At 42.0% G+C, this 144,179-nt stretch overlaps 3 protein-coding genes across 3 annotated transcripts; all 3 read left to right on the top strand.

Annotated features, from left to right (window-relative positions):
• Positions 1–14,522: 14,522 nt before the first annotated feature.
• LOC143142430 (interleukin-5 receptor subunit alpha-like) lies at positions 14,523–49,009 on the top strand. The gene is made up of 11 exons (XM_076303297.1): positions 14,523–14,644; positions 17,637–17,713; positions 17,956–18,008; positions 18,097–18,184; positions 26,230–26,338; positions 35,579–35,754; positions 35,880–36,010; positions 36,154–36,289; positions 36,673–36,787; positions 47,985–48,066; positions 48,549–49,009. The coding sequence occupies exons 2-11, from the start codon at positions 17,641–17,643 to the stop codon at positions 48,582–48,584; spliced, it is 999 nt and encodes a 332-aa protein (XP_076159412.1). The 5' UTR covers positions 14,523–14,644; positions 17,637–17,640; the 3' UTR covers positions 48,585–49,009.
• Positions 49,010–68,423: 19,414 nt separating this feature from the next.
• Positions 68,424–84,404, top strand: LOC143142428 (interleukin-5 receptor subunit alpha-like). Its single transcript, XM_076303295.1, has 11 exons — positions 68,424–68,534; positions 69,571–69,647; positions 69,906–69,964; positions 70,047–70,134; positions 70,263–70,371; positions 72,760–72,935; positions 73,169–73,299; positions 73,443–73,578; positions 73,967–74,081; positions 80,673–80,754; positions 83,946–84,404. Exons 2-11 carry the CDS (start codon positions 69,575–69,577, stop codon positions 84,027–84,029), a joined length of 1,053 nt encoding a protein of 350 aa, XP_076159410.1. The 5' UTR covers positions 68,424–68,534; positions 69,571–69,574; the 3' UTR covers positions 84,030–84,404.
• A 4,754-nt stretch (positions 84,405–89,158) lies between these two features.
• LOC143142429 (interleukin-5 receptor subunit alpha-like) lies at positions 89,159–131,901 on the top strand. The gene is made up of 9 exons (XM_076303296.1): positions 89,159–89,561; positions 89,650–89,737; positions 89,876–89,978; positions 108,393–108,562; positions 108,838–108,968; positions 109,133–109,268; positions 109,470–109,578; positions 112,483–112,564; positions 130,488–131,901. The coding sequence occupies exons 1-9, from the start codon at positions 89,469–89,471 to the stop codon at positions 130,599–130,601; spliced, it is 1,026 nt and encodes a 341-aa protein (XP_076159411.1). The 5' UTR covers positions 89,159–89,468; the 3' UTR covers positions 130,602–131,901.
• The last annotated feature ends 12,278 nt before the right edge of the window (positions 131,902–144,179 follow it).

The raw sequence follows: 144,179 nt of genomic DNA, 5'->3' as shown, positions 1-144,179 counted from the left end.
GCCAACTCAATTTAATCCATCATACCAAATTGTCAAATTGATGATGAATAACTACTCATTGTATCTCTTAATATTTTTATTATAATTATTTTCTCCATTGTAATCGTGTCATTTGTAATGTTTTGCATGGATGTGTGCTGGTGCGCATTCCTGTGGATGAGAGAACCAGGGTGTGCACGTTGTGCACTCGCCCATATCACTTGATAATGCACTCCTAAAATAACATTTAAACAACTCACCACGGATTTCTGACCAGGTTTCTCTTGGCCAGTAGCGTAATGGTTTTTAGAGGGTGTAAGATAGCGATTTCTGGATCATGCGTCAGACTACACCTTCTGCCACACCCCTGGGTGCAAGATTTAATAAAAGTGGAGCGCAAAATCCGCCACTGACTGCGTGTAAGATAAGAATAAGCTTTGCATCACTCTTTGCGCCACCTTGCACTGGGTGCACTATAGAGCCCAAAAGGTTTTACACTTATTATTTACTTTCACTATTGATTGAGCCTGGGACTCATTGCAGTCTCGCCAATGTTACATTTCATGACATTGTGCCCTTAATGATAGCTGTATTACATGAGCCTTTCACTTTAGACCAGTTTGTCAGTGGCGTTATAAGTGACCTTCTGCTGCTCTTACATAACTTGCACCACTATGCCACTTGCATACTTAGGTCAAACAGAACTACCTCCTCAGCCATTTATTGGCCTGACTTTTGTACTATTATATTGACTGTCTACTGTATGCACAATTGCACAATTTCAACCCAAATTTTGCTGCTCTTATTTCTTCATTGTATGTGCCTTCTTATTTTTACTTTTTATATTGTTTACTTGAATGTTACTTGAATGTTTACTTGAATGTTATGTTTGTCTGTGGACCTAATTGTTAAAATATGTATTGTCCCCACTGTGGGATAGTGGGAAACGTAATTTCGATCTCTTTGTATGTCTTGACATGTGAAGAAATTGACAATAAAGCAGACTTTGACTTTGACCTAAAAATAACGATTTGTGTTGATGCACCTGAAAATAAAAAATATTTCATTGACACATCTAAGGGAGCGCGTTGTTCATTTGACAACTTATGAACTTGAACCCTTGGCAGTAAAATTAAAATGTAAGATAGGAACAAGACTTGCTTCATGCTTGGCACCACTATGTGCCAGGTTAAGATTGGGCCCACAATGTTGATTGATAATTGTATGTGCCTACAATACCGGTCCATAACAGAAAAAAATGACTGATATCTCAATAAACTACCATGACATCAATATTGGTCCAAATAATGTGTTAGCACATGATGATATCAAATATCTCCAGAGCTGTTTGAAGGATCTTCATTCAAACTTGTTGTACTTACTCACTATAAGGGCCTGATTAATTGATTAGTTACTCAAGATTGTGGGGTCAAAGGTCAAGGTTGCATGGGGTCATGCGCAGAAATAAAAATACAGTGTTTGCATATCTCCAAAGCAGTTTGAAGGACTTTCATTCCTTATTTTCATTCCTCATTTTAATTCCTAAAATAGGTCATGGGTCAGAAGGGACTACTGTCATGCACGAGGGACTACAACTTCCACAGGACACAGGCCTCAGATCTACCCAAGACACAGACAACAAAATTTAGTTTAGATTGTTGCATTTTATTTATACAAAGAAACACAGGTCTGCAGACTGAAATAAAAAGGCACCACTAGGGGCAGTCACACACCCTGCTAATTGTCACTAGGCTAGGCAGGTTGAACACCCCCCCACACACAGTGCATTCACCCACAGAAGACACTTCAGAGGATTCACAGCAATCAGTTCAAATCCAGCAATAACTTGTTTCAATAGCAATACACAATAGTGACACAATACACACAAAAGGGGGGGGGGGGGCAACCTAGGCATCAGCTGGTGTTGATAACCCACAAGTCCCACAGTCCCTTTTAGTAAAAATTGTCTGTACTGGTCGGTTGTCCCCCGCCGACCAATAATAAAGAAAACAGTCCAAGTCCGGGGTAGCCCAATATCAAGATTAGACGAACCCACAACTGAGGCCACCAGCACTGGTTCACAGTCCAGCTTCCAGTGAGGGAAAAGGGCCGTGTTGTGCCGTTCAGGCCACGGCGAGCGCCCCCCTGTCGACGCCTGTAGGCATAGTGGTTCAGGCTCTGTCCCCACGGCTAAAGCGGAACAAACAGTGGCTCAGTCAACGCCTCCACCGAGCAGTAGGCAGAGGCTACAATGGAGCTAAATATCAAGCTATTAAGAAGAAGGACTTCCCTTTCTCTCGGAATAGAGAGCGCTGAAAAAGTAGTTTAGATCACACGCTGTTGGCTGCAGGTCCAGGATGTTGATCGGATCACACGTCGCTGTCCACGCACCTCTTCCAGGGGATCCCCCTCCCCCTCCATCATTTCAGACTGCCCTTTTTATAGAGAGGGGGGACCTATCCCTTTCCAGAGCTCATTTCAGACCCATCAAGCAATCATAGCATCATTGGCAATTAGCCAGGGGGGTATTCCAAGTGCATGGTTTAGTAACAAACCTGGGTAAGTTAACTCAGAGTAAGTGGTAAACCTCCTAATAGAAGAGCTGTTTGACTTCATTCGCCTAGCAAAACAATGGCACAGGGTCTTGTTGTAGGAGGTTTACCACTTATTCTGAGTTAACTTACCCAGGTTTATCACTAAACCACGTACTTGGAATACCCCCCAGGTGTCCCACACGATCGCAGTTTAGTTCATCAAAACAAAAGCAAGCCTCTGCATGAAGTTGCTTCTTCCTCACCCTTCTCTTTTCACAAAAGTCACCAGAAGTCATAATTTAAAGGGTCATTTTTAAAAATATCTTCCGTGGGAGAATGCCTCCGGACCTCCCTAACGACTTGTTTGTGCAAATAATATTTGCAATATTTTTGCATGGTAGGAAATGTATTAAAATTATGTTTGGGGGTCCCTCAGACCCCACCACAGATTTGGTCCCCCCCCAATGTTGACATCATGACTACAGCCTTGACTTCACTCTAGGCACAAAGGCCCCAAACACTCACTATCCTATAATTGCCATGAAAAACCCATATAATACCCCAAGGGGAAAGTGGGATTTTTTGTGTAAAAAGATGGGAGGAGAAGCGTAAAATGTGCCTCATTATGTATTCCCCTGAATGTACGGAAACTGCCTGTGAAAGCACATGTCTGCTTTGCGGTAAAATATTTTTGCCTTTTAAAAGCAATGTCGCAAAATTGCAGTTAAATGTCTCAGTAAGAGAAACGTTCAAAGACAACAGAATCTGTAGTCAGAGCACCAGTTTTGTTTCTTTTTACAATGTCAGAAACAACCTTAAAGGTTGTATCAGCGACGGCGGGGTAACGTCACTTTTGTTGACGTTCAAACAAAACAGAGCTAGCTCGCTACTCCCTCCCCCTCTCTCCCGTGCAAATGAAAATCTCCTAAACGTGCATCTCGTCGGTGATTGGTTGGAACTCTATTTATTTTGGTTTTGAGTGGTTGGTAGCACTGTTGGGGTCTATTGTTGTTGTGTCTCGGGGCCCATCTGCCTACAGACAGAGGCGATTCTAGGGTCTGTGGGGGCCCCAAGCAAAAATTCCAAGGGGGCCCTACCGACAAGTGTTATCACCATTATGTTATATTACTATTAGGTTATTATGTTAAATAATAAAAATACAAAAAGCGTATTATAAAAATTCTTATATTTTGACATGTATCTCACAAAATATAATTTTGAGTGCATGGTGTATGCACTCATAATGATTCTCTACAACATCTTTTTACTGCATTGCCATGAACAAAGTAGAGGCAAAAGAGGGGTTTCTTTGTTGAACAAATTGGGATGCAATGTGAGCCTTGAATTGGATGTCATGCAGGAATTTGCTAGGATCTCAAAAACGAATTATGAACATGCTTTGCCATAGAGAAACACACGATAGCGTTGGATTATAAACATGCTTTGCCACAAAAACAGACAAAAAAATCGTAAACGTGGGGTAAGTCCAGCTATATGAAGTTATTTTGTTATTTTCAGTTATTTTGCCGTCACTTCGTCTGTTTTATAACCCAGAAGGATGTACTTGATATCAAATGATCCTCTTTCATCTGATGTACGTGGCATATCTATCCGATCACGGGTCCGCGAGTAATTCAAACAAGAGTAATGGGTGTGCAGCGTTGGTTTGTGTACATGACATTATTTTGCAGTTACTTCGTCTGTTTTTATAAGTCAAAAGGATCGATATTCATGGTACTAGTGGATAGCCCTGTGTCTCCTCTTTAATCTGATATGCTTGCCATATCTATGCGATCACGGGTTTGCGAGTAATTCAAACGATAGTAATGGGTGAGCAGGTGAACGCAGAGAAGTATAGACTGTAAATATGATGCAATTTGATTTAATTTCATGATTTTCTTTTATTTTCATACTTGATCGTACAGACACGTGCGTAGTCTCGTTGGAAAGCCCCACTTCTGCTCTGTCACACAATACAAGTTTTTATCTCGCTGCAATGAACAGTTCCGGAGCAATGTAACAAAGAAGAAAGGGTGTGTTTTTTGACGCACTTTGCGTCAATCGGGCAATCTAACAAATCGCGATCAACATGTTATGGCTGACAGCCCTAATACAAACATAATGTTAACCATCTCACTAGTTGTAACTGCCGCTAGCTAGCTGAAGTTTACTGTCGTATAGATGTAGCAAACCATGTTCAATCTTTCTGCCAATTAACATTAGCCTACTATAGCTTCATTGAGTAGGCTAAATGCCAAAATCCGATGTTGATCCGTCATCACTGCACCCTCAATTGACATTTACCACAGTTGCCTAAATATGTGCAGATTCTTTGAACTTTTTTGAACACAGATCCGCTGTTCATAAGGCCATAGGGCCTACATATGTACAGATGTAGCCTACTGTTTGTACAACAGGGCAGGAGCACGCAAAATACATCATTCAATCTCTATGGACGAAATTCTCGCTTGACCCACCGGCAAACGCGCTGAGACCAGGTCGGGGCCCCCTAGCGGCTCGGGGCTCCAAGCAGTTGCCTGGTTTGCCTGTTGACAAGGTGCGCCTCTGCCTACAGAGACGCGTTTTTTTGACGGCCTGCTTATGGGGTGGGCAGCTAGCGGATCATGAGGAAAGATGAGATGAATGTGATCATTTATGTTTGGGACTGCAATCGCTGATACAGCCTTTAACTATTGCCAGCCTTTCTAATGTTTTACTGATACAGTTAAACTTTCCTACCTGCTTGATTTGGCTAGCCTATGTGCACAAGTAATTTGAGTATTTTCTTAAGTGGAGTAGAATACTGCTCTGCATTATCTCTATGCTTCTTGACAGCTTCTTATCATGTATTGTATTATTTCATGTTGTCATCATCAGTTGACTCCGTTCAACTGCGCTGGTGAAGATAGATAGATAGATAGATAGATAGATAGATAGATAGATACTTTATTGATCCCCAAGGGGAAAGGGGATTGAATGCCGTTCAGTTGTGAGCAGTGCAAATTGCAGTAGGGGCAGAGAAAGGCGCTTATTACCCGATAAGCTACTGGTATAATGAATAGCACGTAAAATGAAGAGGCACAGCGTGCGCTTTCTGCGTTTTGGCCATGGCGCTGATAACGCTGCGTTCACAAATGTACGTAATTCTGCCCCCGAGTGTGGGTAGATGGCTAAGGTCATTCTCACATGTTCAGGGCCTACCATCATGACCTCAGTTTTATCTTTGTGAACAAGCAGGATGTTGTTCGTCATCCATGTTTTGATATATTTCAGACATGCTTCTATCTTAGATAGTTAAACACTTAGATAGTTCATTGGTTCCCAAAGACTGGGTCGCGACCCACAGTTGGGTCGTAGAAGATTTTATTAGGGTCGCTAGCACAATTTATGTTGTGTAATAGGCCTAACTTATACCATTTAACCAGGAAAGCTAACAGTTTTCTATTAGGATCTAGTTTGTTAACTACAGTCACGGCCCTATGTGCAATTTTGCATTTACAATAGCTCTGAAAGTGGGGGGCGAACGCGTCACAGAGGGGACAGCGTGGACATCTCACTCACAAACTGAAACATTTCTGTGGGGCGCCTGCCATGGACCTCGCAGTTGCAAAATGCAAGGGACATGAATCAGCCTTTTTCCACAAACATTAACGGACACCATCTCTTCAGCTTGACCGATTAAAAATCTAGTCAACTAAAGCTATACCGGACATGGCTATTCAATTTGCGTCATAGGCTGTAGATATTTTCAATTGTAGATGCACTCTTTAAAGTTAATAGCAACCTCCTCACATTCCTTAATATTTCGGATTTAAAACACACTACAGCACATTATACTAGGCTACAATTTAAATTGACATTTTAAACGCTATTATTTCCTCTCGTTTTCCACCTTGTGAACTCTACTAGGCTAGCCTACAATAAAGGCACATTATCTTTTGGCTATTGCGCAAAAGCCTCTTGTTCCATTCTTACAACATAGCCTGTCACAACATAACGTGACAGGCGTATCTTTTCGGTAGTCATTTCCAACTTTCCACTCTAATGATGCTCAAAATGCAACACAACTGTGCTCAAAGCAGGATGAGAAAAGCTGAGGTTGTGTGTTTGTACAAAACTTTTTACAGCTTTGAAAGTATTTAACATTGTTTCATGTGTAATTGAGATTGCAGAATTGTGAGAAACTGAAGAGTCAGTGCATCACCAATCCCTGTGGTAGTAGGCCAGACCGAGTAGGCGCTAATACGTCTTGCCTTTTCAAGCAGTTCATCATCACCTGCGAGTTGAAGGGTCATAGGACGTAAAGACTCAAACACATGACAAGTTTCCCGCATACTTGCAAATCTTTGGGGGCGCTGACTGATTATGATGTCCAGAGTTGCATTAAATACCTGCACTTTGAAGTATCTCTCTGCATCGGTTAAGCGCTCATCTTCCGATAGTTCGTCAAAGTGACGCTTCACTCTCCGTGCTCTAACATTTTCAAATGTTCTCTGAACCCCCCATTTATTTGCGAGCGTCTGCGCTGTAGCCTTGGCCTGGTCAAAGGCACGCCGGTATTCAGAAAGGACCTGTATAGAATTTTCCAGCAAATGCATTGCGGGGGTAGCGACGGGCCCTGGGAGGTCACGGGCCCTGGTGCGACTGCACTTGCTGCACCTACTATAGTTACGCCACTGGATAGATACTTTATTGATCCCTAGGGGAAATTCAAGATTGATGATTCAAGTTCTCAAGAAACTGATGATTAAATTTCTCAAGAAACTTGAAGTTGGTGTGAGAGGAAGTGTGCAGTATTGTGTGTGAGGAAACGACACCTTGCACTGGATCATCTTTCTGAAACTCAATATTCTAATCACAAGAAGTCTGGGCAAAATACTCAGCACCAACCAGTACATTCATGGTTTTGCACTTTTATTATGTAATCACCAAAAGTACTGGTTTTACCAAAAATATTTGGCTGTATTTTTAAACTACATACGTATATTAAATACATGTGTCATAAATACTGCCCATCCCTGGTCATTATGAGGCTTTATAAATACTTATAAGCCTTTATATATTATAGGCTCTATCTTGGCGATCTAAAACTCAGCGCAAAGCTATTGTTATCACAATGCAAAGCGCATTGTTATCTTAAAGGAACACGAGTTGAGTCGTACCTCTCCCGCGTCGGTATGTGCACTCAAACGCTCTGGCGCGCGGCGCGAATGTGTTAGCATGTTGCTATGCTAGCGGGCTCTGCCGTGGCCGTAGAGAGAGTATGATGGCATTAATCAAACACATCCACATTTTCCCTACTTAAATACAGTTGCACAAGTAGTTGATTAAAAATGTTAGGGCACACAACATGAAACGTGACGATTTTCCAAGCGAATAAACAGGAGAACTACAATGTCTGGCGCAATAGCACTTGGGAGTACTTGGACCTAGGTAGTAATATTAATTAACACCTAAATGTAGATCCTATCCACCACAGAGTTTAGAATCCATGCTTGATCGACCCCTCAGCCTCCCCCTCCCCTCTGAGCGAGAGAGAGGCACACACACTAGAGATGCGCTGATGGGCTATTATTTCAACCATAACTGCATAGCAAAACTTAATCCATCCATCAGCAAAGTTTTTTGACCAATTTTCAAAACTGCACCCGCCCGCCATCTGCTGTGTTTATAATGTAGGCTATATGGAATGTTTTTAATGTAGCCTATATGGGATGCGGCGCTGCTGACGTGAGGCTAGAAAGCTCTTGCCCGTTCTTTCTAGAAAGACTGATCCAATGCAGCAAATATATTAAAAGGCTAAAGTCCTACATTGGCTTGTTGTAGCCTATATCCCCAGAATATCAGCAGCAAACTCAGTCTCTGTCTTGCAAAACAGTCTCCAAATAAAACGCACATCGGCCTGTTGCCTATTCTGTGTGCCAATATAGCCTATCGTCCAAAATGCTTGATTGTATTGCATTCTCCACATTTTTAGCTAAATTTTCATGTACCACATCAGCGTTTTTGTTCAGTGAATCTTTTGTAAATTGCTTTACAATTACCGTCGGGCCTAGGTCTATTGCCAGGCTTGCCTCAGCTTCGGTCACGTCCTTTTACAATTTTGTCATTGTAATAAAAAACGCAATTTGGCACATACTTTCAACATGCTGCTGGTCACTAATTAATGCCTATTGTACTTTTTTTTGCAAAAAGAAAGAAATCCTTGATAAAATAAGTCATTCACATTACTTTACGCACTGGCATGTCAGGGTGACACTATGACAAGCCTGTTCTGAAGACTCCCATTCATTTTGACTGCATGGGAAGAGAGCGTGTCTTTTTCAGACAGCACAATTCATGATGATCGGACAAACTGCCTCGATATTAAAGAAACGCCGACTCCATTCATTCCGAAAGTCCACCGCACAACAGTGCAACGTGCATGTTCACATTATAACCGCCAAACTTGCTTGCTTGCCTTCTAAGTTTTTTCCGACTTTTTTTCTTACCTTCTTTTTTCCGCTGTGGATGCTATTGAGCTTGTAGAAGTCATACGAGTCATGTCACTCTCTGTCTCTCTTTTAAATGCCTATTCCCTGAAGGCTACAATTACTATGTGTTTGATATCGAAACAAAATAACCCAGGCAGTCTCATCTAGGATATAGCACAGGTTGAAGTCAACATCAAGTTGGTTCTATGGTGAATGTGTGTGTGTGTGTGTGTAAACATCTTGTAGATGACTCAGAAATTACATCGGAAGAAGAAGGAGTGAATAGTGGCAAGAGGCAAGCCGAAGGCTGCTGACAAGTTGTGGTACATGAAAATTTGGTACATGAAAATTTAGCTAAAAATTGGAGAATGCAATGCAATCAAGCATTTTGGACGACGTGGAGAGACAAGCCGGCAGCAGATTAAATGCTCGAGAGAGAAAAAGATGCTGTTTTAAAAGGATGTGCAGACCGAAGCTGCAGCAAACAGGTGATATTTAGACATTTATTTCACAAAATCCAAGACTAAGAACAGACATACTATGTAACTGGACACATTGAGGCCAAAAATATTGAGAATTCTACAGGGAATGTTGAAGACGAAGGAGTGAATAGTGGCAAGAGTCAAGCCGAAGGCTGCTGACAAGGGCCCGACGCTATTGTAAAGCAATTTACAAAAGATTCACTGAACAAAAACGCTGATATGGTACATGAAAATGTAGCTAAAAATGTGGAGAATGCAATGCAATCAAGCATTTTGGACGATAAGCTATATTGGCACACAGAATAGGATAGGCAAAAGGCCGATGTGCGTTTTATTTGGAGACTGTTTTGCAAGACGGAGACTGAGTTTGCTGCTGATATTCTGGGGATATAGGCTACAACATAGCCAATGTAGGACTTTAGCCTTTTAATATATTTGCTGCATTGGATCAGTCTTTCTAGAAAGAACAGGCAAGAGCTTTCTAGCCTCACGTCAGCAGCGCCGAATCCCATATAGGCTACATTAAAAACATCCCATATAGCCTACATTATAAACACAGCAATGTTATAATATAGCCCATCAGCGCATCTCTAGTGTGTGTGCCTCTCTCTCGCTCAGAGGGGATGGGGAGGCTGAGGGGTCGATCAAGCATGGATTCTAAACTCTGTGGTGGATAGGATGTACAATTAGGTGTTAATTAATATTACTACCTAGGTCCAAGTACTCCCAAGTGCTATTGCGCCAGACATTGTAGTTCTCCTGTTTATTCGCTTGGAAAATCGTCACGTTTCATGTTGTGTGCCCTAACATTTTTAATCAACTACTTGTGCAACTGTATTTAAGTAGGGAAAATGTGGATGTGTTTGATTAATGCCATCATACTCTCTCTACGGCCACGGCAGAGCCCGCTAGCATAGCAACATGCTAACACATTCGCGCCGCGCGCCAGAGCGTTTGAGTGCACATACCGACGCGGGAGAGGTACGACTCAACTCGTGAAAGTTAAGGTAAGAACATATATTACTACTGATTTTGGGTGGCGTGTTCCTTTAAGACTCAAATTTTTCGCCATGCTCGTCTCTTTTATTGAACAATAAGGGTGTGGGGGTGTGGCAAATTAACAACCTACGATGTGGTCTGACGCATTATTTAAATATCGTTGTCTTACACTATCTACAAAGCATTACGCCACTGAACAAGAAAAATCTGGTCTAAAGCCATACAGTAGGTGCATATGAAGCACAGCTGAAGACGCACTTTCACGAGATGTAAGCAGCAACTCAGCAAGATATGTTTTTGATGGTAACCCATTGTCAGTCAACAGTGAAAGTAATTAACTGTATATAACTGTTTTGTCGTTGACTATGACACCACGGTGAAGCTAATTTCACTTTGCCAATGAGTTCAAAAAGATAGACAAGTGCAGATGCGTGTAGGCTATACTCTGCAAGGTTTTAGTAAAGCATGGTTTAGTGGAATACCTGTTCCATACGGTCTCGCGTGCAAGCAGATTATTTCAAACGCGCAGCTGACTATCAAAATCCCGATGCGCTGTTTGAAGTAGTGCTGTTTGCTGTTAAAGGAAATGACAGATGTCATTTTCACCAGTTTAAAGGCTCTCACACATATCGACATTTACAGACGCTAGGGGGAGCTTCATAGAGAAAAAACATCAGGCTTGCCTGGTGTCCCTTTAAAGGATGTTACACCTAAAACACACCCATGACTTATTAACAAACATAAGAGCTGCCATTTTGTGCCATGTGCCCAACGTTTGAAACAAAACCACCCCCAATGTGGACTGGACAAACCCCTAAGCTATTCGCCAGTGACCAGGCATTTTAGATCACCAAGATAGGGCCCTATATTATATATAACCCTTTATTAGTGTGTTTATAATGCTTTATGAATACTGATGTGATTGATGTGTTACTATTTTTGTTCTTACAACTTTTGACAAACAAAAGCACTGACAAAAGTATTGACATGAATGGGATCTGCCTAAAAGTAAATCAACAGAAAACACTGGATGCTTTGAGTATGAATTGAGGGTCAATGATGAGGTAGGTAGTAGTAGCAAAGTCCTTTAAGGCAAGTCCCTCCACTCAGCGGCTATACTGCAACGCATTTTGGGCACTTATCGGGCATCTATTTTGGGCATAACTGCACATGTGCGCAGCTTCACGATACCAACATCTTTCCAGCTGCGAGATCACAACACATGATTGGCACGATGCATTCACAACATACCACATGATTGGCCAGATGAACAATGTTGTTCTTCATTTATTACAATGTTATGTTGGATACTCACACAGGTTTGTCAGAAATAGTCAGGAGGAAATGTAGTTGAACCCCTTAAAAAATAGTCCTCAGTCATCTAAAATCAAATGGTAATTATCTAAAATTTTTACTCAAAATGACCTTGCCACTGACCTTGAGAATGTAACTCTGAACTTAAAATGACATTTATTTGACCTCTGACCTTTTCAGTTACCTCATAAATGAACTAACCACCCCAGAAAACCTATAGTTTGATATCAAAACCATCAAAATTGATCTATTAGACCCTGAAATATGATTTTTTTGGTTTTCAGCATCTCCAGCGGCAGCCATTTTTAGTTTTTGCAAGTTTTCCCCCTGACTAAAAGTAAAATAAATATCACATACAAAACAGAGGTGGCATTAGGCCTTCGTGACTACACACGCTAAGGTGAGAGAGCCTGTCTGTTAAGTGACGCGACAGAGCAGCAACAAGTGACAGATCAGATGAGACTGACTCCGGTAACTTGCAAGGATGGAAGGCTCTATGCATACAAAAATAATAATAAATAATAAAATAAAGTTTGGGTACACAGATGATTTATCTGACAACGCAAAAAATAAATGAACAGCGGTGCAGATGACTGTAGCCTCATCTTTTTCCATGTGGGCAAACAAAAAAAAACGCAACCCATGGTTTCTAAGGTATCCAAGACAATCGTGTGATGCACTGGATCAGTTTTTCACGCTGCAGTGCATCTTAAACTAGTGAGGAATCACAACAACAACTTCTGCTAACAACACAAACAATGAACCACAATGAACGCGTTCTGAAAGGTATCATTCTAACCTGGCGGACAGATTCTAGAGCGCTACGCTGTCGTGACGACACCTTCTCATTCCTAATAGGACTGTTTCCATTGCAGGAACGATCCACAGCTTCACTGCTTGGCCCCAATAAGAAAAGGTAGAAACACAATGGGTGCCTAGCTTCTTGGTCCCCAAAAAGCATTAACAGCATTGTTTTTTTAAACTGTGTTAGTGAAAATGTGAAGAGTTTGGTTCCAAAACGCAAAACATTAAATCAGGCTATTTAATTGTGTATTTCAGGTAATATCTATCAAATTGCAGTTGTGTTGTTTTGATTGAGTAAAGATAAATCAAATAACAATAACCAATTACAGTTCAACTGAAATAACAGAAATAAAGACCCGATCTTAAACAACAGCATTGTTTTTTCAACTGTGTTAAAGTGAAAATGTGTTAACACATTATTTGAAAGCCCTACACTGAAGTAAACAATAATACACGCTGCAGATGAAAGACATACATTTTGCTCAACACCTGAAATGAATACATGCTGAGTTTCATTGTGAAAATGAAACACTAGAGTGCAGTAGCATCCCCTCTGCTACACGAGACTCCTCTGCCAAGTTTCTTACTGTAATGCAGTGGCTGAGAAAGTGGCTGACAGGTGGGCCAGGGTAGCTAACCACGGCCTCACCACATGATTATTCTATTCTGTATGGTGTGAAGAGCACTAGAGGAACCTCACATAGCCAAGTTCCAAGATAGCACTCATAACGTTCTGTTATATTAATTTATTTATATAATGTAATTTACAGTCAATACATGCAGCTCTAATAGCATATTGCACAGATTTGACAAATTCAATGAAGAATAGGCTATGTCTTAATACAGAACTCCCTTGCCAAGCCATAGCATCCCAGACTAATGCAAAGAAACCATTAGCCTACCTTATTGGTTCTACAGTATACAAGATGCTTAATGATAATGAGATTGTCATAATCCATAGTTTAGAATCCAAGTTATACAAGCATTCAGTCAACAGATGATCTCTTGATCCGTTTATTGCGGCGAAAAGTTAGTGTAGTGTCTAATGATGGCCCTAACAGACAGTTGATATTCAGAAAATATGAGATAGGCCAGTAATTCAATTAATGAAGTACTGGTAGCTTGTGCATCCTTCACTCAGTGAAACATCCATGCTAGAGCAGTACGGAACTCTCACAGCCAAGAATAGTCATACCCAGAGAGCTGGTCTGCCGAGAGACCTGCCCTAATAGGCGGCATTGGACCATTAAACCACACAATGATCCAATACATACTTTTGTTTACAGTATGTAAAGCACATTGAATGACCTCTGTGTACGAAATGTGCTATAAATAAACTTGACTTGACATACAGCCAAACAAGGCAAGAAATGGGTAACAGAGAACAATATCAACATTTTAGAATGGCCTAGCCAGAGTCCAGACCTCAATCCGTCAAAAAAGTGAACACAAGGCCAGAGTGATGCCAAATAATCGTTCCTGCCGCAAAACCTGGATTTCTGCTAAAAAATTGCGGTCTAGAACCATTGTGGATATATGGAGATGCTTGGTAGGTATTATAAGAACCATTTTGAGAGCGATGGCAAATAAAAATTTTTTAAAACGGGTATGAATAATTTTGGACACCATTTTTCATAAAATTAAAAAAAAAAGATGAAAATGCTTTTTTTGATTCCATGTTTCTACCACATTGTCTTACAACCTTTTGGCATGTGGCATTGGTCATTTTCAATCAGACCAAACATATTAATAAAAAGAAAATCAACATTAAATCGATATTTGTCAGTGGTATGAATTATATATCTCTATATATCTATCATTTCTCTATCAGTCACCTCATTGTGATGTTGATGATGTCATTTCCTTTTCTGCTACTTTCCAGTAAGTTACAATGAAATGGACTTCCCCCTCAGCGACGTACATCTGTGTGCATGTGTGTGTGTGTCTGTGTGTGTGTGTGTGTGTGTGTGGAGGACAAAGCTCTTGAGTAATGTTGAGTGTTAGTTACTGGCATCAAAAAAGTGAGCGCTGTGACTAGGACTGGACACCCAATGTGAAGGTTAGACGCTTTTTCATAATTATTTTTCTCATACTGATATGGCGTCATGATGACTTAGTCACTTCTACCCGCCGCTTGATATTACTTATGATAGCACTCAGCTGTCTATACTTATGACAGACATCTATGATAGACATCTGTCTACCGTTCTCTCTGTCTGGGTCATTCCGTTTCAAATCAGATAAGGTTGTTGCTGCACCGTCTTAGATTTTGTTCAAACCTTGTCAACCAAGAAAGGGTCCCAAGACCAATGCCTCATAGACAGCTCAAACTTTTAAGGGTGGAAGACAAACATGTTTTCAGTATGACCAAAACATTAAAAGTTTGTATGGCATTCTTATTCTCAAAGGCCCTAGATTTAAAAAAAAAAAATGCAAAAGGTTGTGTATTCCGGTCATTTTCATAGGATTAAAATGGTATATGGGGTAGCTAGTAGGCACTTGAAAATGTATGTGAAATTAGCTCAGTGTACGGGCATTTAGTGTACAATGTTGTACACAAAGTGCCAATGTTGTACCATAGATAAATAAATGAGTCAAAATAATTGTTTTGGCTCAGCGACAAGAATGAAAATGCAAAGGTATACAATGTAACCAAGTAAGTGTATTTATGTATGAATGAAACATGGTACATCATTGGGTAACACTTTATTTGAAGGGTGACATGTAACCGTCATAAGAATGACATGACACATGTCATGTACATTAATGACACATTATTGATGTTTATGACTGTTGTCATAATGTGTCATTCGGTTTTTGGAATGTCAAGTTGACATTGTTTGGGTGTCATCATTATGACAACTTGACATTAGCCAAGTTGACATTATTTGACGGGTCTTTGTCATGACAACTTGACATTAGCCAAGAAAATGTAACCCGTTTACAATATTGTCATGACGACTTGACATTAGCCAAGAAAGAAATGCAAGGTGTTTGGCATGATATTGTCATGACAACTTGACATATAACTGTGTTTGGCCTGACTTATCTTCTAGGTTTGTGAAGTGATGGGCCTGAACAATTGGCTGTCATGACACCATTATAAATTGGTCATGAATACTTTTCTTGACCTCAACTACAGTGGTACAGTTTTGACTTGTCATTAAGCTGTCACAAAGAACTATTACACACCAAAATAGTTTCCTGACAGTGTCCTGAATACTTACCTTTGACCTAAAGTACAGTGAACCATCTGAGACACAGCTCGGATAAATTAACCCCAAAATAATAAACCATCTACGTCCATCTACCCGGGTAGTATGTTTTTTTTTTTTTAAGTGGTGAGATCTCGCGCTTATCTGTAGGCTACGATGAAATGAAGAAATGGTGAGTAGAAGCAGTTCGTGTCGCAGGCAAGATTATCATTCGCGCCTCCTGCTCTTCTGCCTTCCGTGTCCAATGGCAAATTTGTCCAATGGAACACTCTCTCAAATTATGCATCCAAACAAAAAAACAACCTGCATAGCAGGGCAACAATTCAATTCAATTACTCTCTCGATACATTTGACCAGATCTGAAAACATAACTCATATTCATGAACTGTAGTAGCTTATTCTTATTTTTAATCTATACATTCACTACATACATTAAATGTCAGCACTAGCATATCACATAGTAACATGGCTTCAACATGGCATGAAATAGCACTTCAAATCATTAAACTCATGTTCAACTCTGATTGGTTTTTAGCTTATGCAGTATCATCAATACATTTCCACACAATGCATTAAACAACTGAGTTACAGCAAAATAAAACTTTTACGTGCTTAACTCATTAAACACATCTATCACGCCATGTCTGCTAGTAACATAAATGACGAACACGTGTAAAACACTCACCGGAGAAAACTCATACAAGTAAGTAAACTCCTTGTCGTAATTTCGACCCTTTGCTGTTATTCCTTCCTTAGAAGTAGGTTTGGTGGGAAAACCCCTTTTAACTAGCTCTTCAATGTTATTTTTAACTTTTCTTCTCAGTGTGGAAAATCTAAATATGGCTTCAGCTCACTATCGTTCTGCTGTCCTTCTGCTGTTTGCGATTTCTGTCTTCTTCTCTAAGAATCAGTGTAGCAGTTTCCCCTCTATGCAGCACCACCACTCAGTGTTCAGGCCAAACACAGTTATGTCAAGTTGTCATGACAATATCATGCCAAGGAAAGTATTCATGACACAATTATAATGGTGTCATGACAATAAATTATTCCGGCCCACCACTTCACAAACCTAGAAGATGAGTCAGGTAAAACACAGTTATATGTCAATTTTGCATTTCTTTCTTGGCTAATCTCAAGTTGTCATGACAACGGTTTACATTTTCTTGGCTAATGTCAAGTTGTCATGACAGAGACACCCTCAAATAATGTCATCTTGGCTAATGTGAAGTCGTCATGACAATATTGTAAACGGGTTACATTTTCTTGGCTAATGTCAAGTTGTCATAATGATGACACCCAAACAATGTCAACTTGACATTCCAAAAACCGAATGACACATTATGACAACAGTCATAAACATCAATAATATGTCATTAATGTGCATGACATGTGTCATGTCATTCTTATGACGGTTACATGTCACCCTTGTGTAGACCCCTTCAAATAAAGTGTTACCCATCATGGTTACTTCATACAGTAAATGAGTATAAACAGCTATTCCCATGTTGATTTTTGTGTTCCTACTAGCTACCCTCCATTTTAGCTTTATGAACATTACCAACAAAATCCAATCACACCTTGTTTTATCCTTAATATCTTCATATCCATTTGTTGCAGAGAAGGATTTAACAAAAATATTTTACCGGTCTTAGTTTTGGGACCTAAATATCAGGTAGACAAAAATATGAGAGAGTGCAGCAACCATTTTCCTGGATTTTATTTGATTTGATACGGAATGACCCATCTGTGTTTTTCAGCATATAGTCCGTATATCAGTGTATATTTTTGTAAATCATATTGCTCTTCACAAACATTAACTTCTTTTTTTCCGTGCAGCATCATGATTATGTGTTCACCTTGGTCAGTACTGAGCCTTTGGTTAATCCTGTCTGTTTCTGTTGTTGCAGAGGAGGGTGAGTGGGTTTGATCTAAAAATGTAAACGTACAGTATACACAAACATCTCTCTCTCTCTCTCTCTCTCACACACACACACACACACACAAACACATGAATTATTGATCCTTTTTCTACACCAAATATACATAAAATAAAATATCTACAGTACCAAACTGGTTTAGTCTAAACCAAAGCCTTCTATTGTACAGTATGTTGCTTGGAAGTTGTATGTAATTACGGTCTTTATATTCCATATAGGGGTCTGTCTACAAAACCTCTCTCTACAATATAACACTGACATTGATGGGCTGGTAAACAATAACAAATTATACCAATATTTTGCTATAGTTTCCTCATGTCACATACATCAAGATTATACTGTTTCTTCTACAACTACAGGGATTCCGTGTGTATTTGAGTGACAATGGGATAATGAAACCTAACAAATCATATTGCATTGTTGAGAACAATCCATCTCTCCCAGACGGTATGTTGAACTTTCTAGCACACTGTGTTCTGCCATGTGATGTTACATATTTTCAGGGGCGTAGATTTGCGTGGGGACCGAAGGACGTGTCCACACCAATGTCAAATTACGACTGAAATGTCCCCACCAATATTCAGGTTGAAATGGGGGAAAAAGCGCTCACATGCGCTACACAAAGAGTTAAATCATTTCTCACTTCAGTGCTGCGGATCATCTCGTACAGATCTTGTAATGTGCAGTAGCCTATAAGGGTAAATCACGCTGATTTGAAGTTACCTATAATAGGCCTAACTACCAGTGAGCCGCAGTCTCCTGCGCAGCATGGCGCAGCGTTTCAGCTTCACTTCACTACAAGGCATATGAAGTGCGTCCAAATTCACCCATTTTTATCTGTTGAACTCCTCGAGAAGTAGGCTACTCATCACACATGTGTCACATGAAAGAGCCTTTTCTCAGCTTTTAAATGGTGCTAGCTAGCCACTATTTGCTGAGATAAACAGTTCGTGAGAAAAATATCTTCTAGATTTAATAATTATTCTCTGCGCCCATCTCCACATCCATTCATCTTGGTGGAATATCGTAGGCCTACACACTCTTCACGCAACACATGACAAACCATATATCACAATAAACAGCAGACCTTACCGAACACACCGGTGTAATGCATTCTCGTGTATAGTTAGCTGTTCCAGAGTAATCCGGTTTTGAAATAAATTGTAGCAAAATTCAACATGGTCTTTCGGCTTTAAAGGAATTATAGTAGAGCGGCTACAAGGCCAATTTGGCAAGAATCGTGCAAATTATGATACAAGCATGAAACTTGGTAGGTATGTGCTTATGACCAATACAATCAAATCTACCTGATTGGCCACTTGAAATAGTGGCCATTTTCCAAGATGGCCGCCAAAAAAGACTCCAGAAATTGATTTATTGCATAGAATTGACCTAGCAAATTATGATACAAGCATGAAATTCGACATGTATGTGCTTAAGACCAATACAATCAAATCTACCTGACTGGCCACTTGAAATGGTGGCCATTTTCCAAGATGGCCACCAAAACAGACCCCAGAAATTGATTTATTGCATAGAATTGACCTAGCAAATTATGATACAAGCACGAAACTCAACATGTATGTGCTCAAGAGCAATACAATGAAATCTACCTGATTGGCCACTTGAAATGGTGGCCATTTTCCAAGATGGCTGCCAAAAAAGACCCTAGAAATTGATTTATTGCACAGAATTGTCAAAGCAAATTATGATGGACGCATGAAATTTGGCATGGATGTGATCAAGACCAATACAATCAAATCCACTTGATTTGCTACTTGAAATGCTGGCCATTTTCCAAGATGGCGTCCAAAAAGACCCAAGAAATTTTCAAAGTTCAAATGTGCAAATTGCAAATGTGGTGTAAATAATTGTTCACTCTCCTTAAATATGTTTCCATAGATGATGAAGTGATACAGATATTAAAAATGTTCCACAATGACAAATAAGCCACTTATGACACACAAATAGCATGGTGATAACATGCTAATAATGCCAGTTCTTAATGTCAATGGAGGGTGTTGCGTGATGCCACCCCCCCAAACAAATAAAATGGTTATGACATGCTAATAATATAATGACACTAATATGCTAATAACGGCAATTCATGGTTTTCTCGATGTTGCTGTTAAACAAAAGATGCGTGTACACCAGAAACAACCTCAGCTACAAAGTAGCCAAGGTCGTTGAAGAACCTTTGTCATGAATTCGCTTTTTTCGCTCTGGATGTTTGATTTAGCTAATCACATAACGGCTCTGGCTTGTCAGCCTGGGACATTCGAAGATAAGAGCATTCCAATTGTTTTTTGCCGAACCGCTCATTACCATCATATTAGCTGACTTTTAATTGCTAAATCGCTTAATCGCTCTGGTCGTCCAGATTGGTTCGCTCCAGGCGAATTAACTTTGGTCGCTTTATTCGCCGACCCTCCATAGACAAATAATGACTTCCGTCTTTCCGGTCGCATAGGTCGCTTTTGGTTTTACATGCAAATAACAGCGGTAACAGTTATTAACGACAAATAAGCCCCTTATAACACACTGATAACATGGTGATAACATGCTAATAATGACAATTCTTGATGTCAATGGAGGGTGGTGCGTGATGCGATACCATTGTGGTAATAATATGCTAATAACGGTAATTTATGATTTTCTCGATATGGGCGTTTAAAAACACTAATAACGTGCTAATGGTACTAACGGTAATAATATGGTAATAATGTGCCGCTCACTATAATTTGTGCTCTCTGCGACTGTCCCCACAATTACCCCAGAGTTAGAAAACAAGGCGACCAGAGTGAATCAATCAGCAGTGGTCCAATGTCGCTGTAAGTGACTAAAATTAATTCCGAATAACCTCAGTGGCTGGTTTAATTCAGATAGTTTTGGTCTAAATATTGTAAGGATATGGATAGTGATACAGTGCATATACTCAAATGTAAAACGGCATATACAGTGTAATTTGTGGTAGGAGAGTAGGCTACAAAGTAGGGCAGTAAGAACAGACAGGAATATTATATATGAGGCATACTAGCATATAAGTGTTCTGTGTAACCACTCTGAAGGCCTGACTGACCGCAACGTCAAAAAAAAAAAGTTTGGTTTGACTAACTGTAGCAACATTGCCCTTTTCCATCCTCAAGGTGAGGGTGGGTAAAGAAATATAACATCTTACTTGTGACATGGTCAGAATAATCAGCAATTGATATTGATATACTGCCACACCACTCATCAAAGGCATTTTCTTCTTCTCCACCTGCTGTATGTGTTTGCACAGCTTTGTTAAAACAGGCTTACATTGTTGAAAAACAAATAGCATTTTTATACACGTGCGTCTTTCTGTTAAAATACCTACACTAAATTCTGAATCACATTTTGCCAATCAGCCCAAAACGAATTGAAATTTAAATAACTGTTCCATGCATGGATTCAAAAGGTGATCAAAAGATCATACCTCAATCTGATTTTTTAGATTAACAATGGACAACGACTGACTGGTCAAAGTGCTGTCTGTGTCAGCAGGACACAAAAGAACAAGTCTCCTGATACGAATCCTGCAAAGACAGATAAAGATGGCTATACATTATTAGCAAAAAATATCCCACTCCCACTCTCTTAATGCATTGCCTATCAAACTTGATTGTGCAAGACTTGACACAGGAATGAATTGAATTTCCAATGACTTCATCATAGAAGGAAACAGAAATGTAGTGAATGTTAACATTGATTTGGGCCACATCTTCTAAATTAATTGCAATTAATGAAGTTCTAGTGTCTTATTTGGTGGCCATCTTTAAAAATGGCTGCCATATTACATTTTCAAGTTGCAAATGAGGTGGATTTCATTATATTGCTCTTTAGCACAAACACACAAAATTACATACTTGTATCATCATTTTCTTGCTCACTTCTGGGCTAAATTCAGTCTTTTGGTGGCCATATTGTAAAATGGCTTCCATTTCAAGTGGCGAGTCAGGTAGATTTGATTGTATTGTTTTTTTAGCACATTCATCCAAAATTCATGCTTGTATAATAACTTGCTTGATCAATTCTGTGCAACAAATCCATTTCTATGGTATTTTTTGGCGGCCATCTTGGAAAATGGCCGTCATTTAAACTGGAAAATCAGTTAGAATGTATTGTGTTGGTCTTAAGCACATACTTGCCAAATTTCATGGCTGTATCATACTCCTTTGTCAATTCTGTACAACAAACCAATTTTTAGAGTTTTTCATGGGGACCATTTTGGAAAATGGCCGCCATTAAAAATGGCAAATCAGGCAGATTTTATTGTATTGGTCTTGAGCACATACATGCCTAATTTCATGCTTGTATCATAATATCTTTGGTGAATTCTGAGCAATAAATCAATTTCTAGGGTCTTTTTTGGCGGCCATCTTGGAAAATGGCCGCCATTTCAAGTGGCCAATCAGGTAGATTTGATTGTATTGGTCTTGAGCACATACCTGCCGAATTTCACGCTTGTATCATAATTTGCACGATTTTTCCTGTAGCCGCTCTACTATTATCCGGAGTAAAATGCACTTTAGATCGATTTACGGATGATTGGGGGTACATACGTTGAGTTGACATCAAAATCATGTCATTCGGATGTCTTATTGCTGAGTGTGTTGTAACACGCTCTGGAAATTCACAATTTCGTCGCCTTTTTTTTTTTTTTTTTAAAAACATAGTCCAGTCCATACAACTTCATTTCAATTTCGAAAGAAATACTGGACTATGTTTTTTTTTTTTTAAACGGCGACGAAATTGTGAATTTCCAGAGCGTGTTACAACACACTCAGCAATAAGACTCCTACAGCAAAGATGGCAACATTTCCGAAAAGGTACTGGCTTGATGAAATTCATTCTGGACTCTGGACTCTATTCGACCACATAAAGACCTCGGGATACTTCGGTTTGGCTTTAGGGACACTCTACTCACTACCACGCAAGTGTTATGTTGTTTGGAACTGTAGAAGAGGTATAAAAATAGCGTTTTGTAGCGGCGAAATTGAAATGCCCTGCTCACTTCCAGGCTACGAGTTGTGTGACTGGAAACGGTACAATCGAACTTTCTCAAAACACATCCGAATGACATGATTTTGATGTCAACTCAACGTATGTACCCCCAATCATCCGTAAATCGATCTAAAGTGCATTTTACTCCGGATAATTCCTTTAAGCATTTCTTAAAACTGAGCTGTGCTTACATCGCCTAGATATCTGTAAATATTAGAATCAGAGAATATACAGGCAGCTCACGGTTAAGAGTTTGTCAATGTAGCCTTAATGATTTCTTTTCACAAAATGCTAAGCGTGCATGTATTTAAGGTTCTTAAAACTGAGCTGTGCTTAAATGGGTCAATGATTTCATAACAGACCAAATAGATAATACATGTTAAATGTTAAATATAGCCTACATATCTATACATATTAAAATCAGATTATGTAGGCTACACAGTATAGTTAGATCAAGTTGGACAGTAGCATATCTTAATAATGGATAGTAGTTGGACAGCAGCACATTTTAATACTAGATGTACTGCGTAGCGGTACAAAATATGACCGCCGCTCAGTCCTGCACATCCATTCCGTGAATGTTTGCACACATTCCGCACACAAAGTAGCCTACTGGCGCTGCAAAGGTGAATAGATTTGTTTCTGGGCCAAAAAATCTGTAACATTGTTATAAAACCTTTAAAATCTCTAAACAATCACAAGTAGGGCAGTTCATCACAGTCCATCCATTGCAACTGGACTAGTGAAAGGTACACCTGTAGGCTACATTGTATTTGGGAAAAGCAGAAGGTAGCAGCATAATGTATTTATTTATTTATTATTAAACAAAACAATCCCTGTCAGTTCCATGCAGTTTTCAACAGCTATCAAGAAGAGAGGTCATGTCATGGATTTTTGTGAATGTTTCTTCTTCTACATATGCATAAGTTTAGTCATCTAGTTCAAATGATATTCAGCTTTATTGTCAATGCACAAATTAAATACCAGTAGTCTAAAACAAAATGCCGTTTTACCCAGTGGTGCAAATAACTGACATGTCCAAAAGGGCCTTCATGAAATGCGTTGCGAGACTGTTCATACACATTTTAACGGGCAAAGTTGAAGAGCTACTGTCCGTTATTGTTTGTGCAAATAATATGCTGATTCATGTTCCCTTGCATTTTGCAACCATGAGGTCCATGGTTAAGCTCAATCTTTTGACGCAATCTTTTGATTTTCACCCAGCCTAGTCCATGGTAGGCGCCCGATAGAAATATTGTTTCATTTTGCGATTGAGATATCCTGGCGCCCCCCCTGTGACGTGTTCGCCCCCCGGTTTTAGAGCTATTCTAAATGCAAAAATGCAGAGGGAGTTATGAAAAAACCGTGACTGTTAACAAACTATAAGCTATATAAGGTATGCCCTATGCTAGGCCTATTACACATCACAAATTGTCACTAGGCTATGCTGGCGACCCAAATAAAATCTCCTTTGGAACCAATGGCTTCCTTACAGTATCAAGCTGCCACCTCTTGGCGAAAAGTTAATAGTTTTGTATATCAGTAGTAATACATTTCACGTAGCTGTGAATCACGGAAAGGGCGAATGAAGTGGACACTTCTAAATGGAACCCAACCCACTGTACAGTAGCTCATCTGTGGCTAAAAAAAAGCCATAATGAAAGCGTTATCATTGTTTGGATACTTCACACACACGTGTTTTTTAATCGCATAGACTACAACTACCAAGCTGGAATCAAAGCACATCGACTCTCCTCTCACACCCTAAACACGCACTCTGAACAAACAAAAAGCGCCTCAGTCTCACGGAATAGCCATAGGCAAAACTGTATCTGACCGGTGTAACGTTGGTACTAAATCATCCATCGCAAAGAATGATTTTTGTAGCACGTGCAACAAATATGTGTAGGTACAGCCCTGCCCTGAATACATCTCAACGTGCGCTCTAAAACATCTGGTTTAAATGGAGATGTAGATCATCACGGGTGCGTTAATATATCTACATTGCGGCGAGTTGACACAAATTATTCACTTTGACGAATTTATGTAGTTTCAGTTACTTTACTTTGAGCCATGCTCTTCCTTACTTGAATCACCTTTGAAAATAGAGGATTGAAGTAGCCTATATGGGTGTTTGGGAATGAACGTTGACTCAGATGCTTTTTGAGACCTTGAGCAGAAATGTGAAGGTGTAGGTGTTTAGGGTGCATCATAGACAGGTTATCTTTCAGGTAGCCTATATATTTTCCATTAAAAAACCATCACGTAGCGAACGTGTTGTGGCTAGCTCACTTAGCTCCTGTTAGTAGCCTAGGTTATGGTAATAAGCAAATGAGATGACAGTCGAAAGATACAATTAGTGCTGTTATCGATTTGCTTGGTAGCCTATAAACGCATTTATGGTTTCCTACAAATACATCAATAATCAAATTGGCCTCCATCAGTCAACCATGCTAACGGTAACATTATTTTACCTACGTTCTGCTATTGATAGGATTAACGTAGCCTACCTGCAGTAAAAAACAAGCATGTCCGATAAACATTCTCAGATTTATTTTGGCTTCAAAAGGAAATGGGAATTACATGTCATGCAGAAATCATCCTACCTTTAGATGTTCTCTGCGGTAAACTACTGTAGCCTACAGTCTTGTCCTTGTAGGAAGCGTAGTGTCTTTCCAACCCACTTTAGATTAACTTCCAACAAAATTACGTCTCACTGCAACGATGCGCCATCTAGTGGACAAACGACTACTTATCGCAAATACTGGAAATGCAGCCATGATGATAATGATGAATATTTATTTTGGCTTTCTTTTAATCCTACTGAATTTGTAATTATGTATCAGCCGTTCTAATACCGATAGTATGTGGGTGCCTGTGTGTGTGTGTGCATGTGTATATGTGTGCACCACCATCTACAGACCAATGAGTGTACAGTCACTAAATGTACACATAACTTAATTTTTTAGACCCCCCCATGGATGAAATTCTACGAAACTGGGCATACCCCCAGAGAATGTCAGGTTAATCATACACATAAAATTTGGTGCAGTTCTGAACGTCTTTACTGAAGAGAGGGGCGATTAAAGCAGAATGATATTGCATTTTCATTTTTTACCGGGGGGGTGCAAATCACAAACGAGTGATTATGGGCTAGATTGATGTGGGCCCTTGAGACCAACATACCATAAAAATTTCTTCATCCTCGGTGCCACGGTTCAGGTAGTTATTTAGGAAAAACTGCATTTTTTGGGTTTCGGGGGGCCCAGCGCGGAGGGGGAGTGGCCCCCGGGGACCAAACGAAATTTTTCCGTAAAAGTCTAGCGGGGTTACATACCCACCAAATTTCATGTCCCCCGGTGTTTCGGTGCCCTTACGCCCATGCATATTTTTCAGCTATTATAGAGCCTTTAGAATAATGCAGTTCTCAATGTATTTATTTCTCTCCATTTTTCCCATTTCCCCAGGCCTTCGGCCTATAAATACCAGCTGCATTGTGGACAAGCAGAATAATGTAAACTTCAGCTGGGATTCAAGTGATCTTCCAGGACATCCTCAGTATTCCATTTCCTATCAGTAAGATTCAGTCTTCAAACTATATTATGCTAGTAAAATGTGCCGCACATCATATCAGAGAATCACAGTGTCAGTGTCAGTTTCAAATTCAGAGTGCCAGATTCTAAGGGGACTAGCCTACCAGCCTCCCATTCTCCCATAGTGCTGTTTGATACTCTTGGGATTACAAATTAATTTGTCCCTCAGCCATTTTAGAGCTTTGCATATTAGAGGGGATACTTTGAAACCAATCCTTTTGATAGGTTGCCAATGCAGAGAGGCAAGTAAGGCATTGTTTGGTTCTGCTAAGTGTGCGAGCAGCTGCTTTGCATGTTAGTTGGAGGCTCAGTAGTGACTTGTTGCTACACCCAGATACTGAAGTATTCCATTAATATGGTGACAAAAAATGTGGATTAGTTTATCTGCATCTTAAAGGTATTGTAGCGACTTGTATCCAAAGAAAAGCAGTCGCTGAGAGGCTAAGGTATGGGTGTAGCTGATTGTATGACGCGTTGTTCCAAACAAAATATCCACTGAGATCCAGATGCGTTTGACGGGTTTATTGAAAAAGATAGTCCAACTTAATCCAGTAATCCGGTAATCATAATGTGCTCAAAGTAAAAAGAAAATCACAGTGTAGGCAGCATAACAGCGGTCAACAAGAAATACGGCCTCCCCGTAACTCACCCTCTCTCTAGTTAGGCTACTTCCGCCCGTGCCTGTGCACCTGCCATTAAATTAGTTAGAAGTTACCGCCCCCAATTACGGTGATCAGCAAATTAAAAAACGAAATATAATAACCCAAATATAAACCATTAAATTATATTACTTAACATTACATAATAATCAGATTGTATATAATAATAATAATAAACACCTTCATGGCTCCTACAGGTATAGTTCAGCAATGTTCACTAATTTTACCAATGGGAAGTGATTCTGGGATGACGTCATCGAACTGAACCAATGATCTCCAACCATCAGGATTTTTTCACAGGCCTTTGCCTATATGCGCACCGTGAACAACCAGTCCTCTTCTTTCAGTCTTCGTCGATTATGAAGATCATTGGTACTGTGTTTCATTAGAAAAGAAGCCTCCATCCCGCTGAGTCATAGTGTATGGTAGCAGATTATGGTCAATGCCAAGCTCCTTGTGACCAGGCTATCCCCGTAATGATGGGCACGACAGGTGTGTAGCCTACATAAGTACTGACCATGCTCAGGAGGCTCTTTGACTTCTGTCCACTCCCCACTGCGCTAGGCTGGACTCCTGTTCGCTATGCCTCTGCATTAGCCCTCGCCTGAGGGCCTCTTCAGGCAAGGCAGAGCGGCTCTCCGCGAGCTTGTCCATTCCCAGAAGAATACAGCAGCTCTCCAGTCATCAATCCCACACAGAGTGGTTCCAGCAGTGAAGCCACATGCACAGCCATCTGCAATGACTTCCCATTGGTTAACGCCTCGTGTTCTCCTTTAGAGAACCAAGGCATTGATAACTATACGATCTGTTTAACAGATGTGAATCCATTGAGAGGTTTACTGCTGGATATCTACACAGAGGTCTTTAACGCTTGTGTTGGATATTAGTGTTCGTGTATAAGACATTGAGTGTGGGTAGATGGCTAAGGTCATTCTCACATGTTTAGGGCCTACCATCATAACCTCAGTTTTATTTTTGTACAAGCAGGATGTTGTTAGTCATCCATGCTATGATATCTTTCAGACATGCTTCTATTTTAGTTAATCTCTTGCCACATGCAGAACTCTGGCACCAGGTCTGTTACAGTGCCCCCCTCCTCCTTCCATGCTTTACAACAATTTTATCCACCATGTGATACTATACATTTATTAAACGCTGAGACTTTCAGGAATCGATACATGCAAAACTTTCTATGAAAACATGTTTTGTACATTAATATATTTTACCGATTTATGTAATTGGGTTATTCACGGTCTCCCCTAGATTTATAGTGAGCAAACACATTTTTGTCTCCGTCAATGCATTGTTTTAGTCCGGCAGTGTACCCGTGAAAACGCAGGCCACAAGAAGTAATTAGGATATTTTTTTGTTGTTGGCTCATTTTTACTCATGACATGCTATCCGGCAATGAGAGATGCCATTCACTATGCTAAGCTAAGCTAGCGGAGGCGCTGCCAGACTAAGACAATTCATGCACAGTGACAAAAATGTTTTTGCTCACTTATTTAACTCTAGGGGAGACGGTGAATAATCCAATTTCATAAAACGGTGGCGTGTTCCTTTAATGAATATCACTATGTATCATATCAATACAATTGACAAGAGTGATTTACTTTTGTGGAGAGAATGTGAAGGACTGAGCGGCGGTCATATTTTGTACCGCGTTGCGGTACATCTAGTTTCACATGAATCTGCTACTGTGCCTAACAATTTTCCAAAAAGGACACAAGGCAAAATGCATGGGTATTCCCACTCAAATAAATTTGTGAAAATTCATATTTTACTCTTTAGTGATCTACTTCGAGTTACAGCTTCAGAAGACCTGGTTCCAGGCCTCAATTGTGTTTCATGGGAACCTAGGTGATCTAGAGCAGTGTTTTTCAACCACTGTGCCGTGAGAGATCATCAGGTGTGCCGCAGAAAATTACCCAAATGTCACTCACTGGTCCAAAAAAGCAACTGTTGCATCAAAGAATTTATAACCACATGCTCTCATTGATTGTATGATTGCACTATTTGTGGTATGCAGGCATTGTACAACGGGGGCCCCATATCCAGTACTTACAGAATCATCACATATCCAGTTCATAACAACAATTAAATTATATATAGTCACCTACTGTACAAATGAAACAGAGGGCGCTTGTTTTATTGAGCAGGTCTTGCATAGAAGCCATAATAAGGCCATATCTGTGTATTATTTGAAATTTTAGGCTATGGTATGTTAATTTTTTCTTCACACAGGATGTTAGTGTGCCGTGGGACAATTTAAGTGTCAAAATTGTGCCGTGGCAAATAAAGGGTTGAAAAACACTGATCTAGAGGACTGTGGGCAGTTCCAGATATGTATGCGGTGGTAGTGTAGTGGTTAAGGAGCTGGGCTAGCATGCAGTAGCCTAAAAGTTGTCGGTTCAATTCCCGGTTTCCACTGTTGAGCCCTTGAGCAAGCCACTTAACCCCAAGTTTCTCCGGGGACAATGTGATCCCTTGTAATATAGACATATGTAAGTCACTTTGGTCAAGAAGTGTCTGCTAAATGTAATGTAATGTAATGTATGTTACCGGCTGAAAGCCGCTGTAACTCTTTGACAGTACATCACACAGTCACTCTGTCTCAGAGACAGGGAGGGTCTAAGCCTTCTAAGGAGGTCAAGCATTTGATGATGGGCCAAAGTATGTGTGTCACGGTTCAGACAGACGACCAGAGGACCACAATTGCGTCACACCAGAAAGTTTATTAAACTTAAGGGAAAAGGGAAGTAGGGAGTGAATGAAGGCTCCAGGGGTTCCAGGGGTAGCCGGGAACGTGCTGTGTCTGTCCCCCCCCCCAGTGGCAGCGAAGCGTCCTGTGATGCCGGTGGTGGGTGGTCCGGAAGTCCGGGATTGAAGAGTAGTCAGGAGTCGTTACAGCAGAAAGCAGGTCTGGTTTTCAGGGGCAGAAGAGTAGCCAAGATTCAGGCAGGTCCGTGGTCACAAAACAAGAGTCAGCCAGAAGCGCGAGCAAACAGGTTCCGGGTGTGAGCTTTGCAGACGATCTGACAAAGGAGAGCTGAAAGACAGGGCTTTACATACTGGGAGAGGTTAGTGGGTAATGCAGCGCAGCTGGCAGAGTAATTAGAGCAGAGCAGAGCAGAGACAGGTGGAGCTAGTTAGGCTGAGTAGAGAGAGTGGTGAGCAGAGTGGAAGATAATGGAAACCAATTAAGGTGGTAACCCGGTGGAGTGAGAGGGCTCATGACAGAACCCCCCCCCCAAGGGACGGCCCCAGAAGTCCCAAGAGCAGCACCATGCCGGGTGGGAGGAGGGGAGCCGGCGGAGGGCTAGAACTCCTCCGAACGGTCCGAGTGAACGTCCTCATCCTCGGAGGAAGCCGGAGGGTCGTGGTCGGGAGACGGGACAGGTCCCGAAACAGGGTCAGGCACAGGACAGGAAGCCGAGCGGGCAGGACGGTTAGGGACCCCTCTGGGGCGGCCCCTACGGATTGCAGGTTGATCAGGATTCCGTTGGTGGAAGGCGGTGATGAGGGTCCGATCCACAATCCGACAAGCCGGCACCCAGGTCCTTTCCTCAGGTCCATAGCCCTCCCAGTCAACGAGGTACTGGAGACCCCTACCCCTCCGTCTGGACCGAAGCAGGCGGCGGACGGTGTAAACCAGACCACCATCGACGAGCCGTGGAGGAGGAGGAGAAGGCGCAGCAGGGACCAGCGGACTCTCATGAATGGGCTTAATCTTGGACACATGGAAAGTGGGGTGCACCCTCATGGAATTAGGCAGTTGGAGCCGGACAGCAGTTGGACTAATCACTCTTACGATAGGGAATGGGCCAAGGAACCGAGGTGCCAGCTTTCGCGACTCCACCCTGAGTGGCAGGTCCTTTGATGACAACCATACCCTTTGACCAACATGGTAGGTGGGAGCAGGAGTTCTCCGACGGTTGGCCCCGGTAGTGTAGCTGGCAACGGATCTGAGGAGTGTGGCTCGGGCTTGTGACCAGGTGCGGCGACATCGACGGGCAAAAGCAAGTGCAGATGGGCAAGTAACCTCCCCCTCCTGGCTGGCGAATAGAGGAGGCTGGTATCCATAGACACATTGGAAGGGGGACATACCGATGGCAGAGCAGGTCAGGGAATTGTGTGCGTACTCCACCCATGTCAATTGCTGCGACCAGGAGTGGGGGTTGCGGGATGTCATGCATCGCAGTGCCTTCTCGAGCTCCTGATTTGCCCGCTCTGATTGCCCATTGGATTGGGGATGGAATCCGGAAGTCAGACTGACTGTGGCTCCCAGCAGGTGACAGAACTCCTTCCAAAAGGCGGAGGAGAATTGTGGGCCACGGTCAGAAACTACATCCCTTGGCAGTCCGTGGATCCGGAAGACGTGTTCCAGGACCACCTGGGCGGTCTCCTTGGCGGTTGGGAGCTTGGGGAGGGGAACGAAGTGTGCCATCTTGCTGAATCGGTCAACTATGGTGAGAATGACGGTCATGCCACTTGAAGGGGGCAGCCCCGTGACAAAGTCAAGGGCGATGTGAGACCAGGGACGTGTGGGCACAGGCAGGGGCTGCAGCAATCCGGCTGGGGGCTGGCAGGATGACTTGTGTTGGTTGCAGATGGGGCAGGCTTGGACGAATTCCCGTACATCTCTTCTCAGAGAGGGCCACCAGAACCTCTGGGTGAGCAGGTTGTAAGTGCGGGTGGAGCCAGGGTGACAAGCTAGGCGGGAGTCATGTCCCCACTGAATGACCTGGGACCTCAGGTTTTCGGGGACAAAGAGGCGGTCAGCTGGGCAAGCGCTGGGACCTGGCTGGTTACGGAGAGCTTCCAGCACCTGTTCCTCAACGTCCCAGGTCAGAGCTGCTACGATGCAGGGACTTGGCAGAATCGACACAGGATCCTTGGAGGGGGTGTCATCCTTCTGGAATTGACGGGAGAGGGCGTCTGGCTTGGTGTTGCGTGACCCAGGCCGGTATGACAGAGTAAAGTTAAACCTGGTGAAGAACAGGGCCCAGCGGGACTGCCTGGAGTTCAACCGTTTGGCCGTGCGGATGTACTCCAAGTTCTTATGGTCGGTCCAAACGAGGAATGGAACAGTGGACCCCTCCAGCCAGTGACGCCACTCCTCCAGGGCAAGCTTCACAGCCAGCAGCTCTCGGTTCCCTATGTCGTAATTGCACTCAGAGGGGGACAACCGACGTGAGAAAAAGGCACAGGGATGGAGCTTCCTATCCTCCGCAGCCCACTGAGAAATCACAGCACCGACTCCCACATCCGAGGCGTCCACCTCCACAATGAACTGCCGGTCCACATCAGGCATCTGGAGGATGGGAGCGGAGGTGAACCTTACCTTGAGGGTACTGAAGGCTTTGTCGGCTGCTGGGGTCCAGGTGAAGGGTTGCTTGGTGCTGGTTAGAGCAGTGAGAGGAGCAGCAACGGTACTGTAGTTCCGGATAAACTTCCTATAGAAGTTAGCAAACCCCAGAAACTGTTGCAGCTTCTTTCTGTTCTCCGGAACGGGCCATGAAGTGACTGCTGATATCTTGGCAGGATCCATTTGGATACTTCCCTCTGCCACGATGTACCCCAGGAAGGCCACTGTCTTGACGTGAAACTCACATTTCTCCGCCTTGGCGTAGAGGGAATTCTCCAGGAGACGGTGAAGGACTTGCTGGACATGGCGGGTGTGTTCAGACAGGTTTCTGGAGTATATTAAGATGTCATCCAGGTAAACGAAGACAAACTTATTTAACATGTCCCGCAGCACGTCATTCACTAGAGCCTGGAACACAGCAGGAGCATTGGTGAGGCCAAAAGGCATAACCAGATACTCGTAGTGGCCTGTTGGTGTATTGAAAGCGGTTTTCCATTCATCTCCCTCCCGGATCCGCACTAGGTGGTAAGCGTTTCTGAGATCCAACTTGGTAAAAACAGTGGCTCCCTGGAGCAACTCAAAGGCAGAGGTGAGCAGAGGCAGAGGGTAACGGTTCTTCACCGTGATGTCGTTGAGTCCCCTGTAGTCGATGCAGGGGCGAAGAGATCCGTCTTTCTTCCCCACAAAGAAGAAGCCAGCACCAGCAGGAGATGAAGACGGGCGGATTAATCCTGCGGACAGAGAGTCGTTGATGTAGTCCTCCATGGACTTTCTTTCAGGAGCAGACAACGAATAGAGACGGCCCTTTGGAGGGGCTGTTCCAGGGAGGAGGTCAATGGCACAGTCGTACGGTCGGTGAGGGGGCAGAGATGTGGCTCTTGCTTTGTTAAACACTTCTCTGAGACCATGGTAGCATTCTGGGACATTGGATAGGTCAGGAGCAGAGTTGGTGGGTACTGGCCGAGGAGGTAGTGCGGCAGCAAGCAGGCAGGTTCGATGGCAGTCCTCTCCCCACTCCCTGGTCACCCCGGTCACCCAGTCGAGCTGAGGGTTGTGCCGGCGGAGCCATGGGTAACCCAGGATGATGGGTTGGCCTGGAGAGGGGAGCAGGTGAAACTGGATAGTTTCTTGATGGTTTCCGGACAGACCCATAGAGACCGGGGCCGTGACATGAGTGACCGATCCGAGTAAGTGTCCGTCCAGTGCCCGGGCAGGAATAGGAGGTGTCAATCGGTGGTTCTCCAGTCCCAGTTGGCGTGCCAGCTTGATGTCCATTATGTTGGCTTCGGCGCCAGAATCCACCAGAGCAGCCTGGGTGTGAGTTGAGTCAAAGAGACGGAGGTGAACTTGCAGCAGGGGTTTGCGGTCGGGGGACTGGACGGTCATTGAGCTCAACCGGACTCCCCCTATGCCCGGTGAGCTTCGGCTTTTAAAGGGCAGGTCACAACACGATGTCCATCACCTCCACAATAGAGACAGAGGTTTGAGGTGAAGCGGCGCTGGCGCTCTGCAGGAGTGAGGGAGGCTCGCCCAATTTCCATGGGCTCAGACTGGTCAAGCTGGCTTGGTTGAGTGGCAGTAGACGACAGGAGCCCAGTCGGATTTCTCCGAATGCCGGTAGTTGGTGGATTTTGGCGCCCCCTCTCACGACGACGGGTCTGTATCCTTCTGTCGATCCGGACAGCCAGTGCGATGGCTTCGTCAAGGGTGGAAGGCAGTTCATGGGAGACCAACTCGTCCTTGATATAGTCGGCCAAGCTATGGAAGAATGCGTCCACCAACGATGGTGTGTTCCAAGAACTTCGTCTTGCCAGGGTTCGGAAGTCGATGGAATGGTCTGCAACTGTACGTCTGCCTTGCCGAATACTGAACAGTTCACGAGACGCCTCTGCAGTTGGTGAATCCAGGTCAAACACCTTCAGCATCTCCTCAGCAAACAGGTCGAAGGTTGCACATGCAGGGGTTTGACGTTCGAACTCTGCTGTTCCCCAGAGTCGAGCTCGGCCCGTCAGGTGAGTGATGGCATACCCAACTTTAGCCCCTTCAGTGGCGAAGGTCCTTGGCTGCAAGGAGAACTGAAGTCGGCAGCTAGTCAGGAATGGCCGGACCTGGGTTGAATCGCCGTTGAACCGCTCTGGGTTTCCGATCTTGGGTTCCGGGACAGCGGCTGCAATGACCGGGGCAGGTAACTCGGGGGCTGGGCTGGTGGGCAGACTGACTGGAACTGGGCCGGTGGGCGGAGTGGCTGGGGTAAGGTTGGTGAGGAGTTGGATGATCGATCATGCCGAGTTGTTGTTGCTGCTGCTGGAACTGCTGCTGTTGTTGCTGGAACTGCTGATGCTGTTGGTGGCCGACCTGAAGCAGGGAGCCAATGTCGCCGCTCATGCGGGCTAATCCTCTCTCAGTGTGTTCCAGGCGTTGCATGGCGGTGGGTTGCTCAGGTTCATCGGCTTCCATGTCGGGGGAAGTGTGCGCTGAGTCCATGATGGTCAGATCGTACTGTCACGGTTCAGACAGACGACCAGAGGACCACAATTGCGTCACACCAGAAAGTTTATTAAACTTAAGGGAAAAGGGAAGTAGGGAGTGAATGAAGGCTCCAGGGGTTCCAGGGGTAGCCGGGAACGTGCTGTGTCTGTCCCCCCCCCCAGTGGCAGCGAAGCGTCCTGTGATGCCGGTGGTGGGTGGTCCGGAAGTCCGGGATTGAAGAGTAGTCAGGAGTCGTTACAGCAGAAAGCAGGTCTGGTTTTCAGGGGCAGAAGAGTAGCCAAGATTCAGGCAGGTCCGTGGTCACAAAACAAGAGTCAGCCAGAAGCGCGAGCAAACAGGTTCCGGGTGTGAGCTTTGCAGACGATCTGACAAAGGAGAGCTGAAAGACAGGGCTTTACATACTGGGAGAGGTTAGTGGGTAATGCAGCGCAGCTGGCAGAGTAATTAGAGCAGAGCAGAGCAGAGACAGGTGGAGCTAGTTAGGCTGAGTAGAGAGAGTGGTGAGCAGAGTGGAAGATAATGGAAACCAATTAAGGTGGTAACCCGGTGGAGTGAGAGGGCTCATGACAATGTGGGAACAGTGCCCTTCTTAGTAGACAAAGTTCTGGCCAAATCAAACCTTTCTTACTCTAAGCTAGTTCAGCTGAATGTATGAATTATAGCGCTGACAAATGGCCCTCTCTGACAGCTGTGTTCTTTCCCATAGATTTTGCAATGGAGACAAAGAGGTTCTTGAGACAGCCGAGAAACCAAGAAATGTCCAAGGCTTATTTTACTACACACTGATTCCAGACAAGACGTCTTATATAAGGTTGCTACTTAACGTGTCCTACCCAGACAAGTGGTACATTCAGACACAGCAGTGGGAAATCTGTAATGTTGGTAAGAGATCACTCTGCATCCTTCCACAACCTTGAGCTGACTTGTTCTATTCCTGAGAAGGACAGGATTGTGTGGAGGAACTGTGGGGTGCTCTGCTCACATTCTTCATAAATTCTTTGTTATAGAAAAACTGGATCCCCTTCAAATAAATGTGACAATTCAGTCAAATCAGTTACACCTTGAATGGGGTCTGCCTAAAAGTAAATCAACAAAAAACCCTAGATGCTTTGAGTATGAATTGAGGGTCAATGATGAGGTAGGTAGTAGTAGTTTATAAAACCTCTGTGTGTTCTGTGTGTTTGTTTACATGGGTTATGTGTGCTAGAATATGAACTTTGATGCATTGCAAATGAGCGTGTGTGTGTCTGTGTGTGCCCTGATTTTTTTTTCCTTGCCCAGGTCAGAACATTCGAAAGCAAGCTGAAATATACTGAGCCAAATTTGGATCCAACCCAGAAGTACAAAATCTGGATGAGAGTAAAGACTGCAAGTCACTGCTGTGAGACACTGTTTTGGAGTGACTGGACGTATTTAGGTAACATGCCTTCTACCATTGGTACATTTCTCAGCTCATCAGAGCAGTTACAGTATCCTGATATACTCAAGCTGTATACTGTACGACTGTATATTGTACAAAGCATTCTAGTACATTGAGTTACTTTAGTAAAACAAACATGGCAGTACAATGTACAATACACAGTGCAAGGTTATTGAGCATATGCACTGGAGCAGATTTTACAGGAGCTTACATACTGTATACCGTCATTCAGATGAGCCTGTGAAACTCTACCACTGGTGTACTCTTATCTGATACTGTTTTCACATGTCTGTGACCCAGCTGAATGCATATTCCTGTTTTTGAGCTGAAGTGCACTGTCAGTGTTTTAAGTGCTGCCTGGTCTCATGTTTGTTTATTAGATTTGAACAAATCCGCAGAAGTTCCATTTGATATCCACATTGGGGTGATCATTGGTATTGCTCTCGGACTTCCCATGATCCTCTTGGCTATATTACTATTCTGCAAATTTCAAAGGTAGGTAGAAAGACGCTTTTGCTCATCTATCTGCTTTGATGAACTACAAAAATGCAGTTACACACTTCTTTAGGCCTCATTGTAATTATACAAGTGTATAATGCTGCTGTCGGGTGAAAACCTCGTATCTCTAAATCCATTAGTGTTCATGAAATTAAAACAAAATGGAGTTATGAGGTTTCCACCCGACAGCAGTGATAAGTGATGAATTGTAATGTTTGTAGAAACTAGATGTACCGCATAGTGGTACAAAATATGACCGCAGCTCAGTCCTGCACATCCATTCCGCGAAAATAAATCATATTAATGAATTTGTCTCCATCTTCTACTCCATCCCCCACTCTTGAAACTTTTGTGTATGCTTGTTTGGAATGTGTGTTTGCACACATTCCGCACACAAAGTAGCCTACTGGCGCTGCAAAGGTGAATAGATTTGTTTCTGGGCCAAAAAATCTGTAGCATTGTTATAAAACCTTTAAAATCTCTAAACAATCACAAGTAGGGCAGTTCATCACAGTCCATCCATTGCAACTGGACTGATGAAAGGTACACCTGTAGGCTACATTGTATTTGGGAAAAGCAGAAGGTAGCAGCATAATGTATTTATTTATTTATTATTAAACAAAACAATCCCTGTCAGTTCCATGCAGTTTTCAACAGCTATCAAGAAGAGAGGTCATGTCATGGATTTTTGTGAATGTTTCTTCTTCTACATATGCATAAGTTTAGTCATCTAGTTCAAATGATGTTCAGCGTTATTGTCAATGCACAAATTAAATGCCAGTAGTCTAAAACAAAATGCCGTTTTACCCAGTGGTGCAAATAACTGACATGTCCAAAAGGGCCTTCATGAAATGCGTTGCGAGACTGCTCATACACATTTTAACGGGCAAAGTTGAATAGCTACTGTCCGTTATTGTTTGTGCAAATAATATGCTGATTCATGTTCCCTTGCATTTTGCAACTATGAGGTCCATGGTTAAGCTCAATCTTTTGACGCAATCTTTTGATTTTCACCCAGCCTAGTCCATGGTAGGCGCCCGATAGAAATATTGTTTAATTTTGCGATTGAGATATCCACGCACTGGCGCCCCCCCCCGCGACGTGTTCGCCCCCCGGTTTTAGAGCTATTCTAAATGCAAAAATGCATAGAGGGAGTTATGACAAAACCGTGACTGTTAACAAACTATAAGCTATATAAGGTAGGCCCTATGCTAGGCCTATTACACAACACAAATTGTCACTAGGCTATGCTGGCGACCCAAATAAAATCTCCTTTGGAACCAATGGCTTACACCTTACAGTATCAAGCTGTAATGTATGTCTGAGTATGTAGAAGCCCTTAAGCTGCCACCTCTTGGCGAAAAGTTAATAGTTTTGCATATCAGTAGTAATACATTTCAGGTAGCTGTGTGAATCACGGAAAGGGCGAATGAAGTGGACACTTCTAAATGGAACCCAACCCACTGTACAGTAGCTCAAGGTCTGTGGCTAAAGCAGCCATAATAAAAGCGTTATCATTGTTTGGATACTTCACACACACGTGTTTTTTAATCGCATAGACTACAACTACCAAGCTGGAATCAAAGCACATCGACTCCCCTCTCACACCCTAAACACGCACTTCGAGCAAACAAAAAGCGCCTCAGTCAGAGTTTCCGCTAGAAAAAATTCGTTTTCCGGACATTTTGATGATATGCCGGTCAAATATCCTATTATCCCTTCTTAATTAGTCAAATTGAGGAAAACTGGAGACAGGCTATGTAGCTTAAATAATGACATAATCAGGCTGTATAGAATGCAACATGTTCATTAGCCTTTATTACATTAATACACAGGATTAGATTTTAAAATCCCTTGTGCCAAAATCCAAGGTAAAAACACATTCAGAAGCCCCTGCTCAAGTTTAACTTTAAAAAGCACACTACCCACAAATCCGCCAACAAATGGTCACAAGCACAATGCAAATGGCCTATCCAACAGCAGTAGCCTATATAGTATGCGGCATGTCATTGGGGTTATCAAGTGGGCACCCTCATTCACCGATGTTTCGTTAAGTTAGGCCCACGACACCTCATGAAGGCTTAACAGTGAAACCAGCGTCCTGGAGACACTCCCCTCCATGCTACCACCATATTACCACATTGAAATATCCAATACTCAAAATACTCTTAACCAGCCCAGGCATGGTCTAAGTTGGCTAGGTCGGTCCGTCCCGTTGATGTGGACTGAACCATAAACCATAAAGAACCTTAGCCAAGTACCATCACCCTAGGCACAGCCCATCACAAACACAAAACAAATTAGCCAGTTAGCTTAGCCCATTATCTTAGGCCCAAACACAAAACAAATTAGCCAGCAGTTAGCAGTTAGCTTACGCCCCATGCTGCCCCATATTACCACAACAAGCATCCAAATACCCTTAACCAACCTAGGCATGGTTTGAGTTGGCTAGGTCGGTCCGTCCCGTTGATGTGGACTGAACCATAAACCATAAAGAACCTTAGCCAAGTACCATCAACCTAGGCACAGTCCATCACAAACACAAAACAAATGAGCCAGTTAGCTTACCTTAGCTTGCGCCCCAGGAAGGGTAACTTCTCCTTACCCACCACCAAAACAAATGAGCCAGTTAGCTTACCTTAGCTTGCGCCCCAGGAAGGGTAACTTCTCCTTACCCACGACCAAAACAAATGAGCCAGTTAGCTTACCTTAGCTTAACTTCTCCTTACCCACAACCATTCGCTTGCCCGTTCTGCTGCTAAGGACATGTTACTAACCACCTGCCTTAGACTTCGACCACAAATGCCCAATTCAGACAGCAAGCCAATAGCAGATCTGGCCACAAACCCACGTGCACCGATTTCAATAGGCCTTAATCGTGCACTCCAACCTCGCTTAGCTGCCTCCTCTGCTATTTCAGTATATTTAGCTCTCTTCAGCTCATTGGCCACTTCCACTCGGTCTTCCCAAGGAACAGTGAGTTCAATGAAGTAAACTATCTTCTCTGAATCCGACCATAGAATTACGTCAGGACGTAGCTTAGTACTCACTATATGTGGAGGTACCGCCATCTGCTGGCCAAGATCAACCTTCATTTCCCAGCCCGCCCCATTTTTCAACTGGCCGGTTTTACACCTGGCCTTCGCGGAACAAGGTTTATCCCCCTGACGTACAAAGTTAATTTGCCTTAGCCCTTTACTAGCTGCTAATGAATTGACTTCTCTTCTTTTATCCTCTATTGCCGCTGCCACACATTTCAATACCTGGTTATGACGCCACGTATACCGCCCCTGGGTGAGACTTACCTTGCATCCTGATAGGATATGGTGGAGACTGCCCACACACGAGCAAAGTATGCATTTATCATCCTCACCAAACCATTGACTTAAATTCTTGGGAGATGGGAGCACATCATATGTAGCACCTAACATAAATCTGATCTTACTAGCTTCCATGCCCCATAGATCTTTCCATTTAATCTGTCTTTTTTCCACCCCTTCCCAGTTCACCCACTGCCCTTGTTTTGCCTGCGACAGCCTCCTCCTGTCTATGCATTTCCTCCACTACCATTTTCCTCTTTTCTCCTGCAGAAGCCTTACTCCACAAGGGTTTACTTGCACCCACCCCTAGACCCCCCCGCCCGTGCTGCACATGGCCCATTATATCTCTATGCTTCAATGCTGATTGAGCTTGCTTAACTGCCTGCTCTGGGTTCCACTTCTTCCCTGCATTAACTGAGGGTGCAACTTTCCTCACCACTGGGTCCTTGGACTGAGTAAGAGTCAATTCCAATCTAGCCTTAGCACACTTAAATTCCTCTGTCAGACTAGATATTGGCAACTCTACAATACCCTTCCCATACAAGGCTACACTGCTTAAGCAGCGTGGGACTCCGAGCCATTTTCTGACAAAGGAGTTGATCATTTTTTCCAACCTCTCTACCTTTGACAGAGGAACTTCATAAACTGTCAATGGCCACATTAGCCGAGGCAACAAACCAAACTGCAAACACCACAGCTTGAGCTTACCTGGCAGCCCCGACTTGTCAATTTTTGCAATACCTTGCCTAGTGACCTGTCTCAAGTCTTCAACCTGTGATTTATCACTAAGGCTTGCATCATACCACCTTCCCAGGCTCTTCACTGGTTTCTCCAGAACTGTGGGAATCACCTCCTTATTTATAGCAAACTTCTTATCTGTTACCTTCCCTTTAATAATTGAGAGACTCCTAGACTTACTTGGTTTCACCTTCATTCTGGCCCATTGCAGATTACTATTTAACTTACCCAGCAACCTGTTGGTGCATGGAACGGTTGTCGTCAAGGTTGTCATGTCGTCCATGAAAGCCCGAATCGGGGGGAGGCGTGGCCCTCCCTGCAACTTCTCCCCGCCCACTACCCATTTTGAGGCCCTAATAATGACCTCCATTGCCATTGTAAAAGCAAGTGGGGAGATGGTACATCCGGCCATGATTCCTATCTCAAGTTGTTGCCAACCTGTGGTGTAATCAGCTGTAGTAAAACATAATTGAATATCCAGAAAGTATTCTTTTACTAGGCTTTTAATGCTACCTGGGATTCTGAAATAATCAAAGGCCTCCCACAACAGACTATGCGGCACAGACCCAAAAGCATTAGCCAAATCCAAGAACACAACGTGCAGGTCTCTCTTCTCACGCTTTGCTAATTGAATTTGGTGCCAAATCATGCTGGTATGCTCTAAGCACCCGGAGAAGCCAGGAATTCCAGCTTTTTGCACCGTGGTATCAATTAGTTTATTCCTTTCAAGGTAATTTGTCAGTCTCCGTGCCACCACACTAAAGAAAACCTTCCCTTCAACATTCAGTAGACTAATTGGCCTAAATTGATTAATCTCCACTGCGTCCTTTTCTTTGGGAATAAATATTCCCCCAGCCCTCCGCCAAGCCTTGGGAATACTCTGCTTTTTCCAAACTATCTTCATTAATTGCCATAAAAATCTTAAAACATCTGGTGCACTCTTATACAACCGGTAGGGCACTCCATTAGGTCCGGGGGCTGAAGAGGCCCTTGCACGTTTTATTACTTCTTGCACCTCTTTCCACCTTGGTGGACTATCGTCGCATTGGCTACTTAATTCACCAATAGGTGGGATATCAGCAGGAAGTACCATCTCCCTGAACCTCTCCCTATCTTTGTGCACTCCCTCTAAATACTCCTCAAGCTTCTGCTATTGATAGGATTAACGTAGCCTACCTGCAGTAAAAAACAAGCATGTCCGATAAACATTCTCAGATTTATTTCAGCTTCAAGAGGAAATGGGAATTACATGTCATGCAGAAATCATCCTACCCTTAGACGTTCTCTGCGGTAAACTACTGTAGCCTACAGTCTTGTCCTTGTAGGAAGCGTAGTGTCTTTCCAACCCACTTTAGATTAACTTCCAACAAAATTACGTCTCACTGCAACGATGCGCCATCTAGTGGACAAACGACTACTTATCGCCAATACTGGAAATGCAGCCATGATGATGATGATGAATATTATTTTGGCTTTGTTTTAATCCTACTGAATTTGTAATTATGTATCGGCCGTTCTAATACCGATAGTATGTGGGTGCCTGTGTGTGTGTGTGCATGTGTATATGCGTGCACCACCATCTACAGGCCAATGAGTGTACAGTCACTAAATGTACACATAACTTAATTTTTTAGACCCCCCCATGGATGAAATTCTACGAAACTTGGCATACCCCCAGAGAATGTCAGGTTAATCATACACATAAAATTTGGTGCAGTTCTGAACGTCTTTACTGAAGAGAGGGGCGATTAAAGCAGAATGATATTGCATTTTCATTTTTTACCGGGGGGGTGCAAATCACAAATGAGTGATTATGGGCTAGGTTGATGTGGGCCCTTGAGACCAACATACCATAAAAATTTCTTCATCCTCGGTGCCACGGTTCAGGTAGTTATTTAGGAAAAACTGCATTTTTTGAGTTTCGGGGGGCCCAGCTTCGCTAGCGGCGGTCATAAATAAAGTAGGCCTAACATCTTGAGAGGAAAAGGCATTGTGTAGATACTGCAAGAAAGCACTTCTGTGAAAGACATCCAACACCAGGAACTGTGTTTTCACCTCAAAATTACGCATCCTGAAACCAGCTTTCAGTTTCACACAGGCATGTTGTTATCATCAGACAGTGACTGAGATTCTTCACTCTAATCTTCCTTATGTAGCATTACGATACAATTGTACACTCCTCTCATTCTATCCTCTGCAGGATAAACTGCTTTCTAAACTCTGCAGGTTTTTTATTCAGTCTGAATTGTACAATTGTGAGGTAATGTGAGTGGAGAACTCGAAATAGACAAAGGGTAATTAAGAATGAGTAGCTATTTAGCAATTATTCAATTCAATTCAATTCAATTCAATTCAACTTTATTTCGCCATGTATACAGAGACTAGGAATTATAGTGGATGGAATCCACTATCTTGAAATCTCCTGGCTTCTTCTTCTTCTTCTTATAATTATTATTATAACCATTTTTTCTTTTTACCTTTTCAAGAATTAATGCGACTCTAACCGCTTAACGTACAGACATGTTGAAATAACCGTTTTGTAGGTCTGGAGTTGGACAACAGAGTAACTTTTTCAGATTTTCTTAAAAATTTATACTTTCTGAGAAATAGGGGATTAAAAATGGTAAAAAGCTCATTTTTCCCCCATAGACTTGAATGGCTGTGATGTCATAATGGCCTAAAGCCAGCTGCGCTCGTTAAGCTCCCAGAGTAGTTCCCGGGCTAATTAGAACACTGGCACAGGTGTCACCTGTGAATTCAATGGTCTCAGCTCCTAATGCATACAATCTGGTGCTCCCTAAAACTACACATCCTGTTTAAGTGTTTCCTGTGTGTCAAAATAAAAGTCACAGCCATATCTCATGCTTTGCGCATTATATCTCCAGAACGGTTTGACGTATATGCTTCAAATTTGGTACAAGTGTTTGTATGGACTCAAAGATGAAGTGAGTTGATGTTGGAGGTCAAAGGTCAAGTCAATGAACACTCTGAGTGCGATATCTCAAGAATGCCTTGACATACATGCCTGAAATTTGGTATGAGTATTTGTATGGATTCAAAGATGAAGTGAATTGATGTTGGAGGTCAAAGGTCCAATGTCAAGGTCAAAAACACCTTGAGTGTTATATCTCAAGAACGCCTTGACACACAAGGTCTTTTGGCACGAGGGTTTGTATGAACTCAAAGATTAAGTGATTTAATGTTTTTTTTCCAGGAATTTCCCCACCAACTTTAGCAGCTTTCCATCCACTATTGTAATTCCTCTGGCATTACATTCTAGTTTGATTTGGTCTTCTCCATGCAGGCAACACAAAGTGCAACAGAAAGACAAAAATAAAGACAAAAAAACACAATACAAGGACAGACAGGACCATTATGAGCAATAAATTAATAGGAATGTAAATAGTGCTGTGTTAAATAAAAATAAAGTGCAATGAAGTCCAAGTTTAAAGGAACACGCCACCCAAAATCAGTAGTGATATATGTTCTTACCGTAACTTTCACGAGTTGAGTCGTACCTCTCCCGCGTCGGTAGGTGCACTCAAACGCTCTGTCGCGCGGCGCGAATGTGTTAGCATGTTGCTATGCTAGCGGGCTCTGCCGTGGCCGTAGAGAGAGGCACATAGCAGTATTCAAACACCTCCACGTTTTACCTACTTAAATACAGTTGCACGAGTAGTTGATGAAAAATGTTAGGGCACACAACATGAAACATGACGATTTTCCAAGCGAATAAACATGAGAACTACAATGTGTGGCGCAATAGCACTTGGGAGTACTTCGACCTAGCGGTAATATTATTAACACCTAATTGTAGATCCTATCCACCACAGAGTTTAAAATCCATGCTGGATCGACCCTCAGCCTCTCCCTCCCCTCTGAGCGAGAGAGGCACACACACTAGAGATGCGCTGATGGGCTATTATTATGACCGCCGCGCAGCGAAGTTTGTAAAATTGTAAAAGGACATGACCGAAGCTGAGGCAAGCCAGGCAATAGGCCTATAGGCCCGACGGTAATTGTAAAGCAATTTACAAAAGATTCACTGAACAAAAATGCTGATGTGGTACATGAAAATGTAGCTAAAAATGTGGAGAATGCAATGCAATCAAGCATTTTGGACGATATATTGTCACAAGCTGGCAGAATAGGCAACAGGCCGATGTGCGTTTTATTTGGAGACTGTTTTGCGCGACAGAGACTGAGTTTGCTGCTGATATTCTGGGGATAGGCCTAGCCAATGTACGACTTTTGCCTTTTAATATATTTGCTGCATTAGATCAGTGTTTCTAGAACAGGCAAGGGCTTTCTAGCCTCACGTCAGCAGCGCTGCATCACCCATATAGCCTACATTAAAACAACCAGCGGATGGTGGGCAGGTGCCGTTTTGAAAATTGGTCAACAAACTTTGGTGCTGATGGATGGCTGATGGATGATAAGTTTTGCTATGCAGTTATGGTTGAAATAATAGCCCATCAGCGCATCTCTAGTGTGTGTGCCTCTCTCGCTCAGAGGGGAGGGAGAGGCTGAGGGTCGATCCAGCATGGATTCTAAACTCTGTGGTGGATAGGATCTACAATTAGGTGTTAATAATATTACCACGCTAGGTCGAAGTACTCCCAAGTGCTATTGCGCCACACATTGTAGTTCTCATGTTTATTCGCTTGGAAAATCGTCACGTTTCATGTTGTGTGCCCTAACATTTTTCATCAACTACTCGTGCAACTGTATTTAAGTAGGTAAAACGTGGAGGTGTTTGAATACTGCTATGTGCCTCTCTCTACGGCCACGGCAGAGCCCGCTAGCATAGCAACATGCTAACACATTCGCGCCGCGCGACAGAGCGTTTGAGTGCACCTACCGACGCGGGAGAGGTACGACTCAACTCGTGAAAGTTACGGTAAGAACATATATCACTACTGATTTTGGGTGGCGTGTTCCTTTAAGAGTTATTTAGGAGGGCTATTGCCTGGGGGAAAAAACGTTGGCGGTGGCGTGATGTTTTGGGCAGAAAAGCCCTGTACCGCTTTCCAGAGGGGAGAAGATTAAACAGACTATCGGCAGGATGAGAGGGGTCGGCCACAATCTTCGCAGATCTGTTAATGGACCTGGAGCTGTACAGGTCCATGATGGGGGGGCAGGGGGCAGCCGATGATTCGCTCTGCTGCCCGGACGACTCTTTGTAGCCTGGCCTTTGCACGGGCTGACGCAGAGGCAAACCAGACCGTGAGGGAGGATGTTAGCACACTCTCAATGACCGCTCTGTAGAACTGTACCAAGATGGGGGCACTGACCTGTAGTCCTTTTAGGCGGCGGAGGAAAAACAGGCGCTGCTGGCCTTTCTTCACTAGTTGGGAGATGTTATTGTCCCATTTGAGTGTGTTGATGATGGTTGTGCCCAGAAACTTAAAGTCCTCTACCACAGTAACAGATGAGTTGTTAATGACCAGAGGAGGATGAGTCGGGGGCTTTTTGCGGAAGTTCACTATCATCTCCACTGTTTTGTTGATGTTAAGCTCCAGGTTACTGACTGCACACCAGGACTCCAGGAGACTGACCTCTCTGCGGTAGGCTGACTCATCGTTGTTGGAGATTAGGCCTATTATGGTGGTGTCGTCCGCATATTTGATGGTTTTGACAGAAGGGTCTCCAGAGGTGCAGTCATTGGTGTACAGGGAGAAGAGCAGGGGGGACAGCACACAGCCCTGGGGGGCACCGGTGTTCACTGTGCGGGGCTGTGAGAGGTGTGGGCCCAGCCTGACATACTGAGTCCTGTTGGTGAGGAAGTCTGTAATCCATGAGCAGAGGAGGGGGTGAATGTTCAGATGGGTCAGTTTGCTGTGGAGGAGGTCAGGGATGATGGTGTTAAAGGCAGAGCTGTAATCCACAAACAGGAGTCTTGCATAGGTATTCCGACTGTCCAGGTGTTGTAGAATGAAGTGAAGTGCAATGTTGATTGCATCGTCAACTGAGCGGTTGGGTCTGTATGCAAATTGAAGGGGGTCCATGAGGTGGTCGGTGGATGCTTTGAGATAAGAGAGGACCAAGCGTTCAAATGCTTTCATGACTACAGAGGTGAGGGCGACCGGTCTGTAGTCATTCAAGCAGGTGATCTTGGGCTTTTTCGGCACCGGAATGATGACAGGAGATTTGAAGCAGGCAGGTACTCGGCATAGTTCTAATGACTGATTAAAAATGTCCGTAAACACTGGGGTCAGCTTGCTGGCACAGTGCTTGAGGGTAGCAGGGGACACCATGTCTGGTCCCTGCACTTTCCTGATGTTCTGGCCTTTGAAGAGCCTCCGAACCTCATGCTCATTAGCTCTAACTTCATAGTCAGTAACGCAATGTTGTTATTTTACCTTAAAATAATGACTTCAAACTAATTTGTTGATGGGCGCCTAGATCACCTGGTATTGCAGTACAGTATGTATCATGGTTATTCCAGATGTCTTTCTTTTATAATGATGGCTACTTTGTATGTGTCTTTTTCCACATTTTCCCACATTATTTTTAAGACACACACCACAGACAAAGAGCATATATGTGTAATCAAAAAATAATCGTCTACACCCTTATATCCATTCAAGTATCTTCTAGTGAAAAGAATGCCAAGCTTTTGATCAAGCACTCTTAAAATGAATGTGTTTAAAACAACACAACTTGCATCCAGATAGGGACAACACAGTTTGTGTTGTTTCCAACACATTGCTTTTGTTATTTGTTACACAATAAGTGTTGAAAATAACACAACTTGTGTTGAAAGCAACAACTTGCATTGTTTGTTTTTAACACATCTTTGTGTCCAGATGGAAACAACACAAACTGTGCTGTCCCTAACACATTCGTTTTAAGAGTGAAAGACCATCATCAAGGTATTGTCCACATGAAGGTCCTTCGTTGGAAGCTTGCAGTTCTTTTCATTAAAATATACTTACATGGATCTAAGTGTGCAGAAAAATCTTCTTTGAGTACACATTTTCACACAAAAAAGTATGTATGTGTGAGTGAGGTTTGTCAGCTTCCAAAATAGCATTGCTTGCATTTTATAAAGTGTAGCTGCTGTTAAAAACAGGAACTTGCAGGCACAGAAGAAAAAGATCTGTGTATTAGTGTGCTTTGTTTTGTTTTGGCAGGGTTTTTGATAAACTGTTCCCACCAATCCCAGGCCCATCCATCAAGATTAAAGGCCTGCTTGAGAAAGACGTCACATCTCAGGTAACTTACAGCATCTCTGATCTGCCTCTACAACTGCTTTACAACTGTGCCTGTTTGACCACCAGTACCACTAGCCACAACAAACCAGTCTTATGTAAGCCAGGAAACTCACAGCTTATCCGAGCTGCATGTGAGGGTCCAACTGTGACATAACATTGATGGGCAGAGTTATGTACATTTGCAAAGTCAGCATTATCAGCGCCATGGCCAAAGTGCAGAAAGTGCATGCTGTACCTCTTCATTTTACTTTATTATTAAACTTTGTATGTATATTGGAACAAGAACTCTTAGATAAGAACATATCTAAACTTGTTCCATGAGTGTCAAGATAGAACTATAAAAACACTTACAGCTTTAAGCACTGAATGGTTAATGATTTTATATCAAACATTTCTACATTTTTGACATTTTTCAGAGTTAGATGTGAAATGTTGGCTAAGCTTGTTAAACATTCTTATTTGTGTTTGGTTATTGCCCAATAGATCATGTCACACAAATGTGTGGAAGTGGTCACTTAGGTGGAAGTAAAAGAGGATGAGGAGGAAGAGAAAGAGGAGCACTGGTGAAAAGGTGCTGCATGTGCCACAGGAAGGTGGGGCGATTTTGTCCAGAGAAGGACAATAATATAGATGACAGAGGAGCTGCTCTGGACAATGAGCAAAGTCATTTCAAGCTTTACTTGAGTGTTCTTCATCCCTTTTCCTCCATGTTGAGGATCTTACTGAAGACTGCAAACTGGCCAATTTTTTGTGCTGCTTTTGACAACTTGTACAGTATACAGTATGCTGCATTTGCCGATTAGTACAAATTACCCTGAAAAAGCTCTGCAGTACCAATGACATTTCAACATGTGAGCATCTGTGCATTGTTGATATGGATGATATGAGATACTATGGAGTAAATCTTGTTCTTCTTCGAAATAAATCTGAATATTTTGTATTTACACTTGAATTGAATTTGTGGCAGCTGTGGCCTACTGGTTAGCGCTTCAGACTTGTAACCGGAGGGTGGCGGGTCAAACCCTGACCAGTAGGAACGGTTGAAGTGCCCTTGAGCAAGGCACCTAACCCCTCACTGCTCCCCGAGCACCGCTGTTGTAGCAGGCAGCTCATTGCGCCGGGATTAGTGTGTGCTTCAGTGAGTGCTGTGTGTTCACTGTGTGCTGAGTTTGTTTCACTAATTCACAGATTGGGATAAATGCAGAGACCAAATTTCCCTCACGGGATCAAAAGAGTATATATACTTATACTGAATTGCTGAATTTGAGCAATTGTATTGAGAAACCAGATTTGAATAGTATATTTGGAAATTGAATTCATTAGTTTGGAACTGAATCCCAGTTAACTTGAGACTGAATGTTAGCCTGACGAACCAGACCCACATTAAAATGTAGGGTCAGGGCACTCACCGTTCGCAGTGCTCAGTCCGAGGGGCGGGATAATCGGTTCTCTTTCAAATTCCCTCTGCATGCAATAGGACAGCGCTATGAGTCCCATGCGTTTCCCACCAGCGGAGCTAGTTGGCTAGTTCAAACTTTTGCCAACTTAATAAGAGCTTAACTCGTGTCACACTGATCGCCAACAGCAATCTTATTTGTTTTCAAGTAGCAGGGAATTCAAGCCAAACCGTTGCAACTTTGCCATCAATCATTATGTTAAGCCTGCCTAACGACTCTATACACGATTTGATTGGCCTGATAGAAGTTTAATTTTTCAAACTCACAAGCCAACGGAGAGTTGCTAGACTAGCCCTGGCAGCAAATGTACTTTGCTGCCGCTAGGGTGCATCTAGATTTCTAGGCTAACTGAATGTAATATTTTGAAATTGGATTAATTTGCTCTGATGTGTAAATGATCCTCACTGAACATCCCACATGCTATAGGGCCGTTTCCATTGCAGGAGCAAACCACAGCTTCACTGTTTGGCCCCAATAAGAAAAGGTAAAAACCGTAAACCCGAAAAAGAAACGCCGTTTCTTGGCCCCCAAAAAGCATTAACAGCTTTGTTTTGTTTTTTTTAACTGTGTCAGTGAAAATGTATGGAGCCCGGGAAGTGACACGAAAAAAAAAACGAAGGTGAAAAAAAAACTGAGAAAAGGTATGTATTTGGGACAAACACTTAGGTTTGCGAGATCTTGAGTTTGTTTTTGCGAGATCTTGAGTTTGTTGGGCTCTATCTTGGACACCAGCGCAATTGACTGTATACTCGCGCTTTTGTCTTTCCTATTTTGCAGTCAGCGCATATTGGAATTTTCCCTCCACATGTGCACCCATGGGGGCATTTCAGCGAAAAGAGGGGGTGTGTTCCGGCGCAAACGGTCCCTGTTGATATTTTGCAGTTTCAGAAAACAATTCCGCCACAGACCAGGAACCTCCTGGTCTAAAGTCAGTGGCGCAAATTCAGATGCTATTTTAAGGGCGCATGCATGGCCACAGGCCTGCAGAAATGAACACTATGCACAGCGATCTACAGACACCCTGTGCACAGATGGAAACATTCAAAGCCTTGATAATATTTGTCCGTTTCCCGGTTTTGTTCGTGCATTGGTCAACTAAAAATTTAGTAGCCTATGTAGTACATCTACTTGCAATATCTTTACAACAACAACGCCTAATTACGACCTATTAATTTGGACAACTTTATACAGCCCTATAAAGGCTAAAGTTACCTTTAGTTTTGTTCCAATTTACCGTTGTGTATGGCTTTAAACATCGTGTGCGCTTTAACATCAGCCTATAAGCATTATTCCAGCTGCGCTAAGGTTTTGACAAGCACCACAATTTTGAAATAACTCCAAACTTTGCTATGTTCCCTCTATCCTTTTGTTGTTTTCAAAAAACGTTTTATATCCATGATGACCTTGAAGACTTGAGTTTGTGAATTCGCTTAAATAAGCTTATTATGTGCTGTTAACCAGCAACCATAGACAGTAAAAGAAAGCAGCAAGTAGCCTTGGCTACAATTTCTTTAGTTGCTGCGTCCATTCATTGTTATTCTCTCTCCTGCTCAAACAAAAGTTGTGCGTGCATTAAGTTGATGATAACGTGTTTACAAACTCTACTTTACATAAAATAAATATTGTAAATAGCCTACTGTCATGCAGTTAATGGGATACTGTGCAGAGTTGGAAAGTTAGGTCAACTTGGAAAGTGTTTGTCGTTGTTGAGTTGCCTGTTGGTAAGGTAAAGCCGTAGCTTACACCTACAGGAGCACTTGCTTGGGACTTGTGTTGCGCAATGCACTTTGCTCCTCTCATCTATACGACGCAGTTCCCATTTCTCCAAACCATACATAATTACAAGGACAAATACAAATTGCTACACGAGGGAAATCAGTGTGGTGTCCGATGTGAAAAAACAGGTATAAATCTAGCGAACACATTTCACGGATGTGTTGATGACATAAATTAGGAAATATTAGAGGACTTAATGAGACGTGATGTTGAACTGCATGCCGATGACATTTAACCCAAATGCCCCAGCAGCAGCACGGGAGACGAGAGCTTATCTGACAGATCTGCATTGTCTATAGTGAGGTAATGTTAGATTACATTGCAAAATTATCACCATGTATTCATAAGCTCGTGATTCAGTGAGAGTGATCCCAAAACATCGGAAAGTGACATTTCTGTATTACATTTTGTCAAGAGGAAAAATCAATAGCAAACTGTTCCCAACTGACTATAGCGCTGTCAACCGTTCCTGGCTGCGCCTGGCAAATCTGCCATCATAATAGCAATCCACTATGGAACAAGCGTGCCTGTTGTTAAAGGGAATGTGAGATGACACTCTGATTGGTTTATTGCACGTTACGCCCAAACCACACCCATGAATAATGTAGTTTATACAGACCACCCCATTTTAGATTTGCGTCGGGCGCAACAGTCAATTTCCCGCTGGTAAAATAGAAACAGCACCCAAGATCCGCCCAGATAGCGATTTGCGCAAAGTCAATTGTGCTAAAGTGCAAGATAGAGCCCCTCGAGTTTCTTTTGTGAGATCTCGAGTTTCTTTGGCGAGATATTGACTTTCTTTTGCGAGATATTGAGTTTGTTTTGCATCTCGAGTTTCTTTTGCAAGATATTGACTTTCTTTTGCGAGATCTCGAGTTTCTTTTGCAAGATATTGAGTTTGTTTTGCGAAATCTCGCAAATCCATCAATGTAGAACCACAAACATTCCGGAGAGCTTCAGTCACTGAAATTACGTTGCAGTGCCTTGTTTTGCCAGCATGCGGCAAACAAGAGCAAAACTAACGAGCTTCGCATATAAATGCAGGCCAGGTTGCACTGTCATTGTCGGCGAAATCACTGAAAGAGACGCAACGGGAAGCAACGGGAGCAACCGCACCGGGCCCGGTCGGGAGGGGGGGAGGGGCAGAAAAAATAAATAATCAAATAAACGCTTTCTGTGGTGATTCTGCATTAAGTGTCAAGATGTGACATTAACCCTCTATTGTATGCTATATGAAATAATGGATTAAAAAAATATTTGCCCACACTTTTTTACTTAAAATGAAGCACAATAAGCAATAAAAAAAAAAAAGTTACAAATATTTTTGGAACAGATACATTTCAGTATGTTACTTTGGAGCAACAACATGCAAAAAATGGATTTAATTGAAAAAACACATTTTTCTGATTTTATCAATCACATTTTATGAAAGTACCCATTAAATAACAACATATACAGAATAATTTGCACTGACAAAACAAGCCAGATACCGTTGGTGGTCATTTTCGTGGAGGTTTGTTTCTTACAAGCAACAATGCGCAACAAAGGAAACTACGTTTTACCAAACTCATTTTCAGTTCAGTTTTTATGCTTTAAATTCACTCAATGGCTCTAAAAGAGATTGTCGGCATTAAAATCATTGCTATAAAGTACTGCCATATGTACACAGAATTGGTTCTTGCTCAGGCCCCTGACTTTCAGGGGGTAAGGTGAGTGTAGTACAAATGTGCTCGGGAACCAAAAGGACCCACCCTGAGCCGCAACAACATACATCACCACGCAATCTCGTGCTGGGCCTGTAGGCCTTTGCCAATAGTTTTCCCAGAGTCTTTTTGACCACCACAACAGGAAAATAAAAGGAGGCGAGTACAGGTGAGGATGGTGAGGTCAAGCGGTCTACTGTAAACCCCACTATACCCTGGGCGCTGTCCCTGTCCCATTTCCCTTTGGGCACCTCACTCTCTTGCACGTACCGTTCATAATACTTTTGCAGTTTTTGAGCAATGGACACATTATTATGACCGCCGCTAGCGAAGCTAGCGTAGCGGTCATATAGGGATTGTCAAAGTTTTTTTTTTTTTTTTTTTTTTTCCCTCATCTACTTCCTGAAATAACGATACCCGGGGCACCGAAACACCGGGGCACATGAAATTTGGTGGGTATGTAGCCCCACTAGACTTTTACGGAAAAAATTCGTTTGGTCCCCGGGGGCCACTCCCCCTCCGCGCTGGGCCCCCGAAACCCAAAAAACGCAGTTTTTCCTAAATAACTACCTGAACCGTGGCACCGAGGATGACGAAATTTTTATGGTATGTTGGTCTCAAGGGCCCACATCAACCTAGCCCATAATCACTCATTTGTGATTTGCACCCCCCCGGTAAAAAATGAAATGCTTTAATCGCCCCTCTCTTCAGTAAAGACGTTCAGAACTGCACCAAATTTTATGTGTATGATTAACCTGACATTCTCTGGGGGTATGCCAAGTTTCGTAGAATTTCATCCATGGGGGGGGGGGGGGGGGGGGGTCTAAAAAATTAAGTTATGTGTATATTTAGTGACTGTACACTCATTGGCCTGTAGATGGTGGTGCACACATATACACACGCACACACACACACAGGCACGTATACCATCAGTATCGGCAATTAGAACGGCCGATACATAATTACAAATTCAGTAGGATTAAAGGAAAACCAAATATTCATCATAATAATAATTTATAAACAAAATTACGTCTCACTGCAACGATGCGCCATCTAGTGGACAAACGACTACTTATCGCCAATACTGCAAATGCAGCCATGATGATGATGATGAATTTTATTTTGGCTTTCTTTTAATCCTACTGAATTTGTAATTATGTATCGGCCGTTCTAATACCGATAGTATGTGGGTGCCTGTGTGTGTGTGCATGTGTATATGTGTGCACCGCCATCTACAGGCCAATGAGTGTACAGTCACTAAATGTACACAAAACCTAATTTTTTTAGACCCCCCCATGGATGAAATTCTACAAAACTTGGCATACCCCCAGAGAATGCCAGGTCAATCATACACATAAAATTTGGTGCAGTTCTGAACATCTTAACTGAAGATAGGGGCGATTAAAGCAGAATAATATTGCATTTTCATTTTTTACCGGGGGGGGTGCAAATCACAAATGAGTGATTATGGGCCAGGTTGATGTGGGCCCTTGAGACCAACATACCATAAAAGATTCTTCATCCTCAGTGCCACGATTCAGGTAGTTATTTAGGAAAAACTGCTTTTTTTGCGGTTCGGGGGGCCCAGCGCGGGGAGGGAGTGGCCCCCGGGGACGAAACTAAATTTTTCCGTAAAAGTCTAGTGGGGCTACATACCCACCAAATTTCATGTGCCCCGGTGGTTCGGTGTCCTGGGTATCGTTGACCAAAAATTCAGGAAGTAGATCCCTTATCCCAATCCCTTATATGACCACTTCGCTAGCTAAAGTGTTTTTAACGCCGTATAACTATAATAAAACTACTGTTATAACGTCTTATATTAGCCACGAACATATAATGAGCACCTCTAGACACAAACAGTCGACCTCAGCTGCACCGACAACGCGGAACACCATTGCTAGCAAGCTAGCTACTATGGCCTCCCCTGCTAACGAATGCTCCTCTAGGAATGGCGATGGAATCTCCATGGACCAGTTGGTGGAAGAGCTGTCAAAGCAACGTGCCAGTTTAAGAGAGGATATTTCCATCCTCATTCAGGAATCTGTTGGCCCTTTGCAAACTTCTATGAACGCTGTAAAAGAGACTGTAGATAACTTTCAAACCCGATTGACTGCAACGGAATCCCTAGCAGGGGAGAATTTTGAAAAGTTATTCGCAGCAGATGCAGCAATCAAATCTTTGCAAACACAGAATACACAGCTCCTGGATCGCATCGAGGATTTAGAAAACCGCTCTCGCAGATCTAATTTGAGAATTGTGAATGTTCCTGAAGACAGTGAAGAGGGCGAGGATCCTGTGGTGTTTATGTCAAACTTGCTGATGGGCATTATGGGCAGTGAGGTTTTTGACTCTGCTCCAGCTTTGGAAAGGTCGCATAGAGTGGGCAAAAAACCTGAACATACTCGAAAGTCTCCTCGGCCGTTTGTGGTATGCTTCCAAAGATTCCAGGAAAAGGAGCGGGTACTGCGTTGGGCTAGACAACATGAGCTGAAATACAAGAATTCTACTCTGAGAATATATCCTGATTTCAGCGTTAGTCTGTCAAGGAGACGTGCGGAATTCAACAACATCAAGCAAGCACTTTACAAGAAGGGAATAAAATTCCAGTTACTTTATCCAGCCTGTCTGCGAGTCTCATTCGGAGGGAATTCGCTTAAATTCGACACACCAGAGGAAGCAAAGGCGTTCTATGATCAACAGGTGATGGCTCAAGAGTAAGAGATCCGACGGATTGCTATGTGACTACTTTGGCTGACGGCTGGCGGCTAGTTCACCTCCGTTAATGTTATCAGACTGAACTTTGCTTGAGGAGAGATGATGTCCTCACCAACTGATAATAGCAGCATAAAAGGACTAACACGGGCATTTTGAGGTAAATCTGTACTGTTCCCAGCCTACTATGTGCATTTACTCTCAAACGCTAAATTGACTTTGTTTGGGTTCATTCTAAACTGACTCATGTGTGGAGGTGGTGGCTACTAGCCATATATAATGTTAGCACACAATGTTAGTCACTGTTTAAAGTTGCACCTATCGTTGCTTAGGCTCATTGTCGGAATAGTCTGTCATAATGTGGCGAATGTTACACGGCAATATTGATTTTTTTATTTAATTTTTTTAAATAGCTTCAAGTATAACTTTTAGATGGCCAAAGGCTCTCCCGTAGGTTAACGGCTTAGTTAAATAACGCACCTCCGGAAGATTCAAGATTTAGAGGGGGGCCAGCGGTTTGCCTATGTTCAGGAGGCAGACATTGGAGATGTGTGTGTTATGTTTAATGTTGGGATGGGTTTAATTATTGACATAACCATTTTTATGTATTCTGTGTTAAAACGGGTTTTTATACTGCCAAAGGGTTTTTTGTGTTCATTTTCTTTGATTATTATTTTGGAGGAGTTTTTGACATACGTTTACCTTTCTGCTATGGGGTGTAGCTACACTCCACCCCATTCCCCTCCTTTAATGGCGCATGGCTGATAGCACAAATTATAGTAGAGCAGAAGTAGGCGCGCCATCCACCCGATTCATAAGCTGGAATGTTAAGGGCATGAATGGGCCGATTAAGAGGTCACGAATATTTTCCCACTTGAAGAAATTAAATGTGGAACTAGCGTTTTTACAAGAAACTCACTTGACCATAGCAGATCAAGTTAGGCTCAGGAAAAACTGGGTTGGACAGACCTTCCACTCCGCCTTTAACGCTAAGGCACGGGGAGCGGCCATATTGATCCATAAAAAAATATTATTTACGCCTTCAAAAACTATCTCTGATCCTCAAGGACGGTTTATAATAGTGACAGGTTCCCTCTTTAACACCCCTGTCGTACTTATAAGTGTATATGCCCCTAACTGGGATGATGTTGGCTTCATTAATAAACTCACCTCCCTGATTCCAAATCTAAATTCTCATAGGCTCATTCTTGCTGGGGATCTGAATACTGTGACTGACCCAGCTATAGATCGCTCCGATCCTAAAACTTTAACACGCTCCAAAATGTCCAAAGCTCTCTGTGATTTCATGGATCGGACTGGCTGTGTTGACCCATGGAGGTTTTTCTATCCACACAGAAAAGAATTCTCTTTCTTTTCACACGTTCATCATACATACAGTAGAATAGATTATTTTTTTATTGATAAAATACTCCTTCCCACAGTAAAGAAAGTAGAGTACACTGCCATAGTGGAATCAGACCATGCACCAGTGATTCTTGATCTTGTTTTCTCTCAAAATCTCACGCAGCGCAATACCTGGAGACTGAACACAGCCCTGTTGGCAGACAAACAGTTCTGTGAATTCATATCTAAAGCAATTGATGAGTTTTTGTTATTCAACAGATCAGACGTAATATCACCATCTACTTTATGGGAGACATTGAAAGTTGTTATTAGGGGAGAAATTATGTCATACTCCATATCACGTAATAAGGCAAGAAAACAGAGGGAGCAAGAACTAATTAACTCAATAAGAAACATAGACCGCCAGTATTCCACAGCCCCAACTCCAGAACTATATAAAGACAGAATCACTCTGAAAACTCAGTATGATTTATTAACGACGCAAAAAACTGAGAGGCACCTCCTGTGGTCAAGAGGACACTACTATGAGCATGGAGACAAAGCAGGTCGCTTGTTATCCAGTTGAAATAAACAATACTTTTAAAGCATTTTACTCAGACTTGTATACATCTGAATTTCCTCATGATACATCAAACATGTTACAGTTTTTAAACAATTTGGATATCCCTAAGATTGATTCGGCTGTTAAGACTGAATTGGACAAACCTTTGCAACTACAAGAGATATCTGATTCTATCCAGAAAATGCAAAGTGGTAAAACCCCAGGGCCAGACGGCTATCCTGTGGAGTTTTACAAGAAATTTTCATCTCAGCTAGCCCCCATTCTCCTTGAAATGTTTAACCATTCGTTGAGTCATTCAAAACTACCACAGAGCCTAACAGAGGCATCTATTTCACTTCTGTTGAAACCTGGTAAGGACCCGCTTAAGTGTGGGTCATATCGGCCAATTTCACTTCTAAACACAGATGTAAAGATATTAGCCAAGATCCTTGCCTCAAGATTAGATACTGTAATGCCCCAAATAATTTCAATGGACCAAACTAGATTTATGAAGGACCGTCACTCTTTCACAAATATTCGTAAACTGTTGAATGTTGTGCACTCTTCAGCATCCAGGGGGATTCCAGAAGTGGTTGTCTCCCTTGATGCGGAGAAGGCATTTGACAGAATCGAGTGGGGTTATCTGTTTGCCGTATTAGAAAGATTTGGCTTTGGTTCTAATTTTATCTCTTATGTCCGCCTGCTATATACTTCCCCAAAAGCATCAGTAATAACTAACAAATTGGCTTCCCAACTTTTTCCTCTGTCAAGGGGTACCCGACAGGGAGGTCCCCTCAGCCCTCTTTTGTTTGCATTAGCTATAGAACCCCTGTCAATTAAGTTGAGAACATCACACGCCATACATGGGATTCACAGGATGGGAGTTGAACATAGGATTTCTCTATATGCTGACGATTTATTGCTCTATATATCAGATCCAGTGTCATGTGTCCCTGATGTTGTGGAAATGTTACATGTATTTGGGCTTTTCTCTGGCTACAAATTGAACATGTCCAAAAGTGAATGCTTTCCAATCAATAATTCAGCTCTTCATATTTCAGATACTGCACTCCCTTTCCGCATTTCCAAGTCTGGCTTTAGATACTTAGGCATACAGGTCACCCGTAACTTCTCTGATCTTTATGAAGAGAATTTCAAACCCCTCATGAGAAAGCTAGAATCAGATCTTCAGAGATGGTCAGCCCTATACTTATCTCTCACAGGTAGAGTTAATTGTATAAAAATGAATGTTTTACCTAGATTTTTGTATTTGTTTCAATGTCTCCCAGTATTTTTGTCCAAATCATTTTTTCAGTCTTTGAATAAGTTAATCTTTTCTTTTCTGTGGGATGGTAAAACTCCTAGAATCCGGAGGGAGTTTCTAGAGAGACCCAAGAGCCAAGGTGGCCTAGCGCTTCCCAATTTAAGGAATTATTATTGGGCGTCAAATATACAAAAAGTTATTTACTGGTTTCATTCTCCAGAATTGGAATGGTGCCAAGTTGAAGCAAACTCCTGCTTATCAACATCTCCCTCTGCTTTGGCTACAGCAAAATTACCTTTCTCACCATCACAGTATACATCAAGCCTCGTAGTACATTCTACTCTCAAAATTTGGGCGCAATTTAGACAACATTTCAAACTTCTTGATTTTTCTATGTGTAGCCCTATCTCCAATAACCACCTCTTTCCTGCAGCCAGAATGGATCATACCTTTAAACAGTGGCAAAGAGTGGGTCTTATTAGATGTAGTGACTTTTATATAGATGGCCTTTTTGGCAGCTTTAATGACCTTACAAAGAAATTTAAACTACAACGGTCAGATTTATTTAGATATTTTCAGGTCCGTCACTTTATCCAAACATGGAGTTCAACCTTTCCAGCCTTACCAGCAAACTCAGAGTTGGACAACATCTTACAGATTCCTGTGCAGAGTAAAGGCCAGATTTCAATTATATCCAACACAATACTTTCTTTTCAAAAGGTGTCATTAGATAAAATCAGGACTGATTGGGCTGAAGAACTTGGGATGGAGATACCTGATGCAGCTTGGGACTGTGCTCAGAGTAGAGTTAATGGAACATCCTCCTGTGCCCGCCTCAACCTGATACAGTTTAAAGTTTTTCACCGAATTTATTACACCAAATTAAAGCTGTCCAGAATCTATCCAGACATTGATGACCGCTGTGACCGCTGTAATTCTACTTCAGCAGACATGGCTCATATGTTTTGGACTTGTCCAAAGTTAAGAGACTTTTGGTCATCTGTTTGCAGAACTTTAAATGAAGCGTTTGACACCGATGTGAAGCCAAATGCAGAAATGGCCATTTTTGGTGTACTAGTGAGTGAAGTCTTAATGACTACTGATAAGAAAAACGCGTTTGCCTTTGCCTCCCTTTTGGCTCGTAGAAGGATAGTCCTCGAGTGGAAATCTCATCAACCACCGAATGCATCAGTCTGGCTTAAGGACCTGATGCTATTCCTAAAATTAGAAAAAATTAAGTATTTCTCTAGAGGATCAACCAATACATTCCATAAAATGTGGGATCCATTGTTGTCATACTTTGAGAGGCTTAACACTCTCCCCCCAGATGATATAAGGCCCTGATAATGTAAGACCTTGCCCTATATGCACAATTGTGTGTTGTCTGATATATGATGTGCCCTCTACACGGAGTGGGAATTACTCCCTCCCTCAACTTCCTCCTCCCCCCTTTTCTTTTCTTTTCTTTTTTTATTTTTTTTATTACTTATTTATTATTATTATTATTATTATTTTATTTATTTAAATGGCAGTATATAGGTGGTGTGGGTGGGATGGGTTTGATTCAAAATAAGAAAACAGAAATCAAGAAGAGACTGTACCTGAATGTATGAATCTGTTTTGTCTTACCTTTCTTGAATAAAAACATGGTATAAAAAAAAAAAAAAAAGCATCTGAGTCAACGTTCATTCCCAAACACCCATATACATGGATTTCTATGGAACGTCACGAAAACATGCGTGCGCAACCAAGAGGCAGAAAGCACCACAGAACAGCATAGAGCAATGCAAAAGAGCAAAAGAATAAAATTAGTTTTTGTGCTGAAAACTGCACCAATTCGAAATCACGATGGCTAGAGAATGTTAAATATGTTCAATATCCCTAACGGAATGCATGTCTTCGCCAAAAATGACAAAATACGATGTTATATTAATAATCCAAATGAACGTCAAACTTTGAAATATAGTCTGAAATGAGATGTTATTATGACCGCCGCGCAGCGAAGAGGCGGTCATATAGGTTTAGTCAGATTTTTTTTTTTTTTTTTTTTCTTTTTCGCATGCCCAAATTTCTGTCAATGATTCCCGGGACACTGAAAGACCGGGGTACACGAAACTTGGTGGGCATGTAACCCCACATGCATAGCATGGAACCATCGTTTTTCGTTTTGATCTGTAGCCCCCCCGCTGGACTGGACCCCCCGAAAGGAGGGTAGGGCAGACACAGTTTTCTGTGAATATCTCGATAACCGTAGGGCCTAGGAGGTCCACCTTTTTTATGTATGTTGGTCTTAAGGGGGCATGTCAACCCATCCCATTACCACTTATTTTATGTATAGCGCCACCTAGTTAAAAATGAAAAAGCAAAAAATTAGGTGTTTTCATCACAATATCTCTGGCTGACAAGGTCAAAACTGCACGAAATTAAAAGTGTAGGATCATTATGACACCATCCGAATGCATGCCAAGTTTTGTGTACTTTCGTTCATGGGGGGCCTTACAATAAAATAATTTATGTGTACATTTAGTGACGTACACCAACAAGGATTCCCGGGACACTGAAAGACCGGGGTACACAAAACTTGGTGGGCATGTACCCCCACATGGATAGCATGGAACCGTAATTTTTCGTTTTGATCTGTAGCCCCCCCGCTGGACTGGACCCCCCGAAAGAAGGGTAGGGCAGACACAGTTCTCTGTGAATATCTTGAGAACTGTATTTAGGTTAAGTTTATAACGTTGTGGACGGCCACCAAGCATCTTCTGCCTCGCGGCTCCAAACAATGATAACGCTTTCATTATGGCTGCTTTAGCCACAGAACTTGAGCTACTGTACAGTGGGTTGGGTTCCATTTAGAAGTGTCCACTTCATTCGCCCTTTCCGTGATTCGCCAAGAGGTGGCAGCTTGATACTTTAAGGTGTTCCAAAGGAGATTTTATTTGGGTCGCTAGCATAGCCTAGTGACAAGTGTTGTGTAATAGGACTAGCATAGGGCCTACCTTATATAGCTTATAGTTTGTTAACAGTCACGGTTTTGTCATAACTCCCTCTATGCATTTTTGCATTTAGCTCTGAAACCGGGGGGCGAACACGTCGCAGGGGGGGCGCCAGTGCGTGGATATCTCAATCGCAAAATTAAACAATATTTCTATCGGGCGCATACCATGGACTAGGCTGGGTGAAAGTCAAAAGATTGAGCTTAACCATGGACCTCATAGTTGCAAAATGCAAGGGAACATGAATCAGCATATTATTTGCACAAACAATAACGGACAGCTCTTCAACTTTGCCCGTTAAAATGTGTAGAACAGTCTCGCAACGCATTTCATGAAGGCCCTTTTGGACATGTCAGTTATTTGCACCACTGGGTAAAACGGCATTTTGTTTTAGACTACTGGTATTTAATTTGTGCATTGACAATAAAGCTGAATATCATTTGAACTAGATGACTAAATTTATGCATATGTAGAAGAAGAAACATTCACAAAAATCCATGACATGACCTCTCTTCTTGATAGCTGTTGAAAACTGCATGGAACTGACAGGGATTGTTTTGTTTAATAATAAATAAATAAATACATTATGCTGCTACCTTCTGCTTTTCCCAAATACAATGTAGCCTACAGGTGTACCTTTCATCAGTCCAGTTGCAATGGATGGACTGTGATGAACTGCCCTACTTGTGATTGTTTAGAGATTTTAAAGGTTTTATAACAATGCTACAAATTTTTTGGCCCAGAAACAAATCTATTCACCTTTGCAGCGCCAGTAGGCTACTTTGTGTGCGGAATGTGTGCAAACACACATTCCAAACAAGCATACACAAAAGTTTCAAGAGTGGGGGATGGAGTAGAAGATGGAGACAAATTCATTAATATGATTTATTTTCGCGGAATGGACAGGACTGAGCGGCGGTCATATTTTGTACCGCTATGCGGTACATCTAGTTACAACTTGTCCTTCCTGTATAGTAGCAAATTGACAAGTATGACTGCTCCACCAGGGCTTGTGAGGAGCGCTGGTGCGGCATATCAATGGACCTCACTATTTACTATCCAATCAGCAGTAGTGACAACCAATTTGGGCCCACACATGATCACACACACACACACACACACACACACACACACACACACACACACTCACATCCATTGGAGGCTACAATCATAATCAACATAGATATTTCTATATGGAATAGTTAAATCAATTATGATATTAAAAAATATTGTTATTTATGACAATAATATACCAAAACAAGGTATATAGTGAAAATAAGAATAATATTTGGTGAAATCGTAATGGCATGTTTACAACCAAGCATAAAACATAGAATCTGCAGTCCACTGTTGCATGTTGTTGCTTTGAGGCAACATGGCTATTTTATCAATATACAAAATAAAACTTGAGGAAACCATTAAAAATTGATAGTAATAAGTGCAGGACTTATCCAAGATTGAAATAAATATTTTTAGTTGATGGATAGTGCCATTTTTAGACCATTTTGGGAGACCAAAACAATGGCCGTCAGAGATGTTCTGCAGAGAGTATGATCAAAAGAGTATGATCAAAACTATTTTGAAAAGTCATGTGGTCAAATACAAGCACACTATTGGTTCCTTTACTTCTCCCCTTTTAAGAAAAGCACTTTTCATTGGTGTTTGCATTTTTGTGTTTGAGAAACGGTATGTTAACCTGACTCCGCCAGATGGATGCTTCACATTTGCTCTGCATGTCCAGGGATGTCTGGGAACTTTCCGTTGGAAAACTTTTGGGAAGGGGAGGAAATACTGGTTAGCTGATTGGATAAACCATCTGTCTATCACCACCTATGTTGGTTACAAAGTGTTGTTCTAATGCTTTCATTTAACATACAATTAAGTTAGGTAACGTAACTAACGTTACAAAAAATTAACTTACCATTTGTATGTGACATGAACCTAATCAACGACAATTCCCATCAAGTTTTCACTGTAGACCCTACACTTCTGAAGAAAGTATATTCCTCCATTATGAACTGGAATCAGCCGTGGAGGATGTCTGTGTCGTTTATTCCTCCCAACTGCATGGCTGAGACTCATAGCTTCACAGCTTACCCAGGAATACTTTTTAATTTGAATAAAACTTGCGCGATAGCTATGCTCATCTCATCTGTGGATGCCGTCATGTTGTTCGTTGCGTCACACACCCGCCTCAAAACCAACGATGATTGGCCGTTCGTTTGGTGAACTGCTCCAAATTTTCTTTAACGGAAAGTTGCCAGACTGATCTGCGAGTGAAAACCTGAAGCTCAGGATGGTCTCACGAGGCTAACGGTATGTTACCCTGAGGCAACACTATACAATAGAGGGTTAAGAGATTCTGTTCTCGGTAGCGTATAGCCAGAAATGTTCAAATGGGTGGCCATACAAACAAATCATAGGCATGTGGAATTTATTGAAGGCATTTGATCACAGCTGACAAATTACGTAGAAACATTTTCAACTGGAGCAAAACAATGCATGAATGTAGCTTCGGTGCGTCACATGAAACACAATTGAGACAATAGATTGACCATATTGGACAACTTCAAAGCTTTATCATAGGCATGTTACATTAATGACATGAAAAGTGGAACTTATTGTACAAAAATGACACATTATGCAGTCGGCTAAACATTTTAAACTTGCGCAAAACTGCATGAACCCAGCATAGGTGGGTCGCATAAATTAAAACACAAATTGAAGCAACAGCTTGACCATCGGACAATCCTACTGCAAAGCCTTTTCATAGGCATGCAACATTTATGTCATAAAAAGTGGAATATGAACGCATTTCATCACACCTGACAATTACGGAGCTGCCGGCTGTAGCCTACGCGATTTGACTGATTATTGAACTCTGAGCACAGTGTTGACTTGCGCGTCTTTTATGAACGTAAACGAAGGAAAGCCCTCTAATTGGACGGGCAAGACTGACAAATAGACAGGCCCGGCCGTGGCTACGCGTATGCTTGGTAGGCAAAACTAGTGGGAAAATGTCTATAAACAAATTTGGTAGCTGAAAAAAGAACATAAACAGAGGATAGAAAATACAAAACAGGAGGGAGAGAACGCAAAGAAAGTAGGCCTATGGTTCTTGGCTTCATGTTCGGGCAACAGACGAGTTTGAGGATACTGTAGGACAATGATGACATTAATACAGTAGCCTGCTGTGGCATGATCGCTTGCAATTGTATGGTTGATCTGTATTATTTTAACTAATGGATCTGAATTGGTTGATGTTTCTCCTGGTAGCATGTGCTCGCCTGTGCTGCGTGCATAAACCTAGACCATAATGGCTGTTGCTGTCGTGGACGTGTTGCTCCCCGGCCCAGAATAGTCTAACGTAGGACCGGCCCTGTCTAAAATCAAAAGACTATCACTGTGTGTGTGTGTGTGTGGTAACGTTATCTTCTGGTCTTGACTCACTGCAGAATGCAGCGGCTCGTTCACTGCCCTGGAGAATACAGCTAAACAAGTTAAAGAAAGGGAAACAAAACTATATTTTTAAACCTTTAAAATCAAATGGACTATTGAAATCGAAGTTTAGGATGGGGTGATGTGTAGGAGCGATGACGCATCCCCCCCCTCGGCTTTTTTCATAAATCGCACCCTGACTAGGTTGGCTTGTCAGTCAGTGTGGAACGCAACCTCAGACCAACACAGATGCCAAAATAAGGAACTGCAACCTAATTCCAGTGGCTAAACCTCTCCGGAACATTTCTAGTGGTTCTCATATGCATATGCGAGACTCTCAAAAGAAAGTCAAGATCTCGCAAAAGAAACTCGAGATCTCGCAAAAGAAAGTCAATATCTCGCAAAAGAAACTCGAGATCTCGCAAAAGAAAGTCAAGATCTCGCAAAAGAAACTCGAGATCACACAAAAGAAACTTGAGATCTCGCAAAAGAAACTCAAGATCTCGCAAACCTAGTCAGTGTTTGTCCCAAGTACATACCTTGTCAGTTTTTTTTTTTTTACCTTTTGCCCAAATTTCCGTCAAGGATTCCCAGGACACTGAAAGACCGGGGTACACGAAACTTGTTGGGCATGTAACCCCACATGGATAGCATGGAACCATCGTTTTTCGTTTTGATCTGTAGCCCCCCCGCTGGACTGGACCCCCCGAAAGGAGGGTAGGGCAGACACAGTTCTCTGTGAATATCTTGAGAACTGTAGGGCCTAGGATGACCATTTTTTTCCGTATGTTTGCCTCCAGGGGTCATGTTAACCCATTTCATGTGCACACATGTGCATGAACAGATACACACGCACACACATACATTCACAGTAATCATACGAATGACACATACTCACACAGTAGACATATGTACGCATGCATGCACAGGCACATACGCAGGCACACACACAAACACGCACATACACACACACACACACACACACACACACACACACACACACATAACATAAACATGTACATGCACACATGCACACAATTCAAGAATTTCTCAGAATTATGAACAGGCAAGATGGAGGTGGGGTTGTATAAAATGAATTTTACATGTGAAATCTATGAACTAATCATGTTTTGGTACTTGTTGTCTAGCAGATACCAGTGACAATTGAGTGTGGATAATGCAATTTAGTGAGACAGTTAGAATCCTATAGGCCTTTTAGCGTGATTTATTTTTGTGGAAAAAATGTGCTGGACTGGGCAGCGGTCATATTTTGTACCGCTCTGTGGTACATCTAGTTCAGTATGGTGTAAAGAGCACTACTAGATGAACCTCACATAGCCAAGTAATAATGTAATTTATAGTCAATACATGTAGTCTACATGCAGCTCTAATAGCTTAATGCACAGATTTGACAAATTCAATGAAGAATAGGTTATGTCTTAATACTAGGGCTGTCAAAATAACTGATTAATTTCGATTAATTAATTTGAGAAAAAATAACTGATTAAAAAAAAATAATGCAGATTAATCGATTCCGTATGACCTTTGACCCCAAGCCATTGTAGTCAGTAACCATTAGACTGTAAAATGAAGGAGAGAGAAGAAAATGTGCTGACTAGATCATTGATTGGAACATTTACTTTTAAACAACGGCCTGATGGTGTTGATAAAAATAAAGTGTTGATTAAAATAAAGTCCTTTGCAATGTCTGCATCAAGGAATTTGCATATCACCGGAGTTCATCAACTCTAAAGTCGCACATCAATGCAAAGAAATAGTGTTGAAATTGAGGGAAGTGTTAATTTATTTTCATTGTGTCCCCTAGGTTATATCTGTGGCCTGAAATAGCTACCTTGTATGTGAAAAACAACTTCTTCCCGAAGCACTTTTGAATTTATTTCCTCAGCATATTAGGTCATATCATAGATTATTATGGCCATTATTAAAATAATAATAAAAGTTTTTGAACTTTAATGTCACTAATGCTGATTATTCAATGATTTATTTGAATTAAAAAATGTGAAATACTTTCACAGCAAAAATTATATATGCGATTAATTTAGATTAATTAATCACAGAGTATGTAATTAATTAGATTAATTTTTTTAATCGATTGACAGCCCTACTTAATACAGAACTCCCTTGCCAAGCCACTCCAGACTAGCGCAAAGAAACCATTAGCCTACCTTATTGGTTCTACAGTAGCCTACAAGATGTTTAATGCATTAATGCTTAATGCCATAATCCATAGTTTATAATCCAATTTATGGAACCATTCAGTTAACAGATGATCTCAGGCATATCTTGATCCGGTTTACTGCAGAGAACAGTTAGTTTAGCCTAAATGATGGCCCTAACAGACAGTTGATATTTAGAAAATATAAGGTAGGCTAGTAATTCAGTTAATTAAGTACTGGTAGCTTGTGCATCCTCCACTTAGTGAAACCTGCATGCTAGAGCAGAGCAGAACTCGGACCAGAATAGCCATACCCAGAGAGCTTGCCTGCCAAGAGACCTGCCCCAATAGGCGGCATTGGACCATTAAACCACACAATAATCCAACACACTACTGGCACTAACATACTTTTGTTTGTGTAAAGCACATTAAATGACAAGGCCAGAGTGATGGCAAATAATCGTTCCTGCCGCAAAACCTGGATTTCTGCTAAAAATGTGCGGTCTAGAACCATTGTGGAGATAGGGCTTGGTAGGTATTATAAGAACCATTTTTAGAGATATGATGGCAAATAAAAATGTTTCCATTGATTATTTAAAATGGGTATGAATAATTATGGACACCATTTTTCATAAAATTTAAAAAATAAGATGAAAATGCTTTTTCTGATTCCATGTTTCTACCACATTGTCTTACGACCTTTTGGCATGTGGCAGTGTCATTTTCAATCAGACCAAACATATTAATAAAGAGAAAATTAACATTAAATCAATATTTGCCAGTGGTATGAATTATATATCTATATCTATCTATAATTTCTCTAGCAGTCACCTCATTGTGATGTTGATGATGTCATTTCCTTTTCTGCTACTTTCCAGTAAGTGACAATGAAATGGACTTCCCCCTCAGCGACGTACATCTGTGTGCATGTATGTGTGTGTGTGTGTGTGTGGAGGACAAAGCTCTTGAGAAATGTTGAGTGTTAGTTACCGGCATCAAAAAAGTGAGCTCTGTGACTAGGACTGGACACCTAATGTGAAGGTTAGATGCTTTTTCATAATTATTTTTCTCATACTGATATGGGGGTCATGATGACTTAGTCACTTTTACACGTCGCTTGATATTACTTATGAAAGCACTCAGCTGTCTATACTTATGACAGACATCTATGATAGACATCTGTCTACCGTTCTCTCTGTCTAAGGATGTTGTTCCATTGTGTTTGTTTGCATTTGGGTCATTCCGTTTCAAATCAGATAAGGTTATTGCTGCACCGTCTTAGATTTTGTTCAAACCTTGTCAACCAAGAAAGGGTCCCAAAACCAATGCTTCATAGACAGCTCAAACTTTTATGGGTGGAAGACAAACATGTTTTTAGTATGACCAAAACATTAAAAGTTTGTATGGCATTCTTATTCTCAAAGGCCCTAGATTTAAAAAAAAAAATGCAAAAGGTTGTGTATTCCGGTCATTTTCATAGGATAAAAATGGTATGTGGGGTAGCTAGTAGGCACTTGAAAATCTATGTGAAATTAGCTCAGTGTACGGGCATTTAGTGTACAAAGTGCCAATGTTGTACCATAGATAAATAAATGAGTCAAAATAATTGTTTTGGCTCAGCAACAAGAATGAAAATGCAAAGGTATACAATGTAACCAAGTAAGTGTATTTATGTATGAATGAAACATGGTACATCATTGTTACTTCATACAGTAAATGAGTATAAACTGAGCTATTCCCATGTTGATTTTTGTGTTCCTACTAGCTACCCTCCATTTTAGCTTTATGAACATTACCAACAAAATCCAATCACACCTTGTTTTATCCTTAATATCTTCATATCCATTTGTTGCAGAGAAGGATTTAACAAAAATATTTTACCGGTCTTAGTTTTGGGACCTAAATATCAGATAGAAAAAATCTGAGACAGTGCAGCAACCATTTTCCTGGATTTTGTTTGATTTGATACGGAATGACCCATCTGTGTTTTTCAGCATATAGTCCATATATCAGTGTATATTTTTGTAAATCATATAGCTCTTCACAAACATTAGTTAACTTCTTTTTTTCCGTGCAGCATCATGATTATGTGTTCACCTTGGTCAGTACTGAGCCTTTGGTTAATCCTGTCTGTCTCTGTTGTTGCAGAGGAGGGTGAGTGGGTTTGATCTAAAAATGTACACGTACAGTACAGTATACACAAACATCTTTTTCTCTCTCTCTCTCTCTCTCTCTCTCTCTCTCTCTCTCTCTCTCTCACACACAAACACATGATTTATTGATCCTTTTTCCAAACCAAATTGACATAAAATAAAATATCTACAGTACCAAACTGGTTTAGTCTAAACCAAAACTTTCTATTGTATGTTGCTTGAAAGTTGTGTGTAATTACTGTCTTTATATTCCATATAGAGGAATACGACTGTCTACAAAACCTCTCTCTACAATGTAACACTGACATCGATGGGCTGGTAAACAAGTTAAACTTATATTTTTATATAGTTTCCTCATAACACATACATCAAGAGTATACTGTTTCTTCGACAACTACAGGGATTCAGTGTGTATTTGAGTGACAATGGAATAATGAAACCTAAGAAATCATATTGCATTGATAAGAACAATCCATCTCTCCCAGACGGTATGTTGAACTTCCTAGCACACTGTTTTGTTCTGCCATGTGTTACATATTTTTCAGCTATTATAGAGCCTTTAGAATAATGCAGTTCTCAATGTATTTATTTCTCTCCATTTCTCCCATTTCCCCAGGCCTTCGGGCTATAAATACCAGCTGCATTGTGGACAAGCAGAATAATCTAAACTTCAGCTGGGATTCAAGTGATCTTCCAGAACATCCTCAGTATTCCATTTCCTATCAGTAAGATTCAGTCTTCAAACTATATTGAAGCAATAAGCCCCGAGAGGCCGTAGGTTATGCTGATTCTATAGCTAAGGGCTGTTGTTAGGCACGATGCACTAGCAGAGAACATACAGTGGAACTGGACGTGAGTTTGACGAAGGCAACAATGCAATTACCGTAACTTACAATGGAATGTCAACACCAAATCGTTATAATACGGGTTATGCATAATCCGAATTTCGAATTTCGAAGTTCAAAGAAAACATGTTCACCACAAACGTTCGCCACTGTTTGCCAAATTTGAACGCACCTCAGGTGATCTCCTCTGGTGTCAGCTACGGCTTCCCTCACCTAATTTCCTCCAACACTGTTGGACGGCGTCTCTGCTCCTCTTGGGCATAAACGTTTCTCTGGCTGGGCATTGCCCTCCTACTGTGCCCAGTCCTGTGCCCTGGTCTTAGGCTGGCACAGACAGGGAATAGGGAGCTCAAGTGTGAATGTGAAGTGTAACTAATATGAACTAGCTGATTTTAAACAACCTAAACTAACCTGGCATTCTGAGTTCAAGGTAGTAGAGTTGATTAATATAAGGCATGGATCACATTGACCGGCGGGTTAAGTGGCAGATTTCCTATTGTTTGCTATGGTTTGGCAGCTGAACAGTTGGAGTGGTAGCATTACGCTAGCAACAATATGAGTGTTGAACATGGTTGGCAAGCATAGACCGTTCATGTAACTTTGGAACAAGATAGAACTTCTTCTGAATTATTATGGTCTGAGTGCTGCGTTACACTTCACTGTTGTTTTGTTATTTCCAATGTGATCCTTGCCTAAGAGGAAGAGAATGGCAGGCCTACATTTGCATTTAGCAGACACTTTTATCCAAAGTGACTTACATGTCAATGTACATATAGCAACTCGGGGTAAAGGAAAATTTAGCACTTTGAGTCCCTTTTCTGGTTTGTTTTGGATGAACTAGAGTGGTGGACACCGAAATGTTGACGATTGGTCCTGTCTCGACTTTTCTGACTCGTTATGAATCGCCTTTGACCTAGTGCCTGGTATTGTAGTGCCCACATTACTATTCACAATATTGAAAGGGGACTTAAAACATAGTTCATCAAGATAGATTAATTACTAATTTTGGGTATTCGACCCCAATAAAACTATTTTACTTCTATACTTTATATTGGGTTTTTAAAGTAATTTACTGTATTTCATTCTATTTATTTATTTTATTCTTTACATTTATATTTATTTATTTTATTCTTTACAAAATAACAAGGTTTTTCATGTTTGTAACATGACATGTTTGGAACATTTGGAATACAAAAAAAGGCTTTATTTCATACATTTTTCTTTGGTGTCAGATTATTTATAGCCTAACATAATGGTGATGGACACTGGTCGGTAGGGCCCACTTGGAGTTTTTGCTTTGAGCCCCCACAGACTCTAGAATCTGTGGGCCTACCATCATGACCTCAATTTTATTTTTGTACAAGCAGGATGTTGTTAGTCATCCATGCTATGATATCTTTCAGACATGCTATTATCTTTGTTAATCTCTTGCAACGAGCTCCAGCACCGGATTCATTACTATATACTATACATTGATTGAACACTGAGACTCTCAGGAATCGATACATTTAAAACTTTATATGAAAACGTTTTGTACATTGATATATTTTACCGTTTTATGTAATTCGGTTAGTCACTGTCTCCACTAGAGTTATAGTAAGCAAAAGCATTTTTGTCTCCGTCAATGCATTGTTTTAGTCTGGCAGCACCCCCGTAAAGTAATTAGGATATTTTTTTTGTTGTTGGCTCACTTTTACTCATGACATGCTATCCGGCAAGGAGAGATGCCATTCACTATGCTAAGCAAAGCTAGCGGAGGCGCTGCCGAACTAAGACAATTCATGCACAGTGACAAAAATGTTTTTACTGACTTATTTAACTCTAGGGGAGTTCACATGAATCTGCTACTGTGCCTAAAAAAAAACAAAAAGGGCACAAGGAAAAAGGAATGGGTATTCCCACTCAAATACATTTGTGAAAATTCATATTTTACTCTATAGTGATCTACTTCGAGTTCAGTTCTGGTTGCAGGCCTCAATTGTGTTTCATGGGTACCTAGGTGACCTACTGTAGAGGACTTTGGGCAGTTCCAGATATGTATGTTACCGGCTGAAAGAAAAAACAACATTCAAGCCTCTGTAACTCTTTGACAGTACAGCACACAGTCACTCTGAGTCTGACTGTTTCAGAAACAGGGTCTCAGCCTTCTAAGGAAGTCAAGCATTTGATGATGGGCCAAACCTTCCTTACTGTAAGCTAGTTCAGCTGTATGTATGAGTACTAGCGCTGACAAATGGTCCTCTCTGACAGCTGTGCTCTTTCCCATAGATTTTGCAGTAAAGACGAAGAGGTCCTTGAGAGACCCGAGAAACCAAGAAATGTCCAAGGCCCATTTTACCAAACACTGATTCCAGACAAGACGTATTATATAAGGTTGCTACTTAACGTGTCCTACCCAGACAAGTGGTACATTCAGACACAGCAGTGGGAAATCTGTAATGTTGGTAAGAGATCACTCTGCATCCTTCCACAACCTTGAGCTTGGGATGTTTCTCGACTCTGAGGAATATGTAATGAATATCAAAATGTCAGTCTCTTGCAGCTTGAGCACACAAACGTTCACATTTGTTTTTGTTAAAAAGATGCACGTTACTTGTTCTATTCCTGAGAAGGACAGGATTGTGTGGAGGAACTGTGGGGTGCTCTGCTCACATTCTTCATAAATTCTTTGTTGTAGAAAAACTGGATCCCCCTCAAATAAATGCGACAATTCAGTCAAATCAGTTACACCTTGAATGGGGTCTGCCTAAAAGTAAATCAACAAAAAACCCTAGATGCTTTGAGTATGAATTGAGGGTCAATGATGAGGTAGGTAGTAGTAGTTTATAAAAACTCTGTGTGTTCTGTGTGTTTTTTTACCTGGGTTATGTGTGCTAGAATATGAACTTTGATGCATTGCAAATGAGCGTGTGTGTGTCTGTGTGTGCCCTGATTTGTTTTACCTTGCCCAGGTCAGAACATTCGATAGCAAGCTGAAATATACTGAGCCAAATTTGGATCCAACCCAGAAGTACAAAATCTGGATGAGAGTAAAGACTGCAAGTCACTGCTGTGAGACACTGTTTTGGAGTGACTGGACGTATTTAGGTAACATGCCCTCTACCATTGGTACATTTCTCAGCTCATCAGAGCAGTTACAGTATCCTGATATACTCAAGCTGTATACTGTACGACTGTACAGTATATTGTACAAAGCATTCTAGTACATTGAGTTACTTTAGTAAAACAAACATGGCAGTACAATGTACAATACACAGTGCAATGTTATTGAGCATATGCACTGGAGCAGATTTTACAGGAGCTTACATACTGTATACCGTCATTCAGATGAGCCTGTGAAACTCTACCACTGGTGTACTCTTATCTGATACTGTTTTCACATGTCTGTGACCCAGCTGAATGCATATTCCTGTTTTTGAGCTGAAGTGCACTGTCAGTGTTTTAAGTGCTGCCTGGTCTCATGTTTGTTTATTAGATTTGAACAAATCCGTAGAAGTTCCATTAGACATCCACATTGGGGTGATCATTGGTATTGCTCTCGGACTTCCCATGATCCTCTTGGCTATATTACTACTCTGCAAATTTCAAAGGTAGGTAGAAAGACGCTTTTGCTCATCTATCTGCTTTGATGAACTACAAAAATGCAGTTACACACTTCTTTAGGCCTCATTGTAATTATACAAGAGTATAATGCTGCTGTCGGGTGAAAACCTCGTATCTCTAAATCCATTAGTGTTCATGAAATTGAAAAAAACTTTCAACATTATTTCAACATTGCGTTGTCAATTTTTTTTTTTTTTTAAATATGGAGTTATGAGGTTTCCACCCGACAGCAGTGATAAGTGATAAATTGTAATGTTATTGGTTTGTAGAAAATAAAGTAGGCCTAACATCTTGAGAGGAAAAGGCATTGTGTAGATACTGCAAGAAAGCACTTCTGTGAAAGACACCCAACACCAAGAACTGTGTTTTCACCTCAAAATTACGCATCCTGAAACCAGAACAGCTTTCAGTTTCACACAGGCATGTTGTTATCGTCAGACAGTGACTGAGATTCTTCACTGTAATCTTCCTTATGAAGCACAATTATACACTCCTCTCATTCTATGCTCTGTAGGATAAATGTTTTTATTCAGTCTGGATTGTAAAATTGTACAATTGTGGCATCCAGTTCAGTTACTGGGGGAGTTACTGATATAAGCTATGTGGTGTGTGTGTGTGTGTGTGTGTGTGTGTGTGTGTGTGTGTGTGTGTGTATGTGTGTGTGTGTGTGTGTGTGTGTGTGCGTGTGTGTGTGTATTGCAAGATGTATATAAAAAAAATGTACTAAATTTTTACTAAATCGTGCAACATTTTGCAAAATTGTGAGCCTGTTTACTAAATTCTGTCAAATGAACGCACGATTTACTAAAATTAACACATAATATACTACATTTTTGGTATTTTTTCCTTGTTTCAATAACACATTTATATATTTCTATAAGTTTTATAAGTCTCAGGACTACTGCATTTATTAATAGGTATGGAAAGGTGTGACATTTATTGTAAGCTGAACTGTCAGACAGGGGGCGAAGAATGAGACATGGGGATGACAGACTAAATGTTAAAGTAGGGGAGTTAAAAACAGACTGTTAAAGCAGAGGAGTTAAAGGTGTGAATCAACAGGAAAGGTACAGGACCATAACTTTATATGACCAAGGAAAAGGGAAGTAGACCACATATGGCTATGAATGCTATATGATCAGAATGCCATTAGGAACAAAGTCTCACATTACATCAGATTGGAAAGTACTGTAAAACCCAAATCACACAATAATAAGACATACGATACACACATTTTTTTATGTCCAAACATGGAAAGGTTTCCACCATTATAATAGGCTCAGCTCAGCTCTGATTGGCTGAGCGGCGTTCCTGTGATCTGTCATGGATTTGCACAAGTTGATTCTCAACTAGATGTACCGCAGAGCGGTACAAAATATGACCGCCGCCCAGTCCAGCACATTTTTTCCACAAAAAGAAATCACGCTGAAAGGCCTATATGATTCTAACTGTCTCACTAAATTGCATTATCCACACTCAATTCTCACTGGTATCTGCTAGACAACAAGTCCCAAAACATGATTAGTTCATAGATTTCACATGTAAAATTCATTTTATACAACCCCACCTCCATCTTGCCTGTTCATAATTCTGAGAAATTCTTGATTGTTTGTGTTATGTTTATGTTATGTGTGTGGGTGTGTGTGTGTGTGTGTGTGAGTGTGTGTGTGTGCGTGCTTGTGTGTGTGCCTGCGTATGTGCCTGTGCATGGAAGCGTACATATGTCTACTGTGTGAGTATATGTCATACGTATGATTACTGTGAATGTGTGTGTGTGCGTGTGTATCTGTTTGTGCACATGTGTGCACATGAAATGGGTTAACATGACCCCTGGAGGCAAATATACGGAAAAAAAATGGTCATCCTAGGCCCTACAGTTCTCAAGATATTCACAGAGAACTGTGTCTGGCCTACCCTCCTTTCGGGGGGTCCAGTCCAGCTACAGATCAAAACGAAAAATGACGGTTCCATACTATCCATGTGGGGGTACATGCCCACCAAGTTTTGTGTACCCCGGTCTTTCAGTGTCCCGGGAATCCTTGTTGGTGTACGTCACTAAATGTACACATAAATTATTTTATTGTAAGGCCCCCCCATAAACGAAAGTACACAAAACTTGGCATGCATTCGGAGGGTGTCATAATGATCCTACACTTTCAATTTCGTGCAGTTTTGACCATGTCAGCCAGAGATATTGTGATGAAAACACCAACATTTTTGCTTTTTAATTTTTAACTAGGTGGCGCTATACATGAAATAAGTGGTAATGGGATGGGTTGACATGGCCCCTTGAGATCAACATACTAAAAAAAGGTGGACCTCCTAGGCCCTACGGTTCTCGAGATATTCACAGAAAACTGTCTCCGGCCACCTACAGGCCAGTTGGTGTATAGTAACATAAATTAATTTATTGTGTGGCCCCCCATGAACGGAATTCCACGAAACTTGGCGTGCATTCAGAGGGTGTCATAATGATCCTACACTTCCAATTTCGTGCAGTTTTGACTATGTTAGGTCACAGATACCTGCGATTACAACACCTCATTTTTACTTTTTTGTGTTTAACTAGGTGGCGCTATACATGAAATGAGTGGTTATGGAATGGGTTGACATGGCCACTTGAGATCAACTTACAAAAAAAAAAAGGTCCTCCTAAACCTTACGGTTCTCGAGATATTCACAGAAAACTGTGTCTGCCCTACCCTCCTTTCGGGGGGTGCAGTCCAGCGGGGGGGCTACAGATCAAAACGAAAAACGATGGTTCCATGCTATCCATATGGGGTTACATGCCCACCAAGTTTCGTCTACCCCGGTCTTTCAGTGTCCCGGGACTCATTGACGGAAATTTGGACATGCGAAAAAAAAATAAATAAATAAATAAAAAAAATTAAAAATCTGACTAAACCTATATGACCGCCGCTTCGCTGCGCGGCGGTCATAATAACTGGGAGATTGGCTCCCATTCTAAAGTGGAAACTGGTTCCTTGGTAGCAAGCACATTATCATCAGTAATACCTCTGCAGAATATACTTATTATGACCGCCGCGCAGCGAAGCGGCGGTCATATAGGTTTAGTCAGATTTTTTTTTTTATTTTATTTTTTTTTTTTTTTCGCATGCCCAAATTTCCGTCAATGAGTTCCGGGACACTGAAAGACCGGGGTACACGAAACTTGGTGGGCATGTAACCCCACATGGATAGCATGGAACCATCGTTTTTCGTTTTGATCTGTAGCCCCCCCGCTGGACTGGACCCCCCGAAAGGAGGGTAGGGCAGACACAGTTTTCTGTGAATATCTCGAGAACCGTAGGGTTTAGGACATACATGGGCAACATACGGCCTGCGGGCCACATCCGGCCCGTGGGCTTTCCCTGACCGGCCCGCGTAAGGTCCGTGAAAAAACAATAGTCAAGAGCCTAGCATAGAGATAATGCACGCAAATCAATATCGTTGCTTTTATTTTGAAAGCGACTGCTATTTGTACGCCCATACATTTGTGCATGGATGCATACGATGTAAACACCCTCACTGATGTGCTGGTGAATAGAATTTATGCTTCTGCGTCGACACAATGCAGTTGCCTGTAAGTCGGCGTAAACCTTTCAAAGTTTTGTGTCTCTTATGTCTGCGTCGCTCACCACCGCAAAGGTTGTCAGAACGAACTCCTGCTGTTTGTTGGAGATACGAAGTGTTAATTTCAAAACGTTACTGGCAGATAGACAGTTTACATTCGGATAACCCCGTCACTGTAACCAAAATATGTCTGAGTTTATTTGCAAAGCTTATGTTAGCGAACTAGTATGATGCTACTACCCACAGGTTGCTTGAAGCAGCCGGCTCAACACACAGGGCGAGTTGACCAATCACAGTTTTGTGCATAAAGTTAAAGCAAAAACATAGCCTACATTTTTAAAATACTTTTCTTTGTGCATGTTGATTAACTAATGACAGCCTACTATTGTCTGCTTCACATTTTCATAGTCTAATTCTGGATAGAGTTAATTTAATGATGGTAATGATTTAATGATGAAATATTGCTGAGTAGGCTATTGATGAAATGGTGGCACAGGCCTATGGTTGTACTGACTCATTCACATTTTCATGGCCTAGCCTAATTATATAGATATTGTAGTACTTTTTTATCAGCAGGTCTTGTAGTACTTTTTTATCAGCCTTTGAAAACTGAAAAAAAAATGTCAATGTCAAAAATTCATTTTACGAGAATGAGGATTAAATACTGGACATAGATTAAATAGCCTATTGCTGTTTTTCCTTGGTCTCCCTCACATTTTCATCTGTTCTTACGAGTAGTAAACAAAACCATATGATTTACTTAATGTTATACAAGAACAGAATAGAATTGGACAGAATTGAGTTCAGACTTCAGTTCGGTATTTTGGGTCCGGCCCTCCTCAACAGTCCCAGTTTGTCATGTGGCCCCTTGGGGAAATTAGTTGCCCACCCCTGGTTTAGGAGGACCATTTTTTTTTGTATGTTGATCTCAAGGGGCCATGTCAACCCATTCCATAACCACTCATTTCATGTATAGCGCCACCTAGTTAAACACAAAAAAGTAAAAATTAGGTGTTGTAATTGAAGGTATCTGTGACCTAACATAGTCAAAACTGCACGAAATTGGAAGTGTAGGATCATTATGACACCCTCTGTATGCACGCCAAATTTTGTGGAATTCCGTTCATGGGGGGCCACACAATAAATATATTTATGTGACTATACACCAACTGGCCTGTAGGTGGCCGGAGACAGTTTTCTGTGAATATCTCGAGAACCGTAGGGCCTAGGAGGTCCACCTTTTTTATGTATGTTGGTCTTAAGGGGGCATGTCAACCCATCCCATTACCACTTATTTCATGTATAGCGCCACCTAGTTAAAAATTAAAAAGCAAAAAATTAGGTGTTTTCATCACAATATCTCTGGCTGACAAGGTCAAAACTGCACGAAATTAAAAGTGTAGGATCATTATGACACCCTCCGAATGCATGCCAAGTTTTGTGTACTTTCGTTCATGGGGGGCCTTACAATAAAATAATTTATGTGTACATTTAGTGACGTACACCAACAATGATTCCCGGGACACTGAAAGACCGGGGTACACAAAACTTGGTGGGCATGTAACCCCACATGGATAGCATGGAACAGTCGTTTTTCGTTTTGATCTGTAGCCCCCCCGCTGGACTGGAGCCCCCGAAAGGAGGGTAGGGCAGACACAGTTCTCTGTGAATATCTTGAGAACTGTAGGGACTAGGATGACCATTTTTTTCCGTATGTTTGCCTCCAGGGGTCATGTTAACCCATTTCATGTGCACACATGTGCACAAACAGATACACACACACACACATACATTCACAGTAATCATACGTATGACACATACTCACACAGTAGACATATGTACGCTTGCACAGGCACATACGCAGGCACACACACAAGCACGCACGCACACACACACACACACACACACACACACACACACACACACACACACACACACACACACACACACACACACACACACACACACACACACACACACACATAACATAAACATGAACATGCACACATGCACACAATTCAAGAATTTCTCAGAATTATGAACAGGCAAGATGGAGGTGGGGTTGTATAAAATGAATTTTACATGTGAAATCTATGAACTAATCATGTTTTGGTACTTGTTGTCTAGCAGATATCAGTGAGAATTGAGTATGTGTGGATAATGCAATTTAGTGAGACAGTTAGAATCATATAGGCCTTTCAGCGTGATTTCTTTTTGTGGAAAAAATGTGCTGGACTGGGCAGCGGTCATATTTTGTACCGCTCTGCGGTACATCTAGTTAAGATTGTATCAATAATAAAGGCCTAATTCGTCATGAACAAGAAATTTGTGAATACACACCTAACAAATGGTTAATGTTGCCTAACACATGCCTTACAAGTCACTAATACAGGTATTGATTAGGTATGTATTGGTGGCTAACATGTGAACCTTAAAATAAAGTGTTACCATTATATTATCTGTAGGCCTATTCATTATTAAATGCTGAATTGTTTCCAGGCCTACCTGCAGGCATGTATTTGGGCTACAGGAATAGCATGTTTGAACGGGCACTGCACTAGTCACACTAAATTAAAATAAGCTTTTCGCCAGTGAACCTGCGTTTTAGACTGTCATGATAGGGCCCTTAAAACAAATGTGCCAAAAACAGCACAATTTGAATCCAGATAGGGACAACATAGTTTCCAACACACTGCTTTTGTTATTTATCACACAATATGTGTTGAAAATAACACAACTTGCGTTGAATATAACAACAAATAAGGGCCTTTGATAGAAAACTTGCAGTTCTTTTCATTAAAAGATACTTACATGGATTTAAGTGTGCAGAAAAATCTTCTTTGATTACACATTTTCACACAAAAACGTATGTGTGTGTGTGTCTGCAGGTTTGTCAGCTTCCAAAATAGCACTGCATGCATTGTATACAGTGTAGATGCTGTTAAAAACAGGAAGCACAAAAGAAAAACATCTGTGTATTAGTGTGCTTTGTTTTGTTTTGGCAGGGTTTTTGATAAACTGTTCCCACCAATCCCAGGCCCATCCATCAAGATTAGAGGCCTGCTTGAGAAAGACATCACATCTCAGGTAACTTACAGCATCTCTGATCTGCCTCTACAACCACTTTACAATACCTGTTTGACCACCAGTACCACTAGCCACAACAAACCAGTCTTATGTAAGCCAGGAAACTCACAGCTTATCCGAGCTGCATGTGAGGGTCCAACTGTGACATAGCATTGAGGGGCAGATTTATGTACGTTTGCAAAGGCAGCGTTATCAGCGCCACGGCCAAAGTGCAGAAAGCGCACACTGTGCCTCTTCATTTTACGTGCTTTTTATCATTACATTACATTTGGCTGACGCATTTTTAACCAAATCGACTAACAACATGGTAAACAGTTTAAAGCAATTCCCTCAACAATTCTAGTTCAATTTAAAAAAGGTGTAGTACAATAAGAATAAGTGTATCAGTGAGTGCTGTTTTTAAACAATCGAGAGTCAGTTCTAGTCAGGTAGTAAGTGCTAGGATCAGCAAGACTAGTTGTAAGTAGTGTTATGACAGGAGATGTTCACTGAAGAGCTGGGTCTTCAGGAGGTTTTGAAGATGAAAAGGGATGTCCCTGCTCTAATCACACCTGTAGCGCATCGGATAATCAGCGCCTTTCTCTTCCCCCTACTGCAATTTGTTCACAACTGAACTGCATGATTTTAACACAAGCACAGTTGAACTGATGATGACAACAACAAAGAAGTAAAATTGGTGCTCTACTGTAAGTACCAATTCTGTTGTCTTTGGATGCTTTTCTTGCTGACACATTTAACCACATTTTTGGATCAACACCTGCTTTTACCAGGGGGTAATATTTCACCCCAAAACTGATGTGCGCTTTCTTGGACAGTTTTCATACATACAAGGGAATACCTAATTAGGCGCATTTTACGCTTCTACTCCCATCTTTTAACACAAAACTCCCAGTTTCCTCTGACCCTCCCCTGAATGCATATGCATGACACGGGAAAGTGCAATTTGCCATTCCCTGCTCCCGAGACAGGCAGTCTGCGGTTTTACGTAAGTGTGGCCTGTTTGTACATACCACACCATGTTTTTACGTGCACGTTGTGAAGAAAATATGCCTGAAGTGGGCGCAGAAGCGATAGTAAATCTACTCCTGAGTGCTCTCTGTCCACACTGACCTCTGTACGCTCACTCACATCGCAGGGTTGAGTTACAACTCAAAGTGGCCTAACCCTAACAGATAGTATAAGTAAGTATATACTCTTTTATTTTTTATGTCAGTCACTGTAACATCTTTGATTTCCCCCCCTAATTGGCTAATGGGAAGCTGCGTACACTGTCTGCACAGCCATGAATTTCAAAGTTCTTCATTTCCCAGCTTGTTGCCACATCATATACTGATGTGAAACTACAGATGTAATGCAACCCTCTGTAAAAAGTATTTTGGATTTCCCCCCTTCCTGTCCTTGTAGTTTGTTAGAGAAGTAACAAAGTGTCCAATAGACATTATCTCATTCAGACAGGGTTTTTTTCCCAGTCAATTTTCAGTTATGATCATTTGGTTACACTTTACTTGACAGTACCGACATAAGAGTGACATGACACTGTCATGAACGTGTCATGAACAAGTCATAAATGTTTATTACATACTGTAACGCTTATGTCATTAAGTTTCATTCAGTTTTTGTCATAACAAGTTAGGGTTAGAGTTAGGGTTAGGGTTGGGGACAGGATTAGGGTTAGAGGTTAGGCTTAGGGTTAGGGGGTAACACTTTACTTGATGGGTGAGTTCATAACACATTAATAGCAGTTGTCATAAACTGCACATAAAGCATTCATGAGACATGACTCAACATTCATACCAAACCTTTCATTAATGTGGAAGACAGAATGACGACAACTTGTCAAAATAAAAGTCTAACAATCGCAAAGGTAAACTAGCCTACATTCAGCTGACCTGTATTTGTGTAACCTGGAAACCATTCATTTAATCTCTCCAGCCTTTGTAAATATTTCATGAATATCTTATGAAGTCTACATTGAATGTCACTTTACTGTTAAGTGAAGTATTCGTAATTACTGAGTTTAACACTGGGAGGGAAACTAACCTACATTCAGCTGACCCGTATTTGTTTAACCTGGAACGGTTGGACATTCCCAGTAGCAAAAGATGAGAAATCACCTGCAAAGGTTATATCATACAACAAATACACTTGGTAACACTTCACTTGATGGGTGAGTTCATAACACATTCATAGCAGGCTTGTGCAAAATTCCAGAATTGAATTGAAACTGGCTCTGAAATTCCAATTAAATTCTTGAATTTCACTTGCATTTCAATTGAGGTAGCAAACTTCAAGCAGAATTGCAATTCGAATTGTGCACAAGCCTGATTCATAGCAGCTCTCATAAACTGCACATAAAGCATTCATGACTGTCTCATGAGACATGACTCAACATTCATACCAAACCTTTCATAAATGTGGAAGACAGAACAACGACAACTTAAACAAAACAAAATAAAAGTCCAACAGTCGCAAAGCAGCATTGCATTGCATTAATGTGTTATGAACTCACCCGTCAAGTAAAGTGTTACCATACATTTTTATGAAACAAACATTTTATGCTTGACCATGTTCTGTCTTTTTGGTACTGGTGTAGCCCATTGACTCAGATGTGACATGATCAGGTAAGAGATCTGGAACAAAAACGGCAATGCTGCTTTGCGATTGTTGGACTTCGTTCTGTCTTCCACATTCATGACAAGGTTTGGTAGGAATGTTGAGTCATGTCTCATGAAACAGTCATGAATGCTTTATGTGCAGTTTATGACAGCTGCTATGAATGTGTTATGAACTCACCCGTCAAGTAAAGTGTTACCGACTTTTATTTTGACAAGTTGTCGTCATTCTGTCTTCCACATTCATGAAAGGTTTGGTATGAATGTTGAGTCATGTCTCATGAAACAGTCATGAATGCTTTATGTGCAGTTTATGACAGCTGCTATGAATGTGTTAGGAACTCACCCGTCAAGTGAAGTGTTACCGAACATCTTAGCTTATGGCACTCTTGTTCAATGAGTGTCAAGGTAAAAATATTAAAACACTTACAGCTTCAAGCAATGAGTGGTTAATGACTTATATCAAACATTTCTACATGTTCGACGTTTCTGATGTTTTTTACATTTTTCAGAGTTAATTGTGAAATGTTGGCTAAGCTTGTTAAACATTCTTATTTGTGTTTGGTTATTGCCCAATAGATCATGTCACACAAATGTGTGGAAGTGGTCACTGAGGTGGAAGTAAAAGAGGATGAGGAGGAAGAGGAAGAGGAGCGCTGGTGAAAAGGTGCTGCATGTGCCACAGGAAGGTGGGGCGATTTTTTCCAGAGGACAATAATATAGATGACAGAGGAACTGCTTTTGGACAATGAGCAAAGTCGTTTCAACCTTTACATGTGTGTTCTTCATTCCTTTTCCTCCATGTTGAGGATCTTACTAAAGGCTGCAAACTGGCCAATTTTTTGTGCTGCTTTTGACAACTTGTATGTATGTTGCATTTGCCAATTAGTACAAATTACCCTGAAAAAGCTCTGCAGTACCAATGACATTTCAACATGTGAGCATCTGTGCATTGTTGATATGGATGATATGAGATACTATGGAGTAACTCTTGTTCTTCTTCAAAATAAATCTGAATACTTTGTATTTACACTTGAATTGCTGAATTTGAGCAGTTGTATTGAGAAACAAGATTTGAATAGTTTATTTGGAATTGAATTCCTTAGTTTGGAACTGAATCCCAGTTAACTTGAAACTGAATGTAATATTTTGAAATTGAATTAATTTGCTCTGATGTGTAAATGATCCTCACTGAACATCTCACATGCTATAGGGCTGTTTCCATTGTAGGAACGAACCGCAGCATCACTGCTAGGCCCCAATAAGAAAAGGTAGAAACACAATAGGTGATACGCAGCTTTTTGGCCCCCAAAAGCATTAACAGCATTTTTTTTGGAAAATATGAAGAGTTTGGTTCCAAAATGCTAACATTAAATATGGCGTTTTGGAACCAAACTCTTCATGTGATAACACATTATTTGAAAGCCCTACACTGAAGTAAACAATAATACATGGTGCAGATGAAAGACATACATTTTGCTCAACACCTGAAATGAATACATGCTGAGTTTCATTGTGAAAATGAAACACTAGAGTGCAGTAGCATCCCCTCTGCTACACGAGACTCCTTTGCCAAGTTTCTTACTGTAATGCAGTGGCTGAGAAAGTGGCTGATAGGTGGGCCAGGGTAGCTAACCACGGCCTCACCACATGATTATTCTATTCAGTATGGTGTGAAGAGCACTAGAGGAACCTCACATAGCCAAGTTCCAAGATGGCATTTATAATGTTCTGTTATATCAATTTATCTTTTCATAATGTAATTTATACAGTCAATACATGCAGCCTGCATGCAGCTCTAATAACATATTGCGCATATGGTCATTAGTACACAGACTTCACGAATTCAATCAATTCAGAACTGATGCAAAGAAACCACTGGCCTACCAGTTCTATACAAGACGCTTAATCAAAGATCCTTGATTACTAGCAATATAGAGCAACGTACAAGAATCTTTGATTAAGCGTCTTGTGAATTGATCATGCAGATCACAATGCAGCCGACCATAGACGATTCATCTCTACTGTGCCAGAGTAGCAAACAATCACAAATATGAATATTTACAATAAACAATAACAATGGGAATGTGTCCCCTCTGCAGCACTGTAGCTGATTGGTTATTTCTCTAGCAGTCACGATGATGTCATTTTCTTTCTGCTGCTTTCCAGTAAGTAGCGATGAAACAGACTTCCCCCTCAGTGCTGCACGCTTATGTGCATGCGTGTGTGTGCATGTTTGTGAGTGTGTAAGTGTGTGCGTGTCTGTGTGTGTGTATGTGTGGAGCACAAATCTCTTGAGTGATGTTGAGTGTTAGTTAACGGCATCAGTGTGACCCAAAGTGAGCTCTGTGACAAGGACTGAACACCAAATGTGAAGGTTAGATGCTTTCAGTTCATACCTATTTTTGTGATACTCATGTGTCTATCAAGGACTTTGCCACTTAAAGACTTACATCACTTGATATTACTTATGGTAGCAATCAGCTGTCATGGACTATTTCAAACCGCAATTCACACTTCAACTCTCTCTCTATCTATCTATCCATCTATATATATATACACTACTAGTCAAAAGTTTGGAGACACTTAAATGTCCATTCCACTCCATTATAGACAGAATACCAGCTGAAATCATTTGGATTGTTTTTTTTCAAGGCAGCAGTTTTCAGATTACATTATGTGCTTACATAATTGCAAAAGGGTTCTCGACTGTTATAGAAAGAAATGGCTGATCTTTAACCACGTTAATTCCAATACAAATTTCAAGTTTTTGCCTGAAATTGCACTGTGCCTACTTACAAGGGCATTGTTCCCACCTCTTTTGGGGCCTACCATCAAATGTTTGACCTCTATAGAAAGCTAGAACCTGTAGTTTTCATAGGAAAGCAGTCAGAATCAATGTGATGTACTGACAGAGTTACAGAGGCTAGAATAAAGTTTTTTCTTTCTGCCGGATTACAAGAATCTCTGAACTGACCATATTTCAGCCCTCTAGGTCACTTGATATCACTTAGAAACACAACTGAGCCCTAGCACCAGGGCTTGTGAAGCTGTGTGCAAAAGTACTGTAGATCAATATAGAATGACTGCTTTAAAAGACATTATTTGCCAAGGTATGCTCATGCGTTTTGTAAAATGCCTATGAAAACCCCCATAGGACTTTTGGTTATCCAAAATGCATACTGACAATTAAATGCTTACTGCACATGAACCCCTTTGTGTAGAAGCATAATCCTGGTCTCAAATGAAAGGTAATGCAATATCTGCATTGCCAATTATCAGCAACCATTCATCCAATGTTGCAAAGGCACATTCTGTTTACTAATCTGAAACATTGGAGTACCATTTTGCAATTATGTAAGCACATAACTGAAAACTGCTGCCCTGAGTAAAAAAAGTAAGTTTCCTGAAGCAGATAGCTTTTCAATTGCTTAGCTGTTGACCATGACCATGTAGTGCATAACAGAAGCTACATCTTCCAGAGCATTTGTGGAGCTCATAGTAGAGCTTCATTCTGGTCGCGCATACATGAATCATTTATTTAGGCTGTATTCTGTATAAACTTGAAAGACAAACTAATTTCCCATGCCAGAGATGAAGCAACCAATTTGTGCTTGAAAATATGTTGGTGGCAGTCTACTTAAGCAATAAGCCCCGAGAGGCCGTAGGTTACACTGATTCTACAACAGCTAAGGGAGGTATTAGGCACTCCGCTAAAACCCCCTAGCTGTTGTAGAATCAGTGTAACCTACGGACTTAAGTGGCTTATTGCTTTTCTAAAACTGTTACTATAAATACCAAAGTTTCATAAACTGGCAACGTTTTATAAAGTAAAGGCACAGCAACTAGAAATGGAACCGATTTATTAATAGATAATCATTCTTCCGCCAAGAAATATATATATTACCTCTATCTGAATGGTTGCCAAGCAACGTCGAGACACAACTACTTTTGTATCAAGTTATGGTAGCGCAGTAATATACAATGAAATGCGGTCAAGGTATATGTTTATATGTTTACATTTTACAACAGCATCAAACGCGATTCAGCCAATCACAATCAAGGACCGGAACCATACGTTTTAGAATGTGTGGTGTTGTTGAGCAATGTTTGAAAATTGCTTGTATTAGTTTTAACTTGCACATGGAAAAGGTAAACTGACTATGTAATTGTACTTTCAAATGTAGCAACAACATTTCAGCCAAGTGGAATGAAACTGGGATAATCAAAAGGTGAAGCTTTTACAGGTGAAAATCCAACAATGAAGATGCAAACATGCACGCACGCACATTGTTACATAGTGCATGCCTTTGCTACTGTACTTTGAATATTATATACTGTAGTTATAAGAGTCAGAGTTAAGAGTTTAAGTTAGAGTAAACAGTTAGCTTGCAGTTTATCCTGCAAACTTAAGAAATGGCCCAATCTAAATTGGGCTGTGGTAAAAATAATTAATTAAAGAAAAAAAGGTAACACTTTATATTAAGACACACATATTCACCATTAATTAGCTGCTTACTAACATGTATATTAGTAGCATACTAGCCATTTGTTAGTCATTATAAGTCACTAATTAATACCTTATTCTGCAAGACCTTATTCTACCCTTACTAGACCCTTAATTAAGAATGTAACTTTGTAAGCTCCTAATTACTCCTTATTCATAGTTATTAAATAAGTTGTTGCATATGACCTAAATATGCATGGCTCAGTATGGGGCTTGTAAGGTGGTAGTACCACAAGAACAGTTATTCACCCCTAATAATACTTATCAAAGATGCTTTTTTCAAATGAAACTAGACACTAAACCACAAGTGCTAATAGTGTACAAATAACTCGTAATTAAGTCTTTGTTATGCAGAATTTGTTCCCTTAACATATTCGTAAACACTACAAAAACAATCCATAATCTTGTTGGGAGGTATAACTTGTCTGTTAAGAAAATGTAAGCATTGTGGAAATGTGTTCACTGACATGAAATGTGTGAAGGGTATGGCCACAAAATACCGATGCTGTTCTAATTGTGTTTAGAGTTTTGAAAATGTGGCAACTGGTTGGACAAACGCTGAAAAAACTGTAACAGAACACATTGCTGTGTGCACCGGGGTACGAATAGCATACACTGATATTTGTACCAGACGGGGTATTAATAGAACACATTGCTGTGTGCACCGGGGTACGAATACGAATAGCATACATTGATATTTGTACCAGACGGGGTGTTAATAGAACACATTGCTGTGTGCACCGGGGTACGAATAGAATTCACTTCTAATTGCACCAGGGTACGAATAGCATACACTGCTAATTGTACCAGGGGAGCAAATAGTCTTACCCTAAAAAATAATAAGAGTACAGGATTACAAAAATGTACAGTATGTAAGTTAGTATGCTTTATTTGTAAATGAAGAACTGCTTTGGCTGGGGTAATTCACATAGCAATATAACCTTAGAACTGTACAAAAAAACAATGACTTGTGATGCCAGTGATGTTCAGGGTACGGAGTAATTACATTTGCATCTCTCTGTTTTCAGTTATTACTTGTGCATACTGCATTAGAATATATGGATGCAATTTGCTATGTTTTCCATGTCATTAGTTCAAATAAAAACTAACAACTCAAATGAAATTGTTCTTGGATCATTGAAAAGATCAGTGTCTTACAATGTTAATTTCCTTGTTAGCTGCTGTTATGTTTGATTGTCTCTCCAGATGTAAAAGTTTCCCAATGGGTTGCATACTCATATAGCTCCTCACAAACATTAGTTAACTTATTTTTTTCCGTGCAGCATCATGCTTATGTGTTTACCTTGGTCAGTACTGAGCCTTTGGTTAACCCTGTCTGTCTCTGTTGTTGCAGAGGAGGGTGAGTGGATTTGATCTAAATATGTACACACAAACATAAGCAAAAACAAGACAACACACTCTCTCTCTCTCTCTCTCACACACACACACACACACACACACACACACACACACACACACACACACACACACGATTTATGGATCCTTTTTCCAAACCAAAATGATACAATATATAATATCTAAAGTACTGTACCAAACTGGTTTAGTGTAAACCAAAGCCATATGTTGCTTGAAAGATGTGTGTAATTCCTGTCTTTATATTCCATATAGGGGAAAATGAATGTCTATCCAACCTCTCTCCAGAATGTTTTTATGACATGAAAGAGCTGGTAAACAATAACAAATTATACCAATATTTTGATATAGTTGCCTCATGACACATACATCAAGATGATCCTGTTTCTTCTACAACTACAGGGAATCAGTGTGTATTTCAGTGACAATGGGATAATGACACATAACAAATCACATTGCTTTGATAAGGACAGTCCATCTCTGCCAGACGGTATGTTGAACTTCCTATAGCATACTGTTTTGTTCTGCCATATTAGATATTTTTTTTCAGCTATCTATTATCATAGAGCCTTTAGAATAGCTCAGTTCCCAATTTATGTTTTTCTCTCCATTTCTCCCATTTCCCCAGGCCTTTGGCTTACAAGCTGCATTGTGGACAAGCAGAATAATCTAAACTTCAGCTGGGATTCAAGTGATCGTCCAGAACATCCTCAGTATTCCATTTCCTATCTGTGAGATTCAGTTTTCACACGGTACAATTGCAAGTTGAGGGTTATGGTATGCAGTAGCCCGATTGCTACTGTTTGATATACTGTACAGTTGCTCAGTAGGTTGTGTGGATATTTCAGTTACAATAACAGAAGGCTCCACCTGCCCCCCCCCCCCCCATTCTCCCATACTGTAGTGCTTTTTGATACTCTTAGGATTGCAAGATGATTTGCACTTTGGGAACAAAGTTGTCTTGGTAGCCTGATGAGCCAGACCCACATTAAAATGTAGGGTCTGGGCACTCACCATTTCGCAGTGCTCAGTCCGAGGGGCGGGATAATCAGTTGTCTTTCAAATTCCCTCTGCACACAATAGGACAGCGGCAGCGCTATGAGTCCCATGCGTTTCCCACCAGCGGAGCTAGTTGGCTAGTTCAAACGTTTGCCAACTTAATAAAAGCTTAACTCGTGTCACACTGTTCGCCAACAGCAACATCCATCTTATTTGTTTTCAAGTAGCAGGGAATTCAAGCCAAACCGTTGCAACTCTGCCATCAATCATTATGTTAAGCCCACCTAACGACTCTATACACGATTTCATTGGCCTGATTGAGTTTCGATTTCTGGAGCTCACAAGCCAACGGAGAGTTGCTAGACATGCAAGAGGTTCAACCAGGCGATCAGGTGAAGTTATCAAGTCCTCAAGCGGTGCTCTTGGGGTAGGGGAAATCCAATAAAGCAATAGCAGGTCCCAGGCACTCAAATATATAAGAGAAGGAATTCTTTAAAAAGCCTTTATTGAATCTGGCTTAGGTCATTTAAAATATTGAGCCAACATGTTTCGACCGAACATGGTCTTCTTCAGGGTAAAGTAGCTACTTTCCTTATCCTCTTATATATTTGAGTGCCTGGGACCTGCTATTGCTTTATTGGAGAGTTGCTAGACTAGCCCTGGCAGCAAATGTAATTCAAGCCAAATGTAATTTGCTGCCGCTAGGGGCGCGTCTAGATTTCTAGGCTATTGTCTTGGTGGACAGTAGGGAAAAAATAGTTCCTTAAAGGTGCCATGTGTAATGTCCGCCAAAAAATCAATTCATACTCCACATTCCATAAAAGATGGGGGCAGTATACCTCCAGAAAGTGAGTTGGTCTACCCTAGAGTAACAACCGAGAAACGTGTATTGCAGTTTGGCTGGCGGTTATGTTGCCCACATACCGCCTCCCATGGCCGAAACTGGTATTATGACACCTGTTGGGCTGTGGATAGTAATTTAGCATGCTAATTCAGGTTGATATCTCTGCACATCATCGCCCTTATTCCTTCTCATTCTTTTGATGCGTCTAGCTCATTTTTTGGATATTTTAATTTGGCCCTCAGTCATTTTAGAGCTTTGCATATTAGAGGGAATACTTTAAAAAACTAATCCTACTTTTGATAGGTTGCCAATGGCATGTTAACTGTCAACTGTTAAATGACACAGAAATGTCAAAACTTTAGTCTATTGCTGTGGTGATGATGGTTGGTGTGTCCCTAAAGTTGAGACCAAACCTACGCCCTTGCTTTAAAGGTGCGATTTGTAGGATTGTTACCGAACGTTCTGTAGGCCAAAACAAAGTGTTGTCAAATAAGCCATTACTTCAATTCATCGTGTTTCCTTACTCTCTGACAACATATGGTGATCATTTTTGGAATGGTTACAGTTTATTTTCCATTATTTCCTACATACTGGACCTTTAACACTTTTGTTGGATGTTAGCGAGAAGCAGTGTTGGGCAAGTCACTTTAAAATCGTAATGTATTATGTATTACTGTCATTTCAAAGTAATTTGTTACGTAAGGGATAATGTATAGAACGCCGGTCATTATGGGGAAAATAAGTCCCGACAGGGCAAACCGGACCCCGACGCGCCAGTCATAATACAATCGTAATGTATTATGTATTACTGTCATTTCAAAGTAATTTGTTACGTAAGGGATAATGTATAGAACGCCGGTCATTATGGGGAAAATAAGTCCCGACAGGGCAAACCGGACCCCGACGCGCCAGTCATAATACAATCGTAATGTATTATGTATTACTGTCATTTCAAAGTAATTTGTTACATTATAATATTACTGTCTCTGAATTGTAAGGTATTACACTACTATTGCATTACTTTTAAGTTTACTTTCACCAAAATATCTAGAAATATGGATTTGTCATTCTAAATGCAGTTTATTACGCTCAATGCAGCTCATTGCTCTTCCAATGGAGGGAGATGTGGTATAGCATAATGGCTGAGCTAGGAATGCTATAGGAGCAGTGCTCATGATGCAATACAAGGAACAATCATAGTCAGAATTTTGTTAAAAACCGACAAAAGGTCAAAGTCTGGTAAACTGTGATAGAAATACTGTACCTTTAAGGCCTAGGCCTTCTCATTAAAATCAACAGAGAGCGTAAATCAAAGCTTACATAAAGAAATGTCAAGATGGTGGCCAGCTGGCCATTTCGGTACCCTAAGTGAGTGGCTTTGAGTGAGTGACATTTAAATGATAACTCAAACACCTTAAGTAAAATAAAAAGGCTTATAATTTAAGACCATTACTGTGTGTTTTTAAACATTAATTTCTGAAGAAATGCTGTTTTACTTATAAATGGTGCACTGTCACTTTAACAACATTTATCTTTACGTTCTCATAATGCCCTTTTGCCAGCTCTTGTTTATTTGAGTTACATTGATAGCACAATATTAACAATAATATGCACAATGTTAAGTTGTTATAAGCAGCCTTCATTGCTTTGGAAATGGAAGTGTGCAATGACATGTTGCTTCACATTTCTTTTTGCAATTAAAAGTGAATTATGTGCCTGGTAGCCACCTAGCTATCTGAATGGAATGCGTTTCAGTCGACTCGGCATATCATGTGCTTCATGAAATGCTTGGAAAACGAATTATTGAAGACCCACCAATTCCATTCTAGTACTACGTGGTGGAGATTGAGAGAACCCAAAAGTATCAAACTTGCATGTAACATGGTGTTAGTGCATTTTTACATTGCAAACGTTATTGAGTGAAACGCCGTTTGCAGTAAAGCTACTTTTCATTGGCTATATTTGGGTGCCCCCTCTGTCCTTTGGTGCCCTACGCAAAGTGCATGATGCGCGTGGTGGGAGCGGTGGCATTGCCATGCTACACAATCTTTTTTCTGCATTTCTATCCCTTTATTCTCTTTAGGCCTAATTCAAGTTCACAGCACAAAGCTGACATGCACTACTAAGAGCATAGTTTGTGTTTTAACAAGAATCAAAAAGATTAGCATGGCACCACTTTAGATGTTTCATTAAACTACTTGTGCTATTTCGCGAGGCATAGAGAGATCTTTCGGTTTCGCACACAAAGTGCACTTACTTAACTATGTTCTTCATATCCTTGTCTCTGACAAGCTGAAAATAATGAGCGTAGGCTTATGTCTATCCAGCAAATAATCCGACTTCGAGTCTGCTGCAGCCACAGTCATCTTCAACTAGTATCAGGAGATAACATTCTACTTATGCGCGATTTTTTCTTCTCTGTTGTTCTCGCGGTGGTGTTTGCGAATATGTATATATAAAAAAAACACCACTTAATTTCGGGTTAAAATGCATTGTAACGCGCGTTACTGAAGTTTGTACCGAGTAAAATATTACCCAGTTTTTTTTAGTAATGCCTTACATTACCGCGTTACTGCAAACAGCAATATATTACAGTAATTACATTACTTTTGTAATGCATTACTCCCAACACTGGTGAGAAGACTTTGAGTGTGGATAGCAGGCAGACCTCTCAAGTCTCACGCATTGAGCGCAGGGGCGTATCAAGCTTTTTAAAAGTGTGGGGGTTGTGGGATAGGAAAATGAAACAATCTTGCCAAATTATAAATAACTCCCTACAGGGACGTTGTAAGTATTTTTTGAGAAGGGTGCGGACTATATTGGTGTCCGGCAGTTTCTGCCCCGAAAAAAATTGAAATTCTGATTGCTAAACACACCATTTTAATGCAGTTTGGGAGGGACAGAACAAGCAGCACCCCTCATATGTGTGACTCATGTGACATGTAGGCCTACATGATCTACCTATCACTTCACTATTTGACACTACCCTACATGGAGACATACTGTATCTCATGTTATAAATCAAGAAATAATTTCAGAAATTATGTTTTGTGCATATGGGTTAGCAGGCTACAATAAATTGCCCTAACAGACAGCAGCCTAATTTCGAGGTAGCCTATCACTAATACCTAAATACATGTAAAGGACAGAATAGTGACAGAACTGTAAGCTCAAATTCAAAAACGTTTGAAGTCTACCCAAACATATGCAAAGGGAATATAAATAAATTGTGTTGCATATAGCCAGCTTAATTAATGTCAATTTAAAGATTATGATTAGCAGTTTCTATGCTTTTTCCATTAATAGGCTATAGGAAGCCACGTTGTTGTTTAAACTATTGTTGCTTCTAGCCCACGTTACCTCCAGTTTCACTTGCTGCAGGGACACACACATTGCATAAGCGTTCTATTTGAGTTATAGCCTACATGCTGGAAATCCTAGTTCTCAGATGTAGAACGCAAATGTGTCTGGACGCCTCCGTTTGTATCAAAATAAGATGTTCTAAACGGAACGCGATCGTATTTAAGACATTAAGATCTCCAGTAGATGTAGTACGACACACATTGACAGTGAAATCAGATCAGACGTGTGAAGCACCGGGCATAACTTAATTTCGCAGGCTTCGTGGACCAGTAGGTTAATTGTTGAGGAGGCCCATAGTTTGAGAAAAGCTGCAGATCATAGACAGAGAAAGCATAATGCTCTGAGAACAGTAGCCAAAGGTCTTTCTGCACAAACAACAAGTGCCTTGGTGCGCGCACCCCCGCTTTCACTTTGACTCTGCATTTATACATTGTGACAAAAACTGTGTCAGACAGTGAATTTTGGTTTACTAAATTAGCATAATGCAGTAGCCTAACAATTATCATTTCAATTCTACCTGAAATCTGCTCACTGCAGACGTTATAATGCCGACCCAAGTAGCAGCACCTTGAAAGATGCACACTTTGAATTTGATCAGAGCGGCTCTGGTTCTTCACTGGCTAACTTGATGTGATTGGCTGGATGACCATTCAATCAAATCAACAGACCTATGTGTGTCTCTTTGTGTGTGCGTTATGGTAGATACGGTTCCAACTCTTTACGGGAGCGTTTATTTCCATATTTTACTTTCATTTTAATCTGACAAAAAGTGTGGGGGATAGAATCGTGTTCCAGCAAAAGTATGTACGTTATAACACCCACATCCCCCACGCTTGCTACGCGCCTGATTGAGCGTGAGACACAAGCATTTCAATGACTTCACACGCTCACACGCCACACATGGCATTTCTCACTCCGAAAAATTATTAACTTGCCCGGACAGAAATTTCTAAGGGCTATATTTTACAAACGTGTCACACAACGTTGCTGTCTGTGCGCCCATTCAGTTCAGGGCCCACTTCCCCGAAAGCATCTTAAGCCTAAGAGCGTCGTAAAGCCCCTCTTACGAACGTCTTAAGATTTGCCGACTGTTTCCCGAAACCATCGTAGCTTAAGAGCGTCGTGAAAACACTCGTAGATCTACGAGTGCTCCAGAGTACTCGTTACCGGCTAAGAGCGTCTTAACAGTACTTCTCACTGAGGTCACCAACAGGACATACAGAGGAATTACAACTTAGAATACATAATCCAATTTACGTTCCCATTCTTTATTGTGTTTACCTGTGATGAATCAGATTTTAGCGTGCAAAATAGCCCACATTTAATGGTCATAATAATGTGATGAAAAGCGGACAAAAATGCAATCAAGTTATGAAACGAGACGTTGCCAGAATAGTTTGACATTATCTTTGCTAAGTGAATATTTTATTAGGCCTATGAGGTAAAAAGCAGAGAAAGCAACATGTGGTTTTGTAACAAAGGGCCGACTCTAGAGCAGTCATATTGCTTGCCTCCAACCAGCCAATCAGAGAGCACGCTGCCCTCCGGGACTTCAGAACGTTGTTAATACAGAGGAAGAAGAAAGTTCTCGAGAGAGCTGGCGTTAATTGACTGAGTGTGCTGTTTAAATGATTGTTTGTTATAGTGTTTAAGGTGTATTTTCTACTTGTGTGCGTTCAGTAACAAGTGAGTATCTGTATTATGTTTGGTGTATGTTATGTGTCAAGTAATTGAAGAAATATCATATAAGCGTGAGGCACGCGATTCACACGTGCATTTACCGCGAGTGCATGTTTACCGCGAGTGAAATGCTTATGCTGTAAGTGTGGACTTAGCCACACATGTTAGGACACATTCCATATGAATGTCGAATAGTACCATGTTTATTATTATGTATGCCTATGTGACTTGTTTACCATATTATGCTATACTTACCTGTTACACATTCATCAGTAGTGTTAATGTTAATGTGGTGAGGTCATGCCATGTTCAGCTAAGCTAGGTTGCTATTATAACATGTAGCAGACATGTATAGGCTATAGCTCATGTTGTAGCTTATGTTTATTTGTATCTAGCACATAGCTGATTATTGTCTCTCTTTCTATTATCTCCTGCAGAACCACACACACACACACACACACACACACACACACACACACACACACACACACTTACACACCCATACACATAGACCTGTTTATTGGGATTCAGCCATCTGTGGATTTCTGCAATAAACCTGTTGGAAGAACATTTTGGTGTGCACATTCTGACCGATTGTCCCTCAGCGGCCACAGCTTTTAATTGACCTCAAGATCTAGTTAATGTCCATCAGAACATTTGGAGGCTCCAGCGAGGATCTCGTGACCACTGAGGATTTGCCCAAGATGTTCCAAGATCACAGAACAATTCCACACCCTGCCGGTGCCCGGCCCCGACGTACGGCAAGGCAACCAGCCTGGATGGATGACTGCAGTCTCCCTCCCAGCCCAATCACAAGCTGCCTACGTTCCCCAGGATGCAGTATACCCGTCCGAGCAACAGCGCCCCTACCACAGCATGGATGGAGCTACAGAGAGATATGCCAGGATGACACCTCTCACTCCCCTTCCACTAGATGATGACTCAGGGGCTGCACAAGGAGCGGACACAAAGTACCTGCACCTACCTGATATGGCAGGCCCTCTGTATCAGAGCACGCCTTTCTCACCTCAGAGTAAACCCACTTCAGGAACCACGCCGGAGGTCCTCGATGCACTGCATCGACTACTGGAGGAGAATCAGAAGATGCAGCGACAGATGATGGACCTGCACAGGCGACTTGATGAAGGAGCTGCGCAGCCAGTCCCACCATCACGAGTGCAGTCTCTCCTCCATCCCCCTCAAGTATCAGCGCCAGCCCAATGGCCACATCCCACACAGCAGAATGACAGCACGAACCAGTTCCCTTTACCGCCGCCACCTCCACTGACCAGTGGATACACGCCGCCTACAGATACTGGTGTCTGGCCACCGCCGCCACCTCCTGTAGCAGTCAATGATGAGGATGTGCACCAGCCATCACCACTGGTGCCGGACCTGGTAACAGAGCTCACTGGGCTGCTGCGAGACCTGAAGACAGCCAAACAGGTGCCACCTCGCCTACACCCAAGTCCCATGTACCCAGAGCCACATTATCCTGTGCCAAGAGCAATGACACCAGAGTACTGTCCACCGTACACACCATCTGAGATCGAATCAGAGTACAGCAGCCCTCTGTCCCCTCCTCAGCGTGAGACTGTGTACCGCGGTCCGAAGCCCACAATTCCAGTATTCTCCAAAGGGGACCCGAGGGAGTTCGCCAGACTTAAGGTTGCCCTGGAGAATCTGCTGCCAGTCGACGCATCAGAGCGCTTCAAGTACCAGATCCTGGTCGACCATCTTAAGTATGAAGAAGCCCTGCTCATCGCAGATTCGTACACAAACTCCCTGCAGCCCTATACAGATACAATGACCAGTCTAACAGAGCACTACGGACAGCAACACCAGCTATCACTTAAGAGAATTGCAGAGCTGATGGAAGCCCCAAGCATTGCACGCGGTGACACCAGTGGATTCAAGCGGTTTGCACTGAAAGTGAGAGCGCTAGTAGGCATGTTAGACCAGCTAGGAGACAGCGGACAGACAGAGCTCAGCTGCGGTTCCCATGTGACAAGGCTCCTGTCCAAGTTGCCTCAAGACATGCGGGCAGAGTTCAAGAGGTTCCTGTATCCCATGCGCATCACCATCCCAAGCCTCCTGAACTTCTCTGACTGGCTCAATTATGAGCTGAAAATTCAGGAGACCGTATACGAGTCATTGTATAGGGAGGATAAGAGCAACTCTGGGCCCAAGACAGAGCGACGACGTGAAGGCAAAGGGGTAAGGAACACTAGCATTCTGCATGCAACAGATCAGTCTGAGAGCACTCAAGCCATACCAAAGACATTCTCCAATGCCAAGCAATCAGAGAAGGCCACATATTGCCCCTATTGCAACCACAATCAGCACTTTCTCAACCAGTGCGCAAACTTTGCACAGCTCACAGTGGACCAAAGAACTGCGTGGATCAAGACCAACAAGGCATGCTGGCGATGCGGCCGCCGGCACCAAGCAGCTCAATGCCGTCTAAAGGTTTTATGTGAAGAGTGCAAAGGGAGGCATCTGCGAGCACTGCACGAGGTGAATGCCAAGCCTGCTACGGAGAACACATCTTGCCTGGTCAGCACAACCAATGAAGTCCTGTACCTAGACAGGCGGGCAGGGTGCAGCCAGGTTCTGCTCAAAGTGAGCAAAGTGCTGCTGCGAAATGGTGTGCACACCCTGGAAACGTATGCCATCCTTGATGACGGGTCGGAACGGACTATACTCTTGCCTGCAGCAACCCAGAGTCTTAAGCTTACTGGTGAGACTGAAGACCTGGCCCTCCGGACTGTCCGGCAGGATGTCCGAGTGCTACGTGGTACATCAGTGTCGTTCTCCATTGCACCAGCGGATCAGCCACAGAAGTCATTTAAGATAAATAGAGCTTTTACAGCTGATCAGCTGGGACTGGCGGAGCACACATACCCTGTGAAAGCACTTCAAAGAAAGCACAAGCACTTAAGAGACATCCCACTCAAGGCACTGAACCGAGTCCGCCCTCTGCTGTTAATTGGGTCTGATTACCCCCACCTCATCACACCAGTTGAGCAGGTGCGTCTGGGTCCCCCAGGAGCCCCAGCTGCAGTGAAGACAAGGCTAGGCTGGGCGCTACAGGGGCCAACAAAGCAGATCAAGCAGCAGGCTGCCGCACAGCAGTGCCTCCACATCTCCCTTTCACCCACTGCTACGCTCCATCAGAATGTTGAGAGACTGTGGCAATTAGATGTACTCCCCTACAGGAGTGAGAAGCTCGTCACACACTCCAGGCAGGATCAGGATGCCATCCACCTGTTGGAAGCAAAGACTACGCGCGTCAGCATTGATGGTGTCCAACGCTACGCCACCCCACTCCTTAGGGTGAGGAACATGCCACAGCTCAAGGCATCAAAAGAGGCAGTGTTAGCGAATCTCCGCAGCACAGAGAGGCGTCTGTTGAGAGACCCAAAGAGAGCAGTGGCATACTGTGCAGAGATTGACAAGCTGGAGAAGGCTGGCTATGCAGTGAAAGTCCCAGAAGAGGAGCTGAGAGATGCAGCTGAATCCTGGTTCATACCACACCACATGGTGAGCCACAACAATAAGAACAGGATTGTCTTTAACTGCTCCTATGTGCACAAGGGAAACAACTTGAATGAGCTGTTGTTACCTGGCCCCACTCTGAGTTCAAGTCTGTTGGGCGTTCTCCTGCGCTTCAGAGAACACACAGTCGCTATAAGCAGTGATATAAAGGGCATGTTTCATCAGGTGAGGCTGCTCCCTGAAGACAAGCCCTTGCTGCGTTTCCTATGGCGCAGCCTGAAGACAGAAAAAGCACCCAGCGTCTATGAATGGCAAGTTCTGCCATTTGGCACCACATGTAGCCCCTGTTGTGCCAGCTTTGCTTTGCAGAAGCACGTGTTTGACCACAGCCAGCCGGATGAGGATGTCCGCTTGTCCGTAGAGCGTTCATTCTATGTGGATAACTGCCTGCAGAGCCTCCGCTCTGCAGAAGAAGCCCGACATTTGGTGGACAAGCTCACAGCACTACTGGCAACTGGTGGATTTGAACTACGCCAGTGGGCCAGTAACCTCCCGGACGTCATCAGCCACTTACCGATACAAGCCAGGTCCGAGAGCAGTGAGCTGTGGCTTAACGAGTCCAGCACCGACCCACAAGAGCTGACCCTGGGGCTCCGCTGGCACTGCAGCTCAGACACTCTGGGGTACAAGTACCGGATGCTGGACCGACCCACGCCCACCATGCGGAACATATACAGCGTCCTGGCCCGTCTGTATGACCCACTAGGCTTCATTGCCCCTTTTACAACACGGGCCAAAGTCCTGGTGCAGCATTTGTGGGACAAACAACGAGAATGGGACGACCCGTCACTCCCGGACGACGTGCTGCTGCCCTGGCTGAGCTGGGAAGAGGAGTTGCAGCACCTATCCCAAATTTCACTGCCTCGCTGCTACGTAAGCCCTGAGATGGATACCTCCAAGTGTAAGAGAGACCTGCACATATTTGGGGATGCTTCGGAGAAAGCCTATGGCTCAGTGGCCTACTTGCGAGCAGAGAGCCCTGATGGTTGTGTGGAAGTGTCTTTCTTGTCTGCAAGGTCCAGAGTAGCCCCAAAGAAGCAGCTGTCGATGCCGAGGCTCGAGTTATGTGCCACACTCACAGCTGCTCAGTTGGCTGCACTGTTACAGAGAGTTGACTGTACCTATCCATGATGTCGTCCTCTGGACTGACTCAACCACAGTCCTAACCTGGCTCCAATCAGACTCCTGTCGATACAAGGTCTTTGTCGGGACGCGTGTGGCCGAGATCCAGGAATTGACTGATGCCTGCGCTTGGAGATACGTGGATACAGCCAACAACCCAGCTGACGACATCACGCGGGGAAGGACACTGCTGGAGCTGGCTAGCAACAGCAGATGGAGTCAAGGTCCAGCCTTTCTGCAACAGAGATCTGATTTCTGGCCTACACAGCCTTCAGGGAGAGACACAGAAGACGCTGCAGAACTGAAAAGATCCACAGTGTGCTGTTTTTCCATTACTGCTTCAACATCAGTGCTGCCTGATGCTGCCAAATTCTCCTCCTTTGGGGAGCTCACAGAGGCTGTAGCTAGAGCCTGTCACGGGGCGGAGGCAGACCAGGCTAGTCTGTCTGCGGAAGACTACCAGGAAGCAGAGAGAGAAGTTCTCAGCACAGCCCAGCAGGAGAGCTTTCCTGAAGAGTTTGGCCTCCTGAAAGCTGGAAAACTTGTGTCTGCCACCAGTAGGCTTCGCTGCCTTGCCCCGGAGTATGATGAGACCATGAGGCTAATTCGTGTTGGAGGGAGGCTACGCCGCACCGACCAGCTAGACCTGGATACCATCCACCCAGTGGTCCTGGACCCCCGACATAAAGTCACTCAGCTCATCATTCAGGCCACAGACAAGAGCCTGCACCACCCTGGGGCAGAGCGGCTGCTTGCAGAGCTGCGCCGCAAGTATTGGATCCTGCAGGGCCGTGAAGCAGTCAAGCGCCATCAGCACTCTTGCGCAGACTGCCAGAAATGGAGAGCTCAGCCAGCTGTGCCCAGAATGGCAGATCTACCTCCAGCGAGATTGAGACTGATGAAGCCTCCTTTTTTCTCCACTGGTATGGACTGCTTCGGGCCATTCACAGTGAAAGTAGGCCGGCGTCACGAGAAGAGATGGGGCATCTTGTTTAAGTGCCTGACAACTCGGGCTGTGCACTTGGATGTTCTGTCTAGTCTTGACACCGACTCCTTCCTGATGTCCCTCCGCAGATTCATCGCCAGGAGAGGCAAGCCTGCGGAGCTCCTGTCAGATCAGGGGACTAACTTCCGTGGGGGTGAGCGTGAGCTGCAGGAGGCCTTCAAGTCAATGCACCCTACCCTCCAGACTCATCTAGCCAAGTACCAGATTTGTTTTCAGTTCAACCCCCCAGCTGCACCACACTTCGGGGGTGTTTGGGAAAGAGAAGTGAGATCTGTGAAGGCTGCGTTCTATGCCACCATCCAGCCTCAGCCTGTCTCAGAAGAAGTCCTGCGGACAGTATTGATAGAGGTTGAGGGAGAACTAAACTCCAAGCCTCTCGGCTATGTGTCCACAGATGTGGCTGATGTAGATCCAGTAACCCCCAACCTGCTCCTCATGGGGCGGCTGGACCCTTCACTGCCACAGGCAATGTACTCCGAGTCAGAGCTGTTGAGTCGCCGCCGCTGGAGACATGCCCAGATATTAGCTGACCAGTTCTGGACTCACTTCATTCAGCGCTACCTCCCGGTTCTACAGACCCGTTCTAAGTGGCACAAGGATACTTCTCAGCTGCAACTGGGGACCATCGTCATGGTGGTGGACCCACAGCTGCCAAGGGCCCTGTGGCCACTTGGCCGCGTCACAAGCCTCATCCATGGGGCAGATGGAAGAGTTCGGACTGCTGTTGTCCAGGTCAAGGACAAATCTTATACCCGACCTGTTGCCCGCCTCATTGCCCTTCCTGCCATACCGGATACGGACATGGACACAGATTCCGTCAGCCCTTCTGTGGGTGACAAATTTGAAGGGACAAATTTGGGGGCGGCTGTAACAAAGGGCCGACTCTAGAGCAGTCATATTGCTTGCCTCCAACCAGCCAATCAGAGAGCACGCTGCCCTCCGGGACTTCAGAACGTTGTTAATACAGAGGAAGAAGAAAGTATCTGTATTATGTTTGGTGTATGTTATGTGTCAAGTAATTGAAGAAATATCGTATAAGCGTTAGGCACGCGATTCACACGTGCATTTACCGCGAGTGCATGTTTACCGCGAGTGAAATGCTTATGCTGTAAGTGTGGACTTAGCCACACATGTTAGGACACATTCCATATGAATGTCGAATAGTACCATGTTTATTATTATGTATGCCTATGTGACTTGTTTACCATATTATGCTATACTTACCTGTTACACATTCATCAGTAGTGTTAATGTTAATGTGGTGAGGTCATGCCATGTTCAGCTAAGCTAGGTTGCTATTATAACATGTAGCAGACATGTATAGGCTATAGCTCATGTTGTAACTTATGTTTATTTGTATCTAGCACATAGCTGATTATTGTCTCTCTTTCTATTATCTCCTGCAGAACCACACACACACACACACACACACACATACACATAGACCTGTTTATTGGGATTCAGCCATCTGTGGATTTCTGCAATAAACCTGTTGGAAGAACATTTTGGTGTGCACATTCTGACCGATTGTCCCTCAGCGGCCACAGCTTTTAATTGACCTCAAGATCTAGTTAATGTCCATCAGAACAGGTTTAGTCTGTAGCCTACTGCATCAAAATCTAAGCCTACACATTTCCTCTCTTTCTTACTCGACTTCTTTCTTATCTTCAAACGTGTTCTTAAGTGACACCGCGAAAAATTATTGCATGGTGCAACAATAAAATCTTAAAATAATTACAATTATTTATGTCTCTGTGTGGTATATAACCTACTTGGGATGCTTACATGCAGATGTCAAAGTGTTTCTATTTTCGTATTGATGTGAATGAATGTGTAGATCCGAAGTTTAAATGGTAGGCCTATAGCTGCAGTCACCTGCATCACCGTCAAATCAGAGGATATTTCAGAACTATTAACGTGGACAGCTCCCCTTAAGAGCATCTTAAGAGCAGTGCACGTGCGTTCACGCTACGAGCATGTTCGGGAAACAGTCGGAAAAACCAAACGAACGATCGTAAGATGAATCGTAGAAAACCCTCTTAAGAGCGTGTCTCCGTCGTTATCGGGGAAGTGGGCCCAGAGCTGCTGTTCAGTTACTATCGGCCAATCAGAAAATAGGATTTCTCAACCAATCAGGAAATAGTTTTGTTTTGATGTGGGTCCGCAACGTGGAGACTGCTGGTCCGCGGAGTCGTGGAGTGAAATTAGGCCCGGTGCTTCGTCTGATAATTTGCTGCGCAGTTAATCAAGATACCGCGGACCGACAAAAAAAGAAAACAAACGTTTCTGCTATCGATGTCATTAAATATGGAGCCATACAATAAAGTGGTGGTAGGCTATGAGCGTTCATTCAATGCAGGCGTCTGCGCGAGAGAAACTGAAACTAATCCATAATGTAGGTATCAAAGCTCCGCTTCAACCTGTTGAATTTAATTGTTTAACGGCACTTAATAGAACAACGTTGATTTTTGGAACTTCCATAGAAACAGAGCAGAGACTGTATAATACACTGTATAGCACTGAGTATTGTATAGTCAAATTTGAATATAACTTGGCCAAAAGCTAGCCTTCTCTGTTAAAGATCAACAGATCAGTGATTTACGCCTATCTGCTCGCCAAAAAAGCTGGTATTGTGTTTCCTGAATCCTTACATTCAGGCATTCAAATTAAACTTAATTAAAAAAACATGTATTTTTTTCTCCATTTCCTACCAATGTATGATGCTTGCATGAGGGAAACATCCCAAAACAATAGCACCCATATAATTCTTGCTGTTTTGAAAAGTATTTATTTTCTTATGCAAGCATCATGCAACCATGCAAAAGCAATGAAACTAATTATATCTTACATTAGAAAAGCAGTCCTCTGATGTGCATGGCACAAAACATTTAAGTGAAAATGCATGTATAACAATATAGGCATAATAATGATTATGATAATGATAATGACAATTTGATTTGGAGGGAGTGGGGTTGGGTACGTGTAGATGAGCCCTATGACTCCAAAGTCTGCCATGACTGGGCCTCAGGTCAAAGAAGTTTGAGAAAGGCTGGTCTACATAACCTGCATAACCTGATGCGCCTGAAGGCACGGGTTGAGGACCCAGTCAGTTACGTCACAATATGCACATTTGTTTAAATTCATACCTACGTAATCACCATGACCAAAACCTACCCATTGACCTACCTACCGACCCATGTTTTTATTTTTTTGGCTGTTACTGCAAACAAGAATATTTTTAAGGATGGCCTCATGACTGTGAAAATGGCTGACATTGAACCACAGTGCTTTAAATAGGAGCCCCCAGTATCAGTCATCAAGGCATCAAAATCTGCCACAAACACTTACAACACACAACATCACTCATAAACACACACACACGGACAGAACCACCACTGTTCAAGAGACCATTTTGGGGCTAAATGTGCTTTTTCTCATTAGGTTGTTTTCTGTTTGTTTATAGAGCAGAATGAGCCACTGCTGTTCAAAGGGCCCATTTGGGTGAAATTATTATTATAATTTATGTTATTATTATTTACTATAGGGTTCTAGAATAAATAAAACAGTGTGTTTGAAATAATGGAATTTGTGCTCTCTCATGAAGCTGGGTCTATGGGACATGGGGAGGGTGGGTCTCTGTTGATCGGGGGGAGGGGGCGTGGCGCCACGTAGTTCAAGCAGACTTAGGACTTTCATGTACTTCAATCAGGGGGAGGGGGCGTGGCACTGTGTCAATGCCATGCCCCCTCCCCCCTGAGAAACAAAGTCTCACTCCTTGCAAACTTCAAAACTTGAGAGCCCTGATAGCAGGGTTGTGCAAAATTCCAGAATTGAATTGAAACTTGCTTAAATTCCAATTCAATTCTTGAATTTCACTAGCATTTCAATTGAGGTTGCAAACAGGAAGCAGAATTGCAATTTGAATTTTGCACAACACTGGTGGATAGATGCTAGATAAGGTTTTTTTCACATGTTTAGGGCCTCATTTCACAGCCCGCTGGCTTTGCCCTTTTCCCCCAGGCTGTAGTTTCCTTGTTTCCCCATACAGGTGTGATTGGAGGCAGTCCATCAGCCCAATGGACTAGTTGCACAAAAGGTTCTCGGTGAGCTTGTTTGTTTCCTGTTGAGCCAGGTGTTTGAACCTGCCGCTATTCTGAATGTAACTAGATGTACCGCAGAGCGGTACAAAATATGACCGCCGCCCAGTCCAGCACATTTTTTCCACAAAAATAAATCACGCTGAAAGGCCTATATGATTCTAACTGTCTCACTAAATTGCATTATCCACACTCAATTCTCACTGTTATCTGCTAGACAACAAGTACCAAAACATGATTAGTTCATAGATTTCACATGTAAAATTCATTTTATACAACCCCATCTTGCCTGTTCATAATTCTGAGAAATTCTTGAATTGTGTGCATGTGTGCGTGCACACGTTTATGTTTATGTGTGTGGGTGTGTGTGTGTGTGTGTGTGCGTGCTTGTGTGTTTGTCTGCGTATGTGTGTTTGTGCATGTGCATGCATGCGTACATATGTCTACTGTGTGAGTATGTGTCATACATATGATTACTGTGAATGTATGTGTGTGCGTGTGTATCTGTTTATGCACATGTGTGCACATGGAATGGGTTAACATGACCCCTGGAGGCAAACATATGGAAAAAATTGGTCATCCTAGGCCCTACGGTTCTGAAGATATTCACAGAAAACTGTGTCTGCCCTACCCTCCTTTCGGGGGGTCCAGTCCAGCTACAGATCAAAACGAAAAACGATGGTTCCATGCTATCCATGTGGGGTTACATGCCCACCAAGTTTCGTGTACCCCGGTCTTTCAGTGTCCCAGGAATCCTTGTTGGTGTACGGTCACTAAATGTACACATAAATAATTTTATTGTAAGGCCCCCCATGAACGAAAGTTCACAAAACTTGGCATGCATTCGGAAGGTGTCATAATGATCCTACACTTTCAATTTCATGCAGTTTTGACCATGTCAGCCAGAGATATTGTGATGAAAACACCTAATTTTTTGCTTTTTAATTTTTAACTAGGTGGCGCTATACATGAAATAAGTGGTAATGGGATGAGTTGACATGCCCCCTTAAGACCAACATACAAAAAAAGGTGGACCTCCTAGGCCCTACGGTTCTCGAGATATTCACAGAAAACTGTCTCCGGCCACCTACAGGCCAGTTGGTGTATAGTAACATAAATTCATTTATTGTGTGGCCCCCCATGAACGGAATTCCACGAAACTTGGCGTGCATTCAGAGGGTGTAATAATTATCCTACACTTCCAATTTCGTGCAGTTTTGACTATGTTAGGTCACAGATACCTGTGATTACAACACCTCATTTTTACTTTTTTGTGTTTAACAAGGTGGCGCTATACATGAAATGAGTGGTTATGGAATGGGTTGACATGGCCCCTTGAGATCAACATACAAAAAACAAATGGTCCTTCTAAACCCTACGGTTCTCGAGATATTCACAGAAAACTGTGTCTGCCCTACCCTCCTTTCGGGGGGTCCAGTCCAGCGGGGGGGCTACAGATCGAAACAAAAAACGATGGTTCCATGCTATCCATGTGGGGTTACATGCCAACCAAGTGTCGTGTACCCCGGTCTTTCAGTGTCCCGGGAATCCTTGACGGAAATTTGGACATGTGAAAAAAAAAAAAAAAAAAAATCTGACTAAACCTATATGACCGCCGCTTGATGCGCGGCGGTCATAATTAGTGTCTACATGTCCTTCTTTATCGTAACGTGCTGCTTCACTACTGTAGGTGCCACACCCAACCGGGTCCCTGTAGACACAAATTACATTCAGAATAGCAGAAGGTTCAAACACACCTGGCTCTACAGGAAACAAACGAGCTCACTGAGAGCCTTTTGTGCAACGTGTACAGTAGTCCATACTGTAGGTGCACCCATGCACAGCTCACCTGTAAGCTTTAAATTAGCTGGAGCTCCTCCCCTCTGTAGGCAGAGAAAGCAGCAGATACTTGTTACTGCTTGCCGATCCGGTCATACCGTGTGCCTTTGTTTGAAGGCCATTCGGCCAACGCTGCTTATTTTGAGACCTTTGACTTAATAAATTGTAAACCTTTTGGAACTCACTCCATTACTGTCTTCCCTGTTACTGTGTTGTGCTCACATCATGCACATAACACCTACCATCCTAACCTCAGTTTTATCTGTGTGTAGGAGCAGGATGTTGTTAGTCATCCTCGCTTTGATATCTTTGATAACATCCTTCTATCTTAGACGGTTAAACAAATCTCACAAATCTAAACAAATCTCACCTGGTTTGATGGATAGGGAGTAATATCAGTCATTATGAGGCTTTATCAATACTTTCTAACCTTTTATGAATGTGTTTAATGCTTTATGGATATTGATGTGACTGATGTGTTACTATTTTTTTTTCTTTCCTCCAAATAAAATAATTGACAAGCCTCAACCAAGTATTGCCCTAGTGAGAACTTCCTTACTCTAAGCTAGTTCAGCTGAATGTATGAATTATAGTGCTGACAAATGGCCCTCTCTGACAGCTGTGCTCTTTCCCATAGATTTTGCGGTGAAGGCCAAGAGGTCCTTGAAAGACACAAGAAACATGTCCAAGGCCCATTTTACCACACACTGATTCCAGATCAGACATATCATATAATTTTGCAACTCAACGTGTCCTACCCAGACAAGTGGTACATTCAGACACAGAAGTGGGAAATCTGTAATGTTGGTAAGAGGTCACTCTGTGTCATTCCACAACTTGAGCTTGGGATGTTTGTTGAGTCTGAGTATAGTGAATATCAAAGTGTCAGTCTCTTGCACCTTTTTAGCAAAAAATAGTATTTGCACGTTTGTGTGAACTCATTATCTGCACTTTACTTGTTCTACTAAGAACTTCTGAACAACTTGTGTTTTTTTATGTTTTTTATTTAAAATTTTATTTGTGTTATTTACTTATGTTTTTTGCTGGGTGCTTACATTCTTCATAATTTTTTTGTGTCATAGAAAAACTGGGTCCTCTTCAAATAAATGCAACAATTCAGTCAAATCAGTTATACCTTGAATGGGATCTGCCTAAAAGTACATTTACAAACAACACTAAATGCTTTGAGTATGAATTGAAAGTCAATGATGAGGTAGGTAGTAGTCGTTTATAAAACCTCTCTGTGTTCTGCATGTTTGTTTATATGGGTTATGTGTGCTAGAATATGAACTTTGATGCATAGCAAATGAACGTCTCTCTCTGTCTTTCTCTGTGTGTGTGTGTGTGTGTGTGTGTGCGCCATTTAATGCTGCACAGGTCAGAATATTCGAAGAGCTATTGAAGTATACTGAGCCAAATTTGGATCCAACCCAAAAGTACAAAATCTTGATGAGAGTAAAAACGGCCTCTCACTGCTGTGACTCTCTGTTTTGGAGTGACTGGACTGTTTTAGGTAACATGCCCTGGTACAGTCGTAAGCTTATCAGGACAGCTATATATAAAACACATAACTGTCATACAGATGAGCTTGTGAAACTCTTATCTGATACTGTTTTCACATGTCTGTGACCCAGCTGAATGCATATTCCTGTTTTTGAGCTGAAGTGCACTATCAGTGCTTTAAGTATTGCCTGGTCTAATGTTTGTTTATTAGATTTGGACAAATCCGCAGAAGTCCCATTCCATACTAGCGTGATCATTGCTATTGTTCTCGGACTTCCCATGATCCTCTTGGCTATATTACTGCTCTGCAAATTTCAAAGGTCGGTAATGTGATGTAAGAAGCTTATAAAGCTCTATTAGATCTCTCAATGTAAACTAAGATGCTGTCTAATGAAAATTAAAATAGTTACATACTTTTTAGGCTTCATATTAAGTGCATTTATTAAGTGTCAAATTGTAATGTAATTTGTTTTGTAGAGAAAAGTAACATCTTAAGAGGAAAAGGCAGGCATTGTGTAGATATTGTGAGAAAGCACTTCTGTTAAAGACATCCAACACCAGGAACTGTGTTTTCACCTCGACATTATGCATCCTGAAAGTAGACCAGCTTTCAGTTTTACACACAGACATGTTCTTATCGTCAGACGGTCCCCAAGATTCTATACTGTAATTTTCCTTATGAAGCATACAATTGTGAGGTAATGTGAGTGACAGGGCTGGTCGGGGACAAAAATTAGCCCTGGCCCTGGTCGGGAATGGCGAGTATGTAAAAGACATAATTAAAAAGAAAGGCAGCACCGCCATAGTGATAAAGCAAAGCGATCTTCCCTGATGACGACAGTGGTCGACTAGTGGACCAATATGTGTTAAATTAGTTATATGTGCTTTAATTAAGTTAAATATGTCCTGCAGTGGCAGAGGAATTTGGATTTTTTCCCCTCTGTGGCCCTAATATTCCGTCATTTTATATATATAGCCTTATAGCTAGCCTAGAAATCTAGACGCACCCTAGCGGCGGCAAATTAATTTGCTCAGCCTGTACGTCTAGTATCGAACCATGGGAATTTCTATTGGCTTAACACGGTGGATGTTCTCCAATCACAGCGCTCTATTTCGTTAGAGAGTCTTAAGGCGGGCTTAACAGGATAACGACATCCTGCGACGGTGAACAACAAGGAAGGTGGCTATGGCGAACGAAGAGCGGTTGTTTGAATCGGCGTTGGCGTCAACTTTGGAGGAGTTGGACTTGTGCTTTTCTTTGAAAGTAGAGCAACACAATGCACTTAAGTCATTCCTTTCGAAGAAGGATGTATTTGCCGTTTTGCCGACCGGATACGGATATGGTCGTAGCGCTGGCCTATTGCATGCCTAGGCAGTTTGAAAGACAATTCTCTGCCCGCCCCTTGGATTAAGCAGGTGAATGATTCGATTCCAGACTATACATTTCAGTGATATAGGATGGCCCGCCAGGCTACCTTATAGCCTATGGGAAACTGTAAATTATCTAATGATTGCAACATCATGGGGCAGCTGTGGCCTACTGGTTAGCGCTTCGGACTTGTAACCGGAGGGTTGCCGGTTCAAACCCCGACCAGTAGGCACGGCTGAAGTGCCCTTGAGCAAGGCACCCTCACTGCTCCTCGAGCGCCGCTGTTGTTGCAGGCAGCTCACTGTGCCGGGATTAGTGTGTGCTTCACCTCACTGTGTGCTGAGTGTGTTTCACTAATTCACGGATTGGGATAAATGCAGAGACCAAATTTCCCTCATGGGATCAAAAGAGTATATATACTTATACTTACTTATCTAAAAATCATCATTTATCCAAAATGATTGAAATTAATGATCACATGTTTAAATAATGACAGTGGGTCTAGTTATATGTGATAACAATGTGTATGGGCAGTGGAATAACTACTGGTTTCCATTTGTGGTGATTGCTGACTGAGATAAGGGATGAGATTAAATAGATCCTGGAACTTAGCCTGGTCTGGAGCAGGCTAGCTCCACAGAATACATTTGTATGGTAACTTATACTGTACCATAACATATCCTATACTGCCCCCTATCCCACTTTTGTGCAACCGGATCACGGATAAATTGAGCCAGGATAACCAAGATATCCCAGCTTAATCCCTTATTCTAGTTTTGTGCAACGGGCCCCAGTACTCCAGGCTGCGTTGTTAGCCTACATTGCCGTGACACTCTGTGTACAGTACATAGCCTATTCGTATATGCTCAATAGTCTACGCATAGGCCTAATGTAGTGGTGGCCGAGTATGCAGTTGTGTAGGCGATGTGTGAGGAAGGGAGAGAGAGACAGCGCAGCATGTGTGTTGCTGTCACACACGCGCCCCCACCTCCCCGAAATAAGTAAGTAAGTAAGTAAGTAAGTAAGTAAATAAATAAATAAAAAGTTCAACTTTAGCTACACACCCCCAACCATCAGGAACATGCACTGGCATACGGTGACGCAACACAACTGTGTGTAAGCACCGTTAGACACACTGAGAACCATACCTAACTTTTAGGATAATATTAGTCCATCTTATTATTAATTTTGGTTCATACTAACAATCCCATACTACAATGTATACTAATAATTAGTAATTACAAAGGACTGGTCATTATCCTAGAACAAGGTGTAACCCAATGTATTTGACATGAAATTACAGGATTTCCTGTCTGTTGTGATGATGGTGATACTGAATGTGACATTTTATACATTTTCACACATTATCTTTATCTCAGGGGATATGCTAAATAGCCAGAAAGACAAACAGCAGTGCAAATATTGTCTGCACCCTTATGTCCATGCAAGTAGTGAAAAGAACGCCAAACTTTTGATCAAAGGACTTTCATCAAAATATTGTCCTCATGAAGGTCCTTTGACTGAATGCATGGCATTATTGTCATTAGAAGATGCTTGCATAGATCTAAGTGTGCAGAACATCTTCTTTGATTTTATATTTTTACACAAACAAAAGTGTGTGTGTGTGTTTGTCAGCCTCCAAAAATAGCACCGCTTGAATTTTACACAGTGCACACATTGTTGAAAACAGGAACTTGCAGGCATAGAAGAAAAACAACTGTTAGACTCACGCATTATTAGGGTTTTGTTTATTTGACTTAGAATTGACAGCTCCTAACTAAGTTTTCAGCTCTGGTCTTTGACTGCATGTGGTGTATTTGTGTGCCAGGGACTAAGCTTGACTTTATTTTGGCAGGGTTTTTGATAAATTGTTCCCACCAGTCCCAGGCCCATCCATCAAGATTAAAGGCCTGCTTGAGAAAGACATCATATCTCAGGTAACATATAGCATCTCTGATCTGCCTTTACAACCGCTTTTCAACTGCCTGTGGCATAGCACTGAGTGCTCTCTGTCCATCATTGAACATGGCGTTCTACTGCATCACATTTTTCATTCAAAATAGCAACACAAGTGAAAGACAATAAAAATGGCTATTTGCACCCCTGGTACAAATAGCCTTGGCCACACAGCTATTCACAACTATTCGCACCCTGTATGACGCGTAACAACAAATGTGTTGTGCACACACAAAAAAAACATGGCTGACATTTGTTTTTTCGTCAGCAGAAAGTGAACAAATCTGAAAAGTTTTGGGACTAATATCTGTTCAAATTAATTTTCAGATGGAATAGTTGTGTTTTATTTTCATAATCTTTGTTCAGTGAATACAACCACTGAACAAAGATTATGAAAATAAAACACAACTATTCCATCAGAACTTTTGTGATTATGACGCTCAGGCCTATGAACTAATAGTCTGGTAGGAAGGAGGGGGTCACCTGCACCCGAAAGGTATATTTTTTTAACCTAGTTTTTTGTAATCCTTAAGGTGTGTAGAAAAGGAATTGTGATGTTCCCCACGCAAATTATTGTCCCATATGTGTTTTTTTGTATCATCTTTTGTGTCCGTGCTTGATTTTCGGCTGTAAAAAATGAAAACTTTAAATCTACATAGAATCTGAACAATACATCCTACAGACACAATCCACCCCAATTTCTTTTCGTCTTTCCATGAGGAATTGATAGATATGAGGATTGTCATGATTAGATGATGTATGGTGGTATTAAAACTCAAATAAACACCAAAAAATGTAAAAAATCGGTGACATTGGATCACTGGAACTCCTCCCCTATGGACCCTATTGATATATGTTTTCTAACTTTTGTATTTTTACAGTCTTTAAGATGTCTAATAAGCAAATGTTGATGATCCCTACTTGAAATATTGTCACATGTTGGTCCAAATGAACATCTCCCATAGTAAGGAGTTACTATTCAAACCGTTATATTGGTATTATATTTATTGAAACAAAACAGAAAACCACTCATATAGTCAAATATGTGTGTATATAGGGTATAACAAATCCCCATTAGAATAAACTGAAATAGAAAAGAGTGATTCTAATCAAAGGTCAAAAGGTCAAGGGCAATGATGTCTATACATAATACGACAGGTCTTCATAATCAATCTCTTGCTCCTTGTCTTCTTCACCATCTCCATCCATCTCCTCGACTGTTTCCTCTAGAAAGTCAGTGAGTGAAGTGGGGAGGATAGGTCCACAAGGCCACACTGGTTCCAGGGTACCCTCTTCAGTCTTTTCCCAGCCTTGACCAGGATCATGGGGCTTGGGACACCAGAATATCGGTGTGGCTGCTCTCTCGTAGATGGCCAGACGGTGGTTGACACGGTTGATCTGTGGGACCAAGTTGTCTCTGCAGTGCGGAAGCTGGGACAGATCCACCTTGGATCTGGTGGTAAGCGTCTCATCCTCTCCAATATTTTTTTTTCAGCATGATGCTGTGCACGTTGTTCACAGATTTTTCACGGGCCTGGCCATACATTACACAATCTAAATGCCTCGATGTCCTCCACCACATCTGGCTCCACAGACCACTGATCACCAAGTTTTCTGAGGACATAAATAATTATAGTATTACAAAGTCACAATGTATCAATATCTATGTTCAGCATTAATTGCCATTACATGCTACAGAATATATGACTAAAACTATTTTATTGAAGGCTGCATGGTACTTTGGATTACTCTGTAGCTTTTTCAGAGGCTCAACGTTCCCTTTGCCTCTAAAGGCACTTGTAACGTCTTCCCCTGTGAAGACGTACAGGCCGAGTATTGTTGTGCAGTAGTCTGCCCCCTAACATTCTGCCAGTTTGCTGACATTTAGGATCCGCCTGTGCTTTCTGGTCCCAATGTCGACGTAGATGGTCAGCAGGACGGATTAGGCGTGGTGTAGGAGGATGAAGAAAATGTCTGTGTCTGGAGTCCTCACCACAGCCACCTTGTGCCCCAGTTGAGCGGCATACAGCAGGTGCAGAACAATCTGGGTGTCAGTTTGTTCCTGGGTTGACTCCACCTGAGGTATCTCACATGTGGTCACCTGAAACAAGTTATTGAGTAAGGTGTGATAGTATATAGTAATACAACATTTGACCAGTTTCTCATGTATAACTTGGCTTGGCTAAATATTTCCCAAAAGTTTCTAAAAAAGAAGAATAGTGAGAAAGACTGTCAAAATACTCACATTGCCACCCGATGACTCCAACTGATATGATTTGCCTTCAACGACTACCACTGCTGTTCCACATTTCTCCAGCCGTGATGCAGATGCTTTGCTGACCCACACCTCAAGTAGCAGTTTACAGAGTTGTGTCACTCGGCTTCCTTGTTGCAGGAACACCTATGATGTACCGCTGGGACACGCCACAACAAAATCGCTCCTGAGCTTTGACAGAATCATCAGGGTAGCAGTCTGTTGAGAAGACAAAATGCTTCTTAGCCACCATATGGTCAAGGGACTGAAGACAAATTCCCTCGAACGTTGGTGGGAGGTTCATCAATGCATGGAAGAGTGCATTGCCATCCTGGATGTAGAAAGCATACTTCGGATAAGGCACATCTTCAGGAGCATCTTCCATCAAGTAGTGAAGCATTGCAGCCTTGTTGGTCTTATGAAGAACCCATCAGCTGTGCCTAGGCTGGGAGGAACTGGCTGCAATGCTTCACTACTTGATGGAAGATGCTTTCTACATCCAGGATGGCAATGCACTCTTTCATCCTCCCAACCAACGTCTCTCTCTGACCTCTTCAACCTCCCCCCAACATTTGAGGGAATTTGTCTTCAGTCCCTTGACCATATAGTGGCTAAGAAGCACTCCTACCATGATGATTCTGTCAAAGCTCAGGAGCGATTTTGTTGTGGCGTGTCCCAGCGGTACATTATAGGTGTTCCTGCAACAAGGAAGCCGAGTGACTTCAAACTCTTCCTTGCAAATGATGAGAACAAGACACAACTCTGTAAACTGCTACTTGAGGTGTGGGTCAGCAAAGCATCTGCATCACGGCTGGAGAAATGTGGAACAGCAGTGGTAGTCGTTGAAGGCAAATCATATCAGTTGGAGTCATCGGGTGGCAATGTGAGTATTTTGACAGTCTTTCTCACTATTCTTCTTTTTTAGAAACTTTTGGGAAATATTTAGCCAAGCCAAGTTATACATGAGAAACTGGTCAAATGTTGTATTACTATATACTATCACACCTTACTCAATAACTTGTTTCAGGTGACCACATGTGAGATACCTCAGGTGGAGTCAACCCAGGAACAAACTGACACCCAGATTGTTCTGCACCTGCTGTATGCCGCTCAACTGGGGCACAAGGTGGCTGTGGTGAGGACTCCAGACACAGACATTTTCTTCATCCTCCTACACCACGCCTAATCCGTCCTGCTGACCATCTACGTCGACATTGGGACCAGAAAGCACAGGCGGATCCTAAATGTCAGCAAACTGGCAGAATGTTAGGGGGCAGACTACTGCACAACAATACTCGGCCTGTACGTCTTCACAGGGGAAGACGTTACAAGTGCCTTTAGAGGCAAAGGGAACGTTAAGCCTCTGAAAAAGCTACAGAGTAATCCAAAGTACCATGCAGCCTTCAATGGAATAGTTTTAGTCAGATATTCTGTAGCATGTAATGGCAATTAATGCTGAACATAGATATTGATACATTGTGACTTTGTAATACTATAATTATTTATGTCCTCAGAAAACTTGGTGATCAGTGGTCTGTGGAGCCAGATGTGGTGGAGGACATCGAGGCATTTAGATTGTGTAATGTATGGCCAGGCCCGTGAAAAATCTGTGAACAATGTGCGCAGCATCATGCTGAAAAAAAAATATTGGAGAGGATGAGACGCTTACCACCAGATCCAAGGTGGATCTGTCCCAGCTTCCGCACTGCAGAGACAACTTGGTCCCACAGATCAACCGTGTCAACCACCGTCTGGCCATCTACGAGAGAGCAGCCACACCGATATTCTGGTGTCCCAAGCCCCATGATCCTGGTCAAGGCTGGGAAAAGACTGAAGAGGGTACCCTGGAACCAGTGTGGCCTTGTGGACCTATCCTCCCCACTTCACTCACTGACTTTCTAGAGGAAACAGTCGAGGAGATGGATGGAGATGGTGAAGAAGACAAGGAGCAAGAGATTGATTATGAAGACCTGTCGTATTATGTATAGACATCATTGCCCTTGACCTTTTGACCTTTGATTAGAATCACTCTTTTCTATTTCAGTTTATTCTAATGGGGATTTGTTATACCCTATATACACACATATTTGACTATATGAGTGGTTTTCTGTTTTGTTTCAATAAATATAATACCAATATAACGGTTTGAATAGTAACTCCTTACTATGGGAGATGTTCATTTGGACCAACATGTGACAATATTTCAAGTAGGGATCATCAACATTTGCTTATTAGACATCTTAAAGACTGTAAAAATACAAAAGTTAGAAAACATATATTAATAGGGTCCATAGGGGAGGAGTTCCAGTGATCCAATGTCACAGATTTTTTAAATTTTTTGGTGTTTATTTGAGTTTTAATACCACCATACATCATCTAATCATGACAATCCTCATATCTATCAATTCCTCATGGAAAGACGAAAAGAAATTGGGTTGGATTGTGTCTGTAGGGTGTATTGTTCAGATTCTATGTAGATTTAAAGTTTTCATTTTTTACAGCCGAAAATCAAGCACGGACAAACAAAAGATGATACAAAAAAACACATATGGGACAATAATTTGCGTGGGGAACATCACAATTCCTTTTCTAGACACCTTAAGGATTACAAAAAACTAGGTTAAAAAAATATACCTTTCGGTTGCAGGTGAACCCCACCTTCCTACCCTACTATAAGTCTGCCTGCAAACTCTAATCAGGATGTGGTAGTAGATGACACAGTGGTTAGCATCTTGGTTTAATATGTGGGAATCTGGGGTTTTATTCACGTGTAAAGCATTTTTGCAGAGATAAGTAGAAGTGTAAGTGTGCATGTGTGCCAACGTCTCTGCAGAGAAGGCACGTAATTTGAAGAAGAAATCAGTTTTTAAAAGGACGTTTTGATTGCAACAATTAGCTAGTTCATGCACCAGGGTGTAAATAGCACACATTACTATTTACACCAGGGTACAAATAGCATTCACTTCTAATTACATAGTGATGCAAATAGTAAACCTTATTCTGAGTCTCTATTTCCACCTCTGGTACGAATACACGGGTTTCCCGTTTACCAACAAAACTAGATGTGCACGCAGCCGTTGAGCAGAAGACACTGGGGCAGCCGTGGCCTACTGGTTAGCGCTTTGGACTTGTAACCGGAGGGTTGCCGGTTTGAACCCCGACCAGTAGGAACGGCTGAAGTGCCCTTGAGCAAGGCACCTAACCCCTCACTGCTCCCAGAGCGCCGCTGTTGTAGCAGGCTTCACCTCACTGTGTGCTGAGTGTGTTTCACAAATTCACGGATTGGGATAAATGCAGAGACCAAATTTCCCTCACGGGATCAAAAGAGTATATATACTAATATATATATATATATATATATATATATATATATATATATATATACACATTACTTATACTTAAATCCGCTTGTTGCTCCAGTGGAATTTTGATTTGCGATGAGAATTCTCGCTCTAACCGTTGATGTGCCGTGAGAAAGGTTGGAAATAGGCACCCACCAGTCCAACACTAAACTCTGATAGTGGTAAACAAAATCGGATATTTCAGGCAGTAAAAGCCTCGGTAAGAACCAAATCCAAAAACCAAAACCAAATCTACACACCTATGGCTATTGAAAAATGTAAGGTTAATTTATCAAATGTCATTTTGAAGTATAAAAAAAACATTGTTGTTTTAGAATTTTCGACCAAAGGTTGGTAATTGGTGGTTTTACGATATTGTGATAAAATTGTGAAGGGGCAGAACCAAAAAATTTTTGTTTCCTCGAAAGCATCTTAAAGTCCCTCTTACGTCTTAAGATTTGCGACTGTTTCCCGAAACCCTCGTAGCTTAAGAGCGTTGTGAAAACACTCTACTGTGAAAGTTCTATGAGTGCTCCAGAGATCTATTTCGACCTCCCTCAAACCGTCACCACGGTCTGCACCTTGAATGATGCCATCCTTCTACCTTTTCTCGAGACCATTATATCAACAATGTCATGTGACTGACCTGGAGGCTGTCCCGTAGTAATATAATGCATTCAGGGACATGCCTCTTCCTCTTTGCCTTTCTCGCCTCAATTCTGAGACCGGTGAGTATGATTTAGAAGCCAGTAATCCGCCACGTTATCGTGCAGGTGCCTTTGGTCCCTGAGGATTCAAACTGGTTTTCCCTTTGATATTCGTTCTAGTGAGGCGTTTACTTTCGCCTTCACGGTAGAACGTTACTGGCGGCTTGTTGAATGCCCATTTCCCAGTTTAAGCAGTGCGTTCGCGCACGGTAAGCCTTTTTTGTCCGGCGGCCTGAACCGTCGGCTCAAATACAGCAGGAGTAAAGAAAGCAGTGTGTTCGGCGCACAGTAAGTCTTTTTAGTTTACTGGGCAGTATGTATCACTGTCTGAGCAGTGTGTTCGCGCACAGTAAGTCTCTCAGTTTACTGGCCTATATGGCGTGGGCATGGCCTTTTCAAATGCAGCAGGAGTAGCTAGAGCTGTGTGTTCTCGCATAGTAAGTCTCTCTGTTTACTAGCCTAAACAGGGCGTTTAGACGCAGTGGGGATGTTTGTCTGCCTAGGCAGTGTGTTCATGCATGGTGAGAGTTTCTGTTTTCTCAGCCTAAATGGCGTGCAGGCCAAGTGTTCACATGTAGTGGGAAATCTTTGTTCTCCTGTCTAGCAGTACGTCCGCGTACAGAGTCTTTCTGTTCTCCCATCCTAAATGGTGTGTTCACATGCAGTAGAAGAAGTTTGTTCTCCAGTTTAGTGTGTTCCTGCACAATGAGTCATTTAGGCTCTGCCATCCTAGACGGTGTGTTCACATGTGGTGGGAGAAGATTCACTTTACTTCGTTTTCCAGCGTTAGGGCCCAAGCACCGGAGGTGCAAAGCCCTTTTGTTTGCTTAAATTACTATGTCCCTTAACTGTTGTGCGCAACTGGTGAGATTGTTGCTATATTCCCCTCGCACATCCGTGTGCAGGAGTGGATGTCTATTGCCCCTTTGTATGTTCACATACAAGAGTGGAGGTGTGTGTGATGTAATTGTAACTGTTCATATTTTTCGTCAGGGTCTATACCCCCCCCCCCTTTACACTGTGCGCAGCTGTTAAATTGGTTGCTATGTTTCCCTCATACGTTCTTGTGAGTGGAGGTTGTATTTCACCCGTGTATGTACACATACATGAGTGGTGAGTTTATTTAACTTTGAGTTTACAATCTTTTAAAATAGTTAATGGGATTAGCCGGGATGACGAGGTGCAAGAAGTTCTGGTATTCATCCAAATGCCATTGTTAGCTGTAATCAATGCAACAGGAAATAACTAATTTAAACACAAGAGATGTGTGGTCTCTTGATGACATGAAGTCGCATGACTGCGTGACAATCACACAATGACAGTCACATGACCGCTGAAAAGAAGTCACACGATGACATAAAGTCACATGACCGCCGGAAAGAAGTCACACAATGACAGTCACGTGGCTGCTGGGATGTAATCCATGTGGGATTAAGTTTACAATATTTTAATGTTACACTTAATACTCTAACATTAATACTCTAACATCTCCCGTAACCTCTGTTCTTGTGGGCCAGTGACTCAGTGTCAAATTACTGTGTGCAGCTGGGCTAGGTTATGTTTGGAACCATTCACAGCAATGGTGCAGTGGTAAAAGGGTTCTGTTACCGTCTGACAATACTATAGACAATCATAGACAGACAGGGGGCTCTATCTTCTAGCTCTATCTCTATTTTCCCTCCACAGGTACATGCCTGTAAATTAGGGAATTCGATTGCGCCCACGGGGGCGGTTCAGCGAAAAGACGGGGCGTGTTCCGGCGCAAACGTTCACTGTTGATATTTTGCAGTTTCAGAAAACAATTCCGCCACAGACCAGGAACTCCCTGGTCTAAAGTCTGTGGCGAAAATGCAGATGCTATTTTAAGGGCGCATGCATGACCACAGGCCTGCATGAATGAATGCGTTGCACACCAATCTACAGACACCCCCGTGCACAGACGGAAACATTCAAAGCCTTGATAATATTTTTCCATTTCCCGGTTTTGTTCGTGCATTGGTGACCTAAATATTTAGTACCCTAGGCCTATATAGTACAACATCTACATGCAATATCTTTACAACAACGCCTAATTACGACCTATTAATCTGGACAACTTTATAGGCTACAGCCCTATAAAGGCTAAAGTTACTTTTAGTTTTGTTCCAATTTACCGTTGTGTAAGGTTTTAAGCACCATAATTTTGCCTACCTTGTTGTAGCCCATCTGAAATAACTCCACGCTTTGCTATGTTCCCTCCATCCTTTCGTTATTTTCAAAAAACGTTTTATATCCATGATGGCCTTGAAGTCTTGAGTTAGTGAATTAGCTTAAATCAGCCTTTCATGTGCTGTTAACCAGCAACAGATAGTACAAGAAAGCAGCAAGTATGGTTACAATTTCTGTAGTTGCTGCATCCATTCATTGTTATTTTCTCTCCTGCTCAAATAAATGTTGTGCGTGAATTAAGTTGATGATAACGTGTTTACAAACTCTGCTTTACAGAAAATATTGTAAATAGTCTACTGTCACGCAGTTAATGGGATACTGTGCAGAGTTGAAAGTTAGGTCAACTTAAACGAAGCCCTTGCTTGGCCGCCTGTGCTGCGCAACGCACACTTAGCTCCTCTCATCTATACAATGTAGTTCCCATTTCTGTAAACCATACATAATTTCAAAGAAAAATATTACCACTCGAGGGAAATCAGTGTGGTGTCCATGTGAAAAAATAGGCATAAATCTAGCGTACACATTTTCACGAATCACTGATGTGTTGATGACATAAATTAGGAAATGTTAGAGGACTTAAGGAGACGTGATGTTGAACTGCATGCCGATGCCATTTAACCCAAATGCCCCAGCGGCAGCACGGGAGAGAAGAGATTAACTGACAGAAGATATGCATTGTCTATAGAGAGGTAATGTTAGATTACATTGTACATTGCAAATATATCACCATGCATTCATAACCTCGTGATTCAGTGAGAATGATCGATCCCAAAACATCGGAAAGTATGTCTTTGTGACAATTCTGTATTACATTTTGTCAAGATGAAAAATCAATAGCTAACTGTTCCCAACTGAACAGTGATTATAGCGCTGTGAACGCTCCTGGCTGCGCCTGGCAAATACGCCACCATAATAGCAATCAGCTATGGAACAAGCGTGTCTGTTGTTAAAGGGAATGTGAGATGACGCTCTGATTGGTTTATTGCACGTTACGCCCAAACCACACCCATGATTAATGTAGCTACTTCAGACAACCCCATTTTAGATTTGCGTCGGGCGCAACAGTCAAATATCCCGCCGGTAAAATAGCATCAGCGCCCGAGATCCGCCCACAAAGTGAATTGCGTTTTGCGCAAAGACACTCCGTTTTAGACCATTAAAATAGGGCCCAGGAAGTGTTAACCATGTTTGGGCAAAGTGCATCTCACAGAAGATGTGGAATGCCCATGTCCGGCTGGTATCGACCATTTGAGGAGTGTGGCCTGGCCTGGTTGAACATCCCCATGCAGTGACTGTTCCTCCTCCCACCTGTGATGGAGAGCAGGACAGTATCCATGATCGTCACTCACGCAGACAGCATTGTGTGCACTCCTATAGGTATAGGAGGAAAAGAGCCATAGAGGGCCGTAGCTTAATTCCCCCCTCTAGGTAATTAGTAGGGGAATATGCAGTTAAAGATTCCGGCCTCTATTTGGGGCCTGATTGACTGAGTGGCCAGGGGACGCTCACTCCCAAGGGCCAGCTCCATCCATGGCAGGTTAGGCAGCAGGAACTTTCCCTGTCCACCTGCCACCTTTCCAGGAACCACATATGGCTGATACAGAGTCCATCTTCCTCTGTACACTGGCTCTCCTATTGAGAAGAGAGGCCGGATGTAGCTGGGTTTTTGCTTAACTTTGGTTCCTTCCAGCTTCAGAGCTCTGGGTCTGCTAGTGACAATGTGTATAGTGAAGCCTGTGCTGAGACTGCTTTGGCTGTTTTGTTAGCAGCTACTGTATCAGAACGTCTGGTAGCGCTAGTGGTCCAGACACCAAGAACTTGTTGGATGCTGCTGTCTACCCATTCCTAACTCACCCGTGATATTGGAATGGCCATGTCCTCATATTGACTAGGAGGCTTGTCGGGCTGGGGGCTGCTGCTGGCTGGCCCAGCTATTTGGCCACTACGTTGCCACTCCCCCACCCATTGGAGTTTCCAATTTCGGCCTCCATCTTGTTTTAGGGTCCCTATAACAGTAAGGGGCCTCAGTCCAGGCAAATACTTTGGCAGAGGAAATAGCAACGCCATTTCAGAGGGGCGCCATTGTCACAGTAAAGTCTAAGCGAACAGCAGGCTGCCTTTTACTCAGCATATTTCCTTGTTTCCAAAACGGGAGGGGCAGGCTCAGCCCCTTCTTGGTCCTCCGGCGCGTCAACACGTACATCAAATCTTACACTTTTTGGGTACAGGTCATGTACTACACAGACACTGTGCTGTACCATGTTCAGTCCCTCAGCTAAAACTCAACTGAAGGAAAGAAACCTTCAACCAATTCAGGAGGCAGTCTTTTAGGGCTCCACCTGAACCCACTCACAATGAGGGCCACTCTTACCCCTTAAAGGATAGCAAGAGTTCTGGCAGTCCTACATGATATTTGCCTCAGCAAACATTAGATTCGATTGGCTTTTAGAGAATCCAGGGGATGATCTCTGCAGCAGAGATGGTGTTCCCACACAGTTTCTTCAGAGCCAGATCTCTGCAGCACTGGCTGACTGCCTCAAACCGGCATTCATGGGAAAAACAGGCATGTTAAGATTCCACATGGGATGGTCATGTTTGCAAGCTCTGCCCCTATGACTGGGCAGCAGGATGTGTGTACAAGAACTTGGGCAGTCTAGTATATTTGTGTCAATAGATACCTGCCAGACAGTCGGGGGAGCAGTTTGGGAGGGCAGAACTGTGAGCGGTCTCTGCGAGCCCCGATGGAACACGGGGCACATCAGTCTTCTGGAGCTGGGGGGCAGTGCATTTCACCCTGAGGGCTCTCTTCTCTTGTATACAGGGCAAGCATGTCTTTGTGCGGACAGACAGCTCTGCTGCTATGTACCATATCAACCACAAAGCGGGCTTAAGGGCTCAGCGTGGCTGCTAAGTTACTCAGAAACCTCGGCTGTGGACATTTCCATGCCTGGCCTCACTCAAAGCAGTGCCAGAAGCTCGAAATCTCGAATTCCAGTCAAGCTGTCATCTGGTCCCGCTATCCTCAGCCCTTCTCAGGGTTAAAACTGACTGTAACTGAGCCCATGAGTATTGCCAAGCATTTCCAGCAGAGATGGGAATTGTTCTCCTCATGGTGGCAGGGCCTGGAGTTAGATCCAGTGACATCCAATGCTTGGTGCTATACTTTCTTCACTCCCTTTGGGATGTGGGAAGGGCAGCTGATCCAGTATCCTGTAAGTCTATGCCTTGGTGTCCCATGGCACTGTAGAAGGTTTGTCTGTTGGAGAAGACCCTATGGGGTCGCAGTTTCTGAAAAAGCTGACTACCTGCATCCAGGCAGATTTTTGAGAGCTCAATCCTGCAACCTCCCCTGGGTGGTGAGGCCTTTGAGTGCAACCCCAGGTGGACCCCTGGGGCATCAAGTTTGTGTTGCATAAAACTGCATGTTTGGCCACCTGCAAAAATAAAACTGCATCTTTGGCCACATGCTCTGCCAAGATGGCAAGTGAGCTATGTGCACCCTCCATGAGTACTATATGCTTGAGGTGGCAACCATTATTCTTCCCTTAGGGGATGAACCCTCAGTCAGTTAACCATGTCATTGAACTGGAGCTATTTTTCCCTGAGCCAGCTTGCCAAGCTGAAGGGGCTCTTAATGCTCTATGCCCAGTCAAGGCATTGGGAGCTTGTGTTGATCACACGTGGCTGCGTTGACAGGCGCACACACACAGCTTTCGGTGCTATGGGAGTGAGTAGCTGATTCACCCAGTGTCTACACACCGTTTGACCCACCAATTGGTGGAGACAATTTTTCAGGCCTTCTCTGGGCAGCGTTTCCTAATCCCTTAAAGCCTGGCGGCTCATTCCACACGGAGTACGGCCGTCTCGTGGGTACCATTGAAAGGGGTTGCTCTTGGTGGCATGTGCAGCAGCATCCTGGAGTACTCCATGGATCCCTGCCAGACTTTAATGAGTCAATGTGACATCTGCCACTATCGGCTCCACTGTTATGTTGGTGGCCGACCTGACTGGTGATGAGTAGTCTTCTGTCCTCGCGACACTGTTGGGATTAGTCATCCAAGGTGTAGACCGTGGTGACAGTCTGAGGGAGGTGGAAATAGATCGTAAGTTATGTCCATAACTGTGGATCTATGAGACCGACCGATGACCGTCACCATCTCTTGTCGCTCGGAACAAGCTGAGGCGTTCCAGGCAAGAGGAAGAGGCATGTCCCTGAATGCATTATATTACTGCGGGACAGCCTCCAGGTCAGTCACATGACATTGTTGATATAATGGTCTCGAGAAAAGGTAGAAGGATGGCATCATTCAAGGTGTAGACCGTGGTGACGGTCATCGGTCGGTCTCATAGATCCATAGTTATGGACATAACTTACGTTCTCGTTACCGGCCAGAGGGTCGTAACCAGTGATGCCAGTAACGCGTTACTTAGTAACGCGTTAGTCTATTTTTACCACTTTTTTCAGTAACGAGTAATCTAACGCGCTACTGTTTACAAACCAGTAATCAGATTAAAGTTACTTATCTAAGTTACTGTGCGTTACTATTTTTGTCCTGTTCTTTGCTTTCTTCTTGTCTTGGGGATTAATGTCATGTAGGCTGTGCTCACGTTTTCAGCATGAGGACAATTCACGTGCAGCGACACAAACGAAAACAACAATGGAGGGAGAGAGAGAGATGCACATTTCATCAGTCATTACTTTGAGTTTGTGTCAGCTAAACATGACAACGTTAAGGTACATTGTACATTCTGTGCTGGCGACAAAGTGCTGTCTAGCTAGACATCCCAAGTCTCCCGAAGTTTTGGGAGTCTCCCACATATTGATAGCGGCTTCCTGACGCCCGCAAATTACATAAAATCTCCCGGAACCTAGAGCGAACAAGAGCACGCAAGCCAGACCGGACTTCAAATCAAAGATTCTAGAATCTTTGCTTCAAATCGCGTGTGCATAGCTTAATGCGCACACAACGGAGAGGGAGAGAGAGAGGAGTGGTGCGTTTGTGCCTGCAGCGCATCCAAGACAGAGAGCATCCTGGTCGGTTTTGCTAAATCAACCAATCTGTTTTCAGTGTAAGTGCTTATATCTCTTTTCTCCCAAACATAATTAATCAGTTCAGTCAGTGTATCTAGGAACAGAAGCGTTATGGCAGCGTCAGTGCCCCTCAAAAAGACCCATTTCACGTCAGACTACACAAAAGTGTACCCAATTGTCTTAAAAGATTAAAACATAATGATAATCTTGCACACTGCACTGTTTGTAACAGCAACTTTAGCATTGCTCACGGCGGGTTAAATGATTGCAAAAGACTTGTTGAGGTGAGTTTAACAAGTGTAATTTCATTTGCATATTACTCAGGCCTATAGGCTACAAGATGGCTAGTTGCCAAGGCTACATGAAAAAAAATCTACATATTTTACTATAACAATTTCTATCAATAGGCCTTCAATATTTGGTGTACTTAGACATTATTGAACAAACATCTGAATTTCAGTATCTAAGTAGGTTAGGTTGGGATGTCTGCTATACATTGCTGTTAAAATGCACTTCCAGTATAGTGAGTATTGGCAAAACCGGTTATCATTTTTATGTTGAGGCGTTGGGGGTGTTGTCGGCAGCTACTGAAAGTAACTAAAAAAGTAACTTGTAATCTAACATAGTTACTTTTAAAATCAAGTAATCAGTAAAGTAACTAAGTTACTTTTTAAAGGAGTAATCAGTAATCAGTAATCAGATTACTTTTTCAAGGTAACTGTGGCAACACTGGTCGTAACAGGTATTGTTTGGCAGAATAGTTTGCCATTATCTTTGTGTAAGTGTAAGCTATTTTTTATTAGGCCTATGAGGTAAAAGCAGAGAAAGGAACATGTCGGTGCTCCGTCAAAATCTAAACCTTTATGTTAGAAAACCCTGTGTAACATCAGAGGGTGGTCTACGCTGATTCACGCTGACGGACGTGGTCAAGTCGATTAAGTTTACCTGTGCAAGTTCACCGAGCTCAGGCCCCGGCAAAGGTAAAAATGCACTGTTCCTCCATATCTGTTATCACAGCCCATCGCCGAAAACGCCATCATGCCAAAACGAGCAGACATCTGGTTAACCTCCAGCCACTTAAACAGTCCTCACCCACAAAAACCTCCCTCTCCAAGGGCTTGTGGAACTGTCAATCCACAGTCAACAAAACTGATTTCATGGCTGGCTATGCCAACCACCTTTCTTTGGGATTCTTCGCTTTCACTGAGACTTGGATCAAACCAGAGAACACTGCCACCCCGGCTGCCCTCTCCACTAACTTTACACTCTCCCACCCATCGCCCATCTGGACGAGGAGGTGGGACGGGCCTGTTAATTTCCAACAAATGGAAATTCACTCCGCTGCTACCTTCAAACAAATATGTCTCGTTCGAATACCATGCCATCACAGTGTTCACCCCGGCGACTGGACACTCCACATGACTGTTACCTGGGCCATTTTGAATGATGTTGGAAATGTGCCAGAGGATGGCGTAGAATTTATCACATGTGTGATAGTTGGTGTGGTCCGGGGGGCGGTGGTAGTGTAGTGGTTAAGGAGCTGGGCTAGCGTGCAGTAGCCTGAAAGTTGACGCTTCAATTCCCGGCTTCCACCGTTGTGCCCTTGAGCAAGGCACTTAACCCCAAGTTGCTCCGGGGACAATGTGATTCCTTGTAATATAGCTGACATATGTAAGTCACTTTGATCAAGAAGTGTCTGCTAAATGTAATGTAATGTGTGATGGTCGGGCTGATGGACTGAAGTAGGCCTGTAGGTATAGGGTCCAACGAGTATGTGGTAGGACGGCTACATGTCAGGATTCTGTTATGCAAACAGTAGTAAATTACTGAAATACTATTAAAAGACTATAAATAACATTCAACAGTCAGACAATACACTGTGCAAATGTGCAATAGTCAAGGACTTCAGCCCAATATAATCAGGATGGTACTCAACAGCTAATACTGAGGCCCATAGATGTAGTGATAGTACCAACCAATAAGACACGCCACACAGCAAAGATGTTTCACAACAAAACACTAAATAAACAAAGTCAAACAAAACGCATAATGTAGACTACTCAGGCGATTTATGGATATGACATTTTAAGGCCTAACTGAGATTTCATTAACCAAACCACAATCCCGCTGGGCCCTAAAGCCTGACCATGAATGTGCGCAAACAGAGAGGGGGGAGGTGGAGGAGGGGGAAATTATCTAATGTATCAGAAAAAGTGTACAAAGTGCTCCTATGGGCTACACATAGTTTAGGGACAGTGTGGAACGTTTTCAGTTGTTTGTTAGCTATATTAACATTTCCCATTCATAAATGTGGCCTCATTCATGTTTACCGTATTTTCCGGACTATAAGTCGCACTTTTTTTCATAGTTTGGCTGGTCCTGCGACTCAGGTGCAACATATATATATTTATATATATGTTTTTTTCATCTTCATGACACATTTTTTGACTGGTGCGACTTATACTCCGGTGCGACTTATAGTCTGGAAAATACGGTAATTACCACCACCACCAATTCGAAGCATACCTATGGGCTTAGAAATCTGCATTTACATATACATATACATCTACGTGCACCATTTTAAAATAAAACGGTGACCGGCTAGGGACATTTGTGAAATACAGCACCGTCTTTGTAGCCTGACGAGCCAGACCCACATTAAAATGTAGGGTCTGGGCACTCACCGTTCGCAGTGCTCAGTCCGAGGGGCGTGATAATCAGTTGTCTTTCAAATTCCCTCTGCACGCAATAGGACAGCGGCAGCGCTATGAGTCCCATGTGTTTCCCACCAGCGGAGCTAGTTGGCTAGTTCAAACGTTTGCCAACTTAATAAAAGCTTAACTCGTGTCACACTGTTCGCCAACAGCAACATTCATCTTATTTGTTTTCAAGTAGCAGGGAATTCAAGCCAAACCTTTGCAACTCGGCCATCAATCATTATGTTAAGCCCACCTAACGACTCTATACACAATTTCATTGGCCTGATTGAGTTTCGATTTCTGGAGCTCACAAGCCAACGGAGAGTTGCTAGACTAGCGCTAGGGGCGCGTCTAGATTTCTAGGCTACCGTATTTGGCATGCAAAGAAAACTTTCTTGGATTCATCTGCTGAATTTCCCTACATTCAGCGATGTAAGTTATGAACCCATTTTCTACAAGCTACATGTCTTCATAACATTCCGACATTGGCATTGTATTTTCCAACAAAACAAATAAAGAGAAAAAATAACTTTGTGATCTGTCACTGTCTCAGCAAAGCTCTTGTGCACAGTCACCTGTTCAAAGGCTCTAGACCCAGAGACGGTTGATAAACTAACCTACCATAGTTTTTCTAGAACTAGCAGACTACCACAAAGTTGCTGAATGTATGTTATTTCAGGTTCATTTGCAACAATGTACAAGTTTAACCAACGTCCTTAGCTGCTATCTAGTTAGCGAACATCACTAGCCATTCCCATTCACTTTCAGTTTACTGTGCTAACGTTAGCTAACTAGCTTGGTTAACAGGCAAAATTAAATTATTTATTCCATGTCCGAAAGTGTGTTTCATTGGCATCACACACAAGCAATGACAAAAGAGAAAAGTTTATGTTTTGACACACCTATTTAAAAGTCCGGAACTAGGGCCATCATCTAGGTAGATTCGCAACAAACTAGATATGGTAACCTTAAATGCTTTGCGACTGCTTGCAACAGCTGGCAACGACGTTCACCATTTAATTCAAGCCACTGCAACTCCTGTGACGGTTTCGTCTCAACGCGGATCTTTGGTGTGAATTGGGTGTTATGTTTTTGATGTGCGACTGCTACCGTAGTGCTATTACAGTAGGTTGCAATATAATCCTTAAACACTAGATGGGAGAAGTTCTTACACATGGGACCTTTAAGTATTTTTTATTTAACTATTTAAACTTTAAGTATTAAGTGGAGTAGAACTACTACTAGTACTGCTATGTCCCTGCTTGTTGACATCTTATTATCATGTATGATCGCTAAACATTTTATTCTTTTCAATGTGTCATCGGTTAAACCATTCAACTGCACTTGTGGTTGAATTATACTGTTCAGCTATGGGGACCGCAAATTACTATAGAGGCCGGTGACAGGCGGTGAGGAGCGATGTTTACGCAATAAAGTGAAAGCTTAATAAATTCCACACAATATGGCAAGGCACAAACGTTTGCTTTCTGCGCCTAGAAATGACCACAGTTGTGCTATTAGCGCTGTCTTTGTACATCAAGCCCTCAGTGCTTCAAGCATGAAACGGTTAATGATTTTGCATGTAACATTTAGTTGAGTTAGGTGTAAAATGTTGGCTAAGCTTGTTAAACATTCTTATTTGTTTTTGGTTATTGCCCAATAGATCATATCACACAAATGTGTGGAAGAGGTCACTGAGGTGGAAGTAAAAGAGGATGGGGGTGAGGAGGAAGAGGAGTGCTGGTGCAGACCTGCCAACCTTGAAGTAATATTTTGAGTAGGCCTACCACCTCGAGCCGCTCACGCCTTCATCCATGCGGCCGAAAATGGTCACATAACCAAGATTTCCAGTAATTTTCCTATTTAAAACGTGTCTCTTCTCAAGTTAGAAAGTGTAATAAGAATAGCGGAAAAGGAAACGTGGGGCTTTGAAACGTGGCTTTTTGACGTATGGTGTTTAACTGGGATTATGCTTCCATAGTGTTTTCTGTTTGCCAGTGACTGTCTTGAATTGTAACGGAGCAATTAAGCAGCTAAGAAGAAATAGTAACTATGTGCCTAGAAGTGTAACACAAATATCCAATAAAGCCTAAAATAAAGCTGCAAGCTGCAATGAAGGGGCCAAGCAACAGGCCAGGCCATGTCAAGCAAGAAAAAAATCATGTGACTGTCCCAAATCAGTACGCCAAAAGATGCAGAGCCAGCGCTAGGGTGGGCCAAAAGGGGGCGATGCCACCTCAAATGAAATCTGTGCCCTCCTGTGACCACCACATAGGCTATTACGTTTCTATTGTGTTGCTATTTCATGTAGATATGGTCCTCTTTCGTTAAGCTACATGCAGCGGCAGAAACTCACATAGCCTCTCCTTGTCCCGCTCTCACTCACACACACACCTGTAGCCTAGGCTTCTAAGAGTGTTGCAGCACAGAATGACAGTTCAGCTCAGTGTTCACTAAAGGTTATCATTATCAACAACACAGCACAAATTAAGTTTAATAGGCTACTCATGCATGCAAATAAACTTTGCTCTTATCACAACAAAGTCAATTGCGGAGATAAGATTTGTTAGAAAGGTAAAGTTAGCAACATGCATGTAAGAGCCCAGATGGTAATGCAACTGTATTAGAACACAAAAGGGTCTCTACTCGCGGACGCTATTCGCGGTTGCGGTTAACATTAGGCTATCAATTCATCAACTGTCAAATGAAATGTTTTAGGTGTGGTGTTAAACAGCATTGACAAGCTGTCTCTGAATTGGCCATTGTTCTGTAGACTGTTACAAATATCTAACTAGAAATAAAATCTGAATAATTAAAAATATAAGGTTGTCTGTTTCTGTAGGCCTACTGTACATATCTGTTTTTAGCTTTTTTTACTGGCCTTGAAGACATGCCTCAATAAGATGTGTGTAATGTTTAATTAACTGTGTATACTTTGAAGAATTGCAATGTGTATTAGAGTGTTAGTATTTACAGCACTAAAATGTGAATTACAAAAAATTGTGTCTATTTTTCTTTCTTTCTTTCTACAATCAAAAGGCTCTTGAAGAGCACTTAAAATAAATTACCCAGGTATATTTTTGACATTCATAAAGTTGTTTTACTTCATGTTTTTTTTCTTTCACTCAGACGTTCATGTTCAAGTTCAAGACAGTGTTTAGAGTCAGTGGTGTCCAGTTTCTGAATGACTCACACTGTGTTTCACTGACCAAGGACTGACCTTGTATGAGTGATTACTGTTGCAAAGTTAATGGTTCATGCGAAACTATGGGAGCAACCTTTTGGGTCACTTTCTCTTCTTCAGTGTAAGCTACAAAGTACGAGCTAGGCATAGTTTACAACCCTACACTGTTACACATTTTCAACTGAACCAGTTACTGAACTGAACATAATTAATGGAGATATGGATTATTTGTTTGTAATGGACTTTATTGAAATAGTGCTGAACATTTTGTACATGCACAACTCAAAAGATAATCAAGATATGGAGTATTCTTGTGGAGTAGTTTGTTATGCATTGTCGATCATGAGTCGCCATGTACATTCTCACAGTGTAGAGTGTAGTGCTGTAGCTGCCTGGCTATGTTAGCTGCTGGTTGTAGCAACTTGAGGTAAAACTGTGTGTGTGTGTGTGCATGCATGTATTATGACAGAAACAATGGCATCCCATTCATGCCACATACAGTAGTTCCTGGAACAAAAAAAAAATGTTTTACCTCAGTTGTTACAACCTTGCGTTGCCTTTATTCACAAAGCTTGTGTTACTGCAAATGGCAGCTCATGAGATAAGAGAAAGCCTGTGTTGATATGGTTTATGTCTAATCTTGCACAAGCTTGCAGTGACCACCGCTGATAAGTGACAGGTCTTTGCTGATGAGAAGGCATGCATTAAATAATACCACAAATGATGAGAAATAAATACATGAACAAAGAAGACCTATTGAGGCTATGTTCGCACTGTTTTTAAATTGCATCTGTATGGTGACACATAGCATTGTCAGGAAGGAAGTTAATTTACAATATTTCATATAGTTAACATTTCAACATTGATTGGCTTTGGGTTGTTGGTGGTGCATCCCTTTCAAGGTGCACAATTATTGCCTCATAATTGACTCACAACTTCACTGTCAGGTATAGATCAATCACCCCCTTCAAAAAATGTTTGACATATGTCAGGGTATTGGCTAGATCAGTGGTTCTCAAATGGGGGTACCTGAAGGCACTCCAGGAGGTATGTGAGATTTTAAAATATATATATATCATTTGCTAAATATACAATCATTTGCAATAAATGTAAATAGTTTGTTTTTTTAAATGTTTGAATTTTGTATGTATTTATCAGTTCCAAAGTTTAATAAATTAGACACTGATGGCACAGTGCTCTAGTCTTTTTCTCTCAACTAGAAATGCTTTGCGCTGGTTAGGGGGTACTTGGCTGAAAAAATATTTCACAGGGGGTACATCCCTGAAAAATGGTTGAGAACCACTGGGCTAGATCAACCATCCCCTCAGCCCTGTCCTGCAGCCTCAGCTAGGCCTACAGAATATGTCACCGTCCCTTCCGGGTTTGTTTTGGTCAGAGTGTCTGAATGGTCTCCCAGACTATGTCTCATGTATATGGTCAGAGTTGATGTCTTTGTTTTGGGTTGGTGTGTTCCCATGACATATATGGGTTCAGAATAGATTGTAATGATTATGAATGGGGGATAGCAGCCATCTTTGTCTTGTGGTGGAGTGTCTTTCCAGAGCATGTCAGTTTTCAAAGGGTATTATTAGCTATGGGCTGTTAGTGGGTCTATGTTGGGGCCTGTTCCCAGGTCAGGGATCCTGACCCAACCCCTCAAATAGTGGGTTACTACATAAGGTTTAAATGCAATGGTTGAGGTAACATCTATTTTGCTTTCAAGACCGTTCAATCCAAGATCTTTTGTCAAGAGTTCCTAGATTTACAATTTTCAAGGATGGGTCTGTTTGCAATGTGTTTGGGTGTTTTTCTCATGTTAAGAATGTATCATAATAACTGCATGTGTGTATATAAATACTGTATATATATATTATATACACACACACAACACACAACTTTTGAATGTTGGGGTATACTGGTATAAAGTCATGGCACACATTTTGCCAGGCACAGGAGCTGTTAAACTTTCTCTGTCATCATTCATAAAGTCATGCTCCTCCTCAATCCCTTCTCGATTCTGCCTGTTCAAGGCTTGTCTCAACCACACAGATGGGTTCCTCTTTTTTTCCTTCAGTAAGAAGGGAAGTTAATTCTGCCTGACTGCCGCTGTCCTTTGTTTGCTCCCAGGTGTTTTGTTACTGACCTCTATGCAGTGACTTGAGCTAGGAGTTTTTTTCCTGGTATGGAGTGCAAGTGTACTCTACTAATTACTTATTTTTTCAGATTTCTCACAGAATCAAATAGCCTACCTGATATTTATATTGTCAGTGTCAACTAATGATTCAGCTAGCATCAGGCATTAACCGTAATCACAAATGTCTATTTAGGATACAAATTAAGTCTCCCACTGTAATCTGTAATCCATGCATTCTAGACAATGAAATCAACAGTGTTCAGTTAACTTTTAAAGAATTGATTTTAATCAAATTAATGCTAAATGAATATTAATACTAATTTAACACTAGAATTTATAGTGATCATGATTTCACCAAAGGGGGAGATTTGAATGCCGCAATTCATTCTCATCTTTATTGCTCATCTGCTATTTCTGACAGCTCTAGTTCATTAATGTTCCCATCGTTTCTTACAGTAATAGACGTATTGCAAAATTGAATTGAATTGACCCATGGAACTTTCATAAGCCTTATGCAATAGACTACACATTAAGGCACACTATTTTTTAAGAATCGATTATATTCGAATCGATTCATTAATGCATCTTGATTTCTGATCACTGACATTTGTAAAATCACAGTTGACAAAGCACATGCTAAATCCTGGGAACAGTTTGTACACATTCCAGAATATCCAAACAGAATTCCAGTATGTAACTCTAAATGACTACATTGTTACTTTGACCCTTGTGTATTGTTATTGAATGATGATTCAAAGTGCCAATTTTCATAACATGAATACAAATTGTTCTACGGCTGCAAAACACTATGTTAACGAAATGGATATCCCCAGATACAAACTTCAAGCAATTTTGGATATGTGTCATTCCATAGTATAGTCTGCCAACAGTGTATGACTGCAAAGATCAATAAGGCAAAGACTACTATAAATGCCTGGATGAATCTAGCCGGTGCTATTAAAGAGCTTCTTTGAAGAGTCTCGTCAGTGTGAGTTTGCTGCCAGTGTTTGTTGGCCTATAGTGTGATGGCTATTATTTTCCTTTTCTTTTTCCCAGCGTGTTACTGTCTTCAGGGTCATTTAACACTTAACATTTTACAGTTGTGATGTATCTGTGTTATACCAGTTAAATTATTCATTCAGGCATGTAAGAGCTGTTGATTTCATGTTATAGAAATCACTGTGTTAGAAATTGTTAGAAATTGGGGGTAGTCTAGTCGGTCGGTAGAAAATAGACTGTACTTTCAGGCAAAGTTCCTCGACAGCTGCACTCTTCTACTTCAGTCAAGCATTACTCTGCATATGACTGACATCTCTACGGTCTACTACCCCCTGCTTTTTTACCCTCCATATACTTTCACTGTTCACAATACACTTGCCACTTACATCTTCAGTCATACAGTATGAAAAAAGCTTGGACACCCATGCTAAAGTTGACTAAAAAGAGGAATAAAAAATCATCTTTTGGGAATTTATCTTAATGCCTTAATTAAGAAAATTAGTACAAATCCAGCCTTTAAGGACATCAATTTTCTTTGTAAATGAATAATATATTGTAAATAAATAAATGTTCTTCCTTAAAATACAGGGGTAAGTATAAGTAAGGACACTCCTATGTTAAATTTTCATAGAGGCAGGCAGATTTCTTTATTTCATGGACGCAGGATACTATGCATAAAAAATAGCCCCACATTATCACATACCATTCACCATACCATCGGAGCTGCGCCCTCTACCGCAGCTGTCACAGGGAGAGCGGTCGCAGCGACCACGCCCCCTCAAGAATGGCATTTGGATTTTGTATTGGACTATTTGCTATCTAATTTCTGACGACCTGTGTTGCGACCTGGACCGTGTTTTCTGACCTGCCTTTTGGATTTCGCTTTGGACACTTTAGCCTGTATCCCTCTCTCTCTAGCCTGCCTGTGTACTGAACTTGGTCTGAACGTGATTATGATTTTTGGATTTTCTTTTGTACTGTCGCCCATTAAAACTCCTTTGTTACCCCCGTAGTCATTACACTATCTATCTATCTATCAGCTCTCTCTCTCTCTATATATATATATTTGAGTCTCTGTTATCATTCTGTTGTTACTGACTTTGCAGGAGCATGAATTTAAAAAAAATAACCTTCTAATGCACAGCACGACTATACAAAGCGTTTTTTCAGAAGTGTTTTTGTCACACCTATCCTGTCTGCAGTCAAGCAAACACATTTTTTTTCTCAGAGGGCTGTTTTTAAACTTCCTTGTTCTGTCTAAACGTGTGACTGTTGATCTCTTTTGTTTTGTTGACTCTGTCCCTATTTCTGCAGCAGAAGCAATAACAACAACAAACAACATTTTATTATCTCATCAGGCATGTTATTCCGAGTACTGTTACTGAGTACTGCTGCAATTGGTCACTGGATAACAGCCTCAGCTAAATGCAAGCCCTGCCCAATATTGTCAGTGATGTCTGGTTGGAAGGATCATTGTTGGGGGAGACATATGTGTGTGTGTGTGTGTGTGTGTGTGTGTGTGTGTGTGTGTGTGTGTGTGTGTGTGCTTGTGTGTGTGCTAGTTAGTTGTAGTGGGTATACTGTGATGTAGTCTAATTAGCTATAGTGGGTATACTGTGATGTAGTCTAGTTAGCTGTAGTGGGTATACTGTGATGTAGTCTAGTTAGCTCTAGTGGGTATACTGTGATCGACCCCAAATGTTAATACGTATCCTTGCCTTTTTTAAGTGGGTGTACTGCGTAGTCCTGCGTATCACGTAGACTTCACCACTGTGTGTGTGTTAAGAGTATAAGTTGTTTTGGATTGATTTTGACCTCAAACATCCTGTCACAGACACTGTGCCTCAATGTGTCCCTGTGCATGCAGCAACACACACATAAACAAACAACTAATTTGCAGACTGTAGACATGCAATATTTTGGTTAGGGGAAAATACAGTTTTTTCTGTGTGAAGCAAACAATGAGAAAATCCACAGCAAATTCAAAAATTCTAATTGGTGTGTGTGTGTGTGTGTGTGTGTGTGTGTGTGTGTGTGTGTGTGTGTGTGTGTGGGAAGAGGGCACGGGGCAGTTTCAAACCTGAAGTCGGAACAAAGGAAGTTTTCTGGAGAAACAGTGAGTTCAGGAGAACTCATTTCCAAGAAACAAGGAACTAATTTGTTCCAGTATTTTAGCTTCCCTTATGTCTGTGCATGCTTGCTCTTTCTCAGGAAGGTTGAAAGCCACATGATTCTCCTCTGTGTTCATATAAAATTAGAATACAGTTTGTGGTATTAGATTCTTTTGATAGTTGAGCATATTTGTCAAGCTCAACATTATAGGCAATTACATGATGAGACCACAAAACAATACAAACCTAATGCTCATGTCATTAATTATTATATTTTTGGTAATTATGGGATATAGGGAATATAGGGAACTATCTGCCTGAACCGTGGCACTGAGAATGAAGAATCTTTTATGGTATGTTGGTCTCAAGGGCCCACATCAATCTGGCCCATAATCACTCATTTGTGATTTGCACCCCCCCGGTAAAAAATGAAAATGCAATATTATTCTGCTTTAATCGCTCCTATCTTCAGTTAAGATGTTCAGAACTGCACCAAATTTTATGTGTATGATTGACCTGACATTCTTTGGGGGTATGCCAAGTTTCGTAGAATTTCATCCATGGGGGGGTCTAAAAAAAATTAGGTTATGTGTACATTTAGTGACTGTACACTCATTGGCCTGTAGATGGCAGTGCACACACACACAGGCGCCCACATACCGTAGTACGGAGCCCTAGAGGTGTCATCGCAAAATGTTTTGCATGTTGAGAGAATGTGCGCTCGTTTTACTACATTGTGCGCTCGTTTTACTAAATTGTGCTCACGTTTAACTATATTGTGCACTCGTTTTACTAAATTGTACGCTCGTTTTACTAAATTGTGCGCTCGGTTTACTAAATCGTGTGCACAATTTATTATATTGTGCTCTCGTTTTACTATAGTGTGCGCTCATTTTACTAAATTGAGCTCTCGTTTAAAGCATAATTAAACGAGGGCACAATTTATTAAACGAGTGCACCATTTACTAAAACGAGGGCACGATTTACGTGCACTCAATATTGTCTTGACACATGTAAACATGTTATATTCGAGATCTCGATCTACTAAAACGCACCCACGAATCATTAAAACGTGGGCTCGAAGAAATTAAATTGTGTGCACAAAAATGTAGTGTGGTGTCAAGGGGTAGGCCCTATCCCCGGGAATGACGGGAAGTGTGTCGCTTGTAGTGACGTAAGGGGAATCTCATTGATTGCAGTGCACCCTTTCTTTTACTGTCTATGAGTGCACCTGGATATAGGCTAGCCTTGTTAGGTAGGCTATAGGTGGGAGAGCAGATGATTGTGTGTGTTTGCACAAGCCCATTGCCATCTTCGTCCAGCTGAATGTTTGCCGAAGTTTTGAGTGTTTGTTAGGGATGGGCAGAACGAGGCTTTGTGAAACAACGAAACGTTCGAAGCAATTGCGCCGGAATGTGTCGAGGTTTCGAAACAATCCGACACCCGTAACTCCATGTTAGTAGGGATGGGCAGAACGAGGCTTTGTGAAACAACGAAACGTTCGAAGCAATTGCGCCGGAATGTGTCGAGGTTTCGAAACAATCCGACACCCGTAACTCCATGTTAGCAAAACTAGCCACTAAATAGCCAACATGGAACGCAAGATTTCGTCCACAGCCACGTGGTTGAGTGGTTAACACATTTGCATTCGGCTGGAGCGTCCGGTGTTCGATTCCCTGCTGGTGCTTAGAAATTTCAGACTATGCCTTCAATAACAAGAATATTTTTATATCTGCCAGTTAGATGTTTTGTTATTTCAGTTTCATAGTACATTATCCTTTGGAATATGCTGGAGAGGAAAATGCTACAATGGTTTTAAAATGTAGGCTATGCTTATGGCCCAGGGTTTTTTTGGGGAACATGTTGTAGGGAAATAAAGGATACATGTGAAGCAGGTTAGACTAAACAGGTACAACATGGGAAAAATAAACAACACATTTTTTGTATGTCAACATACATTTTTATTTAGGAATAACAGTTGTTCTGCCGTCTTGGCATTTAATCTGTTTCTTGTTTTTGAATAAACCTCCCCAGCCTTGGAAAAAATTCTTTCACAAGGCACACTTGTTGCTGGCATGCACAAATATTTTTTGGCCATCACAGTTAGGTTTGGATAAACCACTCTCCTCTCCTGCCAGTATTTCAAAGGGTCAGCTGTTCTTGAAATAAAGGCATCAGTCATATATTGTTTTACTTCTGCTACTATCTAAATATTAACGTCACTAGACTATATCTATCTAAACTATCGCTCACTGTCTGTCTCTAGCCTGTCAACTAATCTATATCACTAACCTATCAATCACAAGAATGCACTATAAATCGCTATATCTCTATATGTCTCTATGTCGCTATATCTCTCAAAATCTCTCTCCTCACAAAAAACCCACAAAGATAGGATGTGTTTGAATGACTTTTAAGCATTCTGGGACTTTGTAATTTAGATCAAACAGGTGTTTACTCGGGTAATTGGCTCGCGCGGTAAGGCTGTGCACCTGTCCAAACCAAATTGAAACACCACGAAGCCTCACTAAGCCATGGTCACGTGACATGGGCGTTTTGAACCACACTTCGAAACACTGTTCGAAACACTTGCGTTTCGGAAGCTCGACACTGTTTCGAAACGTCAGCTTCGAGCGTCACATCCCTAGTGTTTGTTGAGGTCCAAGTTTATGCAGAGCTGTGGTGTTTATCGCGAACGGTGTGAGCTATAGCGAGTGAGAAGCTGAGCATCGTTTACGCCACTGTTACGCCAATGTCTCCCGTTTCATAGTCCATATCAAAGCTTACCTCGTTGTGTGCATCATATCGGTGTGCGGGTGGGTTATATGGTGAGGCCCATCGGGCACTAGAGGGAACCTTATTGTATTGGGTAGGTATTAGGCTACCAGCCTACTAATAGCCTACGCAGTAGCATTTGTAGGCTACCAACAGTAGGTCTACGTGTTGTTTGGGAGCTTGTCGCTGTGTGTTCTTCGATTGCCTTCTAGACCTCACAGTTAACGTAGGATTTAGTCAACAATCCAGGAGGTAGTGGAAACCGGTCATTACAACAGAGCCCGAGTAGCCTAGAATTTCCCCATTATGGGTCTCCATAGCTGGCGGTTGACACCACAGGTGCCCCTGCTACAAAGAGTAGAAGTCCGCTACAAACCATCCTGACCACCTAAAGGCTTTAATTAGCTGCCTACGGTTATCATCACATTACCAATACGAACTGTCACAGACAGCTGTAGGCCTAGTCCATGCCAAGTTAACACAAAGTTGCCACCACAGCACAGCGAGCGGTGAGAAAATGTCGGGAATTACTAAATGTGAGCACGAAATACATATTTCGAGAGCTCAATTTAGGCCTACAACGGGGTCACGTTTTATTAATTCAAGGGCTCAATTAAAGGAAAACGTGCTCACAAATTATCACGACCAGAAAAAATATCACTTAAAAGTGAGCTCTCCCGGGCTCCGTACTATCGGTATTAGAACGGCCGATACATAATTACAAATTCAGTAGGATTAAAAGAAAGCCAAAATAAATATTCATCATCATCATAGCTGCATTTCCAGTATTGGCGATAAGTAGTCGTTTGTCCACTAGATGGCGCGTCGTTGCAGTGAGACGTAATTTTGTTGGAAGTTAAAAGTGGGTTGGAAAAAACAATGGACGCTTCATACAAGGAGTGTAGTTTACTGCAGAGAACGTCTAATAAGGATAGGATGATGTTCACATGAAATGTAATTTCCATTTCTTCTTGAAGCCGAAATAAATCTGAGGATGTTTATCGGACATGCTTGGTTTTTACTGCAGGTACGTTAATCTTATAATATCAATAAGGACCTAGGTAATGTTACCGTTAGCGTTGGTTGAGTGATGGAGGCCAATTTGATTGATTGCATTTGTAGAAAACTATAAATGCGATTATACCAAGCAAATTGATAGCAGCACTGTAATTGTATCTTTCGACTGTCATTTGTTGCACGTGCTACAAAAATCATTCTGTGCAATGGAAGATTTACCAACGTTACACCGGTCTGATACAGTTTTGCCTATACATGCGTGAGACTGAGACGCCTGTTTATTTTGTTTTAAGTGCGTGCAGGGTGTGAGAGGGGAATCGATGTGCTTTGATTCCAGCTTGGTAGTTGTAGTCTGTGAAATTAAAAAGCACGTGTGTGTGAAGTATCCAATGACACCTTCATTTCATTATGGCTGCTTTAGCAACACACCTTAAGCTACAGTACTGTGTAGTGGGTCCCATTTAGAAGTGGCTACTTCATTCGCGCTTTCCTTGACTCATGGAGCTGCGTGAATTTTATTACAACTTTTCGCCACGATATGGCAGTTTCAGTCCGCTTGATACTGTAAGGCGTAAGCCATTGGTTTCCAAAGGAGATTTTATTTGTGTCGCCAGCATAGCCTATTGACAATTTATGTTGTAAATAGGCCTACCTTATAAGCCTACCTGTAGCTTAGGGAAGCTAACAGCTTTCTATTAGGATCTAGTTTGTTAGTTACAGTTTTGTCATAACTCCCTGATGCATTTTTGCATTTAGAATAGCCAGAGCGTGGATATCTCAGTCGGGAAATTAAACAATATCGGGTGCCTATGGACTAGGCTGGGTGAACCCAGCCTGATCTGCCCGCTATTTATTTTTTGATTTCTTAAAAGATTGAGCTTGGTCTGGTGAAAGCCAGACTAGCTATGGACCTCAGTTACACAATGCAAGGGAACATGAATCAGCCTATATTTGCACGAACAATAACGGACAACAGCTCTTCAACTTTGGCCCGTTAAAATGTGTATGAACAGTCTAGCGACGCATTTCATCAAGGCCCATTTGGACATGTCAGTTATTTGCACCACTGGTTAGATGTAAAACAGCATTTCGTTTCAGACTACTGTTACTTAATTTGTGCATTGACAATAAAGTATTACATGAACTAAAGATGACTAAAATCTTATGTAGAAGAAGAAACATTCACAAAAAATCCATCCATCCAAAAATGACCTTTGTTTTTGATAGCTGTTGAAAACGGCATGGAACTGACAGAGATGTTTTTGTTTATAAATAAATAAATAAATAACATTAACAATAACATTGCTGATACCTTTTGCTTTTCCCAAATACAATGTAGCCTACAGGTGTAAGTGACCTTTCATCAATCCAGTTGCAATGGATGAACTGTGATGAACTGTGATTGTTTAGAGATTTTAAAGGTTTTATAACAATGCTACATCTTCTTTGGCTATTCTACAATCTATTCACCTTTTCAGCACCAGTAGGCTACTTTCTGTGCAGCCGCACACACACACTCAGGCATGCCAAACTAGCATACACAAAAGTTTCAAGAGTGGGGGATGGAGTAAAATATGGAGACAAATTGAAGTGTGATTTATTTTCGCGGAACGGATGTACAGGACTGAGCGGCGGTCATATTTTGTACCGCTATGCGGTACATCTAGTTATTTTTATGAGCTATAGCATTGTACTGTATATCAAAAATTGTACTGTATATCAAATACAGCTTCAATGGATCAATTACAGACAGATCTTTCTTTTTGTCATTTATGGGAATATTGGCAAAGTAATGTATACTGGAGACATTTCTTAATGTCTTAAAGGTATACTATACCCTGGCAATCCAGAGTTCTTGCGAGAGCACAATGGAATTGTCTCTGCGAGACACTCTGGCAAAGAGCAGTGATGCACGTTACTTTTACCCCAACATTCCGGGGAACCAGCTAAACTGATAAAGACAGCGCTGCAACGTTGGAGGACGGTACACATTGGTCGTAGTGTTATCCGATTGCGTCGAAGTCCGAAATCACTTAGAGTAAACATGGTCTAGTGTTATCCAATTGCATGCAGTGAGATTTTTAAATGCATGCTTGTTGCCGCCCCTTGAGTTGGGCCATTACATTGTTTTGCTTTGCCAGACCATTAATCTTTCTAGATTATTAGGGTCTGGATTTTCTAGTATACTATGCAGTTTCAGGTATTTCTGGTGACTGTAGAGCTCCCCCTGGAGTGGTGATATATTTATATTTTACTCTGCCATTGTAAATGGCCTTCTTCTTGTGGCTTGTTCCCCCTGTACACAATGAGAATGCTTTTGTTGTCGAGGTGAAGGATTAACAAGCAAAAACTATTGTATCTCCAAAGAGCTATATCTACTGACAAGGTAATGTTTCACGATTCTCATGAGATGTCTTCTGGTCGACTATTCTTGAAGTTGTATGGCTGCTAAGAAGTGATGCGTTAAAATGACACATTGCTGTGTGTGCTCAGGGACAACACATTTTTGTGTCAATTTCAACACAGCAATTGTGTGGCTGGGTGAAAGGTTAAACACAAATTTCAGCTATTTCTGCTACAATTTTTAAACCTTTTAACCCACCCAGACAGCCACACAATTTGGCTATCTCCACATAATTGCGGTGTTGAAATTAACACAAAATATATTGTCCCTGAGCACACACAGCAATGTGTCATTTTAACACATAATTTTTCAGAGTTATGGCTATGCTAGGTGAACGATTCCCCTATTACAAGTTTGTAATTGTCTTTGTAAAGGTAATATTAAGGTGACAATCTTGCACAGTGTACCTCATTAGTTTCAGAATGGTGTGTCAGAATGGTGATGCAGTCAGTGATTGCGAAGGTTTGTTGATTTTTATGTTTATATCTGAATTCATTAGCAGACACTTTTGTCCCAAACAAGGCACATTTTCTCTTGTTATACAAACAATTTAGATTATTCATTTCTAAATGAACAGTGACAGTTTTGACTTTATCTGTTGAAAGAGGGCACTGGATAGGACCCTCCCTAGATGAACTACAGATAAGTATGTTGTCCCACTGACTGACACTGATTAAGTTTAGTACCAAAGCAACACCTCCAGATTCCACAGTACATGCTAGAAATATCAA

This window comes from Alosa pseudoharengus, unplaced genomic scaffold, assembly GCF_046254945.1.
Source record: "Alosa pseudoharengus isolate Yale_2024_CS ecotype anadromous, Long Island Sound unplaced genomic scaffold, YU_APseudo_1.1 YU_APseudo_1.1_scf_24, whole genome shotgun sequence".
Lineage (NCBI taxonomy): Eukaryota > Metazoa > Chordata > Actinopteri > Clupeiformes > Clupeidae > Alosa > Alosa pseudoharengus.
The sequence above is the reverse complement of the archived record's forward strand: the minus strand, read 5'-3'. Positions and strand labels throughout refer to the sequence as shown.

Excerpts from the sequence above, each read along its gene's own strand:
- LOC143142430 (XM_076303297.1), top strand. The coding sequence starts at position 17,641 with ATGATTATGTGTTCACCTTGGTCAGTACTGAGCCTTTGGTTAATCCTG. Across the intron at positions 18,009-18,096 it reads ACACTGACATTGATGGGCTG|GGATTCCGTGTGTATTTGAG; the intron begins GTAAACAATAAC and ends CTACAACTACAG. Across the intron at positions 48,067-48,548 it reads AGAAAGACGTCACATCTCAG|ATCATGTCACACAAATGTGT; the intron begins GTAACTTACAGC and ends ATTGCCCAATAG.
- LOC143142428 (XM_076303295.1), top strand. The coding sequence starts at position 69,575 with ATGATTATGTGTTCACCTTGGTCAGTACTGAGCCTTTGGTTAATCCTG. Across the intron at positions 69,965-70,046 it reads ACACTGACATCGATGGGCTG|GGATTCAGTGTGTATTTGAG; the intron begins GTAAACAAGTTA and ends CGACAACTACAG. Across the intron at positions 74,082-80,672 it reads CTACTCTGCAAATTTCAAAG|GGTTTTTGATAAACTGTTCC; the intron begins GTAGGTAGAAAG and ends TTGTTTTGGCAG.
- LOC143142429 (XM_076303296.1), top strand. The coding sequence starts at position 89,469 with ATGTGTGTAATTCCTGTCTTTATATTCCATATAGGGGAAAATGAATGT. Across the intron at positions 89,562-89,649 it reads TTTATGACATGAAAGAGCTG|GGAATCAGTGTGTATTTCAG; the intron begins GTAAACAATAAC and ends CTACAACTACAG. Across the intron at positions 112,565-130,487 it reads AGAAAGACATCATATCTCAG|ATCATATCACACAAATGTGT; the intron begins GTAACATATAGC and ends ATTGCCCAATAG.